The sequence below is a fragment of the Gasterosteus aculeatus genome, chromosome 13, assembly GCF_964276395.1.
Source record: "Gasterosteus aculeatus chromosome 13, fGasAcu3.hap1.1, whole genome shotgun sequence".
NCBI classification, from domain to species: Eukaryota; Metazoa; Chordata; class Actinopteri; order Perciformes; family Gasterosteidae; genus Gasterosteus; species Gasterosteus aculeatus.
Window position 1 is genome coordinate 1,496,119 of NC_135701.1, and position 136,461 is coordinate 1,632,579.

A 136,461-nucleotide genomic window follows, 5' to 3' on the forward strand; every position below is an offset into this window, starting at 1 on the left:
CGGTCAATCACAACACGTCTCCAATCACTCAATAACAGAACAGCCAATATGTTCTAGAAGCAGCCGACGCTTCCTATCCTCGCGTTTTGATTGGCCGATGCGTCCAGCTGTTGGGCAGCAGTCAGAGCCCGCGGGACGGTCCGGTCCACGGTGCTGCTGGTCCTGGGATTAGTTCTACTTTGACTCTTCATTTTACGACTTGACAAAGAAACAGGCTTAAAGACTGGAATAGGTTTGACTTCCTAAAGGCTGCAGAGCAACACAAGGATCCGTTTATTTAGAATATATATTATATCACCTGATTGTGAGAACACCTCAATGCAAAGACTTAAACCAAGAAGCTGCATGATGACCGAGACGAACACGACGCCGTCAAGCATGTTTCAATAGTGAAAATAGAAATTATAACAGGGAATTTATCATATTTTCTCACAATAAATATTCTCTCCCTCACGTAATTCTCAAAAGGAGAAAACTCAATGACCACATATGTAACCATTGCGCTCATAAAATAACTAAATCAGTGTTTCACGTGTGCACAGAGGAGTCGGATATCCTACGTCCTCCAAACACGGCGTGGTTTGGTCAAAGAGCTGAGCGACAGGCAGCCCCCGGGCAGGAACCCGCCTCCCAGCGAGCGCGTCACAGCTCGTCGTGGCGCAGCGGCGCCTGGCTGGGCTGGATGAAGACGCCCTCCATGGAGCGCCACCAGTTGTGCTGGTTGGCGGAGCTCATGCCGTGCACCTCCCGCTGGCCGCGGATGGGGTGGCCGTACTGCTCGCCGGTCACGCTCAGGAACACGTCGGTGCCCACGTGCTTGAAGCGCACGTCCTCGTCGCGCTCCCAGTGGTCGCCGTCGCACTGCACCGTCCACGTGTCCAGGTCGTCGCCCTCGCCGTTCTCCCCGAAGGCGCTGACCTCCTGCAGAGGGGCGCACAACCGACCACGATGAATGAAACCCTTACGGACACCCGGCCGCGCGCGTCTCCCGGCGCCTCACCTGGTTGTTAGACAGCGGCGAGCTGAAGCGGTGCGTGTGCAGGTTGCGGCTGGTCTTCATGTGCATGATGCGGATGGCCTGACCACACCTGATGGACGTCCCGCGCTGACACGGACGGTTGGGCTTCCCACGGATCTGCCAGTAACTGTTGGCATCGTCTGCGTTCTCCACTCCAGTTACAGACTGCTGCCCGCTGCCTACACACACACACACACACACACACACACACGTCAGAAGAACTTCAACTGAGAATTAGTTTCAATCAAGCGATGGAACACAAAGTCTTCTTTGTGTAACCAGTTGACCAAACAGATCTTCCGCTGAAAACATTAAGCTCAGGGCTTTTATTGTGAAGGGTCTCTAGGGGAAGACGCAGTGGTTTGTCGTGGGCTGTGGAGAACAGGAAGAAGGTGGACGGTGGCACGCAGGGTCCAGAGGGACGACTTGGACCAGATGGGACCTTCGAGTTCACCATCTCGCTCACAGAGAGTTAGAAAGTTACAAAGTGTCAGTCAGACGTTTGGGAAAAAAATCCTCATTCAATAGTTTGGTTCTAAAGTGTAGATTAATATTTAAGATATCAAAACTGTGAAGGAACACATCTGGATTCATGTTAAACTAAAAGCAAAGTGGTGAACCTGAAGTGGAGCTCAAGCGTAATTTATTCATGCCTCAGTTGGTCTTTGTGACCCCTCTCCTCCCCCCTCCTCCCCCCCAGCCAGCTGCCAAGCATCCTTCACCCATCCTGTTTTCATCACCCACTGGTGGGTGGTGGTGGTGAAGAAGGGACCCCAGGGGGATTCTGCCGAGCAGAACTCACGGTGATCATCCCGGTTTAAGACGCATTGTTCACTATTTCAATGTTATACAGGTGTAATAAAATGTTTGTCTCTCCTCATATTTTGCATCTTTCGCTTTGATGACAGCTTCGCATTCCTTCAATGAGCTTCACGAGGTGCTCACCTGGGATGGTTCTCCACTAACTGGCGTTCCTCGTCAAGAGTTAATTCTTCTTAAAGTTTGAGACCAGCAGCTTGTTCTATTCAGTGATCAGGTCTATTCCGCTGCCGTTCTAATCCAGATTACGGAAAGAACCACTCGGGGGTCAGCGGACAGCCCAGCGTTACTTTAAGACAGGAAGGGCGGTGAATCCAGGACGGGAGGAGAAGAGGAGACTTGCTTGGGCCACCTGCTGTGAGATGGGGGAGTGAGGGTGCTGCTGGTTCAAGGCACCTGATGGGACCACAGGAGAAGACCCCTGCTGGTCACGTGACCTGGCCCCCACCACGCCGCCTGAAGCCCGTTGAGCGGGTCGGGGGCGCGTTGGGCCGCAGAGAGGAGGAACATCAAACACATTGTGTCGGGTACCAAACTCCCATCGACGGGAAGGACCACTTCCGGTTCCCCTGCCCGCCCGTTCACAGCGAACCGGCACGCAGAAGACGCGAGCGCGTCTGTTCACCTGTCAATCACCGGACTCCCCCTGCAGCCGCAGCACGTGCGCGTTTCACACCGAGCAGCTGCAGCGGCCTCTGCGTGTGTGTGTGTGTGTGTGTGTGTGTGTGTTACCTGAGCCGTACTTGACATCGTGCGAGTGCAGCCGGACGTTGTGTCTGGTGTTCAGCAGCTTGACCAGCGAGCCGCAGGTCACGTGGTTCAGCTCCGACTCCCCCGCTTCACATTGTGACCACAGCAGCAGGACCACCAGGGACCTGAAAACAAGGCGGGCGGCGCCAGTTATCTCCATCTTCGTGCCTCCGCTCGCTGCTCGCCGGCGCGGTTACAGGAAGCGGCGCCGGTCTGCGCGCGCGCGCGGCCGCTGGCGGCAGCCAATCACAGCTTGACAAGTGCTGCAAACGCGGAAGCACATGTCCACACGCGATAGGTCGCTGCAGGTGTGCGCGTGTGACCAGGGACGCTTCTGGTTGGTCGCATCGCACGTCTCTCATTTGACATCCGTTTCCCTCACCTGGGTGTCTGCTTTGTATCTGGGGCCCAACCCCGAAGCCCCCCACGGTGCCCCCGGAGGCTGGGCCTCAGGGCCTCGGCGGACGGCGTTTATTTCACATGTTTAATTCCAGTTCTGGCTTCCAGGATCTTTACTCATGAGATGAGAGGTAATTCTAAATTAAATTAAATTAAAATTAAATATTTTATGAAGTAAATGTTGAGTTTGTTTTTTCCCTCCATGTTTAAAATGTATACGTTTTAATATGACAGTGTGAAAACAAATGTGCCGTCCCTTGTTTTTTTATGGCTCCACGCTTTCACTGGTTGTCCCGTTTTTAACGTCACATCGCAATTACTTGTGAGTAATTTCCTTGGAAAAAGTCAGCGTCTACAGAAATGATTCTTAAAGGGCTCAAAACGTCTGCCTGAAGCACACGTCCCCACCGTGCTCCCAGTGGTCGCCGTCGCACTGCACCGCCCACGTGTCCAGGTCGGCGCCCTCGCCGTTCTCTCCGAGGGCGCTGACCTCCTGCGGAGGGCACACGATGAATGAACCTCACGGAGTTGGCGTCAGTGGGTGATTGGGATCGGGTCTGGGTGTCTCCCAGGGGGGGGGGCGCTTCTCTCTATACATGCACATGTGACGGGTGGAGCTTCCCCTCCCTCTACCTGTTTGGCCACACACAAGGTACGTCAAGGTGCAGGACTGAGCGCTAAAGGGGACCAGTCCTAGAGGTCCCACCCCATCCACGCAGCCCTCGCCATGTGTGTCTGTACAGTGTGCAATTCCCATGCCTGTTTTTAGCTGGGTTTTTATTAGTTTTGTTTAAATATGCTCCATAGCGGTGCCACGATGTTCAGAGGACTTTTAAATTGTGTATGACATGTGCTTCTTTTTTTTGTAATAGGAACGGGGAAGTGACGTCTGCTTTTGGTGGTAACTGAGCGCTTGCCACTGCTGTTTTTGCCCCTTTTGCAAATATATTTTGTATTTATGGTTAATTTTTTGATTATGCATTATTAGTTAATTTGTTTTCTCTCCAGACAAGTTGCTGTTCAGTAGTTTCTGTTCCTTTTCCTTCGTAAACAGTACAGGTGGGCTGATCATCGGTCTATAGGTCGTGGTTCACTAGGTGGAGGGCTTCCTCATTCATAGTTTATTTGGCATGTTTTATATTTGTTGTGTGTTTTGCAGTGCGTGTGTGTGTGACTTTTCCTTTCCGGTCCCTGGTGGTGGCCCCTTCCCCCTTCACTCCCCCGCTCCTTTAGGCCTCCCTGATAGTCATCATTTCTGTCATAGGAATTGCATGTATTATACATTGTTCATTCTGTACACATGGCATCCATTGTAGTCTGTCCATCCCGGCAGTGGGATCCCTCCTCTAAGGTTCTCCCTAAGGTTTCTTCCCTTTTTTCCCTCTTGTAAGGGTTTTTTCATTTTTTGGGGAGTTTTTCCTGTGCCGATGGTGGGTTTCGGGGCAGAGGATGATGTATGTGTACAGACTGTAAAGCCCTCTGAGGATAATTTGTAATTTGCGATTCTGGGCTATACAAAATAAAATGACTTGACTTGACCTTGTGCTGGTAAACCACCTCAGTGTAACAACATCAATTTTTTGCATAGAAGATATTTTTTGTAATAAAAGCCCTATTTTTAAATCAAGACTGTTAACAGACAGGAAGCCTATCCATAAATAAAACTGGACACTCGAAATTCATCTCTGCTCCCTTTCTTAAACCAAATGAGAACCTGTACTGCTGTGATGTTGCGGCTCTTCCTCTTCTCCTTTTACAAATTATTATCATTATTGTCTCTTTTGGAAGGTTATTCTTTTGTTTCAGTTTTAGTTTATTTAATTTAATTTAATTTAATAATTTAATATTTCTATCTTATTATATTGTATATAATGTGTATCTTTTTATTCCATTTTCTTCCCTGTACTGTGATACCAAAATTTCCCTCGTGAGGGATCAATAAAGTATCAATCAATCAATCAATCTAACCTAATATTTATATGTGGTATTCTAAGTCCCAGAGTGGCGTTGTCTCATTGCGGCCAGTTGCCCCGGTCACACACACATCATGGATGGACCAGAGAGAAGCACAAACAATACGTCATATCATGTGATGTCATACGCTGACATGTCATGGCAGTAAATGTTTCCTCATGTCGTTAAATGTCCTTCCCTGTGAAGCTCCACACGCCGCTGTAGGACCTGGATCCACATTCACCTTGCGCTGGCTTTAACTGGTGGGCCAGCAAGCTCAAACTGGTTAGTTTGTGATTAACCGGCAGACCGGTTTAATGCAGCTGGTTGAGGTGAGCAGCCATGTCGATAAATATGTCAGACCTGCAAGGCCCTCCCAGTGGGGCCAAGCGTACCCAATAGTGTGCCCTGTGCTGCAGGTGGTTCCCCAAGGACCGGTTGCTGGGGGCAGCCCACGCGGCAACGTGGAGGCCTGGGAGGGTTGGTGTGGTGGAAAACCTTCCAGCAGGTTCCTGGGAAACCTGTTGTGTTAGCAGCTCCAAAACTAGCCGAGCCGTGAAACACTTCAGTAACAGTTTGTCTTTAAAGCACACAAACTCCATTTTCATGCACATGTAAGACATAGTACATGTAACATCGTTCATCTGCCGGATACAGATCTTTAGATCATTTTTCATGTGACCTGCACTCAGAAGAGGAAACAAAGGGTTTGTTTACCTCGTTCACGTTCGCGTGGCTCGGTTTAGTAAGACGTGAGAGATATTCCTTCACAAGTAATAATTACAGGTTTACAGACAGAACTCTTTTGTACTTTACTTCAGCGTAATAGTTATGCCGTGATAATTGAATGCTAGTGTGAAAATAAATGATCACTTCAAATCATCCAGACTGTCATGATACGTTATTTTAATGCAGGAATTTATCTTACCCCCCCCCCCCCCCCGAAATGAACGAATGAAAAGATTCGTTCATTTTACTGAACGAGATTCCGAGTCGGTAAAATGATCCGAACTTCCCATCACTAGTTCACTCACAGCTCCTCTCATGCTGATACGACATCAGAGGCACCAGCCAGTCAGATCCATTCACGCTCGCGTCTAAAGAGCCCCAAGCTCACAAATAAAAGATGGCGCACCCAACATAGAATAGGGGGTCCCTGCTCAATCTCGCCATCAGTTTGGGGGTCCTTGGCCTGAAAAATGTGTATGAATTCAAGTATTTTTACTGAGGAAGACAGGATCGATTTGCAAATAATTGTATTCAAAACTACTCGTCCCTCGCTCACTGAGAGCAAAACACTCGACTAGATCTCGACTCTTCGCTGTCCTTGCGCCGAAATGGTGGAACGAGCTCTCTGAAGACATCAGGACCGCAGAGAGCCTTCACATCTTCCACCGCAAACTAAAGACACACCTCTTCAGACTCTACCTCCACTAAAGACTAACAAAGTGTAGCACTTAAATTGTACTTGTAACGTCACTCATCTATAGCAAATTGTAAATTGGCTTATTTGAGGAAATTGCACTTTCTTGTTTCTTGTTCTCCTGAGTTTGTACCCTATGGTTGAATGCACTTATTGTACGTCGCTTTGGATAAAAGCGTCAGCTAAATGACATGTAATGTAATAAAAATGACATGTAATGTAATGTATTTAGATTCAACAATCGCAAATCGCATAATCGTGGCCTTGACCAAGAGGTCAATATATGGTTTGAAACACGGCACAGTATCATATTGTAATAAAAGTCTGAAAGCACGTATATTCGAGGATTTGTAAAAAGGAGTGAAAAAAGGACTTATAGTGCCGACTATATTTTATACGACGCCGAAGGAATGCCATGGTGCATAAGGTAAAAATAAAAAGGTAACAACTCTTCCCGAGGGACCCATTGTGGATGTGATGAGACATATAAGATGAATCAAAATGTTTTGGATGGAATAATGTGAATGTAGAGAAACAAAATGGCTGAAGAATTATTGTGCTTTACGACCACAATGTCTCAGTTTTCAGGAAAATCATTTGAAAATATGCCCACCACTGTGGTTCAAGGGAAACTTTACCACTTTTGGTAGATTCAGGGGCTACACATCCTGTAATGCAACAAAAGTATTTTACAGCTCAGAAATTCACTGGCAGACGCGTCTTCTCCTTTTCTAACATAATTGGTCCTTCGAGCCGGATCTCAAGAACTCTTTTTCCTCTCAAGGTTTGGCCACTGCACGGGGAGCCCTCTGCCCTCGTCCCTTACGGGATTAGTTTGGTTTAGTGAGGCCAGGAGTGACGAGATCGGTTTTACTAGCGAAACCGGACTGGTGTTTTTCTTCATTACAGGCAATTAAGCTTTTGAACAGTCTTTGGTCGCTTAAGGGAAACACTCAGGTTGTGTTTTAAGCGTTTTAAGTGTTTTAAGTCCATGCATGGACAGATTATCTGACTTTGACCAAGGGTCCTAAACAAACAGGAATCGGGAGGTTCTGTTAGCCGTAAAAACAGAAATCGGGTTGGTTCCGTGGTACTGTGACAATAAGTCGTAAAAACAGAACGTAGTTTTTCGATTAACCGAAAGGAGTCCTGAAATAATAAAGAAAGAAATGGTCTTTAATTTAGAAAAATGAGCTCATAATTGCTGGAATGTATGTTATGTTATGACATCCACTAACAGATCTAAAAAAAAAAAAAAACTGTAAACGGGTTTAGACACACAGCAACAATCGGTGATGGAAACCACAAACCACCTTAACTTTCTTAAGGGAAAACTTTTGGGGAAAAAATACGACTGAGATTATGCTGCAGAAGGTAAAGACCGTGTACAGAGATTTGGTTATTTTGAGCTATGTGTTAAATTAACACATGCTCAACAGGAGGGATGGAAAGGCTGCACAGCTAATTACTAATAAACATTTTCTGGCATGAATGGATTGTGAAAAACACAATCCCAAGATTTAAATTACGTAAAAACATGGACTTCACTGAACTAAATCAATGTGAAGAAAACGATTGTCCGACAAGCAGAGAGATGTTTTCCAAATTCATTAAAATGTTTGCAACAAAAGCAAGGGGTGTTTTAACAAAAGCAAAAAGCCTCAACAGAAGAACATCGGCGTACTGACAGAATAAAACACACTTAGCAGCTGCAACATTCAAGGGATGAACAACGGGTCACAATAGTGTGCACCGTTAGGGGGCGCCCTGTTAGGGGGTGTAGTTGGTGGCCCCAAGTGCACACGCACAGCAGTTTGATTTGAAGCCAATGATTTTATTTCCCATACAACCTGGGAAGTGAACAAAAAAAATATAGACACCCATAGTGAAAAGGGGAACAGAAAGCGCTCCTCGGGCTCAACTGGAGTCGGGAGGGGAACCCGACGTCTGGGGCGGATAAAGCAGGGTTCTGGTGTGGAAACCCGAGGCCAGACACCATAACCAGAGTCCGATCAAAACGAGTCACGTGTACCCCGTGGTACTCTGTGGGTCTGATACTGCAGGACAAAAAGCAAAAACACGCAAACTGGTTAGCTACATCTGATAGCGACATTCAAGGGCACCTGAGACCAGCCTGGGTACTGGGACGGACTGACGACGAGCCTCTATGGTGGCCCCCGCAATGAGCCACAGCTGAGCTGTAGGGAGAGGGCCGGGACCGGAGGCAGAACACAGGGTTGGAAACTTGACAAAAACAGCAAAATAGAAGCACAGACAGGGGGGGAACTGATAAGAAGATAGGGACCTAACACGCGTGTAGCAGAGAGTGTGCACTGGTCACCACAGGGTTGGCGGTTTGAAACATGGCTGCTACTTGTCCCGTAGACAAAGTGTCCCTGAGCAAGACACCGAACCCCCAGCTGCTCCCTGGGAACCTTTACGGCACACTGGATGGGTTAAGTGCAGAGAATAATTTCCCCACAGGGATTATAAAAGATGTCTTCTGCTTTTTACTTGGGTTATATTTGTAAATGCTTTACTTTTACTTGAGTATTTTACTCTGTAGTTTCGATCATTTTACTTAAGTATACTACCCAGTATTTATATGTCTGTATGTAACATCATTAAAATACCAAAAGGGCTTTCTTTCACATTGACTATTTGCATGTAGATTCATGCTCTGTTTACCTCTGTGTCCTAAGGTCTGTTGCTTCGTCCCAAAACTCCATCTTGCTAACGAAAACTTACTTGTGATGGAGTTTCTCCTGAAAGCCACAGTAGAATTTGATCATAGCTTCTGTGCTTATGGACCAAGGAAACTTTGACGAAATAATTTTATCATCTTTATTCCCTTTTAAATGCCATTGTGTGTATTTTTCCATTAACTGCTATACAGTCAAATTAACTATTCACAAATAAATTGCATTAAACACACCTAAACAGTAACACATTTCACTGTATACCTTACAGAAAAAACACTTTAATTTAATGAGCGAATCTTGCTGTAAGTTTGGAGTGTGAGAAGTCTGACGAGAGAGGAGACAATTGAATGCATCGTGACACAGGTCGGACTGGCCAGGTGAGTTTCACCGGGGGCGGGATCTGGGATCGGTTTCCCTTCCTGTTATTTAACCTTCCTTAAGGCGGTGCTCACAGCGAGGTCTGACCTGGGGTCAGTGTGAGAGTGTTAAGAACGAAGGTATGTTTCCACACTGCTCACTGCGGAACAAGACCGAGAATCATCAGGTGAGTCAGGTCCCCATATGGACTGTTCTCATTTTCTCTTTCCATGACAGGAATACACATTTTAGCGCGTCAACGTCAATCAATGTATGTGTACGTTGTACACGTCACTGTGATGTTTTTTATTTCTAATTTAACATTCACCTGTTTACAGTGGCCCAGGTCACACAGACAGAAAGCCTCTTTACTAACAACCCCTTTACTAACAACCCCTTTACTAACAGCCCCTTTACTAACAGCCCCTTTACTAACAACCTCTTTACTAACAACCTCTTTACTAACAACCCCTTTACTAACAACCTCTTTACTAACAGCCCCTTTACTAACAGCCCCTTAACTAACAGCCCCTTTACTAACAGCCCCTTTACTAACAGCCCCTTTACTAACAACCCCTTTACTAACAGCCCCTTTACTAACAGCCTCTTTACTAACAACCTCTTTACTAACAGCCCCTTTACTAACAACCCCTTTACTAACAGCCCCTTTACTAACAACCCCTTTACTAACAGCCCCTTTACTAACAACCTCTTTACTAACAGCCCCTTTACTAACAGCCCCTTTACTAACAGCCCCTTTACTAACAACCCCTTTACTAACAGCCCCTTTACTAACAACCTCTTTACTAACAACCTCTTTACTAACAGCCCCTTTACTAACAACCCCTTTACTAACAGCCCCTTTACTAACAGCCCCTTTACTAACAACCTCTTTACTAACAACCTCTTTACTAACAACCTCTTTACTAACAACCCCTTTACTAACAACCTCTTTACTAACAGCCCCTTTACTAACAGCCCCTTTACTAACAGCCCCTTTACTAACAACCTCTTTACTAACAACCCCTTTACTAACAACCTCTTTACTAACAGCCCCTTTACTAACAACCCCTTTACTTACAACCCCTTTACTAACAACCTCTTTACTAACAGCCCCTTTACTAACAGCCCCTTTACTAACAGCCCCTTTACTAACAGCCCCTTTACTAACAACCTCTTTACTAACAGCCCCTTTACTAACAGCCTCTTTACTAACAGCCCCTTTACTAACAACCCCTTTACTAACAACCCCTTTACTAACAACCTCTTTACTAACAGCCCCTTTACTAACAACCCCTTTACTAACAACCTCTTTACTAACAGCCCCTTTACTAACAACCTCTTTACTAACAACCTCTTTACTAACAGCCCCTTTACTAACAGCCCCTTTACTAACAGCCCCTTTACTAACAACCCCTTTACTAACAACCTCTTTACTAACAACCTCTTTACTAACAACCTCTTTACTAACAGCCCCTTTACTAACAACCTCTTTACTAACAACCTCTTTACTAACAGCCCCTTTACTAACAGCCCCTTTACTAACAGCCCCTTTACTAACAGCCCCTTTACTAACAACCTCTTTACTAACAACCTCTTTACTAACAGCCCCTTTACTAACAGCCCCTTTACTAACAACCTCTTTACTAACAACCTCTTTACTAACAACCTCTTTACTAACAGCCCCTTTACTAACAGCATAACTTTGTTAGCCAACAGTTCTATCACAGTTCCTATTAAAGAAGATATTTGTGACTTACAGTGGGGTGTCACTCCGATTTGGGTCAACTTTGAGGGCCGTTGTCTCCTGACTGATTGGTCAGAAAAGGAAAGAACTGCTGCCTGCTGCACATGAAAACAGAGAATTTGACAATAATATGTATATAATAATAGCAAGAGGTGTGAGAATGATTGAGACATCTTCCTTCTCCTCGTTTGCACCGCTGGGGAATGGGTAGCTGCCCCCAGACCCTATTTCAGCTGCTCCCAAGTCCGTCTCTGTTTCCTTTTTCCTTTATCTCAGCAGCAATGACGTTAGACAATGAGTACAACGTCATTATAACCCATGAAAACATTTATTTTTGTTGGAATCGTCTGTGTTTGTCTTTGCAGCGAGCACAGAGTCCAGGTCCCAATGTCTTCAGGAGGGGTTGGTTATGAGCCCAGGTTCCACCGGGTACAAGATCCACACTATGACCAGGTCCCCGACGGCTCCTCATGGCACGACCCGGATCTTCCTATGCCTCCGGGTCCCTTGCATGAAATAGCACCCGCTGTGAGCTTGGACCCCCTCCCTCCTCCCCCTCTACCTGAGCAGCCTGCTGTTGGGGATGAATCCTTGTACCCCCCCAGCGACGATGAGCCAGTGGACGGTGACTGTGATGCCATGGACATTAAACCAGTCCGTCGCTTCATACCCACCTCCCTCAAGAACTTCTTCCGTGGCAATAGTGGTAAAAGTGTCAGCAACCATTGGGCCGTCCCTCCCCCGCCTTTACCGGCCCCTTACTCCACCGCCCCCTCATCCACTAAGAATGCCAGCTGCCGGACCACAGCAGGAGTCCCGTGCTCACCACCCAACTCCGCCCCTCCCTCTCCGTCCCTGCTAGGGTCCAACCGGGACCCCTACGGCGGCTCTGGCTACAGCTACACCTCTCAGAAGGAGCGCGACGGGTTGCCGCTGGGTAGCGAAGCCCTCACCTCCGTATCGGCAGTGCCCACCAATCTGTCGGCCCTGACTTACCACGAGCGGGTGGAGGAGTACCACCTGCGCTACGCCTACATGAAGTCCTGGGCCGGCCTGCTGAGGATCCTGGGCTGTGTGGAGCTGCTGATGGGAGCTGCAGTGTTCGCCTGCGTCTGTGCTTATGTTCATAAGGACAACGAGTGGTTCAATATGTATGGGTACTCCCAGCCGGGGCTCGGTGGAAGTGTCGGCGGATATGGGGGCGACCCCTACACGGGCCCCAAGACCCCGTTCGTCCTTGTGGTGGCTGGTCTTGCATGGATAGTGACCGTTATCCTGGTCGTTCTCGGCATGAGCTTGTATTACAGAACCATCCTTCTAGACTCTTCTTGGTGGCCCCTCACCGAGTGTGCCATCAATCTGGTCTTGGGGATTCTGTATTTAACAGCAGGAATATTGTATGTGAGGGACACCACGCGGGGGGGGCTGTGCAACTTCCCGGTCTTCAATAACGGATTAAATGGGGCATTTTGTCGCACAGAGGCTGGCCAGACAGCAGCCATCGTCTTCCTCTTCATCACCATGGTGCTCTACTTCATTGGTGCAGGAGTGTGTCTGAAGCTGTGGAGGCATGAAGCGTCCAGGATGAGGAAGGAGGGGCTGGCATATGAGGTCTGACACTCGCACACACTCATTCAATTTCTGTTCCCGTTTTGTGAAATCTTTTTAATTAAAGAAGGCATTAGGTTCGCCCTCATGAGACGAATTCCCAGTTTGAACATCGCAAGCATCTAAATAATCCCTCCAATTCTGTTCTTCCCCAAACCCAGAGCAAAACCATTGGATCGTCGCTCCCTCTGTCTATCGTAAGTATCCCGGGTTGCTTTTGTAATGTCCGATCAGGCCTTGAAATGCACACCCAGTGTACATGAAGTGACCCCATGATGTTTTGTACTGTAGCCGGGTCCATCCTCCAGGGTCTCTGAGCGGACCCCTCTGCCCACTCTCCAGCCAGACATCATGGACTCCACCAACTACTCTGCAGCTGCTCCTCTGATGGCACTGGAGCCTGAGATTCTCAGAGGCCACATACCAGCCGGACACATCCCCAAACCTGTCATCATAGCCGACTATGTGGCGTGAGTGAAAACCTTTCATGGCTTATTTTGGACCAGTTGTGCCTCACTCGCTGGCACAGGAAGTGTGACGTTACTGTCTATGCCAATTTGTTCTACGGTACATCTGTCGTGCAGTGAAGGTAGAAAGTCCAAAATATGGTACTGACTTTTACCAGTCACGTCCGATTAGCTGAGTCACCAAGTCGATGATTTGAGTTGATGACGTTTCTCTGCTTTAAATCCGTCGTTCTCTTTCTGTCATTATGATGTAATATACCAGACATTCATTTTATTAAACCCATTATACGAGATCACTGTGATTGCTCCCGTGTGTCGAGCCAAACCAACAATAAATGTATTGTGTTTGTAAAGCCTGATACTGGTAGAGCTCGAGTCTGACAGACAAGCGAGGAAAGTCAGAAAGTATAGAGATGGACACATTGTTGGTTTGGTTCATTTCACAGGATTCAGAATATTTAGACTCTTTGATGGATCGCAATAGATTTTGTCATCTTTAGAAACTGCAGGAGTCTGAGAGACATTCAGCTGTAGTTTGAATGCAGCTAGCGGCCCAAGTCAACATGTCTCTCGTCCCCGCAGAAAGTACCCCAGCATCCGCTCAGACGAGGAGAGGGACCAGTACAAGGCTGTGTTCAATGACCAGTACGCCGAGTACAAGGAGCTGCATGCTGAGGTCCAGGCCATGGCCAAGAGGTTTGAAGAGATGGACGAGATGATACAGAATCTTCCCCCCCGGCCTTCCAGCCAAATGGTACGACCCTCTCTCCTGCTACACACACACACACACACACAGGAACACACTTGAACACACGCTGTATGCATAACATTCAAATTGTGTTTCAGGAGAAGGAGCGGATCAGCGCCATTTTATCTGAATACCAAAGGAAGAAAGCTGTAAGTATACATCAGGCAGCGCTGGTGGACCATCTGCCACTGGTTCTTGATTGGTGGAAGGCTAAATCAATCAAATATCCCTTTTTTTAAAGTAGCTAGTAGGAACTGCGTATAGGAAGTGGACGTAGTTGCTGTGGCATCACCTATCGCCTTAGGGACTCCAGATGTGTAGCCCACAGTTTGGCATTTTGACTGCCATTATCCTGTTTTAATCTTTGCCTTTGACAACAAGTCAAGGGAAGTGACTCGGAGTGCAGAGGAGAAATGGCTACGTGCGCCTCTGGCAGTGTTAGCAAATAGGTCAATCAGAAGGTCACCTGGCCCAAAGCTGCATGGTCAGTTTGACTCTAAATATAACCCCAATTTACCAAATGAACATCTTGCTGTATTTGGCGAATCTCATGTTTACAATGTTTACTGAGGCAATAGATCGAGTAGTACCACGGCCACTTTAGACTTATACAATCAGACTTCTTTTCACCAGCGGACCGGTGGCACCCTGCTGCTCTCAGAGGAAGTCACATGTGCACACAGTTGTTCCAATGACAGCGACGTATAAATGGCTTTGTTATAATAAAGTCAGCACCACCACAAAATGTTCTTTCTTCTGGTTTGTTAATATTCATTTGGTTTACTGAAAACTATGAAGTGAACCAAATGCTTTGGATTGTATCTGTTGTGTTATTTGCAGTCACCCACCAATGAAATGTCTTGATATTGACTATTAAAAATGTACAGGAATCCCATGGCTTATTGTCATTAAAGGATTTGTTTCTGTTGTATCTTGCCAGGATCCAACGTATTTGGAAAAAAGGGAGAGATGCGACTACCTGAAGAACAAGCTCTCTTACATCAAGCAGAGGATTCAGGAGTACAACAAGGTCCCGGACGCAAACAACTAATCCCCGCAGTTCAAGCGCTCAGTAGCACTCCTGGAATTCATATCAAGAAAAAAAAAGGTTGCTAAGGACATTTTAAATGCCTGATTTGATGCTTGTGTCAGTAACTAATCATATTTTTAGCATTAATTGAGTGGCGAGCCCAAAACTCTAAGTGTTCCTTTTGAAAGTGAGTGTAAATAAGATCCCACCAAATGAATAAATGAAGTAAACAAGACGGAGTCAATGTTAAGGACGCTATGATTAGTCCTGCATCCGCAGCAGACGAGCAGGAGCTGAGGTTTGTTAGTTGATCCGTGGTCCCATTGGATGGACTTTTATATGCTGCACGTGTCACAGCGTGGAGGTCAAGCTGCTTGTTATAATCCTTCCTGTTTGCTGGTATTACTTTTGACATTGTTCTTTTGAACTGTGAGGCTCCATGACACTGAAATCATAATGTTGAATATGACACGATGGCGGTTTATTATTATCTTTAGTCACTACTTTTGTAAACTCACGTATATAGTTTGTGTGATATGTGCATGTTGTTGTTTTGTATCATATGTAATGTGCTTCATAACAAAGAAGGAACTTTTTATAAACTCTTCAGCTAATATCCTGTTTGGATGACTTGTGTTGTTGTGTTGTGTTATTGTCAGCCACGACAAATTGCATTTGTTTGTATTTATTGTTGATTTACATCAGTTTACATAACAAATGTGAAACATAAGTATATGTTTTACAAAATAATAATATAGTCAGGTTGATAAATGAATATGGATGTAAATGATGGACCTGGTTATCCGTATGAACCATCATGGTATATCTCATCATTGTTTTCAGTCTTCATTTAGAATTGTGTTACACGTGTTTCCTATGGAAATGTATAGCCAACATGTTGTATAATGAAGTAAAACCACGGTAAAATGGGTCAAATTCGCGGTGGTGCAGTTAATGAACCCCTCAGGAGACCCAGGGGTCTTGTGGCCTCGTCAAAGGAACAACGCAGCAACGCTAAATGTCCCTGACAGCGTGCACAGCGCTCATGTTGATGAACGTGTTGTCAGCCTTTTGGAATGGCTGCTGCCTCAGCCTGCCGGACCGGTTCAGCGCGTTGTGTGTTCTTTAAATGCTTTTCCCAGTATCACGTTTAGCCGCGGCCCGGAGTAGAATGACCGCCTATGTGTCACGTTGCTGCCTCTCTCCTCGCCTTTATTTGAAACAAGCAAGTGATCATTAAATCAGCATTAAAGTTTAAATCATAACCAAAATCAAATCATCTTTTTCTTTTTTACCAGTTAAACTAGTTTAATTAGTTACAAGTAGTTACTATAGTAATGATACTGAAAAATGAATGTATAGAAAACTGTGCTACTTAGATATTGATGATGAAACTATAATGCCGGCCTGCTTTCTCTTGTTCATTCCTTTTTCTGTCAACGCTGGATTAAAAAACACCTCATAACAATCTAAAACGGGGCTTCACGCGCTCCCGGATGTGCGCGCTCCCGCGAGGCCTCCTGGTCGCCGTGTTGTCGTGAAGGACACGGGACAGGTTAGTCCTGTAAAGGGGGAGCCCGCGTGATGAGCGCACACACCTGTGGGCGTGGCCCTCGTTACCACCCGCTGATCGCGTCCGCGTCGCAGTCTCGTCGGGATCGCGCGCTCATCACAGCAGGTGGGTCAATTTCACCCTTTTTTAGCGCGTTTTGAGGCGCAGCGAGCGACACGCGAACTAAACGCGGAACGGCGACACAAACAAAGAGAAGTCGGCTCGCTGCTTCTCTCCGGCGACCACAGAAGCTCAATAGCAGAAGAGTTTTCATGAGAAAACATTAGTAGGTGTCACAGACGCCGTTGTTTTGCTCTTGATACCCAAATGTGTATTTGCCATGTCAATATAGTTGTTTTAATGTATGAATATATATTTTTTAGCTTTTCAAGCTCCAGTTGGATTTCAGTATGCCGAACAACAAAAAGAGATCCCCGACGCACCATGGGGGCAACCAGTAAGTTGACCTTCATCTATCCCTCCTCCTCTACGCTGTAATCCTTATGTCCATCTGTACATATCGCGGGTAGGCAGTGAGACCATGGTATGGAGATGCAGGATGGGAGGTGGATCGGTCAAACTAACAGAGGACATTGTTCCGGGGGACTGCTTTGTGTCCAGTGCAAAACTGAGAGTGAACTCCGACCTTTTGTCTCTGTGATGGTCAGTCGTTCTGTGGAGAAGCCATTAGGCAGTCGAGTTGACATTAAGCATGCTCGTTACTAAGCTCTTGTGAAGGCAGAAAGGTCTCTGTGCATTTTAACATGTGGTTCGAGACTGATGCTAGAGGGGGGAGTTAGGGAAGAGTTGGGATGAGAATGTGGTGAGAGAAACAGTGAGACGTTTTAGGGACTTTAGGGATTCTGGATTAGCCAGAGGAAAAAAAGTTCTGTTTGGGTGTCCTGTAGAGACACGGTCAGATAAGGTGGATAGGTCAGACAATACCTTGACGATTGTCATTGATTTCATTGACGGTGACAGACATGCTTCATTACATTCAGATCAGATTCCCTGATAAACAATACAGTCTTTAGTTACAGGCCTTAAGGTCTTGTACTTTGTTTTACGTGTATACTAGTGGTCTCCACATGTTTAACACGATTTCCCTGCACACGAGGAATATTTATTGGGGCTAACGTCCTTCTCCTTTAGAGAACCACTTTAAATGTTGTCCGTTCAGATAGTTTAGTTAGTGAGGATGAGAAGATCAGATTCCATCTCGCTCTACATTACTATTATTCTGCCTGGCTTTAGTCATAAATTGTGCTTTGTTAATGTAACAAGTGTGAAGTAAAAAGGAAACATTTTGGTTCTAAAAATACTTGATACTAAGTAGTGTTTATTGACAGTACAGGTCTCACAACTTTGCCCTTTAAGCTCATCCACGGGAGTCTAGACCCGAGCGTCCAAGTGTTTTTCTTATGGGGGGGCAACGGGCTGGCCAGAGTTTCTGAGACTGCAGTGAGACAAGGACAGAAGGTGATGTCGTGAACCGTACCTAAAACATCTTTGACGTGACGAGCCTTCAGCGTCTCTTCGGCGTCTCCGTTTCCCTCCAACTTTTCACCCTGTCACTTTGTGGTAAGACACTCATCTAAAGGTGAACGCGTCATCGAGCACAGCTCCTCTGTCCTCTTCTGTTGCAGCCACAGCAGCAGACCCAGGCACAGTGAGCTCGTGTACAACCCAGCGTTTTCCTCCTACCAGGGAGAGAGGATGCTTCACTTCTACCGCTGGACGTCACCACCTGGAGTAATGAAGATATTGTGTCTCATCATCATCGTCCTGTGCGTGGCCGTGTTTGCTTGTGTGGCCTCCACATTGGCCTGGGACTACGACATCGACTCCATAGGTTTGGGAGGTGGCGCTGGCTTGATACCAGGTTATGGCGGCTCATCGGGTGGCTCATATGGCGGCGGTTTTGGCGGCTCATATGGAGGCGGCGCTGGTGGCTCCTATGGAGGCGGCGCTGGTGGCTCTTATGGAGGAGGCGCTGGTGGCTATGGCGAAACAGAACTGAGTCCTGCGGCCGCCAAAGGCTTCCTCATCGCCATGGCTGCCATAACCTTCATAGCTGCGCTCATCATATTCGTGTTGGTCATTTCGAGGCAAAATGCGGCCCGCTCACCAAAGTTCTACCTAGCAACCATCATCATCTGTGCCATCTTGGCATTTCTGATGATCATCGCCACGATTGTGTACCTGGTGTCGGTGAACCCTACAGCCCAGTCCACAGGGTCCGTCTACTACAGCCAGGTCCAGCAACTGTGTTCCCAGTATCAGACCCAGAGCCAGGCCCAGGGTATCTTCCTCAACCAGTACCTCTACCATTACTGTGTGGTGGAGCCGCAGGAGGTGAGATACGCTTGCTTTTCACTCTCACTGTGACAGTGTTGACCATTTACCAACGTGTTGTTCTGTGTTCTACTGTAGCGTTCTATGAATATGAATATATTGCTGTCTATGAATAAAAAGCCAGGACGTTGCTTTCCCCAAAGACATGTTTCACTCTTTTGGACGCTAAGAGCCACTAAGTCGTTGGTCGTGGCATAGGCCTCTATGGGGGTACCCTGGTGAACTGACCCTTTTAACTTGCACCCAGTGCTTTGGAGCTGTCCTGTTTGCAGTGTTAGCGCACACCTCCAGGCTTCCCTGTTACTTACTATTGATGACCGGGGATGTGATTTTGTCGCACTGACGTGGATTCCTGTTTTTCTTCCAGGTCATAGCTATTGTCCTTGCCATCCTGGTGTTTGTTGCCCTCATCATCCTGCTGGTGTTTGCAGTAAAGACTCGCACCAACATCAGGCGCTGGGGGCAGGATCGCATACTCTGGGATGAATTGACGGTTGTCAATAATGGTCTCCAAAACAGTGTCGGGGATTGGGTGAGTGTGTGTGTGTGAGTGTGTGTGTGTGTGTGTGTGTGTGTGTTGGACAAAGCTTCTTTACTCAGCACACTAAGACTAAGTAAATCAGCTCATTTCAAAGTATAACCGCTCGTAGGTTTAAACTGTAACACACGCTACTTGTCAGCTACAATGTCAGTAACTCAGCGTGGTTACATGGATTCAAATAACTGGCTTAGTCGGACTGAAATTGAATTATCCGTTTCATGTAAACACCTTTGTCCGACTATGTGCGGTCTTACTACGATCCGACTAACACGCCTGGATAACTCGATCCGATCCGGTTGGTAGTTCGACTATTGCTGCATGTAACGGTGAATCGGATGAGGAACTGGACTTTGCGTCTTTGCGCCTGCTTGAGATCCCGACGGCGTCTTCTCTCCGTTATCAAATCAGCCAATAGCGCCATTCGCATTCGCTGTGCTCCTATTAACATCACGCACACACAGTAGAGGGATGTAGCTTCACCTCGCTCTCCGCTCGCCATCTTTCTCCTAATGTTGATGTTGTTGTGGTTGTTGTTGTTGTTGGTAGTGGTGAAGCGGTCAAGAGGAAATGGCTGCATCACAACTAGTTGTAATGAAAACAGCGCCACCTATCGTATCGGATATGACGTGCTTTCGGCCAATGATTTGATTTATTCACTGCCATGTATATTGGGATTGAGCAAACCCTCCTGTGTTAATGTAGTGACCCCATTTAGCCACCATGGCTATAAAAAGCGTGCCATCTTGTATTTGAGCACTTTACTCTGGTAAGGCTCTACAAAGGCCTCCGTGAAGAGTGGACACGATGCCATAAGGCTGCTGAAGGGTAAATGAAGAAAGAATGACTGATGTTAAAAATAGAGAAGGAGATACTGACTGAGGCGTCTGCCGAGACAAACGGCGTCATGAACAGAAGTTGTTTGTGTACTCGCTGGTATTACAGACTTGTTGCGTCACATTCGAGGAAACCACCCAGAAAAACATGAATAGAATGAATTCAAGGGGTTGGGATGAAATTAAGGCTGCAAACAGATCTGTGGTTAAACTCGACTTTGTCCATCTCCACATAGTGTGGTGAAAATCCGACTAGTAGCTAGAAAATGTATTGTTTTGTTTACAAAGACCGATTTGAAGAACATACAGTACACAGAACTTTCACTTCTGGGAAGTGGGCCTATAGTCTTACTTGTTGTGGCACATTCTTAGAAATGGTGTGTGTGACATCGGGGAGGGATGCGGTTTCTGGGTGTGGTCTGTTCCAACACTCTTTGTTGCCGAATAATGTGTTTTTAAAAAACGCTGAGAACGAACATCTCAGTGGATGCGCTTGAGATCATTAGAACGAACCGAAGAGCCCTTAATTTGTCCGTACTGACATCAGCGTGGCCAAGTGTTGCCCTGAGACCTCTTCCATGCCAACGTGGCTTTCCTCCCAGGCAGGAGTCCTTAGTGCCTGGGGGGGCGTCCTGTTGACGGTGGGGACAGTATCGCTGATGTTCAGGTATGCAGGGAGAAGTCGAGGAACTGGTTTGTCCTGGTGAACGCTGCAGCAAGCACAATGTTTATCACACGCTCCATTAGCACGTGTGATAGGAGGGAAAACCGGACTGAGACCTCAGGCCTCATGACCTCATGAGAAAAGCAATTTCATAAATGGGTTTATTTGTAACAAAATTGCTGAAATCGAAATAAATACCGTAAAAAAGTTTCAGCATCTAAAACTGGTATATTGGAATAATGGACTTTATTTTATATATTATTTGAAAAAAAAAGAGTGAAATGTAATGTGTTGCTACTTAAGGCCATGATAATGGTTAGAATTGTTTATGGTAAATAATAATGCATTTTTTTTTCTTTTGATTTGTGTGTGAATGTTAGTGACTGATGGCAGGTGTCACTGTGTGTGGTTCTCCTGTCATCAGTGTGAATGGGTGTGAATGGGTGAATGATGTCATGTAGTGTTAAAGTGCTTTGAGTGGTCGGAAGACTATAAAAGCGCTATACAAGTACAGGCCATTTACATACACTAAATATGTTCACTTGACATTTCTTTCTTTACCAGAAAAAGTATTTGGAAATGTTCTAATAATAATATAACATGGATGTAAATCGTGTTATTGATATAAACAATGTGGTAATATTACACTGCACTGGATGCACCACGTAAAAGCCGTGATGACATCGTCCGCTCCGCCCAAACTCATCCATCCGCACCCATCAAGACTCATTTGTGAAATTGGTCGAATGTTCTTTTGAGAATTAAATACGTATGAAAGTTTGATCGAAACTAGCATGGGTCTCTACGGCGACTGAAATGGACCTTTTCTCTTGCTTCAGGTGAGCAAAGTGTCAGGTAACCCAGAGGTGCTGCTGAATGGGGCTAATCACGGAGGGAGGGGGTCCAGGGACTATGTGGACCAGCTGGACCACAGCAAGCCTCTCTACCTGCCAGGGTAAGCTATGCGTCATTCACGACTAAACTCACCACCACTCAGATTAAAGCCCTTAGACGGCTCAATCGTTTGAAGTAATATACAGAATGCCGTTAATATTCTGTCTCAAACAACAAATTGATGTGTTCCTCTCTAAATACTGAATATTAATTCAGAAAAAGGTTCTGGCCTTTTATTGGTAATACGCTTTATATTTAAGCAGTTAGCTGAATGCTTGGCAGTCTGGTTTGATGGGGAATCTGAATATATACAGAGTTAATTTGCGTATGGTGATGGCTGCGTCCTGATAATGGTGCTCGACCCAGTGTGTAAATCTGTGATGTGGTTTTGCAGCGACTCGGACATCAGCAGCTCTGTGGGAGGCCCCAAGCCCCGGCTGAGAGACTACGACACTGCTGTGGAGTCTGGAGATGACCTGGAGGAGGAGGACTTCAATGTGTGAGTGGATCACCAACAAGCCGCATCGATCTTTTATGCTTTTATTGGGATTTGATGTTTGTTTCTCCCGTGTCCACCGGCCAAATGTAGGCTAATGGCTACCTGTCGCATAATGTCACTTCTCATCTGCAGTTTGTTTCCACCCATTGTGGATGAGCAAGAGCGTCTGAACTACAAACGTGAGTTTGACCTGGAACATCAGGAGTACAAGAGCCTGCAGGCCGAGCTGGAAGGCATCAACCAGGACCTGGCTGACCTGGACCGGGAGCTGGACCGGCACCCCGAGGGCAGTGCCCCGTACCTGGTGAGTCGGGGTCAGACTCCGATTCAGGGGACTCGCCTACAATCGGTTGTTATGGCTGCCAATAGGAAGGCAGCGGTGTGGTAGTGAGAACAGAGACCGTTATTCCCAGTTTTGGACATTTTCTAAGGCTTTATTTAGGAAAACCGTTGTTCCAGTGCTGAACTTCTGCTCCATTGACTTCTATCGTTGTGATCTTAGGACGCCTTGGACAAACACAGCAGGCTGAAGAATCTCAAGAAGGTGAGGAACATGCAGTCTATTACAAATACATCCAGGCCACTCGGAACAGAAGAGGGCTTAATACATTTCTTTTGCAGTCCCCACATTACCAGGTTAAGAAGAACAGGTGTAAATATCTCCGGTCCAAACTGTCCCACATCAAAAGGAGGATCAGCAACTACGACCGCCGGCCATGAACTTCCACCTCTGACCCCCCCACTAACTAACTATTCACACTTATGCAATGTTTTTTTTATTTACTATTTTACGAAGTTGGAAAGTCTGAGATGTTAAATTAGATGGGTATGTGTCAGTACTCTTATGAAGCCGCTTCTTTTGTAGCCTTTTAAAATATAATGTTTTCTAGTTTCATGTAGAATGAAGGAAGAGCTGACACGAGACACGTGAATGTGCTGAGCACCATTGAGTTGCTGACAAGCCGTTGTAAATATGTGTATTTCTAGTACATTTTTCTCTACTATTTGTTCTTATTATAGATCTTAGACATTGGGCTATTAAAAGGAAATGAATAAACGATGGCTGGGTTTGCTTTAGGTGCACCGTGTCAAAAGAAGATGAACACATTTTCAATAGTCTATATACTTTTATCCAGCACATCTTGATGAAATTGATTGTTTTGCTGTTTTACTCAACTGATGTATGTAAAAGGTGGTTTAGTTTGCAACCACAAAGTTCCTTCTGCCAGTGGTAATACATTTTGGAGAAAGCATGTTTACAAGATTTCAATAAAGAAAAGTGATCAATAAGCTTTTGTATCACTGTGTTAAGATGATTCCAGCTGCCATAGTAACAGTGCTAGTATTCTACCTTTAGAAGATGTGATGTAATCAATACAGGTGGACTGCGGTCTGGAGGAGCACCAGTGCAGCTCCCAGCTGAAGAGAATGATCTAAACACGGGCAGACTGCTCTCTCTAGCCGATACGCTGCAGTGCCGGGGGGGGGGGGGGTAACAAGGGAGGCAAAACGCCATAAACCGACCGCAGCACTACTGAGGAGCAATCGTGAACATCTGTAAACTCTGTTGTTGCATGTTCTGTGAAGAAATAAGTCAAGTTTTAGATGCATATTGAAGAGATAAAGGTTGAAAGTCGTATAAAATATTTGATCTAGCTAAATATTTACTCCCAGATTGAGACAATCTCGTCTACTGAAGATCCATTTGGTTTCACACACACACCTTTGGTTAATGTGTGTGTGGTTACACCAACTATTACAGTGCACGTTGGATTTTGACTGAGAAACAGCTTATCGTGCACATGATGTGTGATCAGCTGACTCAAGTGAGCTCATTCACCTATACAGATGTATTTAAGTGACTTAAAACCACCAGGCTCGACCAAGAGGTGGCCCACAACGGAGCCTCCACAACCCGATGGAACTGCCACAGTCGCGCTGTCAACACTGTGGACGAGCACATGGAAGAATTCCAAAGTGTTTCCAGACCATCAGAGACTCGAACGTTGACTCCCCAAGTGTCAGAGGCTTTGTGAGGATGCTTGAAATGAGACTTTTGTTTTTTTTTCATGCCAAATGTGAACATGCTGTTCATCCAGGAGCAGAAGACCCTGGAGCCCTCTTCACTGAAGCACTTGTCCTGAGGTTCACAGCTTTGTAATGATCAGCTAAATAATGTACTACATGCCGATAAAGCTTTTGTTGTTAGAAAGATTAGTTGGTCACTTTGCACAGTCTGTAAATGTGCCTTTTCATCGAAGTGAACGCTTATCATACGTCACACATAAAAGGATAAAGACTTTTTAATAATAATTAAAATGCGCAAATACAATTGATAAAGTGTTTATTAAAGTATCCACCAGGTCAATTTCTGGAAGAGGCCTCGTTGTTATTGAAAGTAGCAAGTATTTTTTGGTCCAGAGCCTCCATTTCTTCTGAAAGTGTGGCAGTGAATCTAATCATCAGCACCAGCCCAAAAAGCAGCGGAGGGTGCTGGGACCAGGAGAACAGAGGGTTGTCAATATGTAATGCTATAGATAGATAGAGTAGATTTTGTTGTCTGGTCAATGTGGTGCCAAACCCTCTATCTATGTTACATCGTGGTGAAAAGTTATTCATTATTACAGAAGGGTGGAAACAATCAGAGACTGGCCACACGTTGTCTGGATTCAGCGAACAATAGAAACTCTTAATATACACAGCTGAGTTAATTAGACTAACATTAGTCATATAAATAATCATTCCAGTATGGTAACCACTCGTGATTTGGTCGCAGCGCTGGAAAGTCTTCATGCAGACGGGAAGCATCGAGAGACTTTTACAGATGCTTCGCTTCAACAGGATTAACTGTCTCCCTACAAATCTATCTGCGTCTCGCTCATTCAGTAGATGGCGGTACAGTTTCTCTATACTGGTTAGCCAGCCGCCATTCAACCAGAGAAGAAGAAGAAGAGAAAGTACACGAAGAAGAAGAGGGACCGGGCATTTGCTCTGAACGCGTGTTTCTTTCCGGAGGACATATTCCGTTGCACCGTCTGGTGTTGCATTAAACCGGTACTGTAGATACAACGGATTGTTTATCATTACCATTATTTATGTGCGTTATTCATGACTGAAAGTTCTATCGCAAACAATAATAAATAATAACACGATAATGCATTCACTTGGTCCTCATTAGCATATTGAATAAACGATACATAAACAACGTAACGTTACAATTATTGATAGCTAACGTTAGCTCGCTGTGTTAAACGTTGAAGCTAATGTAACGGTAATGACTACCAACGTTATATCTAACTAGCTACAATGTTGAATTCACGTTAGCAGGATATGCATAATGCCAGAGCTTTAATGTAACGCACGCAACTATTTGCTGGTTATCAATACCCGCTTTGTGCGATGCTTTTCCCCCACAGCTTTCATGTTTTCTGTTTGCATCGTTACTTCTGCGATCAGTCCCTGCTGTGGAATCAATGACTAATACGCTTTACGGCACAACTAACGACATACATACCGCCAAACCGATCCGGCTCGATAAACCTTTACCAGGACAGCTAGAGGTTTATAGAATGTCCAATAATGTTTTCAGTGTTGACACTGGGTGCCGAATTCTATTAAATCACCTTGTGGGGAATAAAGGGATGAGACAAACTACGATGGCCAAACACAATGAAGTGTGACAGCCCGCGCACAAGACTTGTGGATGAGTGTGAGGCTGAAGTTTGTCACTATTCTTTAGCTGTAACTTTACTTGCATGTTTGTCCGACAGACATAATGGATGAAGAACCAGAGAGAACCAAGCGCTGGGAAGGCGGCTATGAGAGGACATGGTAAGACCATTCAACCAATAAAGATATATAATCAATAATGAGTCAAACAAAAAGTGTGAGATCATCATCCTTATACACACATAAATACAACACAAACAAGAGCAGTGCAGAGGGACAAAGCAGACACAGAAACAGGAGCATTTGTGTCCATCATTAGAAGCTTGAGGCTGTCTGATCTGGGTCAGTCTGGAAGTGTGTTTTGGTCAATGTGTCGTCATCATACGGCTTCCACATTCAAACATGGCGTAACCACGGTAACACTTTCTCAATGACAATTTTGGTACTGCATCTTTCTAATAATGAGCTACGCTAATAAGCTATGATTAATTAAAGTGTTTCCTAGTAAATACAAAATAAACCATGTTGTTTCCTTTAATTGGTCCTAACAGCTCGTGGTGGGTTCTGAACCTGTCACTGTGCAATACGTCTGAGAGTCCTGGGATCTCAGCAATAATATAATTAAGACTTTTTAATAGGAGGTCCCGTTATTGTACCGATGGTTTCTCATTTTGTGTCAGGTGAGGTAGCGATTGTATTCAGTCTTAACCGGCTTTGGTAAAAGCCTGAATTTATTCATCTATTAACTCTGAATTATACAAAACTATGTCAATAATTAACTGAACAATTAACCAACGCCAAAGAGACATACGAAATACATCTCTAGTTTGAAACTTTTTATGGATTTTTACCAATATTCCAGACAGAGAAGGAAAACATGGCTACCCCAAAAAGGTCTACATGGTATTACAGTTGCGTATTGCTTGGAGGTAGTGTAACTGTGTAACTGTGACAAACTACCACAGAAGTTACAAATGCAACAAACAAACACACACACACACATTGCTCTGAGGAGATATGAGACAAAATATCCCCAAAACAGCCATAATACCAACACAACAATTACAAATAATAACATAGATGGCAAGTTAAACACTATGAATGAAAGGAAATATTCATAACTTTTACTAACACCAGTGCGTAGTAAAATAAAAGAGTGCTATTATTATTATTATTATTATATTATATATACAGAAAAAGGGTGAATGGCGCTTACTAACCATTGAGCCCAAGTCCTCATTGTTCTAAGTGAAGAGCGTTGCTCATGGATCTCTGTGGGTCGTGTGTCTTCTCCTCCAGGGAGGTGCTGAAGGAGGACGAATCTGGCTCCCTAAAAGCCACAGTAGAAGAGATCCTGTTCCAGTCCAAAAGGAAAAGGTTTGTGTGCCTGTATTGTTTGATAAGCACGCGTGACACATGACTCATTGATTTGATCATTCTCAAGACTCCATTTCGTTTGACGAGTCTCTTGTGTTACGTGAACGTGACATGAGGAAGTTGTACAGCTGGACTCTGTGCCGCTCAATCAGAAGGCAATCCGTTAGTTCCCCTAAAGCGATATCAAGGTTCTGTGCTTTGTTTTACCCCGTAGGGTCACAGAGAGCCACGGACAAGTGCGCCTTGGAATGGTGAGTGAGTTGTGAACCTCGTGCTTCACTTATTGGCTTCATCCTGCACCTCATTGTTGTTTTATATGGGTAAACATGATAGAACGGCCACTTACACCTTTGGTCAACATGCTGTCATGGTTTTGTTTTGATGGACAACATAGAAATCATTTGCATCTTGTTGGAGTAATAAAAGACACTGCAGCCTGCAATGGCCGTTGTTTTGAATGTGGCCCATTGGGGACCCGGATCAGTTTGACTCTTTTTGGCATCAGAACATTGTACCGGGGACTACTTTGGCCATACTCAGCAATGAAAATAAAATGTTACTAAAAACCTGAGGAGGTTAAAGGATGTTGTTCTCTAGATGCGACACCTCCACGTGGTGATCGACTGTTCAAGAACTATGGACGACCATGACCTGAAACCGAACCGCCTCACCGCCTCCCTGAAGGTAGGTTCTGCAGCAGACCCCCCCCCCCCAGCATCGATACGTCATGGTCAGCTCTAATGCACCCTCTCCTCCTCAGCTGCTGGAAACCTTTGTCGAGGACTACTTTGACCAAAACCCCATCAGCCAGGTGTGTATCAGTCATTGAGTTCTGTGCAGATTTGATCCTGACCTGTGACTTAAGGTCCCGTCGGCTCTCGTTTAAACGAGATCTGTTCTGCTGCCTCTAGCAGAGAAACCGTCTGCTCCATCGTGTCGTCACTATTGCTGCACTGAAGGACTCTTTTGGCCGAGGTTCCTGCCTCATAACTTGTGATGCAAAGGTTTCATCATTTGGGGTTTTTGACCAATTGTTAAATGATCCATATGTGAATCAGAAAAAAAGATGCCATTGAGTATTGCTTTAGTATGATTGGCTTATGGTAAATAGGTTCTTATGATATTGGATCCATTCCCAGAATATTTCATGTTCAGTTCAAGTTAATGGGGGCAACAGCTCCAGCAGGGGACCCCGAACTTCCCTTTCCCAGGCCACATCTACCAGCTCTGACTGGGGGATCCCAAGGTGTTCCCAGGCCAGTGCAGAGATATAATCTCTCCACCTGGTCCTGGGTCTTCCCCTGGGGCCTCTTCCCAGCTGGCCGTGCCTGGAACACCTCCCTAGGGAGGCGCCCAGGGGGCGTCCTCACCAGATGCCCAAACCACCTCAACTGTCTCCTTTCAACAGCAAGGAGCAGCGGCTCTACTCAGAGCTCCTCATGGATGGCTGAGCTTCTCGCCCTGTTTCTAAGGGAGACGCCAGCCACTCTCCTGAGGAAACCCATTTCGGCCGCTTGCACCCGTGACCTAGTTCTTCCGGTCATGACCCGTCCTTCATGACCAGAGGTGAGGGTAGGAACGAAGATTGACCGGTAGATCGAGGGCTCTTTAAAGGTTTTAGAGGTGCTGATCCTCATCACGACCGCTTCACACTCTGCCACAAACCACTCAAGTGAGAGTTGGAGGTCACAGACAGAAGATCTGGACCACGTCATCTGCAAAAAGCAGCGATGAAATCTGCAGCCCCCGGAACTGTAGACCCCCCCCCCCCCCCCCCCCCCAACTACGCCTCGATATCCTGTCCATGAAAGCCACAAACAAGATTGGTGACAAGGCGCAGCCCTGGCGAAGGCCGACCCCCACCAGAAACGCCTCTGACTTACTGCCGAGCACCCGAACGCAGCTCTCGCTTTGGGCGTACAAAAGGATTGGATGGCCCAAAGTCGAGCCCACTCATACACCACTCTGGTTCAATGTCCCCTACCTTCACAGGAATGTGGGAGAAGCTCCGCCGGAGGTGTGAGTTGAAAATCTTTTGGACTGGGGCCTCCTCCAGATGTTCCCAGTTCACCCGCACTACGCGCTTGGGTTTGTCAGGTCTTCCATGAGTCTGTGACCCAGCTCACCCCCAGATGGTGATCACTCTTTACCCGATCTCTTCACACGATCCTGTAGATACACTATCTCCATCGTTGTCCACGTGCTCATTGAAGTCTCCCAGGAGGACCATGGAGTCCCCTACTGGAGCCCCATGCAGGGGGCACACAAACCTCTCCACCACGATATGGTGATGGTTCCCGGAGAAGTCTGCCACTTCCTGTTCTTCATCAATGAAGCATTGACCTGACAAGACTGAACTACTTCTCTTTCCGGGAAAAGATTCTGCGTCCCAGGACTTGACTGTCAACTTTGGCGACTCCGTGTTAACGTCCACTGTGACCGCAGGAACCTCGGCGTGACACCCGACAGCCGACTCTCCCTGACTCCCAACATCAATGACATCACGATCCTGTAGATACACGCTCTACAACATCAGGAGAACACGTCCTCTTCTCACTCAGAAGGCAGCGCAGGTACTGATTCAGGCTCCTGTCGTCTCCCTCCTGGACTACTGTAACTCTCTCCTGCAGGTCTCCTGCTACCACCATTCCACCTCTGCAGCTCATCCAGAATGCAGCAGCTCCACTGGTCTTTAACCTTCCTAAGTTCTCCCTCACTCCTCCACTCCTCCGCTCTCCTCACTGGTACCGGTGGCTCATCCAGTTCTAAACACTGGTGCTCACGTACCGTGCTGTGAATGGATGGGGTCCAGCTTACATCCAGGACCTGGTCCAACCAGACATCCCGACCCACACTCTCCGCTCTGCATGTGATAAACTGCTTGTTCCTCCTCACTGAGAGCAAAACACTCCACTAGATCTCCACTCTTTGCTGTCCTGCTCCTAAATGGTGGAAGGAGGTCTCTGAAGACATCAGGACCACAGAGAGCCTTCACATCTTCAGACTAAAGACACACCTGTTGTTTCTTGCTCTTTTGTATCCTCATGGTTAAATACACTTATTTACTCCTGCATTGTTTGTTGTGATCCTCCAGCTGGGCCTGATCACCACCAAGAATAAAAGAGCAGAGAAGCTGACTGACTTGGCAGGTGAGCTCCATGTTCGACTCATCTCTTTGGGTACTAGAAGGAGAGTAGTAACACAAATAATGACCATGTTTTGTTTTTTTCATTTAAACCAGTCTTTCTGCCACAGAGAATAATGGGCCTTTGTCTAAACAGAGCAGGGTGCCTCTGTTCACACGGTTCACTTGTGTGAACTGCCTGTGAAAGTCCGGCATTACGTCATAAGCGGAACAATACAACGGTCAAGTCGTTGACATCATGTGATGTATTTTGTTTGACGCTAGGAAATCCAAAGAAACACATCGTTGCCTTGAAGAAAGCAGTGGACACTGTGTGTATCGGCGAGCCGTCCCTTTACAACTCTCTCCACCTGGCCATACAGACACTCAAGTGGGTCCTCGCCGTCTTATAATTATTACCATTATGAGTCATATTTCTCTTATTTTGAATAGTTGTCATTTCTGTAATATCACTTGATGTCACTCAACTTGTTCCTGTCTCTGCATGCAGGCACATGCCTGGACACACCAGTCGGGAGATCCTGGTAATCCTCAGCAGCCTCACCACATGTGACCCCGCCAACATCTGTGAGCTGATTAAGGTGCATCACAAACTCTGTATTTTACATTTAAATGCAACTAAATGTGAACGTTTCAGGAGGCTCCATGTAAACCGGATGACGTGACGTGTAACTGTGGTCCTCCTCTTCCAGACCCTGAAGTCTCTGAAGGTGAGGGTCTCTGTGATTGGCCTGTCAGCGGAGGTCAGGGTGTGTACGGTATTGACCCGGGAGACGGGCGGCTCCTACCACGTCATCCTGGATGAGAGTCACTTCAAAGAGCTGCTGATGCTGCACGTCAAACCGCCCCCAGCCAGCTCCTCATCCGAGTGCTCGCTGATACGCATGGGTCAGTACCCAGACGCCGACTGCTTCTTTCCCTTCTGTTTCTACGCAAAGTGGTAGCATGAGATACAACATAGCGGAGAGACGCCGTGTGCGAGCTGGACCCGATTGCCTGGCCAACAGTCACACAGAACTACAAAGGGGACATGGCAGCGCTGGTTGGGACCCTGTAGGATGAGCATGAAGATAGAACTGTGAGGGCAACGGGATGCATTTGCTAAATGGTTAAATGTGTGTTAAATGTCTGTAGAATAATCTGCCTCCAACTTCCTCACTGAAGCCCAACGTGTGGATCAGTGCGGTGCTGAAAATAGTCCCACACAAAGCACTGTTTTCTTCTGGTGGTCTGTTAAAAACTCCCACTGAGCCGCTGTCCACGTTTCAGAAATGTAAATAATGAATTCAAAAGAAGAGTAAAGTGTCAATCCCAAACGTTCTATTTGAGTAAATGTCACATGAGGATGTGTTAATAACAGCAGTGGAGAACCGCTCAGACGTCTTCATCGTCATTAAAATCCTCCCTTTCCAGTGTGCTGAATGTCCTCTTATGCTCAGACGTCTTCATCGTCATGTTTATTCACAAAATGCACTTTAATTCAGTAGTGGTAACGAATAGGCAACAACTGCATTTTGCTGTGTAACCCTGTGTTGCATGATGATAATTGTTATCTTGTCAAAATCTTTTCCCATCGTTGATTCTTTATACTCTCCTTCCATACTGGCACCGTCTAGATGTTCATGTTAATCCATCTCAAATAAAAATGCCGTTAGATTAGATTGGTTGGTCTCCAAAATGAATTCGACAAACATCAGCAGAATACTGGTCTCACACCCACTTGTTTGTCCAGGTTTTCCTCAGCACACCGTCGCCTACCTGAGTGACCAGGACGCCAAGCCCTCATTCAGCATGGCGTAAGTCGACGCGCTGCTATCTGGACCTCCAGGCTCTCAGCTGATGGGAAGTCGCTTTGGATAAAAGCGCCATGTAATGTAATCTGCTCCCGCTGCGTGCTGCAGGCATCTGGACAGTAGCGGTGGTGCCGGTCTGTCTCTGGGAGGATACTTCTGTCCGCAATGCCACGCCAAGTACACCGAGCTTCCTGTGGAGTGTAAAGTCTGTGGTACGTGTGTGTGTGCGCGTCACTGTACGGTTAGACTAGACTTTTATACGGTTCTGTTCCTGCTTTGTGCTGCGCCTCTGACCGCCGCGTTGTCTCGAAGGTTTGACTCTGGTTTCGGCGCCCCATCTGGCCAGATCCTTCCACCACCTTTTCCCCCTCCAAGCCTTCACGGAGAGCCCTGCAGAGGGGCTCCACGTAGACAGGTGCCCCCCTTCATCCGCACACCCAGTCGTTCACTGACGCTGTGCTGCTGTGTGGCTAAACCTGCCGTCATTTGGTTTCAGGTTCTGTCAGGCTTGTCAAGGGGAGCTGAAAGACAAAAGTGTAAGTGGAGCAGCGGAGGTACAAAGATACGTGCCTTAGTTTTTCCCAGTGTGATGATCTCCTCTTACGATGTTCTATGCCTTTTATTCTGAGCGGGACGACATGAAATGAGAGAAGAGGATGTGGGAGGAAAACTATGTCCTTGATACCTGCCCAGTTATTGTCCAGCTGCAACAGACGTTTGTGCATTACAAACCAGCAGTGTGGAGTTTATGAGCCAATGAGTTGATAAAGGAATTGTAGGATCTGGTGTTAAACATCGCTTGGCTGCTTCGATTTTGACAACTTCTTTTTAGCTCTACAATGTTAAACGGCGTTGAGACATTGCTGGTTAGTTTAGCAAATATATTCACATTCCTTTTAAAATTGAGTGGAATAATGAATTACCTGAATCAATTATGAGTTCAGTCCATCTATCCATGTTGATCTGCTCTCTCCCGCTGTGTCTAGATATTCACCTGTCCGATATGTGGAGGTGTGTTCTGTTCGGAGTGTGATCTCTTCATCCATGACTCGCTGCACTGCTGCCCCTGCTGTATTCACAACCCAAGCAACCCCTGAAGCAATGAGGCTAACTATACTGCGTGGTCACCGTCTTATAGAATGCCCATGGTGCACACAGGGAATGCACCATATTTCAAAAGTGTTGAAGACTTGATACCCGATGGGACAATCTCTGTATGTCATTAAAGTTTGGCCAAAGCTTCTGTCCGCTGTGAGGACTGCTTCCGAGCTGCTGCACGCCCAGCTGTGAAATAGCACAACACACTTATTTCTGTCAGAAATCATTTCTGTGTATTGTTTACACACACTTTTGTACTACAGTTTGTGAATAAAACCCTTTTTCTTCCCTTCTTGTTACTTGTAAAATGTTTCAAAGTGGCACTTTCATTTAAGTAGATGTGTGTTTGGTCTCAGAGGCAATATGAGCCTATGGCCCTCATCTTCATGTATATATATATATATATGAAGGACCTGGCGTGTGCTGTCTTCATGCATGGTTTACCTGGTTTAGATGCTCAAGATTAACAAGATGACATTCTTGAGGATTGCACCACGTTTCAAGCAGATGAGAGGACTGACATATATACAGTAGTTATATGATTTTTTAAAGTGGGAATAAATATAAAATATTGAACTGCAAAGTAGTTGTTGATACCCTAATTGTGTTGTATGTTGTATGATTACACGCGCACGTTTGGCTCCCTCAGCTTGTGATCATAGCGATGAGTTTTCATTGCTCTCGGTTCACCCTCCACACAGCGGGTGGCGCTGCGCCACTCTGAGGCGGTGAGTTTACCGCCTTTAAAAGAAGAGAAGAAGAAGCGCGCCGATTCGAGTCCCGCCAGAAAGCTCGTGTTGCACGAGGACGCCGTCCAGTCCGCGCAGCATGTCCCGCGTCCTCAACGGCATCGTGGCGGTGTGTCCTGACCTGGGCATCGGTTGCCATGGAAACCTGCCCTGGCATCCCGTCAGACTCAGGTGGGTCCGTGACGTCAGCCACTGAAGCGCGCGCGGCGGCAGCGGCGTGTGTCAACTTTGCAGATGCGTTAATTACGCGTTCTTGTTTTACAGTAACGAATTCAAACACTTCCGGAGGATGACGGCGACGGCCTCCGTGAAAGGTAACGTGACCTGTGGGGTTTGCGTCGTCACGTGCCCCTGGTTACCTGACGTAGCCGCCTGGCCTATGAGGCACCTTCTACCTACCTGCTGGTTCTCTTCCTGTCACCGTCATCAAACATATGTGTGAACGTACGGAGACATTTTAAACATACAGATGTTGTACATAATCTTGCGGCCCATTCAGTAATCACGCCTTTGCTCCGTTTCTATAGTTTACATGTTTTGGGCCTTTATTAACGTTTACTTGTGTGTGTCTTTGTTGTCCTTGTGTCTCGCTCAAATCTATTTCTGTGTAAATAAATAATACGGCTGCAAAATGACATCTTCAATCCCTCACGTGATCATTGTGAACGCATCACCTGCCTTGGTGACGTATCCGAAACGTTGGTTGACGTTTGTTTGTGCCAAATGTTCATAAACCTTTAACGCTGTCAAGAGAAATCAAATCACCGGTGATTGTTCTTATAGGGAAGTTGTGTTGTTTCAGTAACTTCTTATTGTTGTCATCACCTGTAAGGACAGAATGAGATCAACGAGTTAGTCAATGATCGGTGACGAACGGCACAAAGGGTCAATGGACGTTGTCCTATTTCACACATGCGTGTTCACTGGGACTGAATGTGTAGCAGAAGCGGCTCCCTGTTGTGTGACATCAACGTAGGTGCACTAGCTGTGTAATTCACCCCCACGGTGAATAAGATAAGACCCACTTTATGGAGCCGAAGGGGACTGAACCAGGCATTCAGAGGACACCTGTGCTTCACGCTCAGCGTTTCCAGCCGGATCGCACCTGTTATCGGAGAACGCTGCCGTCAGCGAGTAATTCATTACATGATCTACTAAAATGTTTTAACACACGTTTTGTTCAGATGTGCTGATTAACTACAAACGACTAATGCCAAACGACTGCAACTCTACGCCACTGATAGTACTCCCTTTATTCTGAAAAATAACTAAAACAATGTAAACAAATAATTGATTAAAACTAATTAAGAACCAAAAATATCCATAACATTCCATGTAAATACCCCCCTCCTCATTTTGGACTTTTAGAAAACAATCATCCGAATAGAACCAAACATTCCAGTGACGAAAAAGCCAATATTGAGTAGAATTGTTCTTGAAAGGCCTCCGCGGCGCTGCAGGGTGACATTTAACCGATTGGAAACTTGCCGTCCTGCAGACAAGCAGAACGTGGTGATCATGGGGAGAAAAACGTGGTTTTCCATCCCGGAGAAGAACAGACCGCTGAACAACCGGATCAACATCGTCCTCAGCAGGGAGCTCAAGTACGTGTCCTCCTCAGTCAGCAGCGCCGCACCTGCTGCTCCACTCGCCATGCGCTGCACCTTCATTAAAGGGCTTCACCTGGAGTCCATTAAGGGAAAACATTGTTATATATTGTTTGTAGACGGGACCTCTGATCAAAATGGAAGACAATAGTGTGTCTTTAGTGTTCAGACAGCACTTCCCCCAAACACTGTACCTGTTTATCTCTTTTCTAGCTTTCCAACCTCTTAAAGCTCTTTAACACCACGTGTCTTTATTGATACCCTGAGGGGCGGAGCTACGACATACCTGCCCATAAGAAGCCGACGTCAACACCTGTCACACTCAAAGTCGCTAGGCTGCATCCTTCGTAGACCTTCAACAACCGCATAGGCTGAACCCAGCGGTCTCTGAAATGGGACGTGTGCCCTACGGGGGGACTTCCTGCTCGCGTCATCAGCTCTACTTCCGCTGCTCACGTTGCCTAGCAACAATAAACAAAAGCCTTAAAACCCGAAAAACGTATAAAGTAGAGATAAGGAAAATAAACTTTATTTCAGGCTGAGAAAAGAACATTTTGCGGTTATTTTAAATGTATTTTCAGCCAAAAGTAATGTTACATCACAGGTCATTTAGCTGACGCTTTTATTCAAAGCGGCATACATCACATTTTTAGCCAATGGCTTTTTTTGCCCAGGGAGCAATTAGGGGTCAGGTGTCTTGCTCAGGGACAATATGAGGGAGGGACTGTTTCATAAAGTACAGCCACTGTGGTCTGCAGGGGAGGGCAGCGTAGGTGTTTTGGATGAACTATTGATCCGCGAGTGTTCGTTTGTCTCGTATTGTTCACTGTGGTGACTGAACTTGTTGTCCTCCAGAGCGCCCCCTGCAGGAGCACACCACCTGGCACCAGACTTCAGCTCGGCCCTCAGGCTGGTCGACACGGAGCTGGCAGAGCAGGCGGACCAGGTCTGGGTGATAGGGGGCAGCTCTCTGTACAAGGTACTGCAGGGACCGACCACTGCTCACAAGTCTCACAAGGGATGTTCTAAAATATGTAAAAAACAACAAGAGAGAGAAAAGTTTTACCTTTGTCTCCCACATTCTTTATTTGTTTAGTGAATAACTAAATATCTGACTCCAAATGATCAATGATAACATCTAAATAATCCCCCAGTGTTCCATTTTACTGTCCGATTGGTCGCAGCAATCACGGGCGTCCGTGATGAACCCCTGCGGGATGCGCTGAATGGACACACGCCTGCGCCTACAGACCACTTCCTTCTACCTGTAATTCAGATTTGGTTGCTTTGGGCTTCCCAGGAGCTGATGGAGAGCCCGGGGACCAAGAGACTGTTTGTCACGCGGATCCTGAAGCAGTTTGAGTGTGACACATTCCTCCCGGAAATCTGTCCGGACAGATATCGTCTGCTGCCAGAGTAAGATCAGCACGCGTGTTCAGCCCATTTCAATGGATCAGGCTGATAATCCAAACCAGTTTAGTTGGAGATGAATGTGAAGGGGAGCGTTCTTAAAATATTGCAAATAATCACTCATTGTTCCAGAGAACTATTGTGCAGTTAGGTGATGGTCAAAGCAGGTCGTTGGTCTGCAAACATTAGACAGTCCGCCTCATCATCCAACCATATCAAGGAAAACAAACACCCAACTTTCAATAAACTTGAATTGTCCCTTAAAGTTGTGTCCATATACATTATAAAAAAACATGTTCCCACAGCAACTTATTAGCAATTCCAAACCCGTTTAAAATGATGGTACCAAAGTCCAATGTTTCAATGGTTTCAAAGTCGTGTGACAGCTGTGAGATGAAACACTTCTCCTTTATTTAAAACATGGTAATGCCGTCTTCTCCCTCAGGTTTCCAGGAGTACCAGAAGAGCTCCAGGAGGAGAATGGTGTCCAGTACAGATTTGAAGTCTATGAGAGCATAGATGTATGATAAATAAAACAAGCACAATGTAAAGTCTGGACCTTCAGCCATTTATTTTTTTGTTATGTATGTTTTGTTCAATATTCCAATAGCTGTTGTCTTAAATTGGGAGTGAGTCCATATGGAAAGTTCCAGGCATCAATACCACAGGTCTAGATATTTACCGAATAGGCTACTTTGTAATCTGTGGGCTTTGAAGTTCAGAATATTCAAACAGCTCAAATCCAAATGCAAACACATTTTAATTATAACTCTTCATCAACAGGATCTCAGAGTGCGACAAAACAAAAATCAGCCAAATGTAGTTAAAATAAAGTAAGAGCTACTAAAAACATTGGGAAAAATAAAATTAAAACTTAACCGAGTAAAAAATGTCTCCCTGAATAAGAGTCCAGTGACCGAGCTGGTCTAATTAAAACATAACCTCCCCCCACGTAGGGGGTGGAGCTAACAATCCAACAATAACATCGTGCCTTTTCACCCCTACTTGCGTGTGTCGACCAATTTTTCAGGATCAGGAATCAGGAAACATTTATTGCCAAAATATGTCAAACATACGAAGAATTTGACTTGGCGGTTGGTGCGCGACAGTAGAAACAATAGACAACAAGACAGCAGTGTACAAGTAATACAATAAAATAAAATGCTAATGCAATGGGTTAGTAGAATAAGGCCATGGGTTAGTATAAAACAAGAGAATAAAGTTAAAAATTAAAAATATTTAAAAAGTTAAAAAATAAAGTGCACTAGCGAAGAAGTGATAAAGTGACGAGTGATGAATTACAGTTAAAGTGACGTGTGCAGTGTGAAGGGGAGTGACCGGTGGGATGAGTCAGTCAGTGGGGGACCGTCTCTGTTGATGAGCCCGACTGCCGACGGGAAGAAACTGTTGGTGTGGCGGGAGGTCTTAGTCCTGATGGACCTCAGCCTCCTGTCAGATGGAAGGGGCACAAACAGGTTTTGTCCGGGGTGGGAGGGGTCGGCTACAATCTTTTTAGCTGCTTCAGGGTCCTGGAAGCGAACAAGTCCTGCAGGGACGGCAGATTGCAGCCGATCACCCTCTCTGCAGAGCGGATGACACGCTGCAGCCTGCCCTTGTCCTTGGCTGTGGCTGCAGCGTACCAGACGGTGATGGAGGAGCAGAGGATGGACTCCATGATGGCCGTGTAGAAGTGGACCATTATCGTCTTTGGCGGGTTGAATTTCTTCAGCTGCCTCAGGAAGAACAACCTCTGCTGAGCCTTCTTTGTGTTGGAGCTGATGTTCAGCTCCCACTTGAGGTCCTGGGTGATGGGGGGTGACGGGGGAGTCTCACAGGGTGATGGGGGAGGGTGGGGCTCTGTTCCTCCTGGAACAGCTGGAGGTGCAGCTGTTGGTGTACAGGGAGAAGAGCAGAGGGGAAAGAACGCAGCCTTGGGGGGAACCGGTGCTGATGGTCCGAGAGGCTGAGACATGTTTCCCCTTTTTCACATGCTGCTTCCTGTCAGACAGGAAGTCTCTGATCCACTTGCAGGTGGAGTCGGGCACGTGCAGCTGGGAGAGTTTGTCCTGCAGCAGAGACGGGATGATGGTGTTGAAGGCAGAGCTGAAGTCCACAAACAGGATCCTGGCGTAGGTTCCTGGGGAGTCCAGATGCTGGAGGATGTAGTGGAGGGCCGTGTTGACATCATCATCTACAGACCTGTTGGCTCTGTAGGCGAACTGCAGGGGTTTTCTAGACTAGCGTCAAAAGCTACGCAAGCCTCCTGCAGCCCGCAAGGCTGCGATTGGTCTGCTAACTACGTCTTTTACGGAGTCTCACATTTCCAGTTTCATAGCACAATACGGCCATTATTAAAAGGAAGAATGTTTACGAGAGAACGGATCAGATTGAAGAGCTTTTGTCGGAAGAAATGCGTAATATGAGCACTTATACAAGCCGTCATTGGCGGACTATAAGGACGCGCGGATGGCCTCTGATTCATGGAGGGAGATCTCCACAAACGTCTGCAAAAGATGGGTAATGAAGGATGACGGCAAGAAGGGCTTCGGATTTGCAACTGGAGAAAGTTGTTGCTCATCCGCGTCTTTATCTCTCCAAGACAAGCGGTGAGACATGACACGGCTGCAGAGGGGCCTGGTTGCAGCCTTGATGTGGAGCTGTGTGTCGTCAGCATAACATGAAAGGACATTCCATGTTTGCCGATGACACGGCCGAGGGGAGCATGTAGGTGATGAAGAGGATGGGGCCAAGGACCGACCCTTGCGGAACACCACAGGAGACAGACAGCAGTCCTGTCTTGCATCTTCCCAGTGAGACGTATTCAGTTCTGCCAGAAAGGTAGGACTGAAACCACTTGAATGCAGAGTCTGATAGTCCAATGGTGGTGTGGACGCACTCCAGCAGGATGGTGGGATCCACTGTGTCAAGTGCAGCAGTCAGGTCCAGAAGGATGAGGAGTGAGGGGGATCCAGCATCGGCTGTCATCAGCAGGTCATTCGTCACCCTGAGCAAGGCTGTTTCTATCGTCCTATCGTTTCTTTTTATTATATAGTGTTGAGGGAAAATGTTTCTTATTGTCCAACACATACTCATGTTATAATCATTTCTATGGAATTGTGTAGGTAGGGATCCATCCATCCATCCATTGTCAAACCGCTTATCCTGCACACAGGGTCGCGGGGGGGGCTGGAGTCCATCCCAGCCAACTTCGGGCGATATAGGTAGGGATATAGCTGTATTTATATATCCAGGTAGATGAGTTACAATTTAACAGAGGAAAAGGAGTAGCTAGAAAGAGGCCCGTAGACAGATATAGGGAGATGCCAAGCAGGCAAGGTTGAATAGATAAGGAAAGACAGGAGTCCAAAGGTTTAGAACAAGACAGTGCGGAGACATCAGCGGTGAGACAAAGGTCTCAGAACGGGAAGGCCAGCGAGATAGGGACAACCGACCAGAACAGCCAGTTAGACTAGCGTCAACATACCAGTTAGAGGGAGAATAGAGGGAGAACATCAGGATGATAAGGGGTCAGAATGAGGGAACAAGAATCGAGTCAACACACCAGGGGTCCGTTTCAAGTAGGAGGTTTAACAAACTCTGAGTCAAACCCTAAACTCTGAGTTGATTTACCCTGAGATGGGAACCTCTGAGTTCTGGGTTTCAGAACAGCTGTTTAGAGTTGGTTCAATCAACTCAGAGTAGGTTGACTCAGAGTTGAGCGTGTGCACCACCACAATATGAAGGAAGCATGAATGGAGCCATGATACTATGAGTTACCATGGCAACAACCACAAACAATATATTCACCCCTATTGAGCTGCAAATATTAATGCAACAAACGACGAGTATGAACCCGTAATTAGAAAAGAAAGTAACACGGCTACTGCAGCAAAAGACAGAGAAACGTTGTGGGAGAAAATTACTGTAAGTTCCAATATGGTGTTGTCCGTTAATATTTAATGTACACACTATCATAATCCATACGTTTTACTAATTCCCAGTGGGAAAATAACATTTTTACACTGCTTGTTAGAATGCAGTACACACAGGCTGGAAATACACACACATGCTCATGTTTAATCACAAGAACAACATCACTGGTAAAAACTGGTTCAATGCTATTGGACCTATAATGTGTTTTATTCAGGTGCGTCCTGTGGAACTCCTCTTTAATGTCACACTGGTTTGTGTCCAGGGAACAAAAAGGTTTAAAAGGCGTTTCTCATGGCTCTGCATACAGCAGCTTTACTAATATTATAATGTTGTAAAGGAAACTGCCGTTTGCAGAAAAAGTAATACATGTATACATACAAGTAATGCACGTCCACGATGGGGGCCGTTACCTCTATGAGGACGGGTGAGGTCATGGACATATTTACAATACAGGTCATTTAGCAGACGCTTTTATCCAAAGCGACTTACATTACACTTTAAACCCATGGCTTTTTCACATTTTGCCTGGGGAGCAATTAGGGGTGAGGTGTCTTGCTCAGGGACACTTCGACATGGAACATGGGGCAGCCTGGAATCGAATCACCAACCTTGTGCTTCCCAGCACACCTTCTCTAACCCCTGTGCCACGACGACCCCATTTGATGGACTGTAAAAAAAAACGATAGCGTTCAAACAAGTTATCTGGAAATGACAATATATCTAATCGGGCCTCAGTATTCTCTCCCGTGTTTAACACCCTGCGAAGTAAAAGCGCTTCTTCATCAACAGGATCGTGACTGGCTCTTGTGATTTTGAGCATTGATCACTTAAGCATTGATTTAAACATATATACGTTAATAACGCAGCATCCCGTCATGACATATTCATGTATCTGCAGTTGTATTTGTAAGTGATGAGCTTTGTGAAACATGTAATTTCACTTTAAATGTTACAATGTGAATATGAGGTGTGTATATGCCAAGGTACCTGTAAAATGTGGCGTCATAATGAGGTTATTGGGTTATTCAAGAAAATACACGGCCCATCAATCCCTTTTAACATAGGAATTATTGAGGTTTATTGCAGTTTATTGGCATTTAAATGTACACATTTTAGCGTGAATGAGCGTCATTCCAACACATATACCTCTCAATATATGCCACATGTTTTCAGCTCATGTACAACATGGACAAATCAAAAACCAAATAATAGGCATTTCCAAAACTCACATACTACCCTTCATTTGGGATTATTTTCCATTTCTGTATACTATTAAATGCTCCTTTTTTCAGGGTTCTGTCCCTCTGTGACCAACACTGACAAGCAACTAGGAAAGGTAGGTCAACAGTTTATCTGAACCAAAGGCTTAATAGTGATAAAGTCTTAATAACCTCAGATGAAGCTCAAAATATGATTAGAAATAGATATGGTGCAGGCCGACTTGTAGATTAATAAATTCAAGAGGACAGTTGGTCTAACACAAACAGGTCACAAGTTGAAGGTGTCCGCTGCATAAATGATTAGAGATAAGAAAGTGAATGGAACAACAATCCAAACAAATCCAGCTGTCTCCACATTAAGGGTTCACACTCTTTTCCTTTGAAGAGGATAACACCTCTCGCTGACAGCTGAAAACTCTAAAATAGTCACAAAATCTTATCTGTTGGTTGGTTCATGGTCACAAATTGTTTTGTTTTTGTGTGTCATTCTGCAGGAATTAAAAGGCAATGGGGACGTGTTTTTGAGGTAGACAACCAAACTAAATGCGCACAACTAATTCAGTAATGGTCACGCCTCGTAATTTAGTATGAAATATTGACACCAAAGTCTGAAAGTGTTCTTTTGTCCCTAAAACCAGAGGTCTTCAACAGGGGGTCCGCAGAGGTACTGGAGGGGGGGGTCACAAAGTTTTTGGTTGATAAGACAATTTTTTTTTTCTTCTTTTTTTCAACCAATTTTTTTTCCACGAATCAGAATCAGAATTGTATTTATTGTCCAACATATTGTAGAAACGGATAACGGATGGAGAAGACGTTATCTTTCAGTCCCACGGCAGCTCTCTCAAGCTCGCTCCTTTCATGCTGATACGACATCACAGGCACCAGCCAATCAGATCGCGTTATGCTCACGTCTAAAGTCACGTTGGACCAAACTCCGTAGAATAGGGGGTCCCTGCTCCATCTCGCCATCAGTTTGGGGGTCCTTGGCCTGAAAAACGTTGAAGACCGCTGCCTTAAACCATACAATCATGGCAGTTTTCCTAAAGCTCTCAAAGTATCTTTGATGCCACCTGAACTGTTGGAATAGTTATTTCAAGTGAAACTTTTGAGCTCCTAAAACTAGTTATCTGGTTTTGTTGTCTTAATATAACTTTCAGTTCAATTCATTTTATTTTGTAAAGCCCCAAATTGCAAGTTACAAATTTGCTTCGCAGGGCTTTACAGTCTGTACACATACGACATCCTCTGTCCTGAAACCCTCACATCGGCCCCAAAAAATAAAAAACCTTCGACCCTTTACACACTTAGAGGCAGCTCCGTCTCCCACTGGCATCTCAAAGCTGTATTCAACCACTGTTTCTTCTTCGCACTGTACTGCCCTATAGTTGCTCAAATCTCAAATGGATTATTGTTAATAGCGTTTGTATTGTTATTGGACTTAAAAAGTGATAGTCATGTTGGGCACGGTGTAGGGGCTTTGTTTTGGTTAATAGCTAGTGTGAATTTAAATCATTGACATCAATAGAATTATTGATAATCACTAGAGATAATCACCACCCTAAAAGTGAACTAATAACCAAACAATAAATCAAGTCTCAAAATGTATATTCACTCATTAAGAGCGAGTAATTGAAGGTTTCAGTTTGTCCACTGGATGTTTCCAGCCAGCATTACAGCACACATATGCGCCGAGAAATCACAGAAAACTGCTCCTTAAAGTATAACATTGCTAATGCTAATGTTAACATTACTAATACTACCTCTCTGCACCGTCATGGTGGAGAGGTTTGTGTGCCCCTATGACCCTGAGGGCTGTGTTGTCTGGAGCCTTGTGCTCCTGGTAGGGTTACCCTTACCCCAGATGGAGGGCCCTACTGCGAGCGTCTGTGAAACCGATGGGGTCGGGTGTGCTGCTACAAGGGTGGCAGTGACAGTGGGGGGTCTGGACGGAACAGACCTGGGCGGCAGATGCTGGCTCTGAGGACGTGGAACGTAACATCTCAGGAGCCGGATGCTTGTGTGAGAGGTGGAGCTTTATCAGTTGGATCTGGTGGGGCTTACCTCTACGCTGTGCCTCGGCCTCAGCTCTGGAACCACACTCCTGGATGGGAGATGGACTCTAGAGCACCCGAGGCCTAATGGATTTTAAAATCGTATCATCTGATCTGAGGCCACTCGCTTAAAGAGAGATGCAGAGCTCTCAACTGATTACCATCTGCTGGGTCAGAGGATGGGGGAAGACTCAGGAAAGCACTGGTAAACCCAAGCGCATAGTGCGAGTGAACTGGGAACGTCAGGAGGAGACCCCGGTCCAAAAGATATATATTTTTTCTCAAACTTACACCTCCGGCGGAGCTTCTCCCACCGGAGAATCGGAGCAGCGACGGCAGTATTGCACTTGGAAGGCAAAGTTCTGGATCTACCGGTCAATCTTCGTTCCTACCCTCACCTATGGTCATGAAGGACGGGTCATGACCGGAAGAACTAGGTCACGGGTACAAGCGGCCGAAATGGGTTTCCTCAGGAGAGTGGCTGGCGTCTCCCTTAGAAACAGGGCGAGGAGCTCTGAGTAGAGCCGCTGCTCCTTGCCGTTGAAAGGAGCCAGTGGAGGTGGTTTGGGCATCTGGTGAGGATGCCCTCTGGGCGCCTCCCTAGGGAGGTGTTCCAGGCACGGCCAGCTGGGAAGAGGCCCCGGGGAAGACCCAGGACTGGGTGGAGAGATTATATCTCTGCACTGGCCTGGGAACGCCTTGGGATCCCCCAGTCAGAGCTGGTAGATGTGGCCCGGGAAAGGGAAGTTCGGGGTCCCCTGCTGGAGCTGTTGCCCCTGTGACCCGACCCCAGATAACCGTATTATTCAAATTTAAAAGCTGACAATAACTGTTGTCAATAGAACTTTTTTTGAACTACATGAACTACATTAATTCAGGTTTCAGGCCACTTGAATATATTTGGGACTAAATCAGAGTACAAGTTACCCATTATTATGTTCCAGACACTGGCATTAGAAAAGTCTCTAACTGCCCCTTGTTGAATATTAATTGAGTACAACTCCAACCCGACCAAAAGTCTCAAATCCGGTTCCGTCATGTTGTGTAACGCTGAGTGTTTATTCGTGGGAGGGTTCGATGAAGCTGATATGCTGGCCTTTAAAAACACATGGGAACGCCTTCGAGATGAGACAACGTTCAAAGACTACAGGTAAGACCTAACATTGTTACTGTACTTTGGATTTCGTAGAGCATTTGTATCATTTTACTTTCTTCAAACTAATCCATGCCCATACGCTATTTTGTAAAATTGTTTATGAAGAGATATCCACACTCTTCATCACCTCTGATCAAGTTATGTCAAATTATGAAACGCAATGGACCAGTTTTCTGAGGAAGCTCATAGATCTCCATAGGAAAGATGTGAAGCAGCCTATCAAGACAAAAACATTTCCAATGGATTTGTTTCTTTTGGTGAAATTAATGGCTGGTCACCCCTTTAGACTGACCGAAGGGACTTTTTCTAATACAGCTGTTATAGTGCTACATTTTCACACTCCTTTCCTTTGAAGATAATTATTTCCCTGGTAACTCAGTGAGTCATACATGTGTGGTTAGCTCATAAGGGATTATAAGATACTGTTTTGAGTTTTCCATGTCTCACTATTGTCTGCATCCTCTTAAAATTGGATGCCCTATTTCCTAGCACATTTCCTTTCACAAACATTATAATAAAGTAAACAATTAAAAAAAAAGTTTGCCAACTATTCAATAACATTGGTGGATCCTCTTGCTTCACTGTGAAAAGAAAATCCTTCTTATAGTATCCGTATTTAATAAATTATAATTATAACTTTTTTTAGTGACATAATTGTATTGCGATTCCAGACAACCCCTTTAAATCCGTATGTCCTATGAAATGCAGCGTTTGCTCCTCCACAGCCTCCTGTGAAGCCATGGCGTCCACTCGTCCCCTCCTGCTCTTGGTCCTGTGCAGCCTGACTCTCACTGACGCTCAGTTCAGGCTGTTCAACCTGCGGGCCAGCGACCTGTCCGCCAACCTCCTGGGAACCACAGACGCTTATGTCAAAGTGTTCTGCGGCTCCTCCAATCTTGGTGAAACATCTGTCAGCAGGAATGAGAAAAACCCCTGGTGGGAGGAGGAGTTCACCACTTACAAGGGCCAGGAGAATGACGTGATGAAGCTGGAGGTTTTCGACAGTGACATCCTCTTAGACGACCAGCTGGGAGTCTGCCAGCGTCAACTCAAACTGGGAACACATACGCATGACTGCTTCCTGAAGAAAGGGGGCACCCTCCATTATACCTACACACTGGGCTGATGAGGCGCGCAGCTATGTCTGACCTTAAGTCATCACATACTAATGGTTCCAAATCTGTGATTAACTCAATCAATAAACATTTGGGTAGCACTATCATACGTTTCTTAGATTGTCAACAAGAAATAAAGTGTGACGGAGCAACCAAACTCTGTGTTTTCAGTCATTTTACAAAATATTGTGGTATTGAAAGTTATAAATAATAATTTAACCTACTTTTGACTGGAGATTACTACCTGCAGGGTCGAATTTTATACATTTCTAGTGAAATAAATTCACTGACACTGTTGTTGTAAATAGTTTTTATTTTAATAAAAAGGAATCTAAAATGCTTGCAAACTTACAAAGTGAACTTACAAAGTGAACAGTGCAACAAAATGTGGTTCTGGAAATGAATGACGAGTATTATATAGGTATATAGGCACGTTTATGTGGAGAGGACCATCATGGACCGGATAGGGCCAGGCTATGGCCAGGGGACCGCCCGTTCGCATTCCCCCAGCGGCTGAAGAATGCGAAAACAGGTGGCTGCAGCCGGGGGAGTGGGTGGAGCGGCGGCGGTGGTGAACGTAGTGGTGGAGCAGCTCCTGGAGGGTCTGCCACCCCGGACGTCGGTGTGGGTCTGATACAACCGTCCGGTGACACTGAAGGTCGCCATCACCCTGGCGGTTCATCCCGGCTGCCAGCGGGAGGCCGATTGGCCCCCAGTGGTGGCGGCATCGTGGGTGAGTATTAAGTGTGTGCATGGGGATATTCACGATTACCCAGTGGTGCCAATAGAGATTAGATATGGGGGGGGAAAGCATAAAGTAAAGGTTGCGGTTAGCACCCGCCTTACACACCCTCTAATCTTGGGGACAGATTGGGCAGGGGTTCATAAATTAGAGGGCAGTACGCATTGTGCTGTGCTCAGCGGTGACGCGAGGTTGTCTGACACTGCAGACAGGGAGGGGGAACCGACGGAGCCTCCTATGGAGACTCCGCCGGCTCCCAAATTACGCTCCATGGAAGATTTTCCACTGGAACAGTCTCGTGATGATACTCTACACTTTGCCTTCGACCAAGTGATACGAATTGCTGGTCATATTGTGTACCCTGACGCAGCATTATCATACCAGCACTTTTCATTGATTAGGCCTACTGTCACGGTTTGGGTTTGTTTCCTGTTTTACTTTGTAGTTTTATGCATCTTGTGTCCCTTGGTTACTTCACTTCCTGCCTTGTCCTGTCATCCCCTGTGATTGTCTGCTGTGTCTGATTGTTTCCACCTGTGTCCAATCACCTGTACCTTCCCAGTGTATTTAAGCCCCGTGTATCGTTCGTCCTTGGTCGCGTCATTGAATGTCATTCCCTGAATGTCTTGTGAGTTCCCGGTCCCCGTTTGTGTCTGCGTTTTTGCCCCTTGGCATTTTTTATTTTGACCGGGCTCACCGCTAACCCGGGGAAGTGTGCAGTTGGGCGGAGGGTGCGCCCTCAAGTGGACAAGACTATCGCAGCCTGCCTGAGACAAAAAAAGAGGTGAGGCAGTTTTTGGAGGTGGTGGGCTACTACAGGAGGTTCATCCATGGCTTTGCGGAGCTGACCAGCCCCTTGACTGACCTCAGATCTCAGATCTGGTCCAGTGGACGGAGCGGTGCCAGTGGGCGGTTGAGGAGGTGAAACAGGTGTATGGGGCAGTGGTTCCCCACAGAGAGCCTAACTTCTCTCTCCCTTTTATCCTGCAGACTGATGCGTCGAACAGAGGGCTGGGGGGCGTTTTGTCACGGCAGGTGCAGGGGGTGGACCGCCCAGGCCTCTACATCAGCCGGAAACTATCAGAGGGAGAGAGGCCAGGTACAGTACTGGGGAGAAGGAGTGCCTGGCCATCCGGTAGGCGGTCGACTCCCTGCTGTACTGCCTCCTGGGACGCCAATTCGCCCTATGTTCAGAACATGCACCACTGCAGTGGCTCCACCCCATGAAGGATACCAATGCCCGGATCACTCGGTGGTAACTGGCTCTACAGCCTTTTAACTTCAAGGTTGTCCATAGGCCAGGGATGTAAATGGTCGTGGCGGACTTCCTCTCCCGCCCACAGGCCTAAGTCAGGCGGTTGGGGGTATGTGGTCGCGAGGTGTGGTTAGCTCAGCTGCAGAGGGGAGAGCGGGGGAGTGGTTCAGGGAATGGTGCCAGCAGGTAGTTAACAAGCACAGCTGAGCAACATCCTGACTGATTGTCTCCCCTGTAAAAACTGTGAGCAGGACTTGGAGAGACTGGAGCAGACGCTCAGGGGCAAGTCCGGGGAGCGGAGCAACAAAGCCACAAACCTGATCACTGCAAAATAAAATAAAGGATATTGATAAGCAGACCCGTGCATCCTTCAACAAACCCGGCGGTAGTAGCTCCACAGAGCTGCCAACTTTTCAAAAAACCTTGGAGTGAGATTTTGTCGGGGGTGACCAAGATTTTGTCACGCACGCAGCCACACACGTTGGTGTGAATTCATTTGGCGTAGTACCCGTGTTGTACCCTGCATTCTGGTGGTTTGTGGGGCCCAACGTCGTTGAGAGGGGCGGCCTGCTGGAGATGGACAACATTGGTTACATTCTGAGAAGCAGAGACGTAGCTGATGGTCCACCCCAAGGACATTCTGGTTTAAGTAGATGTTATTTCATGCATTCTAGTGGATTTTTGGGTCGTATGCCTGAACTTATTCTGATTCATGTTCATCTGCTCATGACTTGTGGGGCCTTCTAGACTTGAGCTGAACATTCAACCAGAAAACTATTGCTGTGCCTCAATGACTGTCTATGTACCACAAAATAGCCTAATTAATAGACCTGTGTTTAAGATTTGACCAATTTAGGTTGTTTTGAATGGTATTCAACTAACTCTTAACTGAAACCTCACATATATTGTTAATAATTGTATTCTTAAGAGCACTTAATGATTTATGTTCAGCAAAAAATGACAAGTTTAGTTAGGGAAAAATATTTTTCATTATCAAACAAAAAAGTGCAACAAATAAAGTGCTTAAACAGTAGCCCTTCAAAGCAAAACAATGGATACACATAATATAAATACACATAAATAAAATAACAAAAGATGAGGTATTAAGAAGGAGATCAGAAGCTGGTTAGTCATTTTTTATCAAGCATTGTTTATTAAGGCTTAATAAACAATGCTATGATGTTTTGAGCATGCAGTACACCAAGAGGTTAACAAGGTGCTCTCCTGCTGCTTGTTGTGACAGTTTACATTCACCACTCAAAATCACACAAACACAACTAATCAGTTCTTTCAAGATTTAAAGTTTAAGAGAGTGAGTACTTAATTGAACCACATGTCATTAACGTACCTTAGTCTTTGCTCCTCCTGAGTTTCTCCCGCGGTTGTGTCTGTTTGAAAATCTTCTTCTGTTGCTAACTCCGGGACTCTTCGGGGTAAACAGGATGTCTATGCAGCGAATAGGTTCACAGACGCGCTCCTTAGCGCCGTCTATCGTCGGGGAGTTTGAAAAGGAACGAACGCGCTTCGGCCCAAAATCCGAATTTCTTTTTTTGCCGTGAGAAATTGGTTGTGTGGCGTGAGTGCGTGTGAAAACATGCAAAAGCGTGTGTCACACGGCGAAACCGTGAGAGTTGGTAGATCTGGCTCCATCACAGCTACATAGTGATTCCTTCGGTTGAGTTCAGCATCGTGTCTCAATATCAGTCAACTCCACTGAAGAGTTCAGTTCATCCAAGATTGATCATCTTGTCAATAGTGCCACAAGCTGTCTGCGAATGACACTGGACTCAGTTGATCCTCTATATAATAACTCCAAAGAAGTTTGCTCCTTGGTATAACCCTCAAAGAGGGAAATTTAAGCGAACAGTGTAAAAACTTGGCGTTCCAACAATTTAGAAGAATCTAGGTTAGTTTGGCAAGACAGTCTTAAAGAATATAAGCAGGCCCTCCGTAATGAAGAGCAGCCGGCTTGTTACCGTTAATAGAGAGAAATTAAAACACCAGGTTTCTCTTCAGCTGTCACGTCCCTCTGATGGAACCCAAACGCAGACCAGACCAGATGGGTTCAGGTGAAAACAAAGAGTCTTTATTGACACTGTGCAGGAGTAGTCCAACGTGCAGAATGGCGAGTCAAGGTGAGGTGGTGGGGGTGGAGGCGTCTCCGTGGCCAGGCGAGGTTGACGGGTTCCCAGGTGCAGAACTAGAAAACAGGACAAAAGACAAGTAAGTGTTTCTCAAGGGAATTCTCGGGATCTCAGTAAGTAGCGGTGGTAGCGAATGCAGGCACACGTACTACTTCGTCTAACAATCCGGCAAGGACTGGATGTCGGTCTCAGCTTAACTAGGGTGGCTAATCAAGATCAGGTGTGTTGGCTTGATTGGCCGCAGGCCTGGAACTCTCCGCCTCTCCACGTTGCTCGGTAACCATGAAAAACAAACAGACAATAGGGAAACATGCTCAGGGAGCTGGGGTCGTGACAGTACCCCCCCTCCGACGGACGCCCCCGGGCGGACCACCCGGTGCACCGGGGTGGCGTTGGTGGAACACCCTCAGCAGGTCAGCGTCCAGGATCTGACGCCGCGGAACCCAGCACCTTGCTTCTGGACCATAGCCCCTCCAGTCCACAAGGTACTGGAAACCCCGGCCTCGTCGCCGGGAGTCCATGATGCGTCGCACCGTGTAGGCAGGACCTCCGTCAATCATCCGAGGGGGAGGAGGCCGAGAGGGAGGGGGTAGCAGGGGACTGAGAAGGACCGGCTTGATGCGGGATACATGAAAAGCAGGATGTACCTTGAGGGATTTGGGAAGCCTCAGCCGGACAACTGCCGGGTTGATGACCCTCTCTACCTTGAACGGCCCAATATACTTGGGGTTCAGCTTCTTGGATTCAGTTCGCAGTGGAAGGTCCCGGGTGGCCAACCAGACCTTGTCCCCCACCTTATAGTGGGGTGCGGGGGAACGGCGACGGTTGGCCTGGGCCTGGTACTGACCAGAAGCTCTCAAGAGGGCTGCCCTGGCCTGGTGCCATGTCCGGTGGCAGCGCCGGAAATGAGCCTGGACCGAGGGAACCGCAATCTCCTTCTCCTGCGAGGGGAACAACGGGGGTTGATAGCCGTATAGGCATTGAAAGGGCGACATACCTGTGGCGGCGGTAGGGAGCGTGTTGTGGGCATACTCAGCCCAAGGCAGCCGGGAGGACCAAGTGGTGGGGTTAGAAGAGACCAGGCATCGCAGTGTTGCCTCCATCTTCTGGTTGGCCCTCTCCGCTTGGCCGTTGGACTGGGGGTGGAATCCGGAGGAGAGACTGGCAGTGGCGCCGATGGCAGTGCAGAATGCCTTCCATACCGCCGATGTGAATTGGGGACCTCGGTCGGATACGATGTCCCTCGGCAGACCGTGGATCCTAAAAACCTCCTTGACCAGGATAGCAGCAGTCTGTGTAGCTGAGGGTAGTTTTGGGAGGGGCACGAAGTGTGCAAATTTGCTGAATCTATCAACTACGGTTAGAACAACTGTGTTACCTTCAGATAGGGGAAGACCGGTTACAAAATCCAGAGCCAGGTGGGACCAGGGCCGCCTGGGAATTGGTAGAGGGTGAAGTAGTCCTGCACTGGGTCGATTTGTTCCCTTATTCCGTGCACAGACTGGACAGGCAGCGACAAACCCCTGAGTGTCCTTTCCCATGGCTGGCCACCAGAAGCGTCTGCGCAACAGCGCCATGGTACGGGCCACGCCCGGATGGCAAGCAATCCTCGAGGCGTGTGCCCACTGGAGTACCGCCGATCGAAGGGGTTCGGGCACAAACAAACGACCCGGTGGGCCATTACCTGGACCAGGTTGGCTCCGAAGGGCAGTCTTTACCTCCTCTTCGATCCTCCAGACTACTGCCCCCACCACGAGGCTCCGGGGTAGGATGGTCTCCGTCCTGGCCCTTGTCTCCTCGGTCCTCGCGAATACCCGGGACAGCGCGTCCGCCTTGCCATTCCGGGAGCCTGGTCGATACGTGAGGGAAAAGTTGAAGCGACCAAAAAATAAGGCCCACCTGGCTTGACGTGAGTTGAGACGTTTAGCCGATTGCATGTATGCAAGATTCTTGTGGTCGGTCCAGACGATAAATGGTTGTTCCGCTCCCTCAAGCCAATGGCGCCACTCCTCCAAGGCAAGCTTGACGGCGAGTAGTTCTCTGTTCCCCACGTCGTAGTTTCTCTCTGCTGGGGAAAGACGACGAGAGAGAAAAGCACACGGGTGGAGCTTACCATCGGCAGAGCTACGTTGGGACAGGATGGCGCCTACGCCAACCTCAGAAGCATCCACCTCCACCACGAACTGACGTTTGGGGTCCGGCTGTGTGAGAATGGGTGCCGTGGTGAACCGGTGCTTTAGGTCCCGGAATGCTCTGTCCGCCTCCGGGCTCCAGCAGAAGGGCCTGGCACTGGACGTCAGGGCTGTCAACTGGGCGGCCACCCGGCTGTAGTCGCGGATAAACCGGCGGTAGAAATTTGCAAACCCCAGGAACCTTTGGAGTTGCAATCTAGTAACAGGCTGAGGCCAGTCCAGAACCGCCCTCACTTTCTCGGGATCCATCCTCACCTGTCCCTCCGAAATAATGTATCCAAGGAATGATGTTGTGTGGGCGTGGAAGTCGCACTTCTCTGCTTTAACGAAGAGGCGATTCTCCAAAAGGCGTTGAAGGACCTGCTGGACATGCTGGGTGTGGATACTGTAGTTCTCCGAGAAGACCAGTATGTCATCCAGGTAGACAAACACAAAACGCCCAATCATGTCGCTAAGTACCTCGTTTATCATCCTCTGGAATACTGCAGGGGCGTTAGTAAGGCCGAATGGCATGACTAGGTACTCGAAATGGCCCATGGGGGTGTTGAACCCAGTCAGCCATTCGTCCCCTTCTCTTATTCGGATGAGGTGATAAGCGTTGCGGAGATCAAGCTTAGTAAACACCGAAGCGCCCTGCAGGGAGTCAAAGGCAGAGTTCATCAAGGGCAGAGGGTACTTGTTCTTGATGGTTATATTATTCAAACCCCGGTAATCAATACAAGGCCGAAGGGACCCATCCTTTTTACCCACAAAGAAGAATCCAGCCCCTAGGGGGGAAGATGAGTGACGAATTAGGCCCGCTGCCAGGGCATCCCTGATGTAGGTCTCCATGGCCTCGCGCTCCGGTCGGGAGATGCTATAGAGGCGTCCCTTGGGAAAGGTGGCGCCAGGAATCAGGTTGATTGCACAGTCATAGGGTCTGTGAGGAGGAAGGGCCAGTGCCTGTTGTTTACTAAAAACCTCACCTACGCTGTGATAAACCGTTGGCACCAGAGTCAAATCCGGGGGGGGGGAAGACACCACCTGGCGGGGGGTAGAGTGGGAGCAGGCAGATTTAAGACAGTTAGCATGACAGTGAGTACTCCAACTAGTTACCTTGCCTGTCACCCAATCCAGGGTGGGGTTGTGTTTCCTCAGCCAAGGGTGACCAAGAACCAGGGGCATGTGTGGTGAGGACAGGATGAAGAAGGAGATGTCTTCCGAGTGGTTGCCCGATAACTGCATCTTCACTGGCTCCGTTCTCATGGTTACCCGTGCTAGTAGTCTGCCGTCGAGGGTGGTCGCTTCCATGGCCTCCGGAAGTTGTTCCTTGGAGAGCCCCAGCTGTTCCACCAGACTAGCATCGATGAAGCTGTCATCTGCGCCAGAGTCAACGAGTGCATTAATCTCCACAGACTGGTCTCTCTTGGTGAGGGTGACAGAAAAAAGGGGTCTGGCACGAGGGGAGGGGGTCTGAGTGGTTTGGCTCGCTAGAAGGCCTCCCAAATTTAGCGAGCCCGGGAGTTTCCCTGGCGCTGAGGACAGGAAGAGATGTAATGGCCCGCACGTCCGCAGTAGAGGCAGCTCCTGGTATCTCGCCGCCGCTGGCGCTCTTCAGTGGACAACCCCTGTCTGCCCACCTGCATTGGTTCAGGGTCAGGCAGTCTCACCTCCCTTGTCTCGCTAAGTGTCGGGCGATTGGGGTGCCCTGTGCCTTGAAAGAAATTGGGTGACCGTGGATGGTTTGGCAATCCCAACCGTCTCTCCCTTCTTCTCTCCCGACATCTGTTATCCACCCGGATGGACAAGGCCACCAGGTCTTCGAGATTCTGTGGCTCAGGATAGGAAATTAACTCGTCCTTCAGTGGCTCGGTCAACCCCTGGTAGAACACTGCCTGTAGGGACTCGTTGTTCCACCCACTCTCTACAGCCAGTGTTCGGAATTCAATCACATATTCTGCCACGCTGCGGTTTCCCTGACGCACAGCGAACAGGCGCTTTGCTGCATCCTTACCCCGGGTGGGGTGATCGAACAGCCTCCTCAGCTCTGCCGTGAATTCCTGGTATGCGGTGGTACAGGGGTCTCGTTGCTCCCAAATAGCCGAAGCCCACTCCAGCGCTTTTCCCCGGAGCAGCCCAATAACAAAGGCTATCTTAGCCTTGTCCGAGTGGTAGGTTTGAGGTTGGAGGTCAAAAACCAGACCGCATTGTAACAAGAAGGATCTGCAACCTCCCAGATCTCCCTCATACCTCTCCGGTGTGGGCACCTTGGGCTCCCGGACCGATGGGGAAACTTCTCCAGCCTCGACCAGGGCTGGGGGTGATGCAGTTGGCGGAGACGCAGCAGGAGCATTTAGCTGGGCCTGAATGGCAGACAGGCTGGCAGATAAGGCTTGTACCGACGACATGATCTCCTGTAGGGCGGTGCTGTGTTGCCCTAACAAATTTCCTTGTAGGGACACCGCATGGCTCACAGAGTCTAGATCCGCTGGGTTCATGGTGGCCGGATTGTTCTGTCACGTCCCTCTGATGGAACCCAAACGCAGACCAGACCAGATGGGTTCAGGTGAAAACAAAGAGTCTTTATTGACACTGTGCAGGAGTAGTCCAACGTGCAGAATGGCGAGTCAAGGTGAGGTGGTGGGGGTGGAGGCGTCTCCGTGGCCAGGCGAGGTTGACGGGTTCCCAGGTGCAGAACTAGAAAACAGGACAAAAGACAAGTAAGTGTTTCTCAAGGGAATTCTCGGGATCTCAGTAAGTAGCGGTGGTAGCGAATGCAGGCACACGTACTACTTCGTCTAACAATCCGGCAAGGACTGGATGTCGGTCTCAGCTTAACTAGGGTGGCTAATCAAGATCAGGTGTGTTGGCTTGATTGGCCGCAGGCCTGGAACTCTCCGCCTCTCCACGTTGCTCGGTAACCATGAAAAACAAACAGACAATAGGGAAACATGCTCAGGGAGCTGGGGTCGTGACATCAGCACGTCTTTACTGGATGTTATGAACATGTTTGTTGACAGGACATGTACCACAGTCCTTCAAAGTAACTCAACCTTCTTCTTAAGAAACCTACTCTCTGGCCACACCCCTATCCCTCAAGAACCAGATTACTTCCTGTCTTTGTTAGGTTTCCCGCTCTTTTCCCCTAGACCTGAATTCAGACCACTACAACAATATAACTAAATGTAATATACCGCACTATCCATGTCAGGTTATCCACCGTCTGACCCCAATTTTCATCATCATCATTTACACGTGAATTAACTACATTTTAAGATTAAAAAGTGTAAAAGCTTTCAGACATATCATTTTCAAATGTTTGAATCAATCCCTTATTAGCATTGTAATGAGAAGAACCTTTCTTTATTATAGGAGTATTTATTCAAATTTAAAAGCTGACGATTAATAGCATAATTTTTTATTTGTCAGTTGTTGACTACATAACGATGACTAAATCAGAGTACAAGTTACCTATTATTATGTTCCAGATACTGGCATTAGAAAATTCTATCTAATATAAATTGAGTACAACTCCAACCCAACCAAAAGTCTCAAATCCGTCATGTTGTGTAACGCTGAGTGTTTATTCGTGGGAGGGTTCGATGAAGCTGATATGCTGGCCTTTAAAAACACACGGGAACGCCTACGAGACGAGACAACGTTTCAAGACTACAGGTAAGACCTAACATTGTTACTGTACTTTGGATTTCGTAGAGCATTTGGATCATTTTACTTTCTTCAAACTAACCCATGCCCATACGCTATTTTGTAAAATTGTTTCTGGAGCGATGAAGAGTGTGAGTCATCACCTCTGATCAAGTTATTGAGGTCTCACCATCTGGTATATCTGCTCATTTTGTTGTCATTAATAATGAACAGTTGAAACACCTCATTAAAATTCAAACTTCACAGTGTGATGACGTTATTAAAAGGACGGCTAGTTGTAGTTAAAATATAATATAATAAAGTTATAAAACACAATGGACTAGTTTTCTGAAGCGGCTCTAAATTCTTATTTCTGTCCACTGTGACCAATACTGATAAGCAGACAGGAAAATAAATAAATTCACACTTTCAAAAGGTCCAGTTTCACGTTAATTTGTTTCTTAGTGAAATAAACGGCTGGTCATGCCTTGGAACTGAACGAGGGCCCTTTCCTTTTTTCAAATACAGCTGTGATCGTGCTACATTTTCCCACTCTCAGCAGATGATTACACTCCTGTGAGTCATGGACAGTGAGGGTGAATGTGTGCCAAGCTTTTATCTTTAAGGGATTATAAGATGCCGTTAAGGGTTTATTTTTAAACATCCTTTTAGAATTGGATGTTATACTGCTCGATTTACTAGCATATTTCCTTATTTTGACCAACATTATAATAAGGTAAATAATAAAATGATCTCCCAAAGTTTACCAACTATTCAATTACATTGGTGGATCCTCCATCTTCGCCATGAAAAAGAAATCCCTCCTACAATTATAACTTATTTTAGTAACAATCTCAAATGTCAATCATGTATTTTTTCACACGGATTTTTGGGAATTGTTATGATGGGTTTCTAACATTGTTGGGAGGGATATCTGAAACAAAAAGGTCACACCGTAACTAACCACACACAGTAGGTTAGTAAGATAAGGTTCAGTGTGACACTATTATTGTATGGGGACATTTTTTGGCAGATAGCTCAGGTGCTGCAGAGTACGGATCCAAAATTCCGCACATGGTGACGTCTAAGGGGGGTCAAACGGTGCAGGCACCGGAGGATTCAGCTAAGGATGTGTCATGACACCACTCAAAAGGTTGATAAGTGTGAATCCGTGTCTCCTGTGCAGCGTTTGCTCCTCCACAGCGTCCTGTGCAGCCATGGCGTCCACTCGTCCCCTGCTGCTCCTGGTCCTGTGCAGCCTGACTCTCACTGATGCTCAGCTGAAGCTGTTCAACCTGCGGGCCAGCGACCTTTACACCAACATCCTGGGGAATCCAGACGCTTATGTCAAAGTGTTCTGCGGCTCCGCCGATCTCGGTGAAACATCTGTACGCAACAACAACAAAAACCCCTGGTGGGAGGAGGAGTTCACCACTTACAAGGCCCAGGAGAATGACGTGATGAAGCTGGAGGTTCACGACAGTGACATCCTCTTCGACGACCTGCTGGGGGTCTGCCAGCGTCAACTCAAACTGGGAACACATACGCATGACTGCTTCCTGAAGAAAGGGGGCACCCTCCATTATACCTACACACTGGGCTGATGAGGCGCGCAGCTACATCTGACCTTAAGTCATCACATGCGGCCTACGATTCACTCAGACTGGCTCTGAGGATTGTTTTCATCCCGATGGTTCCAAATCTGTGATTGACTCAATCAATAAACATTTGGGTAGCACTATCATACGTTTCTTTCATTGTCAACAAGAAATAAAGTGTGATGGAGTAACCAAACTCTGTGTTTTCAGTCATTTTACAGAATATTGTGGTATTGAAAGTTATAAATAATAATTTGACCTACTTTTGACTGGAGATTACTACCTGCAGGGCTGAATTTCTGGTGAACAACAAACTCTGGTAAAAGAAGGTTAACTAATCATACAATCTATTTTGTCTTACTGAAACATGCGCATGTAATGAAGAATGTTCCGGCTTAAATAAATCGACTCCAAGTTAACTTAATGAGTAACATTTATAAGACTGGTATCCTAGTGGTTATCGGAGTTATGGAGGGTCCAGTCTCAATCAGAGCAGAATGAATGCATGACGCAGGAGGGAACGCAGTGACCACGTCGGCTGTATGGAGGCCTGCATGGACGACGTGATGCGTGGAGAGAAGGAGGGATTTATGGGGCGAGAGATTTTCTAGTAATCAGCAGGTTTCGAGTGGAATTCACTGAAGTGGTTTCAGTCTGTTAGGTGGAAAACTTTGGGTCTCCATTCAATCCAATATTATATGTTATTCCCACTGTGATTGCATTGGGATTTGTTGGAGATTACAAAGTTGATTTAATAAAGCAGGTATTTGTCTTTTTTGACCTCCGAGGGGGGCCTGCCTCACAAGGTGGACCAGACAAAGAATACTAACCACCTCATACTCGCATAGCATAACACAGTGCAAACGCGCTAATTAAAATCATGAATGCCCCCCTGCATTCATCCGACGAGGGTCTCGTCTCTATTCTTGTCTCCTCGGGCTGCGTCTGACGTCATTGATCAGTAAATCCTAGTGCAGGGAGGAGCATTGGATTGATATTCAAAGAAGTCATCTGATCGATCCCAGTTTATGTTTATAAACGATGAATCCTCGATGACCCCCAATGTCGGTGGCGGAGTCCCACAAGCTTCTGTGCTTGGACCTTTTTTTTACCATATATATATATATCTCCTTTAGGCAATGTTAGCAGAAAACACAGCATAAACATGAATTGTTATGCAGACGATATTCAATTGTATCTATCAATAAAAGCAGAAGAGACCAGCCAGCTTGATAGACTTCAAGAATGTCTCATGCGCTGTGATCATGATCCTATGACCTACAGACATATTTTACTTCCAGAAGGTGGCAGCAACGCAACATGATGGATGCCGGCGGCCGTGTGGAAGAGAAGAGAAAGAAGAAGAAGAAGAAGAAGAAGAAGAGGAAGAGGAAGAGGAAGAAGAGGAAGAGGAAGAGGAAGAAGATGAAGAGGGAGCTCAAAGTTGCTGATCATGGAGCTCTGAGGAAGCGTTTATAACGTAGTTATCCGCCCGCAGGGAGGATGTCGGACCACACGCTGCGGTACTTCAGCCTCCGTCACGGACGGAGGAGGGACGCTGCTGACGTCACGTGGTCGCACGCGGTCAACAGCAGAAGCAGGCTGGCGGAGGCGCTGACAGGTGGGGGCATATGTCTGCATGGGTGGGGGAGGTAGAGTCTGAAGAGGTGTGTCTTTAGTCTGAAGACGTGAAGGCTCTCTGTGGTCCTGGTGTCTTCAGAGACCTCCCTCCACCATTTAGGAGCAGGACAGCAGAGAGTGGAGATCTAGTCGAGTGTTTTGCTCCACATAAGAAATCTCATTCGACATTACAGTCAAAGTAGAACAATTGATTCAATACAGCAGTTCATTGTTAAAAGTTTTGACCGCCAACCTTCCCCCTCAGGCCCCACTCACATGATGGAGGCGGACGTAATAATCCGAGGTGCGGACCCCAAAGAGCCGATCATGGCCCACCCCCCTGACACGGACAGCGACATCACGCTGAAAGAGTGGCTGGAAGCAGTGGGGGGTTCTGACAAGGGAGTAAAACTGGATTTCAAGAGGTGAGACGCATCTTCTGCCCGCTGGATTCGCCGCGGCGTTGTGTATTTTGCCGACGCTGGTGTATTCTCCGCTCAGCCTGGAGGCGGTGTCTCCGTCCGTCGTTCTGCTGGAGGACGTGTATCGGTCCAACCGTCCTGTGTGGGTCAACGCAGACGTCCTCCCTGGCCCCGGGGGGCTGGCCTCACCTCTGGACCCCCTGGCTTTCCTTTCGTCTGTGAGCACGCTGCCTCCACACACCGTGCTGTCACTGGGCTGGACCACGGGGTGGACGGCGGGGACAGACAACGCAGGTGAAGACACTTCAGCGCCACTCGCTGTGTTTGCATGCGTTGGTTTTTTGTTACATTGCATGTAGTATGATGTAATAGTGTTATAACCCTTCTGTATTGTTAGCGAGCTCTCAGGGTGCTGCTGAGCAGCTTTCAGAAGCTTTCACCCTTATTAGGGTGAAGGTGGACCACCTAGAGGCAAAACATTACACTGTTGTCTCATTCTTGTTACCATGGTGACCACCAGCGCTGACCACCTGCTCACCAAAGCTCCAGAGAGACACGAGCGTCCCTGATGCAGCTCTGCTCTAAACCTTAAGCATCAGGTCCAAGCAAAGACACAGAATGACTCCAGCTGGAAGACGAGCACAACCACATGTGGAGGTCTGCGGATCCAGACAGTCGGTGTCCTTCACATGAAGCTCCATCTGCTGAGGCTCTGTGCAGGTCAAGGAGAGTAACTTCTGCGCCTGATGAGCGTGAGCTCGGCTCTTGACATCCAGACGTGGAGCTGCTGCCGGAGGGGGCACAGAAGTCTATGGGGACTCTTTTTAGGGTGGAGAACGCTAGAAGAGGCGTGCATGGTGACTGGTGTGGTTTGACTATTTCCCAGGGTACAGCTGGGATATGGTGCGTACGATGGAGGAGATCTGTAGAGCCCTCGAGCACCCCGTCACCTTCCCGGTGCGTGCAGCGCTGCTGGCCGCGTCCTTCTCCCAGCTCTCATGGCTGCTCCAGCAGTCGGACAGGTGAGGATTTATCCTTCCTTTTATTGATGGTTGAAAACCTAGACAATCCTCACCTCCTTTACATTCAGCTCTCTACCTCCCACAGTAGTGTGAATGTCCGCCCGGGTCCACTCGGTGGACCCTCATGCTGCTCTGGAACGCCTCTCATTCTAGTAAAGCTCATGTATTAAAATATAAGTAAGCACGATAAATGTAGTCATTATAAAGAATGCTCCATTTCAGAATAATATACATCGGATTATAGTTAGTGATGCATTAATGCACATGGGTCAAACTCGAGGCCTGCGGGTCAAATCCGGCCCGCGGGGGGGGGTCCAGTGCGGCCCGCCGGGTGACTCTGCTATTGTGAGAATTACAGAGACATAAATTGCATTTCTATAAAAGTAGCTGCTATTCCTAAAACGTCCACTGGGGGTCGCACGCTGTGGGTGAGAGAACAAGGTACCACGATGGATGAATGGATACTTCTTTCTGACATTTGTTACCACCTCACAGGTCTGTTTAATGCTGCCGTTGTCCTACACAGGTACACGCTAACGGTGTGGACCGGCAAGGATGACAAGTTCCCTGCCCAGGACCTACTGGCCTACAAAGCAAACTTTGACAGCAGTAGGATCTACTACGACCTGTAGAAGCACCTCAGCGAGTTCAAGGGCTGGAGTCGGTTTGCATCTTGGCTTCTCTGCACACGACGTAGAGAATCCTCCACGGGAAGGAGATGATAAGGACAACTCATGATGCCCTGTTGGAATAGTTGCATTTCGTCTTTCTTTGTAGTCCAGGTTAGTTGGCTGCACCAAATGTAACCTTTGCAACACTTACCTGAGCTCAGTAAAGAGTTGATTAATGACAAATTATTTAAAGGTTTTCACAGTAGGACTTTTTCCCGGGAGAAGAAGCCCATTTTCATATTATTTTAGGGTAGGCGCTGGGTGTCTTGCTCAGGGACACTTTGAAATGGGACATGGAGCAGCCGGGGTTCGAACCGCCAACCCTGCAGTTCCCGGCGCTCCCCCTCTACTCTTCAGCTGCATACAGAGAACGTTTGGTTAATAAAGACTCATTGAGAATGTGTGTCCAAACCTTTGACTGGTTCTGCAGATGGGTTGAACATCAAAGACTGTCCAGTCACGGTGGATATACAGAGAAAGCTTTAGTGACACACAGTCGGTGCTCTTTGAACACACAATGTCCTCCCCATGCTCGCAAGTATTTCATAAATGTCTGATTTTGTGTCAAGTGAGACCTTCATCAATGTATGGAGATGACCAGTAGTTCAGAAAGGCCGACTGAACACATGAATAACATTGAGATTTATAGAAGTAGAACTAACAAGGTGGAAGTAAGTGTGTACATATACATGCAGGGAGTGGTAAGGGAATAATATACTTTGTTTTGACCATATTAATATGAAGTTACTCATTTAATTTTATAGTCCAAAATCGCAAATTCGAAATTTGCCTCAGAGGGTCTGTACACATGAGACATCCTCTGTCCCGAAACCCTCACATCAGCAAGAACCCTCAGCGAGGACGTCAGAGGAGGATCCGTCTCCTGATGGACAGACTACAATGATCTCATGTGTGCAGAATGAACAATGTCAAATGTATATTACATTCAATTCCTATAACAAATGATTCAAATAATTGTGAGTAGTAAGCAGGTGTACAGCAGGACCACCATCAGATAGAACCACCATCAGATGGAACCACCATCAGGTAGAACCACCATCGAGTTCCTCCTCTAGGTTTGCTAGCGTTACTAGCTGTAGGAATCAAAACTCTAACCAGACTAAACAAAAAACCCTGTGAGACGACGGTCACCGGATTCATCCAGTGCACGCCGACATGTCTGGCGGTGCTCCTCGTCAACGCCGCTCCATCTTCCTGCTCCGGGTTGCAGCAGAGCTCAGCGGCCCGATCCGTCTCCACGGCAGCCTGTGGGGTCCAGCTCCCGGTCCTGGCCCCCGGCTGAGTGGACAGCGGAGCCACCATAGTGACGTACAGGTTGAGCCTTCTCCCTGAACGTTGGTCCAGTTGCTTTGACAAAACACGCCGACAGAGGGAGAGCAAAGGGATTCAGCAGCTGCGTTTTCTAGATCTGTTGTGGGGCGACGACCTTTTACCTGGAGACGGTGCCGCCTTCACATTTGAGGATGGAATTGTGGGCCGACACTGGCCGTACTGCAGTGGATCAAATCACTCACTTTCCAAATGTCCATCTTTAAAATGGACACCAAACCACTGCGGATGTTCTTCCTGCCGTCGTTGGAGAATCTGCTGCCCGTTGAAGTGAAAAGTATCATTTTATAGTTTTCATATGAAAGAATGTCATAATGTAGAATGTGCAGAATAAAATACTGGAGAACGAGGATTTATATATTCGTTTATTTTAGTTAATAATCATCGCCCTCCTCCTCCTCTTCGTCTCCGACACTGTCGGCGCCCACCTCCTCGTAATCCTTCTCCAGGGCGGCCATGTCCTCCCTGGCCTCGGAGAACTCCCCCTCCTCCATCCCCTCCCCCACGTACCAGTGGACGAAGGCCCGCTTGGCGTACATCAGGTCGAACTTGTGGTCGAGTCGCGCCCAGGCCTCGGCGATGGCCGTGGTGTTGCTCAGCATGCACACGGCCCGCTGCACCTTGGCCAGGTCGCCCCCGGGCACCACGGTGGGGGGCTGGTAGTTGATGCCCACCTTGAAGCCGGTGGGGCACCAGTCCACGAACTGGATGCTGCGCTTGGTTTTGATGTTGGCGATGGCGGAGTTGACGTCCTTGGGCACCACGTCGCCGCGGTACAGCAGGCAGCAGGCCATGTACTTGCCGTGGCGGGGGTCGCACTTCACCATCTGATTGGCCGGATCGAAGCAGGCGTTGGTGATCTCGGCCACGGAGAGCAGCTCGTGATGGGCCTTCTCCGCGGAGATAACGGGAGCGTACGTGGTCAGGGGGAAGTGGATGCGGGGGTAGGGCACCAGGTTGGTCTGGAACTCGGTCAGGTCCACGTTGAGGGCGCCGTCGAAGCGCAGGGAGGCCGTGATGGAGGAAACGACCTGCCCGATCAGCCGGTTCAGGTTGGTGTAGCTGGGACGCTCGATGTCCAGGTTCCTGCGGCAGATGTCGTAGATGGCCTCGTTGTCCACCATGAAGGCGCAGTCGGAGTGATCCAGGGTGGTGTGGGTGGTCAGGATGGAGTTGTAGGGCTCCACCACGGCTGTGGACACCTGGGGGGCCGGGTAGACCGCAAACTCAAGCTTGGACTTTTTGCCGTAGTCAACAGACAGGCGCTCCATTAGCAGGGAGGTGAAGCCAGAGCCGGTTCCTCCTCCAAAGGAGTGGAAGATGAGGAAGCCCTGCAGCCCGGTGCACTGCTCGGACTGAAGAGACAACACAACACACGTTTTTTGAGGTCTCCATCACAAAATACGACATTTGGAAGAGGTTTATATAGAGCATCAGCGCTAACCAGTTTGCGTGTCCTGTCGAGGACCACGTCTATGATCTCCTTGCCCACGGTGTAGTGGCCGCGGGCGTAGTTGTTGGCGGCGTCCTCCTTTCCAGTGATCAGCTGCTCGGGATGGAAGAGCTGTCGGTAGGTTCCTGAGCGAACCTCATCTGCAGATCAACGACAGGTGCTTTTTAGCAACGCAGTTGCTAAAAAGAGCGCAGGCGTTCAACCTTGTTGAACGCCTGCGTTGCAGTGGAACTGAAATGAAAATAGGTGGAATATGGACCCCCCCCATCACTAACAGAACCCACCTATGACGGTTGGCTCCAGGTCCACAAACACAGCTCTGGGAACGTGTTTCCCGGCGCCGGTCTCAGTGAAGAAGGTGTTGAAGGAGTCGTCTCCTCCTCCTCGGCTCTTGTTGCTGGGCATCTGTCCGTCCGGCTGGATGCCGTGCTCCAGGCAGTAGAGCTCCCAGCATGCATTGCCCATCTGGACCCCGGCTTGGCCGACATGCATAGAAATACACTCGCGCTGTAGAGCGGAGAAGCAAAGACCAGTCAACTTTCTACAAGACAAAGGATGCACCAAGCAGCCATGGCCTTATCCTCCAGGTTACAGCACAGACCGTACGTTTTACATTTTAAAAATAACGTTTTGTTTCATCATGTATTTTAAACCAATGATAACTCTCTCAACGTGCACTGTGGGAATCCGTTGGGGGAGGGGACACAAAAACAAAATGGCCAATATATTTGTCCAAAAAAAAAAAAAAAAAAAATTCCGAAATGTCGACAGCGTTGTATGAATCCAGCGCGGACCACGTAGCACGAGTCCCTCACGGCGCCCCGCTGCGCGCGCCCCGCTCCGCCGCGGGACGCCGGGACACCGGGACGCCGCGGGGCGCGCGCAGCGGGGCGCCGGCCTAACTGCGCAGTTACGCACGCGGCCCCGCTGCGCAGTTACGCGCTGCGGGGCACTCACCATCCTGCTGCCGACGGTTGTCCTTCTATTCCACGCAGTGAAGACACGGGCTGTGGAGACAGTCGGGGACCGCTGCTGCTGCTGCTTTAGTAACGCGTTTGAGGAGAGGTGGAGACACGGCGGCGGCGTTTGAATTCCCTCCTTCTTCTTCTTCTTCTCCGTCTTCTTCTCGCTCTTCTCGCTCCCCGCTCAGGTCGCTGGTTGGTCGGCAAAGCAGCGAGGTGGCGCATTACCGCCGCTCGCTGGTGCGGAGGGAGGATGGGGACGTTCGGTACTGCGTTGCACTCACTAAACGGTTAAAAAACCACGTGAAAGATACAGAAGCAGTGATAGACATCGATAGGCTCGTATTTGTGACATTCAAAAAAAGTCTTCTATTGTTACAATACTTTGATTTGTCTGTTTTCCTACTTTGAGATGCATCTTGTTACGCTCAGCGTGTCCACGTCTAGGACTTGATTTCACCTTCTAATCCGTCCTCCTCCTCCCTCATTCCCCACGTTCCTCTGACCTGGTTAAACCACCATCCTTTCTTTAGCATTTCATCACCTTTGACCCCAATATGTGCGGCTACCCCACGGAACGCAGCTGCCATCATTGGAATATTCTATAATACCTGAAAAAGGACATCTGCTCTGCTGTTCTGAAAACTGGCCCTGTGTCACCATTTTCACATCATCCTAGTTTGTTTTCACCCTGTTCACCTGTTGACTAAGGCCCAATTCCGATGTCCCCTCTGAACCCTGACCCCTCAGGGACTCAACTGATCTACAATGGAGGGCATTTATTTCATACATGCAACTCTCGGATCAGGCTCTTCCCTCATAAGACGAGAGGTCATTTTAAGTAATGTTTGACAAATATTTATTAACATGAATAAATTAATAAATATAATCTGAGTGATGTGGGGTTTTTTCTCCATCTTTAATGTTTTAAATGTATATATTTTAATTGATTCTGGGAGAAAAAAGGCCACTCGGCGTTCACTACACTCACACGCCTGTGAAAACCTGGACACGTAACCGTGGTTACGGCGCTGATATTGCTCCTCCTCCTTTCGTTCTTCAGTTTGTGTTACTGTCAGTTAACAGCGAAACAGGTTTCCAATGAACCACTGAGGGTCCCAGGACAGAGGATGCTGCATGTGTACAGAGCGTAAAGCCTTATGAGGTATATTTGTCACTTTGAGCTATATCAAATAAATGGAATTATATTGAATAGAAGCTGATCATAACGGAGACTGAAATCATGGTTGCGTTGAGAGTTTTAATAAACAACTTTAACATCCGACGGTAAATTGTTTTCACAATCAGACAACAATCTCCCAGTAAAATCCCACAATGTCCATCTTCATCTGATCCTGCATGCCGGCGGCATTTAATACACGCAGCCTTTCCAAGCGGGTCGCAGCGCCGCTCTATTTGGGAGGTCCTCCAAATCCTCGTGCAATGTTGTCGCTGGTTTCGGCGGCCTCCTTCAGCGCCTGCATCACCAGGACGTTCCTCCTCCTCGTCTCTTCCATCCTCACCGGATTCGACTCAGGCAGATTCTGATGGGTGGCAGAGGCAGACGAATGTAAGCAACGATTCACCGCCCCGCGTCCACACGGGACAGATCACCGCCCCGCGTCCACACGGGACAGATCACCGCCCCGCGTCCACACGGGACAGATCACCGCCCCGCGTCCACACGGGACAGATCACCGCCCCGCGTCCACAGGACCTCCAGCTATCAATATAGAGCAGCGTGTCTCCTCTGGCTGGGAGTCTCCTCTCATCATCCTCCACAAATAACCCATCGTAGGATGGGAGTCTGTTCCCATTGCACACCAGTACACCAACACGGATTGCTCCCATGATGTTGGATGTTTGATGTTAGCATGTAGACCTGATGGTTTTGTTCATGACGCGATGCACTGGAGCATTAAGCGATTCAATGGAAGGTGAAACCCTTTTTGTCGTGTTTCTCTGACTGCATGTGGCTGTGCGACCCCGTGTTGCATAATGACAGTACATTGTCCTTAAAGTCATAGAACGTGTTGAACGATGAATTGTTCCTGTTTGAACGAGGCTTGTTTTATTGACACGCGCACGCACACACACACACACACACACACACACACACACAGTTATTACTCGGGGAATCACCTTGATGAGCTCTCTGCGCCGCTCTTCTCCCGGAGATATGATGGCCCACATCCCGTAGCCGAGCCCCAGCACGGCGACCAGCGCCCCGGAGCTCAGGATGGTCCGCATGGCGCTCATCGTGGAGAGCCTGTCCGCTGAACAGCACCTAGTGGCGGCGGAAACAAAGCCCCGGCGGCATCCCGTCTGCCCGGTTTGGTAACGTCGGGCGCCGGAGCAGCAGTGCACGCTGGGACAGCGGTCTTCTTCTTCGGTTCAAAGCGGAGCGCTTTGCACAGCGCCACCTGCCGCGCGGGAGTGTGCGCGCGCGCGCGCTGTCCCGCTGCTTTCCCGCTTTATAATCTGGAATTCCCAAGCGAACGATCCGCATCGACACCAACTACCATCATTCGCTCCCCTCGCTGCTGTAATCACAGAGCCGATCTGCGCGGTGACGGCGCGGCGCGCGGGACACGCGTGACGGGGAACTGGCGCCCCGCGCCGGGTCTCGCGGGCGTTGCAGCGCGTGCGGCGCTCGCCTCGCGCAGCTGAGAACGGACCAATGAGGGACGCGCGTTTCGGAGGTTTTCCGCTTTCGCCGAAGTTCTTGACAGATCCGACTTCGGCGACGGCTTGAAAGAATTCAAGATGGCTGCAACAGGTAAGCGTTCAACTTCTATCCAAAGTGCGTTAAACACACTGACGGAAGAGGCGTCCGCTGGGGTCCTCGCGGATGTACGTCAACGGCTGTTGCGTGCTGTTCGGCTCGTGTCAACTGAATTCAGTAGCCGCTGTATATTGTGGGAAGACCGCTAAAGTGATCCAACAAGCTGACACGGTGGTAAACCCCCCAAAGTGGCTAATGTTAGCTGGCTGGAAGTAGCATGGAGCCCTGGACATTAAAGTGTGATAAACTAGCCTCCGAGTTCACGCCAGCCAGATAATCTCCTCTCTTACAGGCAGCAGTTAGCCAGCTAGCGTTAGCACGCGCAGCGCGACTCGTTCTGAGACGAATAGAGGTTGAAAACTTTAATAGTTAGCATTGTCATGACGCTATATTGCTATCGAGTCACCTTTAACCCAATAACTACCATTCTACATTTACAAATAGTAAGTTGGTTATCGTCTGACTGCCGCCTCGAGAGAAACATGGCCTTCCAAACCTCCAAATGTCATATTGCATCGCAGGCAAATCCCAGGCTAAGCTAAGTGGCTAACGTTGGGTAGGATTAGCATGCGAGTAGTTAGCAGGTTGCTTCTTTGATTGTCAGCGCTCCAATCCTGCATGGATATGATGATCGGCACAACACGTTAAATTCATGTTATTTAGTTAGATGAATTGGTCGTTTGACCGGTGCGCGGTCCCGCAGGCATCGTTTAGGTTGATACCGGGTAATGGCAGGTGTGCTTCTGTCCCGTGTCGTCAGACATAATTCCAAACTTAGGCAATCAGCTGTTCTTCGTCAGTGACAATGTTTTATCTGCTGTATAATAACTGTGATCCTTCCTCAGCATGAACTTGTCCACTGTCCATCCACATTGCCATACTGTTTATCACTCATTGTAACTTAAAATAATCATTCAAAAAACTCTTCTGCCAGAAGTGAGTGTGCTCAACCCTCTCCGTCATAACGTGTGTTTGTGTATAATGTGTTTGCACATTATTTATAGTATGTAAACTCATTTTAATGTAGATAATTATAGCTTTTCGATGTGCTTTTTTTTTTAAGCTTTTTGTTTTTACAATCATATACGCTGTCATGGGGCTTTGTGCTTAATGTTGTTTTATTGTGGTTGATTACTGAGGCGAGGCCTCTACATGCTCTACACATGGTAGCATCATAATGTCAGCAGTAACCTTATTTACACGGGATCTGTATTCAGTCCAGACTGAAATATGTCCGTGTCATTGCAGGAAACTAGCAAGGCCGAACTCTTCTGGATTCCACTGTGCATGAAGCTCTCCTGAGGTTGTGCTGTCTTAAGTGCTGCGTGTCCCGTCTCTTCCTGCCGCTCATCATGTCCTCCACCTCCTCCTCCTACTCCTCCTCAGGGGAGACTAGTCCGGAGGATGTACCCCGAGGTGGGGGCACCATCCGAGTCTACCTCCCCAACAAACAGAGGACAGTGGTGAGATGGTCGTCTGAATGGTGCTCTTAATCTGTGAAGCGGCGGAACATTTAAAAAACACATTCTTCTTACAGAATACATGAGTGTCAGAATGCTAGAACAAGATTAATTAATAATTCATAAGTGATTGCTGACTAAAAAAAAGACGCCCACACTGTTGGTTGTCAGTTTAATTATTAACACAAAAATATGACATTGTGGTTATGAGTAAGCTTGACACATTTGGTGTGAGATTTCACAGATGTATTCTTCTCATATGTAGATGTTGTGTTCCTATTCTGAAAAAATACAAATAATCTGATTTGACCTTTCCTTTGCCAAGTTATTATCTTAGTGAAAATGGTTCTGCATTGTTATTAGAACGATGTGGCAACAACAAGCTTCTCATGCTGTTCCTGTCTTTTTATTGTAAACTGGCAAACTGTGTGAGCTCAGCCGGGCCTGCTATGTTATTTCACTCCTTTTGGGAAAACCTGAGTGGATTCCTCTGCTATGTTTGCTGTCACAGAGTAAAAAAGGGTAGTTTGCAGAATCCGTCTGAGCTCTTTGTTTTCCTGCTCCACTTTTTGTGGGAAATTAACAGACAGCACTATTTATCAAATCTGTTCCGTGTTACTATGTTAGAAACTATGTAATTGTGATACAATATGCAGTAATATAACCATGAACCAAGCAGCTGTGGTTGTCTGCCATCCAGCTATGTTGTCAGTAAGAGCTCTGCGTTGTTCGGAATAAGAACGCAACATCTACACTACTGATGTATTCTGCTAAACGTTCTGTCACAACACGAGTAATCGTCCCCGGTAACCCAACTGGCAGCTGTAATTTCTGCTTCTCAGGGTTCCTAACATTCCTCCTCATAACTCAATGCTCGTCCTTTCAAAGTCCCATCTGTCCAAATACTGTTTCCTGTTCTCAGGTGAATGTTCGCCAAGGACAGACTGTGTACGAGAGTCTAGATAAAGCGCTCAAAGTGAGAGGCCTGAGCCAAGACTGCTGTGCTGTATTTCGCCTTCTAGAAGGGTAGGATTTGATTATTGTCTGCAGAATGTCATTTAGGGAAAATCTATCGCCAACATAGAAGATCAAGAGGCAACATCAGGCAATTGGCTAAAGTCTAAGATACGGGTGTTCTTCAGTACGGTGTGCTGTTGATATATTTATTGAACATTATGACTCAGGGCAGACTGTGTGGTGCAAACTTAAATTGTGTTGGTTATTCATACATTCTGAATTTACATCACTCTAGTTACGTGTGTGTGTGTGTGTGTGTGTGTGATTTATTTTAAAGAGAAGTTCCTGCATGTCATTTTCATAGTTTAGGCTATCATCAAATTAGTAACATTGTACTGATCATGTTGATTTGGGGAATTTGTAAATGCTGTGACAGATCCACAGAGAAGTCCCCTACTCAGACAGCACCGTAGGCCTTCTTTATCAGTGGCAACCTCCAAATAAAGTGCATGAGATCATCATTGTGAGGCACAATGTAAATAAATCTGTAGGTTTGGAAGTCTAACGCTTTTAAAAGTGCTTATGGTTTTCATGTCTTCGCCCCTCCAGTCGTAAGAGACTCACCGATTGGGAGACAGACATCACTCCACTGGTTGGAGAGGAGCTTCTAGTCGAGGTCCTGGATGATATACCCCTCACCATGCACAACTTTGTAAGTAGCTGGCAACACGTACACACGTTCAGGGCTTCAGTCAAATACCTTCTTATTTGCCAACTGATCAGGAAGTGGCTTGCTTGATGTTGTACCTGATATTTGACCGCGTCTTCTTTATCCGTGCAGGTACGGAAAACCTTCTTCAAACTGGCTTATTGTGATTTTTGCCACAAGTTTCTTTTTAACGGCTTCAGATGTCAGACATGTGGCTACAAATTCCACCAGCACTGCAGCAGCAAGGTTCCCACTGTGTGCGTGGACATGGACACAGTGACCAAACGGTGAGCTGAGGCAGAACTTCTCTTCACTTCATCTATTTTGACAGGAAGACGCAATTATTTCTGCATAGAAATGATTGAAATGAAACAGACTTCCAGCTGTTTTAAAAATATGGCCAATAATCTAAACTCAAAGTCCACATACTTTCTTTGGCCACATTTCAGTGTCTTTCCCAGCTTGCTGAGTTGGACGTTTTCTAGTTAATGCAACTTTTTCTGAGGGAAAGAGTCAACACTCAACCTGCGAAACACAAGTATTTAGAACCAGACATAGGCGAGAAAACTGAGAGTTCCCGAGGAGCAGGAGCTGCAGGTGGACATGATTGTGTAACATGTATTACCTGATGATAATCATATCATATCAGCTTGTCTCATACATTTCTGTGTCCTTATCTGTGTTGCCCTTTTCTGTCTACCACCGTTGTTGTTGAATGATTTTCTTTGTGAAAGAAATTAACACCAAACATCATTTTTGATATCGGCTGAATTCACCTTTGAGCAAAGTTTGAAAAACCATAAATTACTAATAAGATAAAACCGTATTTATCTCAAACCAAATTACTGTGCAGCAGTGGCAATAAAAAGTGGGTAGAGTGTAAATTTATAATAAATACAAATATCTATTAGGTACAATCAGGTTAACAGTATCGATCCTAAAAATATAAACAAGTTCTCGTCAGATCAGTTTATGTGGGTTGCATGTAGATATGTAATAATAAGAGCCTCTCCAACTAAAAGTTCTCAGTGTAAATGAGTGTTCCTCTGTCTGTCTGACACATTGTTTCATTATGTTTCTTGTGCTATCCCCTTTCTCCCATGTTTTGTCCAGGAATGATACTAATCCCTGCACAGATGAGTACCCACGGATACTATTACCAGAAAATTCCCCATCGCAGAGCAACCTAGCCTTAACCCCAGAGCCTGCTGGGTAAGCTCCTATACCCAACAAAGTAGATTGAAGCTTTGTTTATGCACTTGGCGCCGTAGCACGAGCCTCTGCAGATGGCCCTCGAGCTGCTAGTGTTTGCACTCTGTGCGCTGCGTTGTTCTCTGAAACACCAGGGGGCAAACAAACAAAATATACAGTGCAGAATAAAAAAAGACCACAAGTGTAACCCATAGATACGCCCACATGCCATAAACCAAACCGTCCCTATAGAGAGGAGGGGTAGCTATTAATTGTAGACTTGTACCTCATATTCGCAGAATACTTCAGTCCAGTAACGAAACAAGTATCGCATGCATCATAAAGAAACGCAGGCTGAATATCGAGTTAATGATTCGGTTTGGCTGCAAACTATTTACTCAAATGACCATTTTTGAGACCTCCGGTTTCTGAAGCCTCTCAAAGCGAACTGTCCGTTTAGTGCGACTATAGTGCTTTTACCAGGGAACCATTTGTGACCGTCCTCTGATCGCGTACAAAGACAAACGCATTCAGAGCGCTGACGTGCACGCCGCGCCGCCCCCCCGCAGTATAGACTCAGCCCAAATGGGAAGTGTGTCTCAGTCTGTGAAACTGTCTCTCCTGTATAAATTGTGACTATTCAACTTGATCACGCAGGACGGACCTCCTGTCCCCGACCTCGGCGTTTCATTTCCCCATGCCGAGTGGGGAGGGCCAGTCCCTGCAGAGGCACCGCTCCACCTCCACTCCCAACGTGCACATGGTCAGCACGGTGGGGCCAGCTGGTACCAGCATCATCGAGGTCGGTTCAGTCTACTCTACCTTGTATAACTATACATGAACACCTGGACGCCAATCTCATTGAAAATGTTGTTCCAAATGAAGTCGTCAAACTGCTGACGTCAACCACCTTTACTTACCTGTGTTAAAAGCCAAACAGTATAATATGCTGCGTTTCTTCTCCTTTTTAGGAAGCGCTGAAATCCAACAACATATTGGGTACGTAAACGTTGTATTTCTTCCTATATTTCACTTTGTATTCAATTCAAAATGTTTTCTAAAGTACTGCTTCCTCGTCCTTGCAGGTCCTGAACCGTCACCAAAACCTTCCACCAGCCCGCCGTCTTCACTCGGCTCCCCGGGGAGGAGACCGCCAAAGTCTCCCTCAGAGCACAAGGAGCGCAAGCCGTCCTCCTCTGACGACAAAAAGAAAGTGGTGTGTAGACTTTGACCGTTGGCCGTCTACAGACCGGTGCATATGGAGAGAGTGACTTGTGCTGTGATGCTCCATGTGATGTTTCAGCACCGAGGGGGCTACAGAGACTCCAGCTACTACTGGGAGGTCCACTCTCGAGAAGTCACCATCCAGAAGAGAATCGGTGCCGGCTCCTTTGGAACGGTCTTCAAGGGCAAGTGGCACGGAGACGTGGCCATCAAGATCCTTAAAGTCACCGAGCCAACCCCCGAACAGCTGCAGGCCTTCAAGAATGAAATGCAGGTGTTAAGGTGAGAAGCCTGTTTACTTGTGGAACCTTTGTGTTTGATAAAGACTAGATCAAAGGGTCAACCGAGTGCTGCTGTCTGTCGTCAAGTCCTGGTTATTAATCGCTCACTTCTGTGTTTTTAACCTGCATCCTGTTTCCCATGATTTGTTACCGACTGGAGCAACGATCTCTGAGGGAAATCGGTGTCAAAAACCCAGAAACGCCACAAATGATCGATTTGATGGGTTTGGGGCAACGAGAGCTTTCACAAGTTGTTCTTGCTTTGATACAGAATACTAACACTTACTATTAAAACGTATTCAGTGATCATTGTTATTGTGATAGGAGTATAAATACTGCTCTCAAGCCAACAAACCACTAAACAAATAAAGGGAGACTGCCGATGCTGCTACGGCCCACTCTGGTTCCACGAGGATGTAACGCAACATGTTTTCAGTCAGAACAAATATGTTGGCCCTTTTTCTTTACATCCACGATTGAATTCGACTAGTCTCTCCTGGAGGCTCTGCTTTTTGGTTCACAGCGTCTGTGAGTCAATCTGCACTGTTCAAAGTGTCTATTTGAAGCAGGATTTTAAAGGGGACACATTATGGAAACAGGTCACTCTTTAGACAGGGTAAAAAGGGTGTTTTAAATGATCCTTTTTTTGACCAAAGTGTGTCCATTCATGTGCCGCTGAATGTAATCAATGTGTCTGGTCTTGGAATTTCTAACACAGTCGTGATTTCTGTTCTCTGCAGGAAGACTCGCCACGTCAACATCCTGCTGTTCATGGGCTACATGACGAAGCCCAACTTTGCCATCATCACCCAGTGGTGTGAAGGCAGCAGCCTGTACCGCCACCTGCATGTCACAGAAACCAAGTTTGACACTATGCGGCGCATCGATGTGGCCCGACAGACGGCGCAGGGCATGGAGTGAGTGCTGTGCTGCATCACACCTTCACCCCCACACATCAGTGTTTGCCCTGCGTTTACCACCTTGCAGGGGCACGGGGAGGGGGGGGGCACACTGCATCAATTTCATGCTGGGGGCAACTTTGTGTGATAATTTAAGTTAGTTGGGTAGAGAGCAGTGGTTTCCTTTTTACTTTCCATAACCTGATGATCCCGATGGGATTACATGTGTTTAAATGCTTTGGTTGCTACGTTCAGCGTGGTAAAGTAGAGCCTGTGGGGGAACTGGGGGGCTGAACACTGGCTTTCTACTATCATGCACCTTGTCACGCCTGAGCGTGGTGCTCTGCCTCATTCAGTGATGTTTTTCACCCTTTCAGTTATCTTCACGCAAAGAACATAATTCATCGAGACCTGAAATCAAACAGTATCCTTTTCTTTAACAGTGTGTGACAAGTGTAACAAGTGTGTGACATCATTTGAGACCAATAACCACGTGTTCGTGTTCTGTAGCTAGCAAGCTTTTATCCACTGACCTGAATCATGATCTTCATAGGCACAGTATTTATTATCATTATTTATTGTAGGTTTCATTACTTTGAAAACAATTTGAGTTGGAAAACCCTGACCAGTGTGTCACAATTACACAATTCTACATTTAATCCACATCCACCTTATTCTTAACCATTCAGTGTTCTTCTGCTTTAGAAGTAGGAGTAGCCTTCTTCTATCATCTTTCCTGCGATACTAGTTTCCTAATATGTAATTGGATTTACCCAAATGACCATTTGGAGACATGGAGATGTCTGCTTTCGGTGGTGCTGATGTGCTTCACTGGCGGAGGCGGCAGTGCTCCGCTCCCTCGCGCTCTCCTCTGCTCGATTTGGGACAACTCAAACTATGGAATTGTCCACCAGATTGTCGTTGTACTGTGTCCTGAGCCGTCCTGCTAGATATCTTTCTCCACGAGGGCTGGACTGTGAAGATCGGAGACTTTGGCTTGGCCACGGTGAAGTCTCGGTGGAGCGGCTCTCAGCAGGTGGAGCAGCCCAGTGGCTCCATCCTGTGGATGGTGAGTCCATCAAACCAAAAGTCCTTAACAACTTGAACATTAATAATGGAAAGCTTTGGCCAAAACATGCTTGCTGGTCAAACAGTGCTTTTAAATGAGAGGAACTTGATTTGCCAGCTTCTGACTTTAACGGGGCCTGAATATGACACAAGTCACTGTTTTCTTTTCCTGAGGCTCCCGAGGTGATCCGAATGCAGGACAGCAACCCCTACACGTTCCAGTCGGATGTGTACGGATATGGAGTGGTCCTGTTTGAGCTGATGTCGGGGACTCTGCCTTACTGCAACATCAACAACAGAGACCAGGTGATGAGCCGCTGCTCGCGTTCACGCAGCACTAGTCTGCCTCCAGCATTTGATCAATGTCATGGTGATCTGCTCCTTTGTAGTTTTAGAGTCTTAGCCTTAAGGCTTAGTTACTCAAGTGTACATTTTGCTCTGCTGGAGGAGCGAGATGCAGAGTGAGCAGCAGGACTCTGGGAACATGAATGTAGAAGCTCCCCGTGTTTCACGAAGCAGCATTCGATGCTCTCGGATCACTGAACCTTTAGCATTCTGCCTATTGTGCTGTAATTAAGTCCCATGCATGCTGATCCAAAAGTCACTAATTGACAGTATTTTTAGTTGGTCCCCATCCATGGAAGCCCTCTCAGATTTCATTAGCAGTTTCCTTTTTTTCTCAGATAATCTTTATGGTCGGACGCGGCTACTTGTCTCCGGACCTCAGTAAGCTCTTCTGCACCTCGCCCAAGTCCATGAAGAGGCTTATCGTTGACTGTCTGAAGTTCAAACGAGACGAGAGGCCCCTGTTCCCCCAGGTGAGTGCAATGTAACGGCTGAGTTATTATATGTCATTATGGTCAGTCCACACACGTGTTCCAGATGAAACACACGTATCATCTCCCAAAACCTGCAGGAGCTTTGCCTTTGAAGTATTACTGAATGTCATCGGTCTCTGTCAGGTTCTAACCGTTGCCTCTCATCCGGTTTCCCTTCGTCAGATCCTTGTGGCCATCGAGCAGGTTCAAGACCTGCTGCCAAAAATCGAGCGGAGTCGCTCTGAGCCGTCGCTCCATCGGGCCGTCCACGCCGAGGACCTGAACCCCCTCCTGTTCCACACCACCAGGCTGATGCCCCTTTAGGCACGGCCCGTCTAACCCACAGAGACCACGAGCCCCCCGCCCCCGCCCCCCCGCGCCCTGCGGCTGTAGCACTCAGTAAAACTCACTGTAACGCATTCCTTCGTCTCTCTGGTGAATCCTCTGTTCCACAAAGACCTTCTCATTAGGGGAAAGCAGTGTCTCTGGAAGGACCTTTCAGATGTCTGTAGGAAAAGGTCAACGCGGACGCTGCCAGTTTCAGTAGTAACGTAGTCTTACTCGGCCCTTTTTAAAGGAGGACTGTAATATATTTGAAGCAACAACACATCAACGTTCGGCCCGTTGTTACCGCGGCGACGGCTGCTGTGGACGTTGGCTTTATAGGGAGTTGGAGGCGGCGGTCCAAACGTCGACATTGGAATTCTAAATTCGAATACTTGTTCCAACTAGAGTCCAATAGTGTCTCCAGTGTGCGTTTCCAAAAAGTCCAGATCTATTGAAAAATACTTAGAAAAAGCAAAACTGTTGTCTGAAAGAGCACTTGGCAAGTCGAGGAGGAGCCGTTCACCCTGCAGGGCTCATTGTTTTCACAGTAACTGTCACGCTGCATACAGGATTACAGTGTTAGCACTTTGACAGCAGGGTTGCTCTCATAAGTTAACTTATCATTCTGATTCCAAAAATACAAGATTTCAACATATAGTTATATAACAAGTGTATATCTAGATTTTTTTATTTTTTTTTCAATTGAGAAAAACGCTTTAAACTTCCAGCCGCTCACACGGAGCAGAATATTCAGATGCTGTGGTGAGCAGATGGATGTGTACGTGTAAGAGGCTGCAGGGACGCTCAGTGGACTCAAATGGTCCCTGTGCTGGTCAACAAAGCAAGGTACGCTCTGAGAGGTTTAGTCCCCCAGCCTGTCCGGTCCTCCCCCAGAATGTCCGCGGCCTCCAGGTCACCAGGGGACAGCTGAGGCGGCTTAATAGGTGTGTGTGTGTGTGTGTGTGTGTGTGTGTGTGTAACTGACTGGCCGTAGTAACTTAATGAGTCTTAATGCAAGTGGTGTATTGCTGCTCCAGAGAGGACACCCTCATGTCCCTCATGTCCCGTGGCACACGGCTCCTTTGTGGTCTTTAAAGTGTATTCAAACACCTCCACTGAGAGATGTGGCGTCACACAGGACTGTAGCTGTCGGACATGGAGGACGCTGAGGAGCCTGTTGAGATGAGGTCCTCCAGACACACTGTGGGAGGTGTGAGAAGTGGAGTGTTCCCTCCAGGTGACCCGGGCTGTATGTGGAGGGGGGGCACAAAGCTCCAGAGGATGCTAAAAGCGCTGTGAGTCCAGACGAGCGGGCAGCTTCTGCTTTGAAACGTAACGAAGCCTTAAGCCTTTTTAATTGATGGGGTCATGAAAGTAGTCCCACGGAGCAGCCCGGCCCCCCGATGCGATGCGTGCCGGAGCCTCCTTCACTGGAACCAGCTGCTTTCATCCTCTGGGATGTGTGGCGGTCTGAACGGAGTGCGCTTTGTGTGGCTCCAGGTTGGGAAGCGGTTCCTCGCTGACGTGCTGTTGTCTCGCGTGTAGTTTCTGTAGCTCACTCGCGTGTGTGTGTGTGTGTGTGCAACGCGTTTTCTTTCCAGGATTTAACAGTAACAAGCCTTTTCTCTTCATGAATGTAGGTTGCCTTCTATCTTTCTCTGGCATAACTGGTAATCATGGAAGTATTTGATACTACTGAGTCACCTGGTCTTTAGCGTGTGAGGGGGGTGTTCTGTGAACCGGCCTTGCTTCTCTGTATATAACACAGGTAGACCTGGATACGTCAGCGTGGTGACAAGGGGGCTGGGTTCCCTTCCTGTCACTCATTCCAGTCCATTAGGTGGGTTTGTGAACTAGGGTTTGGAAATATTTTCTTTCTGTCTTTCTCTTATTTATTGATGTCTTTGCGGATGTTCTCCAGTAAACGTTTACAGAGAGACATCGCTCTTTGCAACACTGACGTCATCGGTGGACGCTCCGCTCCTCCAATGACTTGTGTCCCCGTGCCGTCCCCTGCAGGTGCATTTGCAGTGGCCTGTCTTTAAACATCTCCAGCACAAACTAGGTATCGGACCTGTTAGCAATACTTTGTTCAGGGTTTCACTACAACAGCGTTTGTTATTGGTAACACAAACTCCTGATATCTGCTTGAGCCTGTCCAGGGATATTTCTGTGTAGCTTCTAAGTATTTGATCGGGCTGAATGAAAGAACTCCACCTTCTCTAAGTGGGCTGCTCTTCATAGGATTTCAGCTAAATGCTTTGTTGGAACAGGTTTCCCTGCGAGGGATCGGCTATTTCCCAGTTCAGAAAGGACATCGGATCCTTCCGGCTCCGCTTAGTGAGGGTGGTCTCTTCCAAAGAGGACTGTGTTCATCTAAAAGAGGAAGGAACCAATGCAACAGTTACTGGGGATCCATCGGAATGGACCTGAACCGCTTTGTGTCACGTTCACGGTGACGCGCTGGGGGACCAGACTCAGAAGAGGATGAGAGCGCTGTATCAGTAGTTTGTGCTTTCATATCTCTAGGGGAATTGAAATACGTGTTTAGTTTCTGAGGTGTCAGGGTGTTCAGTCGGCAATAAATGATATATTCTGTGTACAGTTACATTTCTTTTTTTTTTTTAATTACAAAAATTGTACTTGTCTATTTTTGTGTGATGGTTTCAAAAAGAACAAAATTATTTTAATGTGTAAAGGAAATCTTAGTATTTTTTTAGGGTTTTTTGTCTTAAAATATTGATGCAGGATTTATTCTTTAAATAAAGACATTCATCTGTGTCACCTGCTTTTTGTGCAATCATTTGAGATTTTTGAAAAAAAAGTCTCTCAAAGTAGGAGGTCTTTAATATTGAGCTTTTACACACAACATTGACATTAAGACAATGTCTGGTGACTTTAGAGGAACTAACTGATGGTTGAACAGAAGAGGAAGTGGTGAATAAAAAAAGCTCCACCACAGTTCAGTGAACAGCCCAGAAGCTAAAAACAGGAAATGATAAACATGCAACAACATGAAGTTAGTCAAAATGGAGGAGTGCCGTCTGTAATTCTGTAGAAAATGCTTCATTGGTACATTTTAGGATTTACAAAAGTTGTATAATATATTGATAATGTTACAGAAACCGCTGCTGTTCATTATTGTTGGGAGAAGCAGACTAAATTTTTTTTTTTTTTAAATGAGCCTCCCTGCAAACACAAGAACTGTACAATAGCAACGTTTAAGAATTGCTGACACAGGATATATTGCTTGAGAGAAAGTGTCTATAGCTTGTAGCCCAGTCCGGATCTACTGATGTGGCAAAAGAGCGTCATGGCGAAGCACATCCCCAAGACCTGTCAACCAACCAGAGGGAAAAATAGAGTTATAACATTTCAGAGTACAGTTGCATTCAAACCTGATATTTGAGATGTTAAAGTGTTGCTTTGGTATTACGTGTTTTCAAATAAGCGCGAGTTTACCTCGAACATGCAGAAGACAATGACAGAAATCCCAGTGGTTAGAAAATTATCCTCAAAGAACTCCTTCAACGTTACGAAACAACCCTGCAAAGAAAAGAGCACGACGTTGAGATCGACCGTTACCGACGATCACGCATCCATCTTTAAATCACGTGAGCACGCGTGTACCTTCTCTCTGTACCGAGGCTTCACGCTGTCGCAGCGGTCCAGGCAGCAGGACTTGGGCACTTCGGCTCCCCAGTCTGTCACGTTCATCACTCCACAGCAATCAAACTGAAACAGGTTTTCAGACGTTGGGGACAGTGGCCACATGAAGACATTCACGTGAGCCGTCAGAGATCTCTGGTCCACTCACCTGAGTCTGAACCAGGTCCCACTCATTATTCACATCTGTTGAGTTCGCAAAACCTGTTTTGGCCGTTCTCAAACCCTCTCTGAGGTCATTTTCCACCATTGCACCAATCTGAACAGGGAGCAGAGATGTGCAGGTTGGACACATGGTCTAAATGTCTTTCCTCTGTTAGTGAGCACTGCTGGATGGGTCCTCACCTTGCTCTCATACATGAGTAGCAGGCACGCTACAGTCAGCTCCACCAGCATCAGGAGGAACAGCAGCAGGAAAAACTGTCACAACACAAAACACACAATGACCCTCCACACACATTATTTATGCACTTGTTATAAGTTGCTTTGGATGAAAGCGTCACATAATGACATGTAATGTAATAATTATTCAAAATGGACCGGCAATTTGGTTACGTCGTCCTTCAATGAGGGGCAGTGGTTCAATACCAAACTTCGTACACGCTATTCCGGGTCTGTGTCCTTGGGTAAGACACCAAGTACCTGACCAGAGTCTGAACGTTATCTACTGATGGACAGGTGTCACTGTGTGGTAGCTCCTCCCATCGGGGTGTGAACGTTATCTACTGATGGACAGGTGTCACTGTGTGGTAGCTCCTCCCATCGGGGTGTGAACGTTATCTACTGATGGACAGGTGTCACTGTGTGGTAGCTCCTCCCATCGAGGTGTGAATGTGATCTACTGATGGACAGGTGTCACTGTGTGGTAGCTCCTCCCATCGGGGTGTGAACGTTATCTACTGATGGACAGGTGTCACTGTGTGGTAGCTCCTCCCATCGGGGTGTGAACGTTATCTACTGATGGACAGGTGTCACTGTGTGGTAGCTCCTCCCATCGGGGTGTGAACGTTATCTACTGATGGACAGGTGTCACTGTGTGGTAGCTCCTCCCATCGGGGTGTGAACGTTATCTACTGATGGACAGGTGTCACTGTGTGGTAGCTCCTCCCATCGAGGTGTGAATGTGATCTACTGATGGACAGGTGTCACTGTGTGGTAGCTCCTCCCATCGGGGTGTGAACGTTATCTACTGATGGACAGGTGTCACTGTGTGGTAGCTCCTCCCATCGGGGTGTGAACGTTATCTACTGATGGACAGGTGTCACTGTGTGGTAGCTCCTCCCATCGAGGTGTGAACGTGATCTACTGATGGACAGGTGTCACTGTGTGGTAGCTCCTCCCATCGAGGTGTGAACGTGATCTACTGATGGACAGGTGTCACTGTGTGGTAGCTCCTCCCATCGGGGTGTGAACGTTATCTACTGATGGACAGGTGTCACTGTGTGGTAGCTCCTCCCATCGGGGTGTGAACGTTATCTACTGATGGACAGGTGTCACTGTGTGGTAGCTCCTCCCATCGGGGTGTGAACGTTATCTGCTGATGGACAGGTGTCACTGTGTGGTAGCTCCTCCCATAGGGGTGTGAACGTTATCTGCTGATGGACAGGTGTCACTGTGTGGTAGCTCCTCCCATCGGGGTGTGAATGTTATCTACTGATGGACAGGTGTCACTGTGTGGTAGCTCCTCCCATCGGGGTGTGAATGTTATCTACTGATGGACAGGTGTCACTGTGTGGTAGCTCCTCCCATAGGGGGGTGAACGTTATCTGCTGATGGACAGCTGTCACTGTGTGGTAGCTCCTCCCATCGGGGTGTGAACGTTATCTACTGATGGACAGGTGTCACTGTGTGGTAGCTCCTCCCATCGGGGTGTGAACGTTATCTACTGATGGACAGGTGTCACTGTGTGGTAGCTCCTCCCATCGGGGTGTGAACGTTATCTACTGATGGACAGGTGTCACTGTGTGGTAGCTCCTCCCATCGGGGTGTGAACGTTATCTACTGATGGACAGGTGTCACTGTGTGGTAGCTCCTCCCATCGGGGTGTGAACGTTATCTGCTGATGGACAGGTGTCACTGTGTGGTAGCTCCTCCCATCGGGGTGTGAACGTTATCTACTGATGGACAGGTGTCACTGTGTGGTAGCTCCTCCCATCGGGGTGTGAACGTTATCTACTGATGGACAGGTGTCACTGTGTGGTAGCTCCTCCCATCGGGGTGTGAACGTTATCTACTGATGGACAGGTGTCACTGTGTGGTAGCTCCTCCCATCGGGGTGTGAACGTTATCTACTGATGGACAGGTGTCACTGTGTGGTAGCTCCTCCCATAGGGGGGTGAACGTTATCTGCTGATGGACAGGTGTCACTGTGTGGTAGCTCCTCCCATCGAGGTGTGAATGTGATCTACTGATGGACAGGTGTCACTGTGTGGTAGCTCCTCCCATCGGGGTGTGAACGTTATCTACTGATGGACAGGTGTCACTGTGTGGTAGCTCCTCCCATCGAGGTGTGAATGTGATCTACTGATGGACAGGTGTCACTGTGTGGTAGCTCCTCCCATCGGGGGGTGAATAGGTCATGGTTTAGATCATGTGGGTAGAGCGAGGACTTTTGATTGCTCCTGCGTGTCTTGTTGTCCACAGAGTACAACTTGATTCTAATGCTCGTGATAAAACGCGTGTATAGAAGATCTCAAACTTTGAAACATTATGTTTCAAATATTTCTCTCACTTTTAACCACTTGTCTCTTGTGACGAGAATCTACAAAAGAAAACTCTCCTTTCTTCTAGTGGTATCAAGCCCTGCAGATATATTATCAAAAGAGACAAAAGAGACAAACGAGGACAGTCCAGTCCAGCATTGAAACGGCAGTCTAGTCTTCTAAGAAACAGTGTGACTGAGGAGTCTACAGATCACATGGTGGGTTCATGAGGACTGTCGAACATCTGGACGACACCGTGGCTAACGGATGACAGTCGGCGTGAGGAACTTTCTAAGGATCTTTTTTGCGTTACCATCTTCCCAACAAAGAAGATCACGAGGACTCTGCGGACGTGTGAGTTGTACCGTCAGCAGGAGACAGCGGTTCTCCTTCAGAGCCCCCAGAAAGCCCAGGAAGGACACACAGGTGATGACGATGCCGCTGACCAGCAGCATGTTGGCCACGTTGAAGCTGGCCAGAGTCGGGGTGAGCGCCGCCATCCGGAAGAACACCGTCATGTAGATGCCCAAGCCCAGCACCGCTACGCCACAGATCTGACAGGAGTATTACAATTATTACACATTTCATAGACACATCGTACGGTGTGTAGTTATATTGTGACACAGAGCTGCGTTCTGCATTATTAGTACTCCTACTTTCAGTACATTTCACTGAATATACCTTTACGTTAAAAGGCAAACTAGTGTTTTCCAGCCTTGTTTTTGTGTTCAGGCGACTGAAGGACTTTCTGAGCTGCAGTACTTTGCTGATTTCCAAAATGTGGATGTGACGCAAGATTTCAGTGTAGAATATTCCAGAGCGGGACACACGCTAACAAACAGGCAGCGTTACAGGCGGGGAACAAGCTTCTAGTGGTGTGCGTCACGTCCGTCGGGGGGACATTGAAGGGGACGAGTCTCCAGCGCTCTCCCTCCACACAGAGACACACCGTGAACACGTTGTCCACAGTCTAAGTCATAGACACACGAGCAACACGTCGAGTTTAGAAGAGGACCAGAATACTTTCTCAACCACTGACTCATGTCGTCCCTCAGCGGGGCCACAACACGTATGTCAGTGACCTAATGCGACGCTGCATGAGTGATACATACGAAACACAGGAAGTTGGCGAAGCACATGGTGTACTTTAAACACTTGAGGCAGCCTTGAGCCATTCTGTCTCTCCTCTGATCAGACCTGCAGCAAGAAACAAACATGTCAACATTCGCATTTCATATTCTGTGTGTGTGTGTGTGTGTGTGTGTGTGTGTGTGTGTGTGTGTGTGTGTGTGTGTGTGTGTGTGTGTATGTGGAGGTTTGCGTCTCAACGCTGACTAAACGCATGATCGCGTTGAGGGAAGAAATGCCGACACATCTCACTTCCTGTGTTTCCGCCCACCTTACAAAGACATTTCACTGATTTTTGGTTCGAAACTGAGCCAGAACCAACGAACAAACAAGGATATTATTAGTAGTAATGATTCCTTGTTAGTGTTTCTTTTCAGCCGAGGGTTTTTCTGTTAATTTGATTTATTTCTTCTCCAGTATCACAAAAAGATTTCCACTCCCTTTTATTCCAACAGCAAACAATTGTTGAGAAAGACAAAGTAATTGTTTTGTCAGAGTTATTTCACTTGTTATCAGGGGCGTCAATCTGAGCAGAAGCCTAAAAACAGCCTCATGGTGGAACTATGTATCATAGTTGACTGATGACATCACAGGGTGTACCGGGCAAATAAATACTTATATAAAAATCGTCATTATCAGCGCAAAACATACGTTCAAATGTTTAATCAAAACCATCATATTAAACAACTAATATATTCAGAACTGTTCCACGAGGCAAGAATGCTTAGTAGACTTTCACATACGATGCTTTGACTGAGATAACTGAACAAGTGTTTCTTTGTCTCCTTTTTCACTGGTCTTCTCTGGAGATACGACGGCATCACGTTATTCTATAATAAAGAACGAAGATGGTTCTTACCGGCCTGGGAGAGCGAGGAGCCTGTCTCTGGTGCTGCTCACACTTCCCCTTGTCAGCGCGCTGTGGGCCTTTCAGCGCCTCCTTCTCACTTCCTCTTTCTCAGCTTGAGCAATGTGGAGAGACGGTGGCAGAAAGCGTGACAGACCACGGACCTAAATAACAGCAGCAAAGGGCCCGTGACACTCGTCTCACGTCCAGGAATAAACAGTCAAACCGTGGTCAAGACAACGTTCCAAATAAGCATGAGGTGATGATGTCAGAGACCCCAAAAACACACAAAATACCAGTCAAAAGTACCAGTCCAAGGTTTGGACACATTTCCTCATTCCATTCAAAGACAAAGTGTGTGTCCAAACGTTTGACACAGCTGGACATACGACACACTTTCATTATTTATTTTGTAATGTTCTTTCTTTTCATGAAATATAGCAATCGTGTTCTATGTTTTACATGCGATACTTTATCCCACCACCAGATTGAAAAAACAGCTGCTGTGTGTCATGTGACCTGCCGCACACAAATAGACTCACGAAGAATGAAATCCTACTTCTCAAACCTAAAGACTGCCCTTAAAAAAGCCCCTCAATTCCCAAAAGGAATGAGTCCTTTTACGGCTAAATTTCCAATTTGGCAAATAGACGTACCGGTGAGCGCGGAGAGGAGGAAGGCGAGTTGAACGCGAGACGTCGTCCAGCTATTATTTACAAACCAGCTGAAACAGCTGATATGCTTTATGTAAAGCAGTGTTTTGGTGTCAGCAGAACGACTTTCCCTAAAAACCGGCACAGTGGTGCCTCTTTCTCCATTCCACCAGACACTCTAGAGTCTGACAGACATGCAATGTTGACAATGTATCATCACATGTACCCTTGTGTCACTGAGGTTGAATGTTTTGCCATGACATGTAAACGGGTAACATATATGAATGTAACTTACTCAATCGATAGATGCAGAGCATGAAGGTCAGCATGTGTTCATGATAAGTGGTGTGGAAACCTGCCACTATGCACTGTAGTTGAGCTCTAGGAGACTGATCTCTGCAGACCCCTCATGCTGATTCAAATGTTGTTTGCATGGAATGCTCATTTTACCTTGATTAAAACTCATCTTTTAAAGAAGTTATTTTGTGTATCTTTTTTACATAACATTTGCCATTGCTAATGGCGTACACAGTAATCTAGCATATTTGAATTAAATAAATCTAAAATGTAAGACTCTATAATTAGGCTACTGAGCCTGATCTATTTGTACCAGAGATTTTCTTACCTTTTAAAAAATGTCACCTGGGCTAAAACTCCCTCTGCGACCCTGATTTGCATTTGTATAGCTCACAGCATTTTCATTTACATGTCAAAGCCTCCCCTAGAAATAGGAGGAGGGGGGTCATGGGGGGACAACTGCCAAGGGAGGCCCACGTCAATTTCTGACAATTTACGGCAGTTTTCGGCGTTGCCCGCAAATTGCTGTGAACAGCCGCAAACCTGAAGTTCCACGACAATTTACAGTGCCGAAAATCCCACTTTTGCCGAAAATCCCACTTTTCATGCAATGTGTATTGTTTTGCACATTTTAATCAGGAATCGGGAAACATTTATTAGCCAAAATATGTCAAACATACAAGGAATTTGTCTTGGCGGTTAGTGCGCGACAGTAGACAGACAAGACAACAGTGCACAAGTAATAAAATAAAGTGGAATGAAATGCTAGTGCAATGGGTTAGTAGAATAAGGCTATGGGTTAGTATAAAACAAGGGAATAAAGTTAAAAAATGTTAAATATTAAAAAGTTGAAGAAAAGTATTAAGCATAAAGTGCACTAACAAACAAGTAACAAACAAGAGACAAAGTGACAAGTGACAAAGTGATGAATTGCAGTTAAAGTGACGTGTGCAGTATGAAGGGGAGTGACCGGTGGGATGTTATAGTCAGGCAGTGGGGGACCGGCTCTGTTGATGAGCCCGACTGCTGACGGGAAGAAACTGTTGGTGTGGCGGGAGGTCTTAGTCCTGATGGACCTCAGCCTCCTGCCAGATGGAAGGGGCACAAACCGGTTTTGTCCGGGGCGAGAGGGGTCGGCCGCGATCTTTTTAGCTGCTTCAGAGACCTGGAAGCGAACAAGTCCTGCAGGGACGGCAGATTGCAGCCGATCAGCCTCTCTGCAGAGCGGATGACGCGCTGCAGCCTGCCCTTGTCCTTGGCTGTGGCTGCAGCGTACCAGAAGGTGATGGAGGAGCAGAGGATGGACTCCATGATGGCCGTGTAGAAGTGCACCATCATCGTCTTTGGCAGGTTGAGTTTCTTCAGCTGCCTCAGGAAGAACAACCTCTGCTGAGCCTTCTTGGTGATGGAGCTGATGTTCAGCTCCTACTTGAGGTCCTGGGTGATGATGGAGCCCAGGAAACGGAAGGAATCCGTTTAATGTGACATTTGACAGATGATGAACAGCATGTGGGCTTGTTGCCCCGGGAGCTTTGGCTACATTCCGTCATCGTGCTTCCTCCCCACAGGTTTCTATGAATCTGATCTGATGGAGGCTACTAGGGGGTCGAACTTCAGTCCTTGCTGAACAGCACAAAAGATTGACGTAGTCGTAGGTAGAGGTGGTGCAAATTTATTGTGCTTCTCCCAAAGTGCAAACAAGTGGAAACAACGTTACAGTAATAGTAAACAGATGTGGATTGAAAACTCCTGTGGCATCCTTTTCTTTCTCACCTTCACCGTCTGTGATGTTGTATCAGCCTCTTGTGGTAAAAAGACTGTATGCCAAACCTGTGAAGTGTTTCATGTCTTCCAGAAGCTCAGCCAATCCTCCCCAGTTACAGATGCAGACCTCAGTGTGTGGTCCACCGAGTGCAAAGAATGACTTAAAGAAATAAAGAAATGTAGGCAAACACAAATGTAAAAATAACTATGTGGTTTGATTATGAACGTTTATTTATGGATACATTCATTTATCTATACATGTATTTTATACTTTTTAATAATTTGTTGTCCTCCATAGTCAGAGATGCCAATGACAGAATGTCGTGGAAGATGCAAATGTTATTGCTTTGTCCTCCAGTGCACGCAGCGTCGTGATGAGAACAATTCATAATCCTGACATTGAGCTGTCCATCCACTTCCACACGTGGATTTTGTTTGGATTCCTAAGGCCAAGCACTTAGTGGAGTCCCCCATCATTTGTAATCCCAAGACCATGTATCTATCTCAGGCAACTATTGATCACTGACCAACACTATTTTTTGTAATTGGCTTATATCTCCATTTATTTTGACAATTTGGACTGAGTGCAGAATTGGATTTCTCGTACTCAATAACCCATATTTTATTATCAGGATCATCAAAATTTGATAACTCAATCACAATCCAGGCAAATAATGACATTTACTGACGGCCATCTTGGAAAACAATGCAATCTAAAATGCCATGAAAACAAAACTTACTTTAAAAAGCCACTGATCCAGTAATAATCACAAAATTGTCTCTTTGCTGTGGTTCCTCACCTGCCACTGACCCAAATCCATTCACTTTGACACAAGCCCAACTAGTGTGCCCTAGTTGTAACATCAGCCACTTCAAAATAAAATGAATTGAATTGTATAGCCCAAAATCGCAAATTACTAATTTGCCTCAGAGGGCTTTACAGTCTGTACACATACGACATCCTCTGTCCCGAAACCCTCCATCGGCACAGGAAAAACTCCCCAAACAATGAAAAAACCCTTCCAAGAGGAAAAAAGGGTAGAAACCTTAGTGGGAACGTCAGAGGAGGGATCCCACTCCTGATGGACAGACTGTGATGGATGCCATGTGTACAGAATGAACAATGTACAATACATGCAATTATATGACAGAAATGATTCAAGTAATTGTGAGTAGTAAACCAGGCGCACAGCAGGACCACTGCAGGGACAACCACCATCACATAGAACCACCATCCACAGAATCCTGTGGGGAGGGAGAGCACAGAGACTTTAGGAGACGGTAATGTTGGTTTATGAGTAAAGTAATATGATTAATATCTAAAATAATAATGATGATGATGATGATGATGATGATGATGATGATGATGATGATGATGGCAGCAGCAGGCGTCAGCAGGGCCACGGTAGCTGTCAGGACCAGGGTCCAGAAGGAACCACGATCTACGGAGACCTGCTAGGGGGAAGAAAGCACAAAAAACTCCCAGAAAGAAGCTGAATTAGTGATGTGCATTAATAAAACGTGGATTATGGTAGAACGAGAGCGTGAGAGAGGAGCGCAGTGTGTCCTAAGAAGTCCCCCGCCAGTCTAAGCCTATAGCAGCTTAACTAAGGGCTGGTCCGGACTAACCTGAGCCAGCCCTAACTATAGGCAGAATCAAAGAGGAACGTTTTAAGTTTTACTTTAAAAGAGCTGAATCTGCCCCCCGGACTGAAAGTGGAACCTGGTTCCCTAAAAGAGGAGCTTGATAACTGAAGGCTCTGGCTCCCATCCTACTTTTTAAAACCATAGGAACAACAAGTAACCAGCATCTATGGAGCGCAGCTGCCTTGTAGGGCAATAAGGTGTTACAAGCGCTTTAAGATACAAGGAACTTGCTGGTGAGGCACCGTTGTAGGTGAGGAGAAGTACCTTAAAATCTACTCTTGATTTAACAGGGAGCCAGTGCAGAGAAGTGAATACAAGAGTGATATGATGCAGCATTTTGAATGAACTGGAGAGGCTTAAGAGCTTTACAAGAGCAGCCTGATAACAAAGAATGACAGTAGTCCAGTCTGGAAGTGACAAACGCATGAACCAATTTCTCTGCATCACTTTGAGACAGAAAGTCTCACACTTGGGACTACAAATGGAAAAATAGCCTTTTGGCTAACTCTGGCCCGTTCACAGCAATGTTTTTATTAGTGTGCACTGTCCCTTATCAAACAAACCAATAAATTACACAATAAAATAGCTCTCATAATTTTTTTTAAGTAGGGATAGAATTACATATTTTCATCAGTGTGCACAAAGCAATGTATGTATAATGTATTTGTCAAGATATTCAAAGTTCTCACCTTAGTAACCTCCCCCGTCCAACCAGCTGTCCCATTGACCCTATCTATCCAGTCCCTCTCTCCTTCTCTAACCCTACCCTCAACAACTGAACTTACAGGGTGTCCTCTCACCACCGGGATCCCCCAAGGCTCTGTCCTGGGTCCCCTCCTCTTATCTTTCTGCACCAATTGTCTCGGCTGTCATCCACTCACATGGTTCTCCTACCATAGCTATGCTGATGACACTCAACTAATCATGTGTTTTCCCCAATGCTACACGGGTAGCAGCAGGAATCTCTGCCTGCTTGAAGGACACCTCGCTGGATGGCGGCTCACCTCTTGAAGATTAACCATGACAAGACTGAACTTCTCTCACCAATCAACTGAACGATCATCAAAATCCTGACTGTTTGCGGTCCTGGCCCCCAAATGGTGGAATGAACTCCAACGACATCAAGACCGTGGAAAATATACAGCTTTCGACGCAAACTGAAGCGGTCATCCCTACAGACTATACCTGGACTATAGCACTTTTGTACTTTGGCTTTCTTTCTTTCTCTCTCAAATAATTTGTACTTTCTTGATTCTTATTAAATGCACTTGTTGCAAGTCGCTTTTGATAAAAGCGTCAGCTAATTGTAAATGGTATTTATATAGGGCCTACTTCACTGGTATTGCTGAAAAGGCAAACCTCGACTAAATGATGAAGTGGTCAGATCACCAAAGCAGTGTGTAACTAGTTTGAACAGAATTAGATCTTATAACCATGTCTTGGCCACAATTGAAAAAAATTCAATTCACAGAGGTACAGCAGTCTAGAGGGAACCCCTGTGAACTTAATCTTCACGTGATGAAGCTGCATTCTTTCTAGTGGCCACCAGGGGACAACCTCTCTGGTCCCATTGGCTGGAGTCAATCCCAGCTAACTTCGGGCGAGAGACAGGCTAACACAGAGACATACAACCGTACACTCACATCCACACCCCTACGGGCAACCTAGCAATACCAATTAACCTGATCCACAGAGCATGTTGTGGACTGTGGGAGGAAGCCGGAGTACCCGGAGAGAACATGCAGGCTCCACACAGATTTGATGTATTCTCTCAGTAAACATGTTTCAATACAGCGTGATGTTCATTTGGTAAATTATGGTCCATTTAGAGTCAGATGGAGCACAAAGCAGGGTAAGCTTTAAAGCTGAGCTATACAGGTCTCTACCACGGCTTGACCGGTCTTGATGTACACACATTTTTCGCTCACAAAACTCAAAATGTGTTTCTATTCAAATTTAAGTTTCTATTCAAACGTTTACAAACACTGAAGAACATGTGTATCGTGACTATCTTGGGTTTCCGATAATTTTGTTCTGTGAATGATTGGAACGCACGCTTCTTTGTCGCAAAGAAAATTCTTTTTTTCTCTTATTCTTTTGGTGGTTGATGGTTCTTCTACGAGTTTATTAGGGATCTGCTGAAAATGACCAAATCTGCTGGGTTTAAATTGGTGCAGTTCAACTAAATATTTTGGCTTTCTGACATACGAGTTTCTTCAGCACAATCAATGATGGGGTTTAAGTCAGGACTTTAGGAGCGACATTCTACCTCATTCCATTCTTTCACCACTTTTGATGCGTGTTTGGGGTCATTGTCCTGTTGGAAAATCAACTTTGTCAAGACCAAACTTTCTGGCTGATGATTTTAAGTTTCCCTGAAGAATTTGGATGCAATCATGCTTCATTATCATTCCATTTACTTTCTGTAAAACACCAGTTCCACTGGCATCCAAACAGCTGGACAGTAGGTACGGTGTTCATGGGGTTAAAGGCCCCACCTTGTCTCCTGAGCCTTAATGCACCGCTTCAGCAGCGAAGGCTTCCTTCATGCATGGCAGCTTTAAAACACGCTTGACTGTAGACACTGACACCGGTGTTCCATCAACTTCTATTTCATTGTAGATCTGCTTTTTGGTGGTTCTTGGTTGACTCTTTGTTAGGTCGTAGTTAGAAACCACGAACCCTGCTGATTACACCAGAGAACAATCACAGCACGAGAAACAAAGACACTCAGTCGAAGTGTTACTTGCTGCAAGGGGAGCCCGGTACAAGAGCCTTCACTCGATCACAGCCAACTACCACTAGACGTCCCCATGCAGCCTCCTTTTATTGAGGTAGTGAACCATGTAAGCATGAGGCGTCGACACTTGTTTGTTAAAAAAGGTCAGTGGTACAACAGTGATAGCAAAAGGCATTGTACACCAAACAAGAGTATGTCGCTTCAAACAGCTTAATGCATGTGTGTAAGATCACGTATGAGTGTATGCAAATGTGTCTTGGACTTTCCTCCCATATATTAAGTTGCCTTTCAGTTTGGTGGAGAAGATACAGTTGAGTCCACCGTTTCCTGTTTTAACGCAATTAAACCAGGACAATGAAACAGTATGCTGCGTAATGATAATAGCACAATAAGAAGTATTCCCTGACACTCTTCACCCTCCTTTTCTGATAGCTTGCGTGTTCTTCTTGATCGTGTCAGTGACAAAACTACGCCATGCACTTTATACTTACAGTTGATCTTGGGCTCTTTGAGCTGCTTTGGAACGGCTCCAAGTGACAATGATTTGCTTTTTCAGCTCCGTGCTGCGTTACTTTGCGTTTCCCATCGTAGTGTTTGTAGCCGAGTCTGATGGAGCATTAAAGGAGCCCTTTTTAAATGGGCTCAGAGGCTGTAGTCAATCATAATCACTCAAGTTAAAAGGCCATGCCACGCAGCAAATTTGATTGACACCACTTTCTATATCCTCCAAATAAAAAAGTGTAAAAAACTTTATGTATGTTTTCGACCCAGTAGAAAAAAACAAAATGCGTCAGTATTTTTAGTGACAAAGAAGTATGTGCTCCAATCATTCCATCGCAGTAAAACAAGAGCTGTACAAATGATTGGAACTCAAGACAGTTATGACATGATGACATGTTCTTTACTAGTGTATGTAAACGTTCGACCACAATCGTGTGTGTGTGTACATAATTATATATATATATATATATAGAGGCTGTATATATATATATAAAATACATAATTACAATTACAATTACATAATTACAATTACGTGTGTACATAATTATATATATATATATATATATATATATAATTATGTACACACACAAACAATTGTGGTCGAACGTTTACATACACTAGTAAAGAACATGTCATCATGTCATAACTGTCTTGAGTTCCAATCATTTGTATATATATATATATTATATATATATATATATAAAGGGTAAACAGCACATGACGTACAGTAAATAACATTTGGTGTCATTATTTATTTATTGAATCATTTTACAACAGTATTATCATCATTTTAGGTTTCACAGATAAGCAGCTTTGAAAATGGATGAGAGTCATTTATTGTTTTTCTATTATTTCACTGGATACAATACTAACAATCCAGTGTAAATAATGAACAAAAAAACTGAAAAAAAAGGAATTCAGCTTTTCAAAGATTCAACACAAAATCTTTAAACAAACAAACATTGTGTATTTATCATGATCCAAGACGCAATATTCTTAACCCTTTCTTTTTTATGCCACCCGGTCATAAAAACTCAGGATCAGTCAATACTCTGTAACCACGGTGATAAAAGTGTAATGTTGCAACAAATAACAGTATCAGTGTCATTTATGGGGATAAATCATGATCATTTTAACAGCAGCTCTATGAATCTCATTCTATCCCGAAGCTCGACGTGAAAAGGTTTCTGTTTCTAGGACTATTTACAGTAATACTGGAGGCGGTATCTTTATTGATCGGTAGGTTCTTCTTCATTACTCAGTCCCTGGTCATGATAGGGAACTAATTAATAACTAACTTTTATCCAAGTTTAGTAACAACACCTGGTGTAAAAAGACATGTGAAAAACATCAAGGCAGATTAACTTTCTAGCAAAGGTCAGCACAAAGAGCTTTATTTGTAAAAATCCCATTTTGCTGCTCACATACAGACTGAAACCCTGCTTGAATTATGAAACATAGTATTAAACTGGGAGACAGCTAAATACAAATGAAAGTTTTACCTATTTTACATGTAAGCCCCTAACGGTTTGAACCCCTGACGTCTAGAAGGTACCAGAGACATGGCGGCTCTTCCCTCAGGTCACACCAGCGCCCATGAGTCCAGAAATACTGAAGGGAGACGTGCTTTGCTGTGGCCGTCCCGGCTCCGATGGGTGTCATGGCCGCACACTTTGCGGGGCATTCTTCGGCCGGCGTCGAACTCGGCTCTGAATATCCTCGTCCTGTGGAAACAAAAGTCCTCACTTCAATGAGCTGGGAGGAGTCTGCATGGGCCGACCGCGGATAGAGGACTTGTCGGCTTGAACGTACGGTTTCAGCAGTGTCGGCGGTCTCCTCTCCTTCCGTGTGTTCACTGCCGGCGGCGAACGCCTCGAAGTCAGACAGAGCGCTTTCCACAGCCTCCTCGTCATAGTCCGTCTGGTACTCATCAGACGCTTCTTCTGATTGCGACAACGCGACCGCCCACGTTTAGTGATTACTCAGAGATACAGCCACAGTCGGACATTGATTAAGATTTTTTGATATTTCAATATTTGACTGATGACTCACCGTCGATTACAGCATTCTTCACAGGTTCGATTCTCGACACGATCTCTGCCAGGTCTGTGAACGAGGCGTTTGGACAAGTAACAACCTGAAAGAGACACGTCATTCCATAGATTACTTTAAGTCAGACACAACGCACTTTAATCTCACATGATCTAGAAAGCTAGTGAAATATCTCAGATCAGCAAACACATTTTCATATTAAATGATTTCGAAACGAAAGAACGTGGACGCGGCTTTAAAAGTAGTGTCCGTAGTTTGGACTCACATGGCCAGTTTTGGTCTTGTGGAATTCCTCCTGATGTCTGTCCTTGAGCATGCTGTCCACCACGCCGCTGCGCTGCCACACGTCAAACACGGTCTTTCCGTGCTGGTATCCGACCTCCTGCCGACACAGTGAGGGAGGCTCACAGGGACGTTCCATCGGTGGCACGAGTAACAGAGCTGTTGGGGAACTCACAGCGATCTCGTCGAACTTGCCGAACTCCAGCGTGCCGTAGTGGTCGATGGGTGGCCGGATGTACTCGCAGTATTCACTGTCCTTTACCAGCTCCAGCTGCTGCACGCAGCACACGTAAGCCAGCCGGGTCTGGATCTCGGCCATGTTCAGGACCTGGAAGGACACATTGGCCGAGTCTCTCTCCACAGTTCCTCCAAAACGAGTTCAGCCGATGTCCAAACGATGTCAGTCAAATGGAAAGCAGACAGAGGACGTGTGACATGAAGGTGTACCTTGACTTTCTCCGCCAGAGGGTTGAAGCGTTTCCACAGCAGCCACCAGCCGTTCAGGGAGTCCCCGTAGTTGGTAAGGTCGGTTTCATCCCGACTTCCTACATCGATTGCAATCACAACCTTGGCCCCCATAGAACGCGCGACATCAGCTACATGCCAACATGAGAGGAACTTTTAGTGATATCCCTTTAATGAAGGTGTTTGATTGTAATTATACAGGAAAAAGCAATAAGCGAACGCTTGCTCTGCAAAACATTTTTTTCATTTGAATTAAGATGTTTCACTTTCCTTTTACTGTAACTTCCAGACTATAGAGCACCACCTAAATTTAGAACGGAAAAATTATGTGTACACTAATAAAATGAGCCGTTAGCGCCAGCGTTGCACAAGCAGGGTTCACCGCGTGGGGAAAACGTAGCGGCTTTTAGTCCGGAATTTACGCTACGTTTTTTAGTTTGGCAGCCGTTGCTGACCTTATTTTTAACCTTGCAAGGTAACTAGCCATTAAATACAGTGAACATTACAGACAATTAGAGCATATTAGGATGGAAAAATGCAGTAAGTAAAGATAAATCAAATTAGTAAAAAAAAAAAAAAGAAAAGAAAGTAAAAAACAAAGCAACAAATTATATTAACAATAATCCCCCTCTGTCAACAAGCAAAATAAAAAATAAAAATAACTGGAGGTGACAAAAGAAAAGTGTACTGGGAAAGTCGTACTTTCTTCTCAGTTGTTCCAAGTGCTGGATTCCACTATCAGGCCCCCAGAACGTTGTTATTTAGAGTCACGGTTACGAGCTCATTTAGTCTTACAGGTGTTTTGAGTGACAGTCTCATTCGTTACAATATATTGTGGACTTCATACAGTAATTGAATAAGAGGTTTTGAGATTGGACAGTCTGTCCTCTGGGGTTCTGGAGTTCCATTTGTAAATAAAATCACTGGGGTTTCTTCGTTCAAGGGACGGAGTGCAATTTGTATCCAGAAGTTTTAAGTTGGGTAATGGAAAACCTCCTTGACTATAACCTATAAATATTCCCAATTATTTCATATTCGGAAGCCACTTAAATTGTGTTGTTTGTTGTAGTGTAGAATAGTCATTCTAGTTCATTAGTGGAAGAATTTCCATTTTTTCCATATTGACCGTGTAAACCGCAGCTTTTTAGTGGCGTTTATTGAGTTAACGGTCTGTTGGATACAAAATGACATCATCTGCCAGGAGATTCATCTTATTTATTTGGCCGACTTTGAACACTTTTATGTCTGGGTCCCGTCTCATCATTCTGCCTCTGGGTTTATGGTAAAGGGTTTTCACCCAGTCAATAAACAAATGACCAAACCCACACTTTTAATGAGAAAAGCCTTCTCAGAATCTGATGCTGCCACCCTGTCTGGGTTTATTCATATTGGCAGGTATTGGCTGAGCCCGTTAGCCAAATCAATTTATAAGCCAGATTCAATACAGAAATGGGTTACTGAGCATTCACCTTTGATCTGTTTTGATGCCAGAAAAACCATCAAACCAACATAGATCCTACTCTCCGTCACAGACAGACGTTTGAAGTTACAAGTCCCCTCCTCCCCAAACAGTTTCTTATTATGGGACAAATAGTACAGATAGCATCTCATACAACGGGCATCAAAAAAATATATACGGCAGAGATTAACAAACTGGAAGGAGATATTTTGAAAATGGAAAAAGAGTTTCAGCAATCTGGGTCTAAAGGTTAACAAAAATAAAAAAACATTACATATTACAAGATCAAAAGGTCTTTTTCAAGTTGTGGTTGAACAACGCCACTTTTTTCTGTTCTGCATATTGATTGACGATGTTTAAAGAAAAGGTGAGGCCATATTTAGTGGTGGAATGTGTGTCTCTCACCGGGCAGGTTGTTGATGTACCCTCCGTCCATGAGGAGATGTCCGTCTTTGGGGTCACAAAGAGGAGGCAGGTAGCCAGACAGGGACATGCTGGCTCGGACGTAACGCCACAGCGACCCTAAAGCAGCAGAGAGAACCCAATGGTTAACAAAGGGGAGGAGAGATGCTAGAACGCGCGTCGGTTACACACCACAGCTACCTAATGACCTGTGGTTCATTTACAATAAATCAATGAAAAGGTCCGAGGCTGCACAGACCGTCAGTGTGAACCCTCATGGAGGAAGCTGTGATATCTGTTGTGATGTTGAAGTAGGGCAGCCACAGGTCCTGGCAAGGGAGACATATCAGTGGAAAGTATCAGACTAGTATTATAAAAGAGCTCACAAGCGCTCACTGATACAACGTGGCCATAATATGTCCCATACAAGGAATGTGACTTGGCGGTTGCTGCGTAACAGCAGACAGTACGACAATGGACGACAAGTGCAAGAAGAAGGACATAAAATATAATGCTAGGGGCCAGTAATATACTGAACAACAGAAAGCGAAGCGCACTGAAGCACCGCGGCAGCCATCGCCGGCGCCATCTTGAGCGATCCATTTGGAACAACATGCCCTTAAAGGTGCCCAAGTCTACCGATCCCCTGTGCCTGTGGTTCCTCGTGTGTTTGGAGAACCCGTCACCTCACCTCTATCTGCTTGCCCTTGAAGACCGAGCGAAGGCCGGAGTTAAAGGAAGCCCCAGAGAACATGGAAGTGACCGGGTAGGTCAGATCCAAGATCTTCTTAAAGTAAGACGTCATATCCTGAGAAGGAAAGGAATTAAAAACAGCACTTGAAGAAAAGCGGAATTCTCTCCTCAACAATAGAATTTACTGAAGGAGAACCAGCAGGGAGAACACACGTTAAACAGGTGTTTCCAAATATCTTCAGTAAAACACACCATGGCCCACTCTCGAGCGCGGACCCTCATGCGACTGTTGTTCTTCTCCTCAGCATACAGCGCTCCCATTAAGGAGCCGATGGAGGTTCCCCCCACCATGTCGACTGGGATCCCCGCCTCGTTCAGAGCCCGCAGTATGCCGACCTGAGAGCAGCCCCTGAGAACGGACACCAATCATTAAACAATGCCAATCCGTCTCATATTTACAGCCACAGCTTCCATAAGGATGTGGGAAATGTTCTCAGTAGTTTCTTTGCTGGTCTGATTGAATCGAACGTCGCGGTGCTCCACAGAAAGTAGCTGTCTAGTCATCCTCCTTCCAAAAAAACTCAAAACTCCCAAACCTCATGTCTTCCACACATAACTGTCTCCATCCTCTTTAACCTTCTGTCTCCTCCTGTCTGGCCTCATCTGTCCAATCAGTGCTCCTCCTCCCTCCCTACAGACGTTCTTCTCTCTACATTGCTCTCTTCACTGGACTTTTACATCCCAAAGGTCCAGGACCAGACAGTTGAGACAGAAACAGGCCAATCAAACCTGCTTATTGGCTCATATATATGTAGCATATTTATTGATTTGAATCGACCGTCCATTGTCTGCCGCTTCGTATTGCTGCTGCTCTCTGACCTCTGGTTCTGATGCTGCTGTGTGGAGGCAGTCGGGGTTGCAGGGACCGCTCCGTGGTGTTGGTGCATTGGGTGTGTGCGTGTACCTGGCGCCCCCTCCACCCAGCACGAGGGCAATGCCGTTTCCTGTCAGAATCCTGGCCAGCCGCGAGAAGTCAGAGTGGCGATCAGGACACTTCTCAAACACGCGCTGGTACAACTCCCTCTGGAAACACCCAGAAACGAGGCATTAGCAAAGTGGTCCAGAATGGCCCGTGGACCCTCCGGTAGGTTGGCAGTTGGTACCAGCTTGGGTAAGCTCCTTTGGGAGAACACTCTGCGGGGGCAGGACAGGTGGTGGTGACTGGAGATCCACCTCCGCATGTTCAGCCACTGGGCCGTCCCTTTGGGCGGAGGTCCGTCCTCCCGGTGCAGCAGCACCAGCTGCTTCTGAGCGCGCACCGCACTGCCCTCCAGCATTTGCTCCAACTACGGGTGGAGAGGATGGAGAAGCAGCAGATGGAGCTTCCACTCAGCTCATCGTGGACATGGTGGCTCATAAACACTGGAATTTGGAATGTATATATTTATATTTGGAGGGAAGCCAACAGGAAGTCAGCCATTTTGTGTTTCACGGAGAAGATTGAAGTGTGATATTAGGTCGCTGTGATCTTGAGACCTTGGAAGATTTAATCAGCTCTTAAGGTCTGGTCACATCCTCCTCCTCAGGTTAATCAGATGTATCCTTAATTTGGTCAGACAGGCGTTAAGACGTGTTTCTTGGTGAAGGTTATAATGGTACGTTCGTGGGTTGAAGACATCTACCAGCATATACGACAACATCCTTCGCAACGAGCCACAAAGACGCTTTTAAAAGCGCTAGAAATGCTGTAAACATAACCAAACCATGTAAAGCCCAAATAGCACTCTGATGGGACTCTAATACCTCCACAACATTTTCACAAAGCATCTGTATCATAGGTCGACGTTCCGTCGTAAACCCGACAGGAAGGCGGCCATTTTGAATTCCGTGTGAAACCAGTGTGTTCTATCAGATTCCACACGGGGGGGGACTTTGTTGGTCCGGAGTGGTTTCGACTGACCTCACCCACAGTGGGCTCCTGCTCACCCAGCCCCACGATGATGATGCAGTCCGCCTGGCGGATGCAGCGCTGGGTCCACGGCGTGAGCCCGGCGTCCGACTGGTAGAGGACAATGCGATGGATGTCTTCCTGCTGCCCGAGCCAACTGGACAGACGGTACTCGTGGACACTTTAACATAAAGAGATGAAATGATGTGTATACCGGTTCACTACGTACATTGAAAACAAATCTGTTCCTCGTGAGCTATGCGGTTGCGTCTGACAGACGAGAGGCTGGCCGTCCGCCCCCCCCACCCCCACATTTCCATCCCTCAAACAACGTGTACCTGTCCAGAGCAGCAGAGCCGAGGCGCTGTTTGATGATGTCACTGGTCAGGAGAAGAGTGGGACCTCCACAGAGCACAAGCACATCATTTAGGTAGTAGACATAGTTAGAGTCATACAGTGCAGTTAAAAGGTATTCGCCCCCTTCCTGGGTTTAAGGTTTTTGCATATTTGTCACACAAGTATTGGTTTGCAATACCATTTATATTTTAGTTTTATTAAAGGGAAATATCTTTACCCCCTGCAATTACATTTATTGACGAGCACTATTAATCTTCCCTCCTAAAGGATAAAAGGTTTAGTTACGGCTGTAAAAGAATGAGAATCCCCCATATGACTAGTACTCAGTCTATGGACCACTAACAATGCAATCAATGAGCAGAAAGAAGGAAATGAATATGTTACTTGACCAACCAGATTCTAGTAAGAGAAGTCAAAGACAAGTCTGTTTATGCAACAACCGGATAATTGGTCAAAGAATCGTAGAAGTAGAAGTATGTTCGGACACACCTTCTCATTCAATGCTCCTTTTGTTATTGTTTTCTACTTTGTAGATTAATATCTAAGACATTCAAATTATGAAGGAACACATGGAATCACAAAATGCTCCAAAAAAACAAATGTTTTATATATTTAGATTGTTAAAGCCCTTTTGCTTTGAGGACTCTTTCGGTCAGCTTCCTTGTGAAAGTGATGTTAAGAATGTGAAATAATGAGTGTGCAAAGCTGTCATGAATGCAAGAGGAATATAATCTTTTAATACATAATTCCAAAAATGCATAGTTTGGATGTCTTCAGTATTAATCTGCAACATAGAAAAAAAATGAAAAACCATTGAATTAGGTGTGTCCAAACCTTTGACTGGTACTGTGCATCAGTAATCCTCAGTCCTCTCATGGGTGTTATTCAGTGAATAACTACTTACACCGATTTCAATTTCATAATGCCCAGAAGCTGCATTGTTAACAATAATTATTAGTAAATGCAATCCATTCTGCTCAGAGGGGTTAATAGAAGGAAACCTTTTGTTCTGAGAAAATCCAAAACCCTCACTAGAAAATAACTCTTAAACTGACCTAAAGATAGATAGATTTATACTTTATTAATCCCCACAGGAAATGATTGCATTTGTAAATTGTAAAGTAAGCACTGTGTGTGTGTGTGTGTGTGTGTACCTATTCCACCAAGCGCGTGCTGCAGCTCCAGAGCGAAGGCAGTGAGGGGGACGTCCTCAGACCCCGGCAGGAGAGACACGGTGGACAGGTTAGACGCCGGGTTGCCGGCATCCCACTTGCTGGTGGGGGTGTGGAGGGCAAGACTTCGAGCTGCAGGGCGGAACGTTGGTTTTCTCATTGAACAGCACAGATGTAAACGTTGTCCATAGTGCCGCTGGCGTATGCTAGGTGATCTATAGCGCAGCAGAACGAGGCTCTGACACGCTCACCCTGTGTCTGTAAGGCCACACAGATCAGCAGATACTCACACAAACAGGACGGTTTGCAAATCGCAAATCAAATGAAACTGTGTAATCACCGGCCAGGGGTCCACTGCCCTGCTGCATGTTGCCCAGGATCTTCTGTCCCAGCAGATGAATGAGCCTGGTGACGACCTGAGGATACCTCCTCTTGATGGAGTTCAGAGCCCCTTCAGGTAACTTGGCGAGCTCAGAGTCCCTGACGGCGTGGACCGTGGTGGCTCGGTTCATGTGGGTCAGGGCCTCAACCTGGACAACCCACAACAGGCGTCGTGCTGCATGAAGGCCTATTGGTCCAGTGGGACTTTAGACCGTGACCACTCACCACGCCAATCAGATCCCCACGGCCGTACTCTCCAGCCAGCTCCTTCTTCCCGTCGTCCTTTGCAATGACGGAGCGCAGCCGGCCACTGAGGACAATGAAGGTGCTGTCTGACTTGTCCCCCTGTCTACAAACAATCACGGAACACAGTCAAACATACGCTTTCACATAACGTGACTTATTTATGTCCCGTTCCCCTTGTTCTTTTTCTACAACACAACAAGAAATGTGTCACATTTTAGTGGCTTTGCTGAACAGGTCCGTAGAGCAGGTACCTGTAGACGGCACGGCCGGCCTCCACGGCCATCCAGTCCAGGGCAAAGTCAATCTGCCTGACAAATGGTGACACTCTCTTCACCACGGTGTGCGCTACGTTCAGCACCACACTGGGCTCCTCCCGCATCATCCTGCCGAGTCAGAAAGACGGACGTGATTGCATCCCCGAGCTGTGATGGGAAGAAGCGTCGCTGCGAGCCCCCGGAAGGGGGTAAATGTTCAGTGTGTGAGCTTGATCCTACTCGTAGAAGTGGGCCTTGGATATGGAGAGGAAGCTGCAGTCTCTGTGAGCTCTCACGGTGAAGATGAGGGGCTCCCCCGTGAGCACAGCCAGGTGACCCACCATCTCCCCTGGGTGGGCCACAAAGAGCAAGGTGTCCTCCTCGCGGTCTATCATGCGCTGATAAACATGGAGCGACCCAGAGATGATGAACTCCACACTGGCATCCTGCAAGAAATGGGCAGAGGAAGTGGAAGAAATGCTCAATAGAGCAACATCTTTGTTGCCACGAAAGCTCCACATGGATCCTGGTGTAAGATCAGAGATTGGGAGTATTTCGTTTCCTCCAACAGCTCCAGACGTGTCGACAATAAGCTAATGGTGCGAACGTCACTAGCAGAGCTAACAGTGTTAGCCTGACGCTACACCATCAGCTGTAACCCGCGTCATATACATTGACACGTGGCCGTAAAATGTCATACAAGTCTTGATTTGATACCACCATTCAGACAAATGAGATAAAACATATCAGTCTGTGTCTGTTTGCATCACGAGTCCATGGCAGCAACACTCAAGCAGTCTATTCCCTATATTGGCCCCACACACTGACCTGGTCTCCCTGGTGGGCCACAACAGAGCCGGCTTTGACCTGCCGAAGGTTCACTCTCCCCTCCAGCAGACCGGGCTTCCCATGAAACAACAGAACATCAATTATTACTTCATGATTAAATCCTTCAAAAACACGATTAGAGCCCGTTTTAACTGCTTCAACATGAATGGATTCATGGTTACAGGTCACCAAAACACACGTATCAGCAGCGTACTTCAACCTCAACACTTTCTATTCTACTGCTGATTATTCCATTAAGGAAAACGACCTGACAGCCACACAACGCGTGTACTCTACCTGTATTTGGATGACCTTCAGCAGATCCTTTTTGGCGGCTTGGAAAATGGCGTTAACTTTATTCTGCGCGTTGCCTCCTCCAGCATCGCTGTAGTGGTACACGGCCGACGGAGCGGGCTGCATCGTCACCGTCTTCTTCAGGATAGACTGAGAAGACAGAGAAGAAAGCACTAACTAAACGCCATCCGCCAGGCCTGCACCTATGCAGTATCCCAAAGGGACACAAACACTGTTGTGTACAGCTTGAATGAATACCATGCCAAGTATACGTCAAAATGGCATTTTAATCTGCTCAATCATATAGATACACACCAAACCAGTGCAGTGGGGCCACGGTAGCAGTGTCTGGATGTGCACGCGCTCCTACTCACAGCTTGGGGTTTGCAGCCTACCGCTGTGCCTACACACCCGCTCCCTTGTCTTACTTGCTTCACAGCCTAGTTGGCGTGCATTACCTTGGTCTAGAAGCAAACTGACGGCGGGTCCCTTCAGACTATAACACATATTGTTTAACGGTAAGAAAGAACATCTTCATCCAGAGACCTTCACAGCGTGAGGCAGAGTGTCTTCTTTGGAAACTCGAGTCTGTTCATATACTTCCTTGAGGTCGGCTGACATTTCAGCTGCATTACAAAGAAACATACAGTCAACGCATATCTCATTAGGGTTTAGTACCTGGGATAATATTCATTGATCATTGTTATTGACAGATGGACGAGCATCTGCTGAATGCATCGCTGTGCAGAAACCTGATGATGCTTCTGTTGGTCTTAAATAGAAAACAATCCCCAACACAGTTTTTTCTCGTGTCTTTACAACTCAGATCTCTTGTGTAAGTCTTTCTAATCTAGAAAGGACTAGATTAGAGTTCTAGAGGACAGAATTGTTCATTGTCCTACATAGTTGGTCAAGTATTGCCAACGGATGGTCGGAATCATGCTAATTGTGATCATTGTTATGTAGATGCTGGCGCGATGCTCTATGTATTACATTGAAGAGTAGTACACGCTGAGATTTAGTGACCTACAAATACGTCAGCAGGCCTTCTACATTTGCTTTCTACATGTTTAAAACCGTTTAATCTATTCGGATAATCCATCGGCATGCAGAGTTGTCCTAGAAAATAAAGACATCGGATGTCTGTGTAAGCTTGTGTACCTGTGACAGCCAGCGGGGTGGAGGCGGAGCGAGATTTCTTGAAGGCAGACGAGCTGGACTTTTCTGTTCACGTGTGAAAAAAGAAAAACGTTACTACACACACACACACACACAATATCACACACACACACATCTGTGAAATGCTGAGAGCAGGCGGTGGTTTCTGACCCGCGCCCCCTTTTTCAGAGGCGAGCTCATCAGAGTGGGACGGCTGCCTGCGGAGGACCCTTTGTGGATGAGCCTCCCCCAGAACATGGGCCAGCGACACCAAGGAGACGGCCTGGCTCTCCTGCAACGCACCAAGAGCAGCGCTGGTTAGTCTGTAGACCAGCTTAAACTCACACTGTGCTTGGGTTATTTGTCCAGTACACTAACATAAAACCAATGCAACAAAGCCAGTCCCTCTCACTGAGCACAGGAACTGAAAGAGTGAGAATATTTGACGCTTGGCACCAAACATGGGCTTGATTGTGTAGCATTATAGAAGGTTTACAAAGTTAGAAGTCATTCTATTAATTTGACTTTTGATAAACGGCACGGTGGCAATGGTCTGCTACAGACGTGGGGGCGACTGCGTGCAGAACTCGGCAATTGTCTCGAGGACTTGTTGCTCTCAGAAAGACTCTGCTTTAAGAAAGTGCTGCATATCCGACAGCAGGACCATGAGGGAGGTTCAGAGAGTCCCAAAGAGTCCAAAACGTACCGGGTTGAAGAGCTCAGTGGTCAAGCCAAGGTAGTTGTGTAAGGCCAGGAAGGTCACTCTCTGGAGACGCACCATGATTATCTACACACACACACACAGCTTAATGCAACAGCAGGGACTGGACGCCTTCCCTTCTATGATATTTGAAGCCACAAAGGACGAAAGCCCCCCATGCAAAAAGGAACATAGATTTGTGGCCTCTTTACCTGGATGACGCGGACCACAGTTTCAGGATACTTCTGGAAGACGGACTGGAAGGCTGCAGCTGGCAGACGCAGGATGGTGGAGGGAACTGCAGCTCTGGCAGACACCGTTTTGTAAGGTGCCGGGTATCCCTGATTTAAGAGGTGAAGAAAACGTAGAGAGTGACGCAAATCCTCTTTACCAAACATTACTAATTGCGCGGCAATAGATACAAAATATAGACGTGAATGAAAAGGGAAATACTGAATGAACGGAACACAAAGTGAGGAGAGTTTGTCCAAAGTTGAATGAAAAGCTACAATGATCAGCTAAAGGATTATTTTATCCGTTAAGACGTTTTGTATAAAGTTGTCCTAATTAGCATATTAATTATTGAGTTATGACAGAAAAACTGAACCAGTACTATAAACTAGAAATATGCATCAGTAGAAGCATTCATATCACTTTTTATTATACGGGTAGATGAAATGCAGCGCTCTGATTGGTTGAGAGTCACGGGGTTTGCGTTATTCAGTGATAATGTACAGTTGCTGTTCACGTTGACCCGAGCGTTCAGTATCACTGCTCACTCACAGTAACCGTTAGATTTATCGTGACCTTTTTAGCTTTTAGCTTGGTGCCGATCGCCAAAAAAATCCAGAAACACCACAAATGATCGATTTGATGGGCTTGGTGGGTTTGGTGGGTTTGATGTGTTTGATGGGTCTGAAGGGTTTGGTGGGTCTGAAGGGTTTGGTGGGCTTGGTGGGTTTGGTGGGTTTGATGTGTTTGATGGGTCTGAAGGGTTTGGTGGGTCTGAAGGGTTTGGTGGGTTTGGTGGGTCTGATGGGTTTGGTGGGTCTGGTGGGTCTGATGGGTTTGGTGGGTTTGGTGGGTCTGATGGGTTTGGTGGGTCTGATGGGTCTGATGGGTCTGATGGGTTTGGTGGGTCTGAAGGGTTTGGTGGGTCTGATGGGTTTGGTGGGTCTGATGGGTTTGGTGGGTTTGGTGGGTCTGATGGGTTTGGTGGGTTTGGTGGGTCTGATGGGTTTGGTGGGTCTGATGGGTTTGGTGGGTTTGGTGGGTTTGGTGGGTCTGATGGGTTTGGTGGGTTTGATGGGTCTGATGTGTTTGATGGGTCTGATGGGTCTGATGGGTTTGGTGGGTCTGAAGGGTCTGGTGGGTTTGGTGGGTCTGATGGGTTTGGTGGGTCTGATGGGTTTGGTGGGTCTGATGGGTTTGGTGGGTCTGAAGGGTTTGGTGGGTCTGATGGGTCTGGTGGGTCTGATGGGTTTAGTGGGTCTGATGGGTCTGATGGGTTTGGTGGGTTTGGTGAGTCTGATGGGTCTGATGGGTCTGATGGGTTTGGTGGGATTAATGGGATTGGTGGGTCTGATGGGTCTGATGGGTCTGGTGGGTTTGGTGGGTTTGGTGGGTCTGGTGGGTCTGGTGGGTCTGGTGGGTCTGGTGGGTTTGGTGGGTTTGGTGGGTTTGGTGAGTTTGGTGGGTTTGGTGAGTTTGGTGGGATTGATGGGATTTGTGGGTTTGGTGGGCTTGGTGGGCTTGGTGGGCTTGGTGGGCTTGGTGGGTTTGGTGGGTTTGATGGGTTTGATGGGTTTGATGGGTTTGATGGGTTTGATGGGTTTGAGGCAATGAGAGCTTTCACAACCGGACAATTAAGTGGACGTTATGAGCAATGTGAATGAATGAGATGCTGCGAGATCTTCCAAGGAGACCCGATGCTGTTTACGTGAACGTACGGGGACAATTTGTTCTCTAGACGAAATGAGATACACAACGTTTGGTGGCTACAGCTATTTTGTGCTGACAGGCAGCTACTTGAGGCAGTACTTTATCTTCAATTATGTTGGAGGGTTGCCGGCCCTCCACTGCTCGTCGGGCCTAACAACACCCCGAACTGTTTCATTATTGGAGGATAAAGTATAGCCTCTCGTACCTCGTTGCTTAAATATAATGGGCAGTTGTGTGCAACGTTTTGAAATATGTCTAATGGGCAGGAAGACATACCGTGATGATGTCCAGGATACTGAGCAAACTGTGAACACTGTCTCCTGGGAGAACGTCCTTGACCACAGCGTCGGTTCCATCCTGCAGCAAGAAGGCACATTCCACCATCACGACAAGCCCCGGTGCCATCGGCTGCTGACTGGGAAGTACCGGTAAGTGATCAGTAGGCGTCTTACACTCTCGCGGATGCACAGCTCCAGGCGGCCATCCTGAACCACGTAGATACTGTCGTCGGTGTCCCCGGGTTGGAAGAGGACCTCTCCCTGGTGCAGCGGGATCAGCACCATGTGGCGACACAGCTCCAGGAAAAGAGGCTTCTCAAAGTGTCCGAGCACCCTAGTTTCAACACACGAGCATATACAATGCGGCTGTAGTACTTTAACAATAAGAGGCGCGTATAGTTTGACTGTGTCCTGTCTAAGATGAACACAAAACCACATGCATGTGCTAAATGTAAGTCCTGATGCTGATACCTGTGCTTTGGGAATGAGTAGATACATCCTTAAAGTTAATGAATTAAACCATAAATACATTTTCAGATCAGTTATTCAGTCAGTCATGACTGATCTTAGACCTTTTACTTGTTCTTGTGGAAGATGGGAATAAAGCGTCAGCCATTTGACCTACCTGACATTCTTCAGCATGTACAGCACCTCTGATGGTAGATGAGAGTTCTTCACATCGAACTCCGTCAGGTCGGCCTCCAGCAGACAGGGGGGAGGCTCCTTGGGCTGCAAGGTGGGGGGCTCCTTCCGAATGCGTAGGATCCTAAAGTGAGCACACGCACATTTAAAAAGGCTATTCTTCATACCGTCAAAATGTACTACTTTGATTTGTTTCTTTATAAACCAAGTTTCACCTCTGTGTATTTGACTTTCCTAATATTACATTAATGTTTGTTTAAAGTAAATTCTGAATGATTGCCCTGTTTAACAAGGGTTTAAATAGTATATTATTGAAAAAATATCCAACATATAGTGGTGAATGGGTCTGATTCAGTATTCTTTCCTGTTCCTTTGTTTCTTAAAATACCAGCTTGATAAAAGTCCCAACTTGGACCTTGAGATTACTTTGTCAAACTGTTCTTTACAAAAACGTTGAACAACAACTACTGAAGAAGAGACTCACTTGCGAGCGATCGATAGGACTTTGGTCCTTTTCCTCACTCTCTGACGGGAGGCGGGGTTAGAAGTAGAGGGAGGGGCTGAGGACAACGTCTGCACCTGCAGCAGGAGGAGTTATGGAGATTAGACAGGTCACGATTTACATCCTACATGTATTTTAAACAAAGACACATGGAAATATATTTGTAAAGCATCTTTGGGTACCCAGAAATGTGCTATAAAAATGAAAGTATTATTATTATTAATATTATTGTATTTCTGTCATTTTAAATGTAATTTAACATCATCAGCAGATATAAAAATCACAATATTTTAATATTTTTTTCGGATCGTGAGTGTAATGTACACACGACAATAAACTGTTATTATAAGCTCTAGCAAACAGGAACGAACCTTTTTTATATTCTGACATTTAGGGGTCTCTGAGGATTCTACGAAAGTTAAATCTGCAGTTGGTAACTTTGATAAAAAGGACAGTTATTCGTCATATTTGCTCTTTTTCTTTCAATATTCTGACAGCAGAAGAAGAGACAGTTAAGTTTCTTCTACCTCCTTATGCATTTGCAAGATTCCACTGCACTCAAAGAAACAGAGCCAATAAGAGAAGAGGACACGCTGAAAACACACCTGGGCTACGTAGCACTTCACGTTAATCGTACTTCCTTGACTCTTCTTGTTCTGCAGCCTCTTGATTGAAGGCACTTATTGTTATGATAAAAGTAAATGAACTAACATTTACACGCCGTAGACACAGCCGTGCGAGCTTGGGTAAGTGTCTTGCCCAAGGACACGTTGGCATAGACCAGTGGAGCCAGCCGGGGATCGAACCACCGATCCTCTTTTGAAGTAAGACCCCTGTTCTCCATCGTGAAAATCCATCTTCGGTTTAAATCTGTAGCTTTACGGGACCTACATGGTTGCTTCGTAGTATGCATCGTTTGTAAAGACCTCTGTGTCTCAGAATTGGGACGTGGCCCCCTGCAGAGTGTGCGAGTGGCCGTAGGAGGAGCCACACTGAGCAGCATGTTGAAGGAGCCACTGACCTTTCTCATGATCTTTCGGCCGTAGAACATCACCTTGTCCCTCTTCCTAAAGCGGTAGTGTGGGACGCCGGCCTCCTCCTCTGAAACACACCACGCTGGTTCTGTAGGAGCGTTTGCAGCCTACCAAGCAGTCCTCTCACTCTGCCAACGTCGGGCTGATGCACTACGTCGCCCAGCGGTTTATGGGCTATGATCCCTGATGACTACTGATTCACTGACAACCTCAGAAACGTAAACTTCTAATTACTGCAACGTCATCAATACTGATAACAACAAGTAATCAGTTAAACATAACACTTCAAATCCATGCTAGTATATAATGTGAACAATGCAGAGGTTGTCTCTGCCGTATGATAATAACCTCCAATATGGTAAGAATTAACCCCTGTCACCATGGTAACTGTGTACTTGGCACATCTTTACATGCTGCATCCTTTCAGATACTGTACATATTCAGAAGGCACTGACTTGTACGTTTGTATCTTCTATAAAGAAGGAACACAACAATTCCAAGGACCGAAACCAGTGTTGCAGCTCCAATCAGCACAGCCGTCCACTGCAAGAAAAAGACATTGACGTCCTTTTAAATAAAGCAATCCATGTAACGTGCATTTGAGTGTCCATCTACATTTAATGCAAACAACAGGCGTCATTCACCAACGCCAAGTTTGTTACTTGTGCCTACGTTCTTTTTCATGCAATAATAATCTCTAAATCCTTTTTTCAAAATATATAGAGTTCTTAAGAAGGGTTGGTGAATGAGGACCAAAGTGTGACATTGAGTGTCGGGGTTACCATGTTGGCCTCTGTCCTTTCCTCCATCAGCTGCATCATCTTGGCCTTGATCTCACTACCCAGTGGAACCAAGCCCTGAAACATGCAGGACAGAACAACAGGGACATGGGAGCGATCAGCAGGCGCAAACACCGATGGATTGTAAAAACGGTCCCTAAAGGCCTGGCTGAGGACAAGGACAGGGCAGGGATGGGTCACGGAATGGGTCCAATGGGCAAAGGGGCCCAAAGTGTCACAGGCACCTCTTTCATACGCACTGTCACTCAACAAGACAATTTTAAACGACAAGAACGAGACTGGCAACGACTTTGAAAAGAGGAAAAACAACCCCATAGACACAAAAAGAGACACAAAGCGTCTGCACAGAGATGTGGAACAAAAAACCCGTCAACGGGTAGAAAAAAAGATAACTTCAAAAAACCCAAAACAACTAAAGACATTAAAAAACAACAAACAAAAGATAAACAATCACAGCGTCGCTGCCCTGTCCTCTATAGGAGACGTGCCGGGGCCTTTTGTGTGTCTGTTCCCAGGGGCCCAACGATCCAATACACACATGAGCATAGAGCCTGACTTTAAACCAAGGACGTGCATTAAATAGGAACGACATACCGATATACTGCAGATCTTCTCTTCTTCATCGTCTTCCATTTCTGTTCAGAAAACATAACCCAGCAGAAACACGTTACACTCCGTGAGAGTGAGAGGAAAGACTTTAAAATACAGACGTATATTTCACAAAGGATGTTAATGTGCTTTAACTCAAGATGACTTGCTGCTAATATGGATACATTCGCTTTTGTGACCCTTGTGCACCGCTCCTCCCGCCGGGCGACCCGGTGCGCATATCTGGGTTACGGATCACGTGCCGCGCATCGCAAACAGAGGTCACGGGCTCCTCCCTCCGCGCGCCGGCCACGGTCCACCAGCATGGGGGGGTCGCTCAGGGGGGGCAGATATTTAAAGAGTCTCATATTGCTGGCTTGGAGGAGCCAAACAACTCACACTTTTATAACTTGATATTTACTTATAATGACACTTTATAACCAAAGTTACGTAGAGAGCCGACATGCAATTCCACAATGACTCAAATGAATAAATGAAGTTTGTTGTTGCTGACCGTTAAATGTCACACGCTACAGTGTCCGCAGTCCACAACCATGCGAGCAGAAAGCTGAACAAACAAGTATGCACTGACAACACATTCACACAAACAAATGAAGCTTCTAGACTGCACAACTGCTTCACGTACCTTTGTTGTGTCAAAGTTTTTGTCAGTCGCTACATGCAAACGAGTAGTGTCAAAACTATACAACACAGTGTCAGAATCCGGTATTGACCATCAAAATAAAACATGTAGTAACGGAAATGTAGGAGAGACGTGATGAAGGCATCATGGACTGAGTTTAAAGGGGCGGAAAGACACAGTTCAATGGCTAGATGAGACTATTTAGTGGCACATAGCACAGCCATAGTCAACATTACGCAGAACTAGATACATATTTACATCATGCATACTAATTGCACCTTTTGAGCATTTATCTTGAAGGGTAACGTTAATTGAAACGTGCTGCAGTTCGCTGTGGTTAGCCTGACGGCGACAGGTCAGTCACAGTATCCTTGATTGCGATTGGTCGACGCTCTTGCCTCTCGGCCAATCACTGAGCATTTCCTTGGAAGCCCTGCACATCGCTTTCATCGGACCAACAGCGAGCTCAAGGTGAGAGGAGATGCGTTTAAAAGCAGTTAAAAGTTATAACAATCAACTAAACGGCAATGATTGTGTTTGTTAGCCAGCGAGTGGGCGACGCAACCGCGTCACCAGGCTCGTTACGTCGTCGTTAGCGTTAGCTAACGAGCTAAACTACACATGCTAACGTGAACCCGCTTTACCGCACGAGGAACAACGCGTTTACAACGCGCGTCTTCATCGCAGTAACGTTACCAAACTAACGAAGGTGATCTAGAAGATAATGTGCGAGATGGCGACTTGTGTTTCTGACGTTATTCCCGCACGTAGCAGGACGCGTCAGCTGGTCGCGCAGTCCCGCGGCTCCGTGTGCGGTCTTCACGCGTGCATAACCATGCTTTCTCCTCCACAGGGCTGCTGCGCCGGGCCGCGCGATGGGCGTGTTATCCACCTTGATGAGGGGTCTGGTCCGAGGGGCAGATCGAATGTCCGAGTTCACCAGCAAGCGCGGATCGAGGACCCACAACAAAGGACGAGGCGCAAGACCCGCCGGACTGAGGCTGTCCAGCGGGAAGTTCCTGTCCGTACGGAGCATGATTCCCGAGTTTGTGGTGCCGAACCTGGAGGGATTTAAGCTGAAGCCCTACGTATCATATCGCTCTCCTCGAGGAACAGAGCCTCCGGTCACGGCGCAAAGCGTCTTTTCTGACGTCGTGGCCCCCCGTGTGCAGAAAGACTTCGAAGAGGGCTCTTTCAGCAGGGAACAGCTAGAGAAATACGGTTTTAATCCCAAACAGGAGGGGAAGCTCTTCAAGCTGTATCCCAAGAACTACGTGCGCTGAAGATGGACTTAGTGTGGTGTCTGCTGTGAAGGCTGAGACGTGCAGACCAACAATGGGACTAGAAATGTTCCTACGTGTGATTTCTTGTTACGTGATCATCAGGCAAAATAAATCCCACCGTATGCTACAGTGTTGTGTGTGACTCATTGTGAAGGAATTTTGTGCCGAGGCAATTTGTAGTTTATACAAAGGACGTAATCATTACCTTTTCATAGCTTTATTGGTCAGGAAGTGTAATGAAAGTATCACATCATTTAAGTAGCTTCAATGTGGTTCTTACAGCTGTGAAGATGAGAACATTTTGGATTGTGGGCAGCAGAACACCTTTTACAATCTCAAAAAGAAGTTACCATGGAGATACTGATCCAGTTCAGCATCCATGCCTATGAGGACCGAGTCACTCCTCCTGCATGGAAACTGCCCCGATGTTTGAGAGCCATCTTTCGTAAGACTGTTCTTGGTGCTTATGACTGCTACGAGGGTGACTGGTGGCATCGATCGTTCTGCTACAGGACAAACGGTGACGATTGTCGGCGCTTTCTTGAAATGCAAGCTTATAAAAATCAAGTCCGTACAAAAAATACAGGATCATTCTAATTAGCATGTTTAGTGCTATGCCCGGGGACTCTTTGGCTACGCAGTATGCAGACCTCTGTAGATATTTGATACGCGGCGTTTCTATCGTGCCAATGCTCCAGCTTGGTCAACAGAGATCTGATTTCAGTGCAGTGTGATCCGGAGTCCAGTCCCAGCGCCACACATGCAGCATGTGGTCGTAGAAGGAGCAGCTCGCCAACACGTAAGATGCCGATGGGGCGCCTGCATTCGGGTGCAGGGCAGCGCCCGCAGTGGTGGTGACAGGGGGCGCTGCCCTGCCCTCTGGGATGTATCGCCCTGCGTCATCCTCCAGGGAAGTGTCAAAGCTGGTAGTGGGAGACTCGTACTGAATCCTCAAGTGACCCCCGCTCTCAGCAAGGCTTTCCTTTGGTTCTGCCGCCACGGGGGAGCGGGGGCCCGCTTCCTCCACAGTCAGCCGGGACCAGTCGGCTCCGTACGCCAGGGAGCTGTGGAGGGTGTAGGATGCTACGACCGGACTCGCTCCTCCACCGCCCTCTGGGAACGGACAGGGAAACGTGTTATGTTAGAGACGACAACTCGTATGGCAGAAGCAAAGTTTGTAGGATTTAAAAGACGTTTTGTAAACCAGCTAGCACGCAATTTCCTTTAAACCCCTAGAGGAGAGGAGAGGAATTTCTTTGGGACACAGAAAGGTTGCTCCGGATAGCAGTGCATCCATCATACATGAGTAGAAGTTAACAGAAATCAGACTGATATCACGTAAATGCACCGGCTTGACGGGCTGTTGTGATGGGAATGTGGAGTGTGTTTGTGTGAGCAGACTCCAGATGTGCAGCCGCTGCCCGGAGGAGGCAGGGGGATCTGTTTGTGTCACAGCATGAGTGAATACAGAAGGTTGAGTTTACATAAACTACATGTAGCCACCAGATACGTGATGTCAGCAACTGGTACATAAAAAGCTAAAGTACATTCAGTCAGACGGAACCACGCAGAAAGAGGGAGAACCTAGAGCCTGCTGGCAGTGAAGGATGTGGAAGTCGTTGTGCATGCAGGCTGCCAGCAGCAGGTGCGGATCGGTCGGATGCCACTTGAGCCTCCACACTCCTCCACCCGCCGGAGTCCCACCGAGAGGCCGCTGCATGTTCCTGCCGTCCCACAGCAGGACCTGCTCGTCATAGCTGCACACAGGAGGCCAGAGCACGAGAGCTTAAGCACGACCAGGGGGAGCTAAACAGTGCTTCTCTGTGGGGGGGGAGGGCACGTACCTGCCTGTAGCCAGGATGTGCTCCCGGTGGGGGCTGCTGTGTATACTGCACACGCCCATAGAGTGTCTGCAAAGGGACAGGACAGACGGCGTCAGTGAGCGCCGCGTAGAGGAACAGAGCAAACGGCTGCTGAGGACAGAACCTTTTACTGGTGAAAGTGGGGCGGGAGGGGGCAGCCCGCAGGTCCCAGCCCCGGAGTTTACAATCGTCACCGCCTGTTGACACACACAGATTCCACCCGTTAGGAGATGTAGCATCTGCCTCGTATCCATCGAAAAACGCTCATTACACAACATCATTCATTACAATTATGAATTATGAGTACTTTCACGCTGATACTTCCAGTACCTAACCACTCATTTTTACTTATTTGTATGAACGCAAAGTGTCCTACAAATGTTAAGTAACGGAAGAATAACTCATTTAAGCTGGGGTTCATGTGCTGGTGTCCTGGGGAAAGATCGTGAACCCCGGACTTCTCCTGAAGGCTGTGCCATGGTTGTGTGAGTGTATATTTAGAAGAGAACCTGATAGGCAGGTACCACCTCGTCAGCGCGTGAAAGCCCTGCTTTGGCGCTCTATCCGGCAGCCTGTGGGTCGCGGCTTGCAGCTCGGCTTGGTTATGGTCTTTTGTTAAATTTGGTCCAATTCTCATGTCACCCGTCGACAACAATGCTGACATACAGAGAAAGAAAGATATTTGTGGCTGCCGCAGGATTGTACAACGCCCGTCAAATCATTTGATTAGACTCCTGTGAAATGAGGGTCTATTTACAGGTGTCGCTGCTAGTATCACAGCTCTGAGTACCAACAGTAACTTTCGGGATGATGATTCAGGGGAGGGGACTTTTTGCTCACATGGAAACTTTCTCTCTAGATTTAGCAACATTTGAAAGCTGGTAGCGATACTTTCACTGAAAAAAGCTTGTTATTCCCAATTGAATCATTTAAAAAAAATGTTGTACTCTTGCTAGTTTCTCAACACAAACCTTTAGGTATGGACCTAACACACGGCTACTGTTGTGTTTTCTGTGGAGTTTTTAATTCATGACGTTTTGTTATTTCGGATTTACATGTGTGATCAAATGTTTACCTGCCAGAGCTATATATGTAAATGCCAGTATTATATGGAGAAACTTTGAGGTAGCAGCGCAATAGTGTAGTGTCCCTTTAAGAGAGGAGTGTGCTGTGAGGTCACGTGACCAGTGTTTACTGAGTGAAAAGGAAGCGCGATTCACTTAGTTGGTAACGACTTCCAACCCGGTGTGCAGCCACTTGGTAAGCTCTCTTGATTTTCAATGTTGTCTTGTCTCCTTTATAATGTACGCTTCATGTTGTCTGATGTCACCTTAAATGTGTTGCTGCTGTGTTTACTTTCTTTGTGTTTCATACTTTAAACATATAAGCCAGACTGCTATGTGACGTGGGTACTTCCTGGTTTGCCGTGGGGCATTTTGGGAGTTGTAGTTTCCTGCTAAGAAAAGACTGCATGCATTGTGAATGTGGTGCATAATGATTGAATGTGTACATGCAAATAACGAAACTGATGATGGTGGATTATAGTATATTAATAATGTTTATTTGTATTTTGAATAATGTTATTAAGATGAAGAACTGGGGAGCTGTGTTGGTTGTGGTGTGCACATGGAAATTGAAGTATTGCATTTCTTATTATTCCAGGTTTTTTACCTGGTTCCCCTTTTTAAGAAATAAACAAACAAATGAGGAATCTCGAGTAAAATCCTATGTATGCCGGGTTGCCCTTTCCGTGGGGAGAAAACGGAACAGCTACTGATCGGACCTGAACATTTGTATTCAGTGGCAAAGGAAGGATTCAAAGGAAAGTTACCAGAGTAAACCAGCTGAGTGTCCCAGTAGGAGAAGGCTGATATCCAGGCCTCAAAGTCATGGGCCTTCCAGTGGGACAGAGACGCCAGAGCGCCTTCAGCCAAGGACAGCACACTGAGGCAGCCTGCAGAGTCACTGCACACCAGCCGCACATCACTGCTGCAGACACAAACAGGCCGCTTTGCGTGAGCAGCGTCAGCCACAGGAGCCGCCGCTACACGTGGCTCATGACAGGACAACGTGGCTCATGACAGGACAACGTGGCTCGTGACAGGACAACGTGGCTCGTGACAGGACTACGTGGCTCGTGACAGGACTACGTGGCTCGTGACAGGACAACGTGGCTCGTGACAGGACTACGTGGCTCATGACAGGACTACGTGGCTCATGACAGGACTACGTGGCTCATGACAGGACTACGTGGCTCATGACAGGACTACGTGGCTCATGACAGGACTACGTGGCTCATGACAGGACTACGTGGCTCATGACAGGACTACGTGGCTCATGACAGGACTACGTGGCTCATGACAGCAGCCAGATGATTTGGTTTATAAGAGATGGGTCTTCTGTGCCTACATAATGTTAATGACATCATTCATCCATAATGTGGTACTAACCATTAAAAACTCTGTTACCTGTCCATTCTTCCAGTGGACCAGTCCAAGGACAGAGCCAGCCGCTCAGCTCCCACCTCCACACTGCACAGAGGGTGCAGCCTGCGGCCGCCTTCCTGCTTGGGGCGTGCAGTCACCTATGAGCGCAGTCTTATAGCACGGTAACAGCTTAACACACACACATTTACACCAGAGAAATGAGCAGCTCAGCTTCCCTACTTTCATGCGGCCTCCTGAAGACAGAAGTGTGTCTTGGTTCAGCCTTAGATGTTAGATGACGTAGGGATGTTGTAAGGCCGCGGTTCCTCTGGGACAACAACTCCGTGTTCAGAACATAATGTGCTTGTGCACAAACCAAACCAACAGCTTCAGACATAACAAGTCGAAAGGTCTTGTTATGAAGTGCTTCTGGTTTGTTTTTTATGTTTCTTTTATACACGTTATGAGGTCACTCAAGCGTGACAAGGCTTCACTTCAGACGCCCGTGTGGTGGACGAATCTGGCAGATATGTGATCAGCTATTCAACACTGAACGGTTTTATGTTGCCCTCCACCACAAGTTTGTTTTGTCAGACATCTTGTAAAAACAATGCTGGATGTTTCTACAAAACATTGCCTATACTTTGGCAGTTGAAGGTGTTTTACAGGTTGAATAATACAAATAAATGGTAAGATAAAAAACAACAACGCCACGTTGGTATTAGAAATGAGTTTGGTTAGAATTATGTTTTTTCCCGTCAATAAAATGGCCCAATTGGACGTATTACTGTGGTAGAAAAGTGACACGTGTTCGACCGTGGCGCATGCAGTACAGAGGGTGCTCCTAACCCCAACCGCCAGGAACCGAAAGGTTGGCGGGTTCAAGCCCCGGCTGCCAAGTCGAAGTGTCCCTGAGCAAGACACCTGACCCCTAATTGTCGCTTTGGATAAAAGCGTCAGCCAAATGACCTGTAATGTAATGTAATGTGTTCTGTCGATTGCCTTGCGTGCGGATTTTGTAGACAAACATCAGCTGTAGGTCGCACATTTCTCACCTGGCTGTCTGACAGCGTGTGCAGCTGCAGCTCCCCGGTGGCAGCGGCTATTCCCAGCACGGCCCCCCCCGGGAACGGAACATGGCACCTGTGATCAGCACAAGAATCAACCAGGAGTAAGCAGGCGGTCACTTCAACAGCCACATTGGTCAAGCCTGATTTCTTACCATTTCAAATCTAAAATGGCTGCTGTGTCAATGCGCTGCAGCTCAGTGAGAGGAGGGTGCACGGATCCCTCCCGCCGAAATTCAAAAAGGTACAAGCGACCAGTGCGGCTGGGCGGGGCATCGTCCTCCCCGCTCTTCTGGAAGTAGGTAAAAGGCACATGATCAGTCCAACGCCTGACACCAACATCATAAGTAACTGCTGCTCCTGTATGTGCATGTTTCTGCCATCATCATGAAGAACTCAGACTGCAGTCAGTCCCGTTACAATGACTATGACTTTACAATGCAAGTTAATGGTAAATGGACTGTACTTGCATAAAGCAACTAACATCCACACACAGGAGCCACAGCTACAGCAGCAATGTTGGGGTGAAGGGCGACGTGCTCCACACTCATAAGTTGGATGCATTTAGAGATGATTGGTTCCCTGGGCACGTGACGTCACCGCTGTCTCTGTCCACAGTGGACCAGCAGGCAGAATCAGCGGAGGCGTCGTGTGGAATGCGTGACCATTGAGTGATCATGCGTGCGGATGCACGTTGAAGGGCGTGTTCCGGTGTCACCTCACCGCTGTCTGGAGCTGGTAGGTGCCGCAGGCCAGGACGCCGTGGCTGGACGGAACGGGACACCACTCCACCGCGTCGGCACTCAGCTCCGTGTCGACCACCTGCAGGTTGCGCGTCTTGGACCTCCAAGCCATGGCCTCCTGCTTTACATATCGTCCCTGTAGCGACCACTAAAAAACACATCGACGTACTGTTGATTCACAAGTGCGCGTTGAAGAACTTAGTACGCAAGGCTTCCGGTCTGCGCTAACGTTAGCTTAGACGGCGTTAATCTCTATGGCAGTTAGCTAGCAAGCTACACTTGACTGCGGCCTCTCAGAGACCAACGTGTCGACAGTGAGACACTTCATATAGAGAACTGATATTCAGGGAAGAACACAGAATAGACACACAACAAATATCACACCGCAGCAACAGGACTCACGTGGGAGCCACAGCCGACTCGAGACCAGCGTCGTTACGTCACCGGAAGGGTGCATTCAGGGACCACTGCACAACAACAACAATGAGGAGGAGACTGGAGGATATAACTACCTGAGAATGACCGAATACCACATAATATAGTCCTATGTTTTCACAAGTGCCTTTATCAATGACGTAATCATGAATACCACCATTGTTGTGACGGCCACAGAGATAAGCTAAATTATCAATTCTGGGTCCAGTTATCACAACCAAAGTACTACCTGGATTCCTCATATACTCATTTATCTATCGATCAATACAAATACCCGCAACAATACAATTCATCACGAATGTCAACATCGAAGACTTTTGTCCACTCTCGTTAATGCTGGCATATTTTATTTTGAAGGGAATAAACGGGAAGTAATTGGTGGGACAATCGAGCAAACGAGTAATCTCGTTTCAAACCACATAACAAGTACATAGTTGTACCTGAGTGAAAGTCCGACTGCAGTCAACTCAGCAGGCATCTGACGTTTGGTGCCCCTATGTGCTGACATTTACGGTATTAAGTATGTACAGTAACCTCTAATCAAATATTAAAAAGTAATCTCTCACTACTCTTGTACAAAAAATGAAATATTTTTACTGTAAAAATGTATGATAAATATCTCAAATAAAAGTGTATGTTTGCAGGTTCAAAAATATTATTTATCAGTATTTTAACTGCAATAAAATGCAATGACATTCATACGTATGAGATACATATGAAATTGTTTAACTGTACACATTTGTCATTCACTGAAAAACAATATTACTGCATTTGTCATATTACTGCAAAACAATCGCCAGCGTCTAAATACAGACGACAAGGCACGTTTATATAAACGGTAGTAGACAGATACACACCCTGAACCCTCGTGTGCTGATTTTATTGTGGGTTAAATTGTGGGGAGACGCGGGAAACGAGGCACTGCTCCAATGTGAATAAATAGTGCTTAACCCGTTTTAGTTTTTAATCATTTTGATATAAAAGTGGCGGCACCTAGTGGCCAACTTTGGTCTTCGATTAATGAAAAATAAATAAACAAGAGACCGTAGTGAAAGAGCTGCCCAAGCCTGAAGCGAAGTCAATGTTAATGTGATTTAAATGACGTTCGTCCAATCCTGTATTGTTTTGTAGGTCGATTCACGTTTGACGTAACGAGGTGGGGACGGTCACGTGGTCCAGCCGCTGCCGCGCGCCAGCTACCGTCAGTCCGCTCCGAGTGTCGCCTCCCAGCAGAATGGACTTCAACGTGAAGAAGTTCGCCTCCGGGGCCGGGCTGTTCTTCACGCGGGCCGTGCAGGTACCCCCCTCTCTCCCCCCATCTCCCCCCATCTCCCCCCGGCGCGCGGTACTGTTCGGCTGACGGTTCATTCCGCGCTGTCGGAGTACCGCCTGACAGCGTAGCTTAGCACGTCATAGCCGCAGCGAGGCCTAACGGTACGCAGGGGTCCTCGCGCTATCAGTAGCGCGCTTGTTTGTCACCCCCGCGTTATCCCGTGGATGTCACGTGATATTCAAGGCCAGAATAGTATTCATCGAGTATCGACTCTGTTAGAAGAGCGGAGGGAATTTTAACCGCGGTGTTTACTTCTATTAATTCGGACACGTCCCGGAAAGAGAGAGAAACGGGACGGGGGGGATGGCGGCGGCGCCAGGTGACCGAGATCAGGTGGTGAACCGGAGCCTCCGTGACGTCATGCTATGTCGCCGCTCGTGATGCGCGTGCTCTGCCTCAGTTCACAGAGGAGAAGCTGGGCCAGGCGGAGAAGACCGAGCTGGACGCGCACTTTGAGAACCTGCTGAGCCGCGCAGACTGCACCAAGCTGTGGACCGAGAAGATCTACAGGCAGACGGAGGCGCTGCTGCAGCCCAACCCAAGTAACCTCCTGCCCCCCCGGCCTGTAGAGACCCCCCTCCACACAGTGCATTATACCAAAGAAAACCCCTCTAATCATTACATAGATGCACCAGATATTTATAACTATTTACTGTGTGTTAAACCGTCCATAAACTCTATATGGGTAGTTGCAACTCCTAAGTAAACTCTTAAGTATTCCTAAGTATACTTAGGAATTGTAAAGTAAATCACCTATAAGCCTTTAACACGGTTAAACACAAATGAAACAACAATACAGAATAACGTCCAACAGTAATTCTGAGCTGGACTGATAAAAAGTGAAACGGGGCAGAGGACCTGAATGTGATTATTTATCATCTGTTATCAAACCGTTACGGTCACAGAAGGAACTAAAGGACACGACTGCTGTCTTTGTGTCTGCTGCCTCTACCATCTAAAGAGCCAAGCTGCCTTATTTTCCACCAAATACAATTTGCATGGAGCCGCAAAGCTATTTCATATTACAACTTCTAAAGAAATATTTCATATGCATACATAATATTCATATGTGTGTGTGTATATACACATATATATATATATACATTTTTTTGTATTTATGAAATGATAGAACAAGAATCAAGACAATTCTTGACATCTCCTTACTTAAAGGTCCAGGATAGACGCATATCTTTTTTTAATGAATCAAACGCGTTTGTCTTACTACTTCATGAGCTTCCACACACCCAGCAGGAGTGTAGTGGGAGACTTGATCCACTTTGTGAAAGTTGAGCTCCTTTACAGTTTGCTGCAGCAGTAGAGAAACTGCTTTTTTTTCTAAATCTCCAGCTAGATACTTTTCATTAAAAGCTGTGAATTGATGCTGCATTTCTTTTGCTCGTTAGTATAATGAAATCAGTCCTACAATGGTGGTGACGGTAGACCAGGAAGTTCAATACTTCCTACTCTAGACATCATATTCAGTAGCTCCAAGTAATCTTCTGTGACTTTTCTGACACACCACTGCACTTCTCTGTGCACAATGACCAACACAAGTTGATTTGGAGTTAAAAAAAAAACACTACCACAATTCTCTACGTAATATAAAAACGACGAGTTCTGTATTAGCAGTGACTCTTTGATTCAAAGTGGTCCCGTGCTTGTGCCACGTTATTATGCATAGGTGCACAGAGAAATGCAATGACATCCTGCAGAAATGGGGGCTCTAACATGTGACTTTTTGATTCTCCATGCTACAGTAGACCACACCGGTAAGTAGTCTGCCTCCTTATTTTAGTGCCGTGCAAACCCTTCATGACTTTGTATCATTGATGAGCACTAACAGGATCAGATCAGCACATGATTCTTGGTATTGATTTGTTATGAACATACTCTCCATTACTTGTTTGAATGTATAGCTGAGGGGCCTTTAAGGGCACACGGGCCGGCCCGAAAAACACCCCTTTTTCTGGACTTGTTTGGGGGAAGCTTCAGTGGGAGGAGAAACACAGAATTTAAACAGTTGTCCAGATCCAAACGTAATCAGAATGGATATTGGGACGGTATCTAACGGAGTCTGTTTAATGGGTGAGGCGTTGGTTACTTTCAGTGGAATGCGCCCCAGGTTGCTCGTGGCAACGGGCCGGAACCTCGTGGGCTCAACGGGGAAGCCAGCGGGCTTCAAACCGCAGCGTCTCCTACCGTTTAAAACCTCTGTCTGGCTGGATGGAAGTAAACCAGGGTCCTGGTCTTTGGAGACCATTTGCTGACTCTGTGGTTCAAATATGGTCACCTCCGTTCAATAGGTGCCAAAAGCCATGTATATGTGTCCACTTGTGACCAATGAGCAGGTACAGTACAGTTTATTACGGTGCATCAACATCCTTTGATGCACCACCCTGCTGGACGAGCACGGCGCTCTCCTGCATTTCAGTTGCCAAACATTGTGTGCTCACTATAAAGGGGACTTCTGTGACCCAGATTTAATTAGGTTGTGGCAAATTATAAACTGTTTTTCGTTCCGTTTAGATTGCCTGATCACAGTGTTGGCTCCTCTAGGATGTCTAGATCTTTAATTACTGTCGTCTGAATCGTATTTAATTTCTTTAACACATCACATGCTTAGGAACGCTGTATTATTCTCTCCTTGAATCTGCCCCAGATTAGTCTGCTTTAGCTGCTTCACCCGAGTCAAGTTTTTCCGTACTTCAGAGGTGGAAAGCAAGACAAAATGTCCTTTAAGCTGTGTGCTGTGTCCATTGATTCACTGGCCACCTCGTGGTTCTGTCTCTCCGCCCCGCAGAGCTCATGTGCTGTTTGTGGCACAGGCTCAACTACACGTGTGTCACAAGTAAGCCAGTAATTCAACACCGTGAGCTACGAGCAGCTCCACAGAGCAGAGCCCAGCTGTAACAAGAGCAGAAAATGATAAACAGACCACAAAACTATTTCACTACATGTCATCATTCATGCATCCACAAAGTGATGACAGACGCTGGCATACGATGCTCCACCTCTCCATCAGGACTAAGCACTCGCAGCCATAGACAAAACATGTTCACCTTTATTTCATCATGAGCAGCAAATGAACCTAAAGTGTCCTCCTGTCTTTCACTGCTGTTCCACGTGTCGAACTCTTTCTCTGTAGGTGCTAGAATCGAAGAGTTTCTCTACGAGAAGTTGGACAGGAAGGCCCCGTCCAGAGTTACCAATGGAGAGCTGCTGGGTCAATACATGACGGACGCAGCAAAGGAGTTTGGTCCTGGGACGCCATATGGTAGATATGCATCCAGCTGTGCTCTGTTTCCTTCCATCATATCCCCTTTGCACACGCTCCAGCTCTGTGTTGAGTCATGGGACAGAGAAGAGGACGGTCTGGTACTACTTTAGGGACTCTGAGAGGCCTTTGTGTTTCTTGCAGGGGGAACTTTGATCGAGGTGGGCGAGTGTGAGCGGAGACTAGGAGCAGCAGAGAGGGAGTTCCTCCAGACGTCCGCTATCAGCTTTCTCACCCCACTCAGGAACTTCCTTGAAGGAGACTGGAGGACCATTTCAGTGAGTCTGAAACTACACCCGCTCTGCTAATGGCAGACGGATAGAAGCTGGTCCAAACCGCCCGGGCCTGTGTGAAAGGGTAATTGTCCCCTAACCCTGATGGCGGGTTGTGTCCCCTGGGGGGCGGGAACAACTGACGTCAAGCGTGCGTGATAAGCGGTCCGAGTCTTCGCTACGGAGAGGTTCTCGGCAGAATCTTTTTAAGGTTTATTTTTTATCCAAGAGGGACAAGTTTGGTTTTTAAAACCATTTTGTATTTATTCGTTTCATTTTTGTCTGATTTAAAACTTGTTTAATGATCTGAAACATTTGTGTGTGAAAAAACAATTACGGTAACTATAAAGGGGACGAATCATTTTTTACAGGCTCGTGGAACTTTGAAAAGCAGAGTGAGAAGTCGTATTCATCTGACGTCTTTTAAAGCAGGTTTAGGTAAAGACGTGCTCAAACGCTACGTGCAATATGCTTAAATGAATCTGACTACAAGTGAAAACCTTGAATTGTGAACTTGACCGCGACGGTCATTTGAATATGAGCGTGACTTCGTCATGGCAACCTGTGGCTGTTCCTCCCACATACGCGTGTGTCTGTACCTGCTCCGTGGTCCTTGCTCTCCGCTCAGCTTCCCTCCGGGTCGTTGTCTGTGTTGCAGAAAGAAAGACGTCTTCTGGAGAACCTCCGCTTGGACCTGGACGCCTGTAAAACCCGTCTGAAGAAGGCCAAGGTGGCCGAGGCCAAGGCCGCGGTGAGTGCTGTTGTGCCCCCTGACCCACTGCCCCCCCCCACGATGTAGCCAGCGTGGTGCTGACATTAACCATGTCTGTCTGTTTGTTCATAACCTTTGCAGTGCGATGGCGAAGTGAGTATCAAACGCATTCCAGAGACTTTCAGTATGATGACATGTTGGCCTGTTTCTCTCGTGCTTTGTGTCCAGTTTTTGTGACATTCAGTAATTGGTGACAAGAAACGTTTATACATTGATCAATTAATCACTCAGAAACGCTGCGCAATACACTGGAAAAACAAGTTGACTGAAACCGCAGCATTTTAAACAATATGATGGGAAATTAACAGCACTTATTAAGCAAATGTAACAAAATACTGGGCCGGTGAGTGTGTGTGTGTATGTATATATATATATATGTATATATATATATATATATATAATTGGCCATTATGCCCTTAGACTAAGTTGCAGCAACAAGGATTTATTTGATCTCTATTGCTTAAACACTAAACTACCATTTACTCACCAGATGAGTGAGTGAAATGTTTAACATTGCTGTGTTCAATACAAGCTGGATTTAAATCTAGATGTACTTGTTTTTAACTAGTTTTAATAGAACTTATCTTGGATTAAGTGAGACCATGATGGTACAAACCGGCCGTACAATGATGCAGTATGATGGCATCTGTTTTAAAAAAAGAAAATACCAAAGATGAAAAAATGATGCTTACAGAAGGCCAAACAGAACCCAATACGGAGCAGAGGGCTGTACTGATTGACCCCGGCTGGTACTGACAGGCCTTAGGAGACAATGTGGACCCTTTGTCTTTCTCTGATTAATGCTCACGTGACACTTTGTTGCTGTGGCAGATCGACAACAGTCGTCCGTTGTTCAGGCCTGAACTACTCAACAATGCAGAGTAACAGAAATGTATCTTCTTTGGTTCTTTTCTGGAAGACGGATGTGATTCTAAGAAGCTGTTTTACTCTTTGTGGTGCAGAGTAGGCTGACAGCATGATACTGTTTAGCCAGCAGGTGGTTGTGCAGCACTGCCAGCCAGAGGCCCACGGCGTTACAGCTAATGCCTGACTGCTGTGAATCAACTCTGTTTCTACTGCTCCAGTACAAAATCCTAGCTGTTAAATCGAAATCCTAATGTATGAAGTTCCTTTCCCGTTCCACTATTCCACGCCTTCAAAACCCCCTCTTCTTTTTGTGGAACTCTTTAACAGAATCAAAAAGAGTCCGAACGTTCGTTTTCAGTGTGAACACTTGCATGCGTGTTTGCATGTGCATGATGAACTACTGCCTGACGCCTGTGATATCACAGCCTGTTCCAGAGGGGTTGGTCACGTCAGTGGAGGCCGCGTGTAGATGCACTTCATCTTGTGTTGCATCACCATTCCATTTGCTGCATGTCATCTCTCTGCAGTTGGCTGGGATACATCTGACTCTGAGTCACTTTAAGTTCCTGCAAGAACCTCTGGATAAGAAGTGGACCACTTCACTTTCTACATTAATAACTTACTGATTTATATTATATTAATATATAATCAGGACAGTGTCATAGACAGACGTACCCTGAAGCAGTGGCGCATGGTGGACTTTTGCCAATCGGTTTCAGTAAACATCCCAGCATGATTCATTTCAAACACACATTATTACGATTAATATGGATTGTATATAAAAATAAACCTAGGAACTCAAAAGCCACGTCCTGGTTGTGTGTCCTCACCGCAGTCCTGTGTGCGCTGTATTCTATTCTACTGTCGCGCACCAACCGCCAAGACAAATTCCTTGTATGTTTGACATATTTTGGCAATAAATGATTCCTGAGCTGGGTAATCACTCAAAAAAGCTGCGCAAGCTGTAATGAATTAAATAAAACCTTTTTTTTCTGCGGTTCGCCGAGATCATCAGACCAATGCAGAGTCCTTTTCATCCCCCCCCCCCCGAAGGACCCAACCTTCAAAATGCGCTGTGGTTTGCTGCACAGTCCCACACGTTTCTCTACACGGCGTCCCAGGCAGAAGGTCACAAGATCCAAGTGGATTCATTTCATATACGAAGGCCGTGTCCCAGCAGGCATTTGGGCGGTGTGTGCAAATCATTTTGGGCCAATATAACGCTGGACTCGTGCAGAGAATTGTCCGGTTTGCGACAGAAGGTGAATGCAGGGATATTCACACAGGCGCAACGAGGAAAGTGATCTGCGTGTGGCGGTAGAAAACGAGCATGCTATGTCTCCCCTTTAAAGTGTTTTCTGTCGGCTGTGCTCTCTGTACTCACGTGTGTGCTGGACTATGTTCCGGTGTGTGCTGCTAATGGGAAATAACCTCACTGTCTCTGCAGATGGCACCAGACTTTCAGGAGACCAGACCCCGCAACTACGTGCTGTCTGCCAGTGCCTCAGCGGTAAGGAGACTATTTACCAAACACAGCTGGACGTGCACCGTCTTCTCATTATGGAGCCGGGTTGTGTGTTCAGCAGACTGCGGTTCTGAAAGTGGGGTCAGTAAAATGAGGTTGTTGCCTGTGAAAGGCCACCTGGAGCGGGGCAGAAACCACATGCCTTTGTTTCTTAATTCAGTGTTCAGGTGTATTAGGCCATTCGGACCACACCCAGCATCAACAAAGGGCCTGGTGGCACCTGCGCACACACAAACGGCAAGGCAAGTTTATTTGTAGAGCACACTTCAACAACTGGTTTATTCAAGTTCATTCAGATAAAACCAGTGAAAGGATCAAAACATGAGGCAAACGATTTAAACAAGTGAAAAATAGAATCAAAGGTGCAGCGGTTTAATCCTGCCTGAAGGGAGCGTCAGGGAGGGAGCACGCCTGTGAAAGCCTTCTGGTCATTGTTCTCACGTCTTTCATATCTTTCTTCTCCTCCTGTTGCGTCATCTGGCCTCTCAGCTCTGGAGTGAGGAAGTGGAAAAAGTAAGTAGGCAAATGTTGTTGTGATCTTTGTCCTACTGCCTTGTCTCCAAATAAACCAGGTTGTGCTGCATGTTGTCCAGCAGAAGTACTTCTCCCTGTTTGTGATTGGCCACATTAAAAGGCTTCTTACAACACAAAGCGATTCTAATCGGGGGGGTCGAAGCGTGTCCGCCCTGATTACCACTCTGAGGGTCCCGGGCCATGAAAACACACGTCCTGGCTTCTATGTCCGTTGGATCAGCAGGCGTAGCATTAGTCCTTCCCAGTCGTTATCGCTCCACGTGTCACCTGATTGTAGATGTGTAGATGTCCCGAGGGTCACCAACACGCCTCCTCTTCCTGCTTTCAGGCTGAACATGAGCTCCGAGTGGCCCAAACAGAGTTTGACCGCCAAGCAGAGGTTACTCGGCTGCTTCTGGAGGGCATCAGTAGTACACATGTAGGTCACCCACACATTCAAAGCTGCGTTTGTGGTGACTGTATTTATGTGTGTGTGTGTGTGTGTGTGTGTGTATAATGTCTGAGTACTTCTTTATGAGATGAGCTCAGAAGCGTGTGTTTCAATCAATAACGGATCCTGTGTTGTTGCCTATTGTGCAGGTGAACCACCTGCGCTGCCTGCATGAGTTTGTGGAGGCCCAAGCAGCGTATTACAAGCAGTGTCATTTCCACATGCAGGAACTCCAGAAAGAGCTTGGAAGGTGAGACGTGAGGGAATGTGGTGAAGTGTCTTCTGTACACAAGCTGGAGGCCAAACGCAACATGCAGACCATCTGTTGAAAAGTGATCGATCAAGACACACAGAAATGATTAATTATATGATGATAGTCATTTTCTCAATCAGATAAAGTGTGGATATTATGTCAAATCAGAAAAGGATACATTTTGGAATATATTCCATGTGGCATGTGAATTAACTTATTCTAGAAATAGTTGTACATAACAACCAATGCATTGTTTAAATACAAGATGAAGACCGCATGGATTTGTCCTCACTTCAGAGGTCCTATGAATTTCTGGTTTTGACAACTCAGAATTAATCCTTTTGACGGCCTCGCGGCATCAGTTGCGATGAGGACTTGTGAGTATGGCTCCTCTCTTTATGCTTTCCAAAGAGTCCGCTCATGTAGAGTATTGGTAGTTACTCCACTACATCACTGGTTACCGTAGAAACAAACGAGTCCTCTGAGGAAGCCAAATCACAGGGCGTCTTATTTAAATAGTTGCTGATATTGTATTCCATTTCTCGGCTATAAATTCTCCTAAATGCTGCACAGTGGCCCGTTTGTAAATTCAGTCAAACTTTGACTCATAGAGTGTGAAGCAGATGCAAATCACCCAAACTCATTGTTGTGTCAGTGCATACATATTTACTGAGTTACCTACAACGCATTGATACAAATACAGGTATGATGAGCTTTTAGAAACACTGATTGGAGGGTGTTGCATGAAATGCCTGCAGACGTCTCTCTCTGCATGTCCTGTGGTTGTTTTATCCTTGAATTTCAGGAGTGCTGTTATCATATTTGTCAATATTATGCACAACATGACAATTTGTTCTTACCTGAATTAAATCAATTCAGTGTCCAATAACTTAAGCAGACAACTGCATTACTTCTAAAACTATATTTCACTAATTCACTGTAAAAAGACCAATCCTGTGTGTCCCTGTCTGCCACTCTACTCCAGACAATAACAACATGGTCCCCCGAAGACGCATCGCTGCCTTTATTGAGCGGTTTCCCCTTTGGTCTCCTTTTAGCTGCGCTGTCAGGGCCATTTGATTGGCTGGGAGGGTGTTTTTCAATCGCACACCCTCTGCTCCAGATTCCACCCGGTTTGATTTGCTGTACAGCCGTGAACTAGAGTAGCACTGGAGATAAGCCCCCCATGCCTTTCTGCTCAGGCTTGAATGTTTCTTCTGAATGCATTAGGAACTGGACACCGGCCTTTAGAACCGTTTCACTAATACAGAAAGACTCGTGATGTGGCACGGTTCGTGTCCTATTTGTGCACGTTTCTATTTCATATACACGTTGTAATCATCACAGCGTCATCCGCCTGCTCCCCCTCAGGCTTCCCGACGCATTTGCCCTGAACTCCACCAACTCCGCGGCCTCCGCCTGCAGCGCATCGGAAGGCCCTGTGGAGACGGACACACTGAAGATCGAGGAAGTTCAGGCCCCAGCTACGGGATCCCGCAAGGCCAAAGTCCTCTACGACTACGATGCCGCGGACTCCAGCGAGCTTTCACTTTTAGCCGATGAGGTAAAGTAGAATCATCCACCTGCAGCAGCTGGGTGAAATAATGGCTCCAGGTCTCAGTCCAAGGACGAGCCTCACGCTTGGTTTACGGTTTAAAGTAGTGCGTCTGCCCTTTGCCTGCAGGGTTAATGTTTTATTTTAGAAGTGTACACAGCTTTTCTTGTAATGGCGGAGATGGTGTCCCATAAAGTCAGCAGTGTTCCTGATGAGCTGGATCCTGGCCTGCATCTCTAACCTTTGGGGCTGGTTGTTTTTCAATTATTTCACACTCTAAAACTTCCCTTACCCCTGTTGTTTTTTCCACAGCAGTGCTGTTAGAGAAAGGTAGCCACATAACCAAACTGTGACAGAGTACTGGAAGTACATTAAAAAGTGCATTTAGTCGTGACGGTCTCAAGGTGTGTCTGCACCATCAACAACTGCTGTAATGTTTAACTTGGTGATATAAACTAAAACGGATCCAGTCTAGACTGCTGAAATGCACTGAAATGCATTACGCATAAAGGTCCTTGAGCACGCAGCTAACTGACCGGCCAAAACAGAACCAATGACATGATGTCCTGCGGGATGTGATTGGTCCGTGTACAGGACGTGGAGTGAATGTCTTATGTTTGTCCCGTTTGTCCAACACAAGCCCTCTATGCGGTCTGTGGCTCTTTGTAACCGCATGAAGAGGAGGAGGAGGAGGAGGAGGAGGAGGTCCTTTAGCCTTACTAGTGTGTGTACTGTGTGTTGCAGCTCATCACAGTGTACACGGTCCCAGGGATGGACTGTGACTGGCTGATGGGAGAGAGGGGAAACCAAAGAGGAAAAGTGCCTGTCACGTACCTGGAGCTTCTCAGCTAAAGAACACGCGCACATGTATGATGACTTCTGAAGCCAGGAAGATTTTTCATCCGCTTCTGTCAATTTCACAGTGTTCCACTAACCAAACCTTCCATAGCCGTCCTCCACTGTAAGCATTATGAAACGTGTTAAGTGAAACACACTTCTCTTATCACACACAAGTATGTTCACGTGACGCTGACAGCAGTGATAATGGAGACAATGTTGCAATGCCTGCAAGAAAATCCTTAACATGACTTTTAGATATGGTTAGTGGATTACTATGTGTTCTTTCTTTGCTATTTATTACTTATTTATTGCTGTGCATTCCAACGATGTGGGGAAATGCCTGCTTTGCATTTCCATCAAATCTGAGTTGTTGATCTGATTTGTTATTAAGTGTCTTTATTGTCTCTGAGAGGTGTTCACAAGTCTTCAGCAGGCCGCCGTATGGATAAAGCATGCAGTAACCACGCCTCCTTGGTTCTCCCAATCAAAGTTTGGTGCAGTTTTGGTCAGTATGACGGCTCTTCCACACGGAGGAAGAAGTGAAAATGATCCCGGGCAAACAGACTGGGTCGTTGTGACCGCGTCACGGCAAACTCGCTGTTCTGCTGACTTGTATTAAAGAAAATGAAAGCTGTGGCTGCTCCCTGGTTTCCCTGCAGAAGTCCTCTTCCACTGTCTTCCAATGCTAGATGAACACAATTGGATCTCTTGTGTTTTGCAACTTTCCGATCCATTTAATAAGATAAACATTAGGTTCCCAAAGACCATTGACCATAAAACAACAAATGGTGTTTTTCATCAGTGTTCTAGAATCGTGGGAAGCAGAGCCGCCTCAACTGCTGCTAACATAATGTTTTGTAGGTACAATCCAACTCCTTCGCTCGATTGATAGAGGAACTCCAAATGGGCTCTTTTGTTTGACTTGCTTTTTAGGCTTCTCAGCCTTTTTCACAGCACAGAAGATTCAATATGAACACCTGTGCAGTAAATAACCACTCCTGTCCTAACTGCCTTAAAATGATGAGAATGTGCTCCTCTCAACAAAAGGTCCAAAGACCACATAACAGCATGCAAGACTGCAACTCCTTTTAATGGTGTGGTTGTTCCGTATGTGTGATCCTGTCCTTTGAATTGGTGATGTTCCTGCCTGTTGCTGTTCTGTCTGTCAATAATTCAAAGTGTCTTCAGTCTTAGTGCTGCATGTGCTACTCCTCGTAGCCTGTCCTGCTGGATGAACCAGGTTCATTATGTAGCCAAGTCCATTTCCACAAAATATTATATGCTCTCCCACATTAATTGACTTGTTTTTTCTTTTTTCTCTCCTGCCTTTTTGAGTTTTTTTGTAAAATGAGCACACTGAAAATTGAAAAAATGTGCTGGTGGAGTTGAAATGATGCTGATGCAAGAGTTTTTGGTCCCTGTGGTCAGAGAGGGACGGGGTGATGACGTCTAATATTTCTGGTCGGCGGAAGAATGTATTCTGTCATGTTTCCGGTCTTGTGCTCACTTCCCAATTTTTTTTTTTTTTTCAAATGTTGTCTTGTGACTTGTTTACCTCATCTTGTATTATTATTATTATTAATATTATATATTTTGTCAATGTATGTACTGTTCCTTAACCATGCTGAATGGATGAAATGTATGTAATTCAATAAAAAGTCAGTCATTTGAATTCCTGCTCTTTTCCTCCATAAACAACAAACCACAGCGGTGAAAAGCTGAAGCCGAAGCAGAAGTGCTTCATGCTGCTGCACCAAAAGGCAGCTTCATCATTCTTTCCCACGACATCATGATTTCTCGATAATGTGTGGTATTGATCCTACACTCCTTATTACATCGAGGTACTTCTCACCTACGAAGCCCTGTTGGTGAAGCACCGTCTTCTCTTAAGGAGCTCATATTATCGTATTGTCCTACTGGAGAGCTGCGCTCCATAAATGCTGGTTCTATTTCATCGTGGATGACCGCCAGAGGCAGTGCTTCACACTGGCTCATCTTCCGTCTCTCTGTCTTCTGACGAGTCTTTATACCAACAAAGTCACCTGTGACCCCGGATGACCTCCCGTCACGTACAAGTATCATCCTGAGATCAGTCCTACGGAACCTCGCGAGTTCAAGGGATTCCGAGTGACTAAGAACTCCGGGGGTCATCTGTGATTTTGGGCTAAAACAAATTCCATCCATCCATCCATTGTCAAACCGCTTATCCTGCACACAGGGTCGCGGGGGGGCTGGAGTCCATCCCAGCCAACTTCGGGCGATATAAAACAAATTGAATTAAATTAATTTTTCTCTAGTGTTTATTTTCATCCACTTTATTGTGCTAATAATAGTATAGTCACTTCAGTGGCAATCTAAGAAACCACATTTCTTAATTAAGGGGGTGGATTCGTGAGGGCTTCTGACTGGGGGCTGCTCCTTCCCAGCAGTAGCAGTGGTGGGGGGGCGGCGATGTGCAGGAAGGAGGTGCAAGCCACAGCGGCTACCCCACACAGCTGACCTGACGGAGGGACCAGCTGAGTGCAACACGGCCCTCCACTACATCCTCCAGCATCTGGACTCCCCAGGAACCTACACCAGGATCCTGTTTGTGGACTTCAGCTCTGCTTTCAACACCATCATCCCGTCTCTGCTGCAGGACAAACTCTCCCAGCAGGACAAACACCAACAGCTGCACCTCCAGCCACCAGTCCGTCACGCTTCACGCTCCTCTCTCCCCTTCGGCTTCTCAGTCGCTATGTGGAAGAGACGCACACAGAATAAGCCCAGCCGAGGCCTCATCCCAGCACCACCCCGTCGCTCCGTTCCCCCTAATGATAATAATAGAAGCTGAAGTTTTGGTCTTTTCTTGCACAGATACCCAACTGCCTTTTGAGTTTTGGTTCAAATATTTTGAATGGCATTCTGTTTCGGGTTGTACGGATAAGAATGTTGTGGGATAAGAATGTTGTGGGAAGTTTGCGATCGAAGGAATTTAACAAAGCTCATCAAAACAATCTCTGCCACACACACACACACACAGAAACATTTCCAGAACAACCGGTACGCAAAGGTATGTACATTCCTCTTCGTTTCATCACGTCGGTGCTTTCATGAGACCGAGCTCGGAAATTAAACTCCCCAACCTGCCTTTGTACTGACTCTCGTTTTACAAGCCACACTATAAATACAAAAGGTGTAGGTGGGAAGTGAAACCTAGTGATCACGATCGGTATGAGATCTTCTAAAGTTATCAGTTGTTGAATCTGGATTTGATCATCGAGAGCTTTATAGTTATACAAATATCGACCAGCATGATGAGCCAGTAGAGGCATCGGGCGGCCAAATCCACACAGCTCTGAAAGAACGTCTAGTATCACTCTGGCCTAACTTTCGCAGCACATTACATGTAATTTACATCCGGCAGGTGCAGAGTGAACGATCCCGTGTGCAGACAGAGGAATGCTCCTACGTCTGCCTCCAAAGAGTTCAATCTCCATTTTCTAAATTCCATATAGCTAATGTTAATATGAGTGACCAAACCCTTTTGAAAAAGCCTACAACCAAGAACACTCCTTACCCAACCACACAACAGGCACTCTGGATCTATGTTTTGGTATTTGTATAAATAGACTATATGTATATATATATATATATATATATATATATATATATATATATATATATATACACATATATATACATACATATTGCCCAGACACTTAACCCCAAATAGCTCCCTAGTTCTACGGTGACTGAATAGTATTGGCGTTTCAAGAGCAACTTATTACTCATCATTAATAGAGAAAAATAAAAACAACCCCAGGTTTCTCTTCAGCACTGTAGCCAGACTGACAGAGAGTCACCGCTCTGTCGAGCCGTGTATTCCTTTGGACCTCAGTAGTAACAACTATGAACTTATTTAAGATTCTAACTAAGGGAAAATTGATCTCCTGCCTTCAAACAGTGCCGATCTGTCCTTGGATGCAGCAGTGGGCCCTGGTACTCGGATGGCTCCTCTTCCATCAACCTTGATCGACTGACTGACAGAATTTCAAAGTCTAAATCTTCTACCTGTCTCGTGGATACAATTCCAACTAAGCCGCTTAAGGAAGTTTTACCTTTAGTCAGCACGTCTTTACTGGATATTATGAATCTGTCTTTGTTGATAGGACATGTACCACAGTCTATCAAGGTAATTTAACCTCTTCTTTAGAAACCTACTCTTGCTCCAGAGGTGTTGGCTAGATCTCTAAGAACTAGATACCCATATAGCCATACTCTACACAACTGTGTTGTGAGTGCATGTGAAAGTGAATTTGTTTGTGCATGTGGAGTGTGAAGAAAGTGACCGGTGGAATGTCAGAGTCAGTAAGTCAGCCCGGCTGCCGACGGGAAGAAACTGTTGGTGTGGCGGGAGGTCTTAGTCCTGATGGACCTCAGCCTCCTGCCAGATGGAAGGGGCACAAACAGGTCGTGTCCGGGGTGAGA

At 46.6% G+C, this 136,461-nt stretch overlaps 15 protein-coding genes and 2 long non-coding RNA genes across 39 annotated transcripts; 11 read left to right on the forward strand and 6 right to left on the reverse strand.

Annotated features, from left to right (window-relative positions):
* Positions 1-229: 229 nt before the first annotated feature.
* Positions 230-2,873, reverse strand: sdf2l1 (stromal cell-derived factor 2-like 1). Its single transcript, XM_040196107.2, has 3 exons — positions 2,570-2,873; positions 1,001-1,197; positions 230-921 (listed from the first exon to the last, which is right to left on the reverse strand). The coding sequence occupies exons 1-3, from the start codon at positions 2,745-2,747 to the stop codon at positions 643-645; spliced, it is 654 nt and encodes a 217-aa protein (XP_040052041.1). The 5' UTR covers positions 2,748-2,873; the 3' UTR covers positions 230-642.
* A 6,600-nt stretch (positions 2,874-9,473) lies between these two features.
* LOC120830974 (uncharacterized) lies at positions 9,474-23,649 on the forward strand. Its single transcript, XM_040196025.2, has 16 exons — positions 9,474-9,608; positions 11,534-12,779; positions 12,938-12,973; positions 13,068-13,246; positions 13,826-13,997; positions 14,090-14,140; positions 14,932-15,030; positions 16,652-16,699; positions 16,957-17,030; positions 18,220-18,928; positions 19,296-19,460; positions 21,806-21,921; positions 22,255-22,359; positions 22,492-22,663; positions 22,862-22,903; positions 22,981-23,649. Exons 2-16 carry the CDS (start codon positions 11,556-11,558, stop codon positions 23,077-23,079), a joined length of 3,291 nt encoding a protein of 1,096 aa, XP_040051959.2. The 5' UTR covers positions 9,474-9,608; positions 11,534-11,555; the 3' UTR covers positions 23,080-23,649.
* Positions 23,650-24,982: 1,333 nt separating this feature from the next.
* On the forward strand, positions 24,983-33,749 carry gtf2h2 (general transcription factor IIH, polypeptide 2). Of its 2 annotated transcripts, XM_040196028.2 has the most exons (15): positions 24,983-25,413; positions 26,130-26,190; positions 27,328-27,405; positions 27,620-27,656; positions 28,003-28,089; positions 28,166-28,216; positions 30,500-30,554; positions 30,815-30,920; positions 31,041-31,131; positions 31,243-31,438; positions 32,283-32,346; positions 32,452-32,555; positions 32,656-32,758; positions 32,840-32,879; positions 33,330-33,749. In XM_040196028.2, exons 2-15 carry the CDS (start codon positions 26,135-26,137, stop codon positions 33,438-33,440), a joined length of 1,179 nt encoding a protein of 392 aa, XP_040051962.1. In that variant the 5' UTR covers positions 24,983-25,413; positions 26,130-26,134; the 3' UTR covers positions 33,441-33,749. The 2 variants fall into 2 exon arrangements, with proteins under 2 accessions (XP_040051962.1, XP_077943580.1); XM_078087454.1 differs by having other exon boundaries at positions 25,236-25,413; positions 32,452-32,758.
* A 387-nt stretch (positions 33,750-34,136) lies between these two features.
* On the forward strand, positions 34,137-37,758 carry dhfr (dihydrofolate reductase). The gene is made up of 6 exons (XM_040196031.2): positions 34,137-34,361; positions 34,455-34,504; positions 35,689-35,794; positions 36,653-36,776; positions 37,098-37,213; positions 37,653-37,758. The coding sequence occupies exons 1-6, from the start codon at positions 34,270-34,272 to the stop codon at positions 37,732-37,734; spliced, it is 570 nt and encodes a 189-aa protein (XP_040051965.2). The 5' UTR covers positions 34,137-34,269; the 3' UTR covers positions 37,735-37,758.
* A 7,736-nt stretch (positions 37,759-45,494) lies between these two features.
* Positions 45,495-46,839, forward strand: LOC144386385 (perforin-1-like). Its single transcript, XM_078087455.1, has 2 exons — positions 45,495-45,561; positions 46,293-46,839. The coding sequence occupies exons 1-2, from the start codon at positions 45,537-45,539 to the stop codon at positions 46,691-46,693; spliced, it is 426 nt and encodes a 141-aa protein (XP_077943581.1). The 5' UTR covers positions 45,495-45,536; the 3' UTR covers positions 46,694-46,839.
* Positions 46,840-56,608: 9,769 nt separating this feature from the next.
* Positions 56,609-58,380, forward strand: LOC144386386 (perforin-1-like). The gene is made up of 2 exons (XM_078087456.1): positions 56,609-56,669; positions 57,826-58,380. Exon 2 carries the CDS (start codon positions 57,857-57,859, stop codon positions 58,241-58,243), a length of 387 nt encoding a protein of 128 aa, XP_077943582.1. The 5' UTR covers positions 56,609-56,669; positions 57,826-57,856; the 3' UTR covers positions 58,244-58,380.
* A 1,153-nt stretch (positions 58,381-59,533) lies between these two features.
* Positions 59,534-62,540, forward strand: fam151b (family with sequence similarity 151 member B). The gene is made up of 5 exons (XM_040196547.2): positions 59,534-59,858; positions 60,123-60,282; positions 60,359-60,573; positions 61,166-61,301; positions 61,828-62,540. Exons 1-5 carry the CDS (start codon positions 59,741-59,743, stop codon positions 61,931-61,933), a joined length of 735 nt encoding a protein of 244 aa, XP_040052481.2. The 5' UTR covers positions 59,534-59,740; the 3' UTR covers positions 61,934-62,540.
* A 1,129-nt stretch (positions 62,541-63,669) lies between these two features.
* LOC120830451 (tubulin alpha chain) lies at positions 63,670-66,791 on the reverse strand. 2 transcript variants are annotated; one of them, XM_078087458.1, is made up of 5 exons: positions 66,144-66,309; positions 65,733-66,020; positions 65,060-65,282; positions 64,767-64,915; positions 63,670-64,677 (listed from the first exon to the last, which is right to left on the reverse strand). In XM_078087458.1, the coding sequence occupies exons 2-5, from the start codon at positions 65,733-65,735 to the stop codon at positions 63,697-63,699; spliced, it is 1,356 nt and encodes a 451-aa protein (XP_077943584.1). In that variant the 5' UTR covers positions 65,736-66,020; positions 66,144-66,309; the 3' UTR covers positions 63,670-63,696. The 2 variants fall into 2 exon arrangements, with proteins under 2 accessions (XP_077943584.1, XP_040051033.2); XM_040195099.2 differs by having other exon boundaries at positions 65,733-66,791.
* Positions 66,792-66,984: 193 nt separating this feature from the next.
* On the reverse strand, positions 66,985-68,238 carry uqcc3 (ubiquinol-cytochrome c reductase complex assembly factor 3). The gene is made up of 2 exons (XM_040195102.2): positions 67,880-68,238; positions 66,985-67,281 (listed from the first exon to the last, which is right to left on the reverse strand). Exons 1-2 carry the CDS (start codon positions 67,994-67,996, stop codon positions 67,150-67,152), a joined length of 249 nt encoding a protein of 82 aa, XP_040051036.1. The 5' UTR covers positions 67,997-68,238; the 3' UTR covers positions 66,985-67,149.
* araf (A-Raf proto-oncogene, serine/threonine kinase) lies at positions 68,133-80,237 on the forward strand. 3 transcript variants are annotated; one of them, XM_040195097.2, is made up of 16 exons: positions 68,133-68,516; positions 69,771-69,985; positions 70,905-71,008; positions 71,549-71,651; positions 71,781-71,935; positions 72,762-72,860; positions 73,497-73,641; positions 73,811-73,838; positions 73,925-74,055; positions 74,143-74,345; positions 75,085-75,261; positions 75,621-75,667; positions 76,194-76,312; positions 76,486-76,617; positions 76,995-77,129; positions 77,313-80,237. In XM_040195097.2, the coding sequence occupies exons 2-16, from the start codon at positions 69,875-69,877 to the stop codon at positions 77,451-77,453; spliced, it is 1,830 nt and encodes a 609-aa protein (XP_040051031.1). In that variant the 5' UTR covers positions 68,133-68,516; positions 69,771-69,874; the 3' UTR covers positions 77,454-80,237. The 3 variants fall into 3 exon arrangements, with proteins under 3 accessions (XP_040051031.1, XP_040051032.1, XP_077943583.1); XM_078087457.1 differs by lacking the exon at positions 68,133-68,516 and adding an exon at positions 68,566-68,696; XM_040195098.2 differs by lacking the exon at positions 72,762-72,860 and having other exon boundaries at positions 68,291-68,516.
* Positions 80,238-80,287: 50 nt separating this feature from the next.
* Positions 80,288-86,549, reverse strand: LOC120830453 (leukocyte surface antigen CD53). The gene is made up of 9 exons (XM_040195100.2): positions 86,456-86,549; positions 85,812-85,963; positions 84,937-85,021; positions 84,190-84,378; positions 81,468-81,542; positions 81,274-81,381; positions 81,087-81,191; positions 80,919-81,002; positions 80,288-80,792 (listed from the first exon to the last, which is right to left on the reverse strand). Exons 3-9 carry the CDS (start codon positions 84,997-84,999, stop codon positions 80,721-80,723), a joined length of 696 nt encoding a protein of 231 aa, XP_040051034.2. The 5' UTR covers positions 85,000-85,021; positions 85,812-85,963; positions 86,456-86,549; the 3' UTR covers positions 80,288-80,720.
* On the forward strand, positions 83,193-84,564 carry LOC144386387 (uncharacterized). Its single transcript, XR_013452089.1, has 2 exons — positions 83,193-83,482; positions 83,657-84,564. It is a non-coding gene; the product is annotated as an uncharacterized LOC144386387 (long non-coding RNA).
* A 7,589-nt stretch (positions 86,550-94,138) lies between the features above and the next one.
* On the reverse strand, positions 94,139-112,778 carry pnpla7b (patatin-like phospholipase domain containing 7b). 3 transcript variants are annotated; one of them, XR_013452090.1, is made up of 35 exons: positions 112,524-112,778; positions 111,884-111,924; positions 111,272-111,346; positions 110,945-111,032; positions 110,477-110,556; positions 109,438-109,532; positions 108,937-109,077; positions 108,486-108,645; positions 108,310-108,390; positions 106,305-106,433; positions 106,099-106,179; positions 105,564-105,684; positions 105,396-105,458; positions 104,781-104,860; positions 104,238-104,384; positions 103,941-104,015; positions 103,353-103,558; positions 103,110-103,241; positions 102,838-102,961; positions 102,572-102,761; positions 102,214-102,363; positions 101,041-101,104; positions 100,715-100,883; positions 99,918-100,100; positions 99,719-99,837; positions 99,007-99,163; positions 98,753-98,869; positions 98,321-98,390; positions 98,065-98,181; positions 96,183-96,302; positions 95,911-96,063; positions 95,719-95,835; positions 95,454-95,538; positions 95,214-95,344; positions 94,139-95,125 (listed from the first exon to the last, which is right to left on the reverse strand). XR_013452090.1 is itself a non-coding variant. In XM_040195103.2 (35 exons), the coding sequence occupies exons 2-35, from the start codon at positions 111,920-111,922 to the stop codon at positions 95,060-95,062; spliced, it is 3,954 nt and encodes a 1,317-aa protein (XP_040051037.2). In that variant the 5' UTR covers positions 111,923-111,924; positions 112,524-112,778; the 3' UTR covers positions 94,139-95,059. The 3 variants fall into 3 exon arrangements, 2 of the variants coding, with proteins under 2 accessions (XP_040051037.2, XP_077943586.1); XM_040195103.2 differs by having other exon boundaries at positions 96,183-96,331; XM_078087460.1 differs by having other exon boundaries at positions 96,183-96,331; positions 112,392-112,535.
* A 75-nt stretch (positions 112,779-112,853) lies between these two features.
* mrpl41 (mitochondrial ribosomal protein L41) lies at positions 112,854-113,930 on the forward strand. Of its 2 annotated transcripts, none has more exons than XM_040195118.2 (2): positions 112,854-112,991; positions 113,374-113,930. In XM_040195118.2, exon 2 carries the CDS (start codon positions 113,396-113,398, stop codon positions 113,801-113,803), a length of 408 nt encoding a protein of 135 aa, XP_040051052.1. In that variant the 5' UTR covers positions 112,854-112,991; positions 113,374-113,395; the 3' UTR covers positions 113,804-113,930. The 2 variants fall into 2 exon arrangements, with proteins under 2 accessions (XP_040051052.1, XP_040051053.1); XM_040195119.2 differs by lacking the exon at positions 112,854-112,991 and adding an exon at positions 113,104-113,229.
* Positions 113,931-114,004: 74 nt separating this feature from the next.
* Positions 114,005-121,831, reverse strand: dph7 (diphthamide biosynthesis 7). 13 transcript variants are annotated; one of them, XM_078087462.1, is made up of 11 exons: positions 121,381-121,518; positions 120,304-120,368; positions 119,882-120,049; positions 119,314-119,447; positions 119,147-119,234; positions 118,134-118,249; positions 117,497-117,654; positions 115,790-115,862; positions 115,648-115,713; positions 115,388-115,560; positions 114,005-114,916 (listed from the first exon to the last, which is right to left on the reverse strand). In XM_078087462.1, exons 3-11 carry the CDS (start codon positions 120,011-120,013, stop codon positions 114,507-114,509), a joined length of 1,350 nt encoding a protein of 449 aa, XP_077943588.1. In that variant the 5' UTR covers positions 120,014-120,049; positions 120,304-120,368; positions 121,381-121,518; the 3' UTR covers positions 114,005-114,506. The 13 variants fall into 13 exon arrangements, with proteins under 13 accessions (XP_077943588.1, XP_077943593.1, XP_077943591.1 ...); XM_078087467.1 differs by lacking the exon at positions 120,304-120,368 and having other exon boundaries at positions 117,497-117,651; positions 118,134-118,228; positions 119,314-119,450; positions 121,381-121,831; XM_078087465.1 differs by lacking the exon at positions 120,304-120,368 and having other exon boundaries at positions 117,497-117,651; positions 118,134-118,231; positions 119,314-119,450; positions 121,381-121,513.
* Positions 116,816-117,376, forward strand: LOC144386388 (uncharacterized). Its single transcript, XR_013452091.1, has 2 exons — positions 116,816-116,925; positions 117,328-117,376. It is a non-coding gene; the product is annotated as an uncharacterized LOC144386388 (long non-coding RNA).
* On the forward strand, positions 121,468-133,663 carry sh3glb2a (SH3-domain GRB2-like endophilin B2a). 4 transcript variants are annotated; one of them, XM_040195106.2, is made up of 12 exons: positions 121,499-121,633; positions 122,070-122,211; positions 124,815-124,943; positions 125,088-125,221; positions 125,874-125,966; positions 126,069-126,080; positions 128,302-128,364; positions 128,869-128,892; positions 129,242-129,331; positions 129,493-129,593; positions 130,968-131,160; positions 131,896-133,663. In XM_040195106.2, the coding sequence occupies exons 1-12, from the start codon at positions 121,571-121,573 to the stop codon at positions 132,001-132,003; spliced, it is 1,152 nt and encodes a 383-aa protein (XP_040051040.1). In that variant the 5' UTR covers positions 121,499-121,570; the 3' UTR covers positions 132,004-133,663. The 4 variants fall into 4 exon arrangements, with proteins under 4 accessions (XP_040051042.1, XP_077943596.1, XP_040051040.1 ...); XM_040195108.2 differs by lacking the exon at positions 126,069-126,080 and having other exon boundaries at positions 121,468-121,633; XM_078087469.1 differs by lacking the exon at positions 128,869-128,892.
* The last annotated feature ends 2,798 nt before the right edge of the window (positions 133,664-136,461 follow it).

Coding starts and splice junctions, on each gene's coding strand:
- sdf2l1 (XM_040196107.2), bottom strand. CDS start 2,747: ATGGAGATAACTGGCGCCGCCCGCCTTGTTTTCAGGTCCCTGGTGGTC. Junction 1,198..2,569: donor CGATGTCAAGTACGGCTCAG/GTAACACACACA, acceptor GTGTGTGTGTAG/GCAGCGGGCAGCAGTCTGTA. Junction 922..1,000: donor CGCCGCTGTCTAACAACCAG/GTGAGGCGCCGG, acceptor GCCCCTCTGCAG/GAGGTCAGCGCCTTCGGGGA.
- LOC120830974 (XM_040196025.2), top strand. CDS start 11,556: ATGTCTTCAGGAGGGGTTGGTTATGAGCCCAGGTTCCACCGGGTACAA. Junction 12,974..13,067: donor CGTCGCTCCCTCTGTCTATC/GTAAGTATCCCG, acceptor TTTGTACTGTAG/CCGGGTCCATCCTCCAGGGT. Junction 22,664..22,861: donor AGGGCAGTGCCCCGTACCTG/GTGAGTCGGGGT, acceptor TTGTGATCTTAG/GACGCCTTGGACAAACACAG.
- gtf2h2 (XM_078087454.1), top strand. CDS start 26,135: ATGGATGAAGAACCAGAGAGAACCAAGCGCTGGGAAGGCGGCTATGAG. Junction 26,191..27,327: donor GGCGGCTATGAGAGGACATG/GTAAGACCATTC, acceptor CTTCTCCTCCAG/GGAGGTGCTGAAGGAGGACG. Junction 32,880..33,329: donor GGGAGCTGAAAGACAAAAGT/GTAAGTGGAGCA, acceptor CGCTGTGTCTAG/ATATTCACCTGTCCGATATG.
- dhfr (XM_040196031.2), top strand. CDS start 34,270: ATGTCCCGCGTCCTCAACGGCATCGTGGCGGTGTGTCCTGACCTGGGC. Junction 35,795..36,652: donor GTCCTCAGCAGGGAGCTCAA/GTACGTGTCCTC, acceptor GTTGTCCTCCAG/AGCGCCCCCTGCAGGAGCAC. Junction 37,214..37,652: donor AGATATCGTCTGCTGCCAGA/GTAAGATCAGCA, acceptor CTTCTCCCTCAG/GTTTCCAGGAGTACCAGAAG.
- LOC144386385 (XM_078087455.1), top strand. CDS start 45,537: ATGAGACAACGTTCAAAGACTACAG. Junction 45,562..46,292: donor ACAACGTTCAAAGACTACAG/GTAAGACCTAAC, acceptor GCTCCTCCACAG/CCTCCTGTGAAGCCATGGCG.
- LOC144386386 (XM_078087456.1), top strand. CDS start 57,857: ATGGCGTCCACTCGTCCCCTGCTGCTCCTGGTCCTGTGCAGCCTGACT.
- fam151b (XM_040196547.2), top strand. CDS start 59,741: ATGTCGGACCACACGCTGCGGTACTTCAGCCTCCGTCACGGACGGAGG. Junction 59,859..60,122: donor GCTGGCGGAGGCGCTGACAG/GTGGGGGCATAT, acceptor CTTCCCCCTCAG/GCCCCACTCACATGATGGAG. Junction 60,574..61,165: donor GGCGGGGACAGACAACGCAG/GTGAAGACACTT, acceptor ACTATTTCCCAG/GGTACAGCTGGGATATGGTG.
- LOC120830451 (XM_040195099.2), bottom strand. Junction 64,916..65,059: donor CCTGGAGCCAACCGTCATAG/GTGGGTTCTGTT, acceptor GTTGATCTGCAG/ATGAGGTTCGCTCAGGAACC. Junction 64,678..64,766: donor TCGACAGGACACGCAAACTG/GTTAGCGCTGAT, acceptor TTGTCTCTTCAG/TCCGAGCAGTGCACCGGGCT.
- uqcc3 (XM_040195102.2), bottom strand. CDS start 67,996: ATGAGCGCCATGCGGACCATCCTGAGCTCCGGGGCGCTGGTCGCCGTG. Junction 67,282..67,879: donor GGCGCAGAGAGCTCATCAAG/GTGATTCCCCGA, acceptor GCCACCCATCAG/AATCTGCCTGAGTCGAATCC.
- araf (XM_040195097.2), top strand. CDS start 69,875: ATGTCCTCCACCTCCTCCTCCTACTCCTCCTCAGGGGAGACTAGTCCG. Junction 71,009..71,548: donor GTATTTCGCCTTCTAGAAGG/GTAGGATTTGAT, acceptor TCGCCCCTCCAG/TCGTAAGAGACTCACCGATT. Junction 77,130..77,312: donor AGAGGCCCCTGTTCCCCCAG/GTGAGTGCAATG, acceptor TCCCTTCGTCAG/ATCCTTGTGGCCATCGAGCA.
- LOC120830453 (XM_040195100.2), bottom strand. CDS start 84,999: ATGGCTCAAGGCTGCCTCAAGTGTTTAAAGTACACCATGTGCTTCGCC. Junction 84,379..84,936: donor TCGCCAACTTCCTGTGTTTC/GTATGTATCACT, acceptor TACTCCTGTCAG/ATCTGTGGCGTAGCGGTGCT. Junction 81,192..81,273: donor GGGACCTGGTTCAGACTCAG/GTGAGTGGACCA, acceptor AACCTGTTTCAG/TTTGATTGCTGTGGAGTGAT.
- pnpla7b (XM_040195103.2), bottom strand. CDS start 111,922: ATGGAAGACGATGAAGAAGAGAAGATCTGCAGTATATCG. Junction 106,434..108,309: donor GTATCCTGGACATCATCACG/GTATGTCTTCCT, acceptor CTCTTAAATCAG/GGATACCCGGCACCTTACAA. Junction 98,391..98,752: donor TCAAGGGCAAGCAGATAGAG/GTGAGGTGACGG, acceptor CTCCCTTGCCAG/GACCTGTGGCTGCCCTACTT.
- mrpl41 (XM_040195118.2), top strand. CDS start 113,396: ATGGGCGTGTTATCCACCTTGATGAGGGGTCTGGTCCGAGGGGCAGAT.
- dph7 (XM_078087461.1), bottom strand. CDS start 120,013: ATGGCTTGGAGGTCCAAGACGCGCAACCTGCAGGTGGTCGACACGGAG. Junction 119,451..119,881: donor CCTACCAGCTCCAGACAGCG/GTGAGGTGACAC, acceptor ACCTACTTCCAG/AAGAGCGGGGAGGACGATGC. Junction 117,655..118,133: donor TCCACTGGAAGAATGGACAG/GTAACAGAGTTT, acceptor TTGTGTCTGCAG/CAGTGATGTGCGGCTGGTGT.
- sh3glb2a (XM_040195106.2), top strand. CDS start 121,571: ATGGACTTCAACGTGAAGAAGTTCGCCTCCGGGGCCGGGCTGTTCTTC. Junction 121,634..122,069: donor TCTTCACGCGGGCCGTGCAG/GTACCCCCCTCT, acceptor GCTCTGCCTCAG/TTCACAGAGGAGAAGCTGGG. Junction 128,365..128,868: donor TGTCTGCCAGTGCCTCAGCG/GTAAGGAGACTA, acceptor CTGGCCTCTCAG/CTCTGGAGTGAGGAAGTGGA.